This window comes from Bombyx mandarina, chromosome 20 (assembly GCF_030267445.1).
Source record: "Bombyx mandarina strain Sakado chromosome 20, ASM3026744v2".
NCBI classification, from domain to species: Eukaryota; Metazoa; Arthropoda; class Insecta; order Lepidoptera; family Bombycidae; genus Bombyx; species Bombyx mandarina.
Genome location: NC_143226.1, coordinates 8,602,622 through 8,711,423, shown reverse-complemented (window position 1 = coordinate 8,711,423; position 108,802 = coordinate 8,602,622). Strand labels below are relative to the sequence as shown.

At 44.1% G+C, this 108,802-nt stretch overlaps 6 protein-coding genes and 2 long non-coding RNA genes across 11 annotated transcripts in view; 6 read left to right on the top strand and 2 right to left on the bottom strand.

Moving 5' to 3' along the window:
* Positions 1-6,144: 6,144 nt before the first annotated feature.
* On the bottom strand, positions 6,145-7,183 carry LOC149500732 (uncharacterized). Its single transcript, XR_016324761.1, has 2 exons — positions 6,944-7,183; positions 6,145-6,386 (listed from the first exon to the last, which is right to left on the bottom strand). It is a non-coding gene; the product is annotated as an uncharacterized LOC149500732 (long non-coding RNA).
* A 1,896-nt stretch (positions 7,184-9,079) lies between these two features.
* On the top strand, positions 9,080-16,339 carry LOC114251517 (uncharacterized). The gene is made up of 6 exons (XM_089735682.1): positions 9,080-9,298; positions 9,969-10,289; positions 12,063-12,174; positions 13,873-13,947; positions 14,242-14,459; positions 15,700-16,339. The coding sequence occupies exons 1-6, from the start codon at positions 9,089-9,091 to the stop codon at positions 15,967-15,969; spliced, it is 1,206 nt and encodes a 401-aa protein (XP_089591808.1). The 5' UTR covers positions 9,080-9,088; the 3' UTR covers positions 15,970-16,339.
* Positions 14,782-15,620, top strand: LOC149500731 (uncharacterized). Its single transcript, XM_089735684.1, has one exon. The coding sequence runs from the start codon at positions 14,782-14,784 to the stop codon at positions 15,520-15,522; it is 741 nt and encodes a 246-aa protein (XP_089591810.1). The 3' UTR covers positions 15,523-15,620.
* Positions 16,340-23,464: 7,125 nt separating the features above from the next.
* Positions 23,465-55,503, top strand: LOC114251501 (serine protease inhibitor dipetalogastin). The gene is made up of 12 exons (XM_028185785.2): positions 23,465-23,646; positions 39,054-39,213; positions 50,982-51,119; positions 51,393-51,540; positions 51,938-52,099; positions 52,203-52,346; positions 52,570-52,734; positions 53,112-53,273; positions 53,551-53,676; positions 54,180-54,356; positions 54,441-54,599; positions 54,716-55,503. The coding sequence occupies exons 2-12, from the start codon at positions 39,165-39,167 to the stop codon at positions 54,792-54,794; spliced, it is 1,509 nt and encodes a 502-aa protein (XP_028041586.1). The 5' UTR covers positions 23,465-23,646; positions 39,054-39,164; the 3' UTR covers positions 54,795-55,503.
* Positions 41,135-43,742, bottom strand: LOC149500730 (uncharacterized). The gene is made up of 2 exons (XR_016324760.1): positions 41,690-43,742; positions 41,135-41,580 (listed from the first exon to the last, which is right to left on the bottom strand). It is a non-coding gene; the product is annotated as an uncharacterized LOC149500730 (long non-coding RNA).
* A 5,243-nt stretch (positions 55,504-60,746) lies between the features above and the next one.
* LOC114251497 (solute carrier family 2, facilitated glucose transporter member 6) lies at positions 60,747-86,663 on the top strand. Of its 4 annotated transcripts, XR_016324759.1 has the most exons (10): positions 60,747-61,057; positions 79,280-79,389; positions 79,771-79,890; positions 79,968-80,123; positions 80,572-80,739; positions 81,544-81,676; positions 82,302-82,531; positions 83,256-83,450; positions 84,020-84,245; positions 86,317-86,663. XR_016324759.1 is itself a non-coding variant. In XM_028185780.2 (9 exons), the coding sequence occupies exons 1-9, from the start codon at positions 60,991-60,993 to the stop codon at positions 86,590-86,592; spliced, it is 1,455 nt and encodes a 484-aa protein (XP_028041581.2). In that variant the 5' UTR covers positions 60,747-60,990; the 3' UTR covers positions 86,593-86,663. The 4 variants fall into 4 exon arrangements, 3 of the variants coding, with proteins under 3 accessions (XP_028041581.2, XP_089591806.1, XP_089591807.1); XM_028185780.2 differs by lacking the exon at positions 84,020-84,245; XM_089735680.1 differs by lacking the exons at positions 79,968-80,123; positions 84,020-84,245 and having other exon boundaries at positions 60,753-61,057.
* A 7,603-nt stretch (positions 86,664-94,266) lies between these two features.
* On the top strand, positions 94,267-99,991 carry Gr60 (gustatory receptor 60). Its single transcript, XM_028186100.2, has 4 exons — positions 94,267-96,671; positions 96,906-97,001; positions 97,099-97,255; positions 99,332-99,991. The coding sequence occupies exons 1-4, from the start codon at positions 95,898-95,900 to the stop codon at positions 99,502-99,504; spliced, it is 1,200 nt and encodes a 399-aa protein (XP_028041901.2). The 5' UTR covers positions 94,267-95,897; the 3' UTR covers positions 99,505-99,991.
* Positions 99,992-104,019: 4,028 nt separating this feature from the next.
* Positions 104,020-108,802, top strand: part of LOC149500729 (uncharacterized) — a 5,820-nt gene continuing 1,037 nt past the window's right edge. Inside the window, exon 1 of the mRNA XM_089735763.1 lies at positions 104,020-108,802. This exon is cut by the window's right edge and continues 1,037 nt beyond it. Coding sequence (XP_089591889.1) covers positions 104,020-108,802 — 4,783 coding nt within the window.

Below are 108,802 nucleotides of genomic sequence, written 5' to 3'. Positions count from 1 at the left end.
TAATGAAGAAATAAGTGAGTTTCGAAGTAATTCATTATGACGATTGTGTTGGGAATTAGGAGGGATGTGTGCTTTCCCCTCACATAGAATCTGTTTGACGGAATCTGAACAGTGACGTCATTACTCAAAATATGCTCTCTGTCTAGCACAATATTATACGTATCTTTAATCCTGTTTTTTATTTATTTTCTGGGCCAATGAGCCCACCTCCCGGGGGCGCGTTGGGTTCGCGACATTTCGAGTGATGTCCAGTTTCGGAGTCATTTGGAAGGCAAAGCCAAATTGGCGTCCAAAATGCTGGGAGTCCTAAACAGAGAGAAGCGGTACTGCACGCCTGGACAAAGACTTTTGCTCTATAAAGCACAAGTCCGGCCTCGCATGGAGTACTGCTCCCATCTCTGGGCCGGGGCTCCCAAATACCAGCTTCTTCCATTTGACTCCATACAGAGGAGGACCGTTCGGATTGTCGGTAATCCCGTTCTCACGGAACGTTTGGAACCTCTGGGTCTGCGGAGGGACTTTGGTTCCCTCTGTATTTTTTTTTATTGCTTAGATGGATGAACGAGCTCACAGCCCACCTGGTGTTAAGTGGTTACTGGAGCCCATAGACATCTACAATGGACTCCCAAGGTCCGGAGGTCCTACCACCAGTGATTACGCAAATTATAATTTTGCGGGTTTGATTTTTATTACACGATGTTATTCCTTCACCGTGGAAGACAATCTTGAACATTTATTGAGTACGTATTTCATTAGAAAAATTGGTACCCGTCTGCGGCATTCGAACACCGTTGCATCGCTACATACGAATGCACCGGACGTCTTATCCTTTAGGCCACGACGACTGTACCGTATGTTCCATGGGGAGTGCTTTGAGGAATTGTTCGAGATGATACCGGCATCTCGTTTTCACCATCGCACCGCCTGCCACCGGAGTAGAGTTCATCCATACTACCTGGAGCCACTGCGTTCATCCACAGTGCGTTTCCAGGGGTCTTTTTTGCCACGTACCATCCGGCTTTGGAATGATCTCCCCTCCACGGTGTTTCCCGAGCGCTATGACATGTCCTTCTTCAAACGAGGCTTGTGGAGAGTATTAAGCGGTAGGCAGCGGCTTGGCTCTGCCCCTGGCATAGCTGAAGTCCATGGGCGACGGTAACCACTCACCATCAGGTGGGCCGTATGCTCATCTGCCTGCAATAAAAAAAAAAAGTTTCTCGCCGGATCTTCTCATCGGGTCGCGATTCCGATCCGGTAGTAGATTCATTCGCGAAGCACCTGTCTTGAGTTGTTAGGTCACCTTCGGAGGCGCTCGGGCAGCTGTTAGCAAACCCCATCCCTCCTGTCTGAACCTTTGCTCGCCCATCTGTCCTGGTGAAACTGGAAAGGCCTCGGGCCACCAGTAATCCTTCAATCATAAAAGAAGAGTGAAAGGAAAACCACGTTACAGGTTAAAACTTTTTTAGGCAACGGCATCTCATTTTTATGCCACTGCTGCTGATGTCATTGAGTTGAAAAGTGACTAGGTACATTTTCAATTAATTATTGAACCATAAGTAAATAATAATAATAAAAAAGATATATTTCTTGTAGTTTTTTTAATATTCATGGCAATATTTTTTTAGTTAATTAATTTAGAAGATTATGAATATCAGCCAACGCGATCTCGAACCTAATCTGTCTGAGCACACAGGTAGTTGATACGAAATAATCCGTTCCATAAAAACGTAATGTTTATTGAGGATCTTATTTCAAGTGCCTAAGTACAAAAGTTGTTCTAAGCTAAGGCCGTGCTGCGGGCGCTGTGGCCCCCGGGCCGAGGGCGGAGCTGTCCAGACATGACGTTGAGCTCATCCTACTCGTATCTGCACTTTGGAACTATTTTATTGCGTCGTGTAAAAGTGTTAATTGTTTTACTATGCAAATAATAGCAATGATATAATTTTTGTTATCAAAAATTACATATAATTTTATCGTTTATCTTATTAATTGAGATAACTTTATATTACTTTATATGAGGTGTTGATGACGATGGTGAAGAAGAAACCACGCATGACAGTTAATTTTAATAGTTTTATTTAATTACTTGTAAAATACATTACCTATATTAATAAAAGTAAATAACGTTATTTGAACACACACACACAACGTTCATTGGTCCAATAACAACGATTTGTTGTAAACCTTAAAATTCAGTTTTTACATCCTCTTATGCATTTATATTTTTTTTATTTTTTTATTGCTTGGGTGGGTGGACGAGCTCACAGCCCACCTGGTGTTAAGTGGTTACTGGAGCCTATGGACATCTACAACGTAAATGCACTACCCACCTTGACATATAAGTTCTAAGATTTCAGTATAGTTATAACGGCTGCTCCACCCTTCAAACCGAAACGCATTACTGCTTCACGGCAGTGAAATATTTTATATTGTATCAATATAATTCCGAACGAAACATTTGTTTTAAACAATATTCAGTTTTTTTACACCCTCTTTTACGATATTTGCAGCACGCATTCTGTTAATATTATGTCAAACGCCATTACATTAGGAAATCATTAGAAAATTTAATATGGAAATATATATAATTATAATTTAATATGATGTCGTCGTGGCCTAAAGGATAAGACGTCCGGTGCATTCGTATCTAGCGATGCACCGGTGTTCGAATTCCCGCAGAATAAAATATCAAAAACAAAACAAAAGAGAAAATGTCCTTATTACATAAAATTAATCTAAATCTTGAGGTGCTAGTGAACGACCACTCCAAATCGAATTCCAAAAACTAGTTTAATTAAACAATTACGACTTAGATTATTTTTATGTATAATATTTTCTCTTTATTTTTGTTATTGACGATTGAAGAAAAAGCTATCTCCAATAAAAATAGTTGTTACCCTAAAGCACGTTTTTTTTAAGGGATTTTATGTCCTGGTAACTGAGACCTTTAGGTCATGTCTTATTTTAATTTATATTCTTATTTTTATGTAAAATGATAACATGAAATGAAATGAGATGAGATGATATGGGATGAATATAATCTTAGCAAAACAGTGGTCATTTACTGAGACTTTTTCAGTGAACTTTCTGTAGGATCCCGAGAAGTTACGTCCAGCGGCTTTGTTTTATTTTCCCACATATGTGCACTTTCACAGATACTAAATAGTTAATAAACCACCGTTATTACACATTTAAACCTGACGAAACACTAAATAGACAAAAATAACAAATCACACAACTTCACTCCTCGCGTTCCCGCTAAAAAGTCCCATAAAGCACGTAAAAACTATAAAAACAAAAGTCAGTTGACATACAGAGGAGGAAATAGGACTTTAGCTGTTACTTTACACAGTTCAGCAGTACATAATATTGTTTAACTTAAATTAATTTTGGACTCATTCAAAAATATTATACATGCGGATGATGATTATATAGTTCTTGGATAATGCTTTGTTGTGGTCGCTAATATGTGGCTCATATTGTTGCACTGGTTGTCAAGTTGTGACCATCGGTTAATAGCTCAAGTAATGTATTATAGTTTATAGATATTGCGCTTCGGTGTCGAGGGAACTCACTGTCTGCTGCGACAAATCTCGGCCAGAGTTCCGCAAGGCTACGCTCCCTCCCAGCTAATGCTCAGTCTTTACATTAACGTTATACCTACGTTGGTTTGCCATCCGGTGGTAGATTCTGCGAAGCATTGCTCTTGCTAGGGCTAGTGTTAGCAAATTCTCTAAGGTTGAGCCCGTGAGCTCACCTGCCCGTCCGCACGTGGCCGGAATAGCCTCTTAGGCTATAGCGAATAGACAGAGGAAAAAATGGACATTGCACTAACAAACTTAATCTATATATATATATATAAATGAATTGCTGTTCGTTAGTCTCTCTAAAACTCGAGAACGGATTTGGCTAATTTTGGTTTTAAATTAATTGTGGAAGTCCAGAGAAGGTTTAAAAGGTAGATGAGAGTAACCTACATATACATAGGTTTAAGAAAACTATTAAAGAACATCTGTGCAATAAAGCTTACTATAAAGTCAATGATTATCTAGAAGATTGCACAAAGTGGGAATGAGTTGCTCGCTCCAGGCATTTCATTATTGTAGTAATTGTTACGTTATATTACTCATTGTAAAAAATTCATATTTAAAAAAAATCTAATATTAAAAAATAAAAAAATAATAATTTCATATGTAAAAAAAAAAAAAGACATGCCCGCTGAGTTTCTTGCCAATTCTTCTCAGGACGGAGGCTAGTTCTTGTGAATTGGCGGTAGTTTTTTTTGACGTTCAACAAGTATGTACTTTCATTTATGTTGAATAATTTTTTTTTTGATTTGATTTTGATTTAAAAGATAAATATGAAAATATTCGGAATTAAATAAAAATAACAATTTTGTTTTTCCTCTGATGTGTCCCCCGTCGGACGGATTCCTTTTTTTTTATTGCTTAGATGGGTGGACGAGCTCACAGCCCACCTGATGTTAAGTGGTTACTGGAGCCCATAGACATCTACGACGTAAATGCGCCACCCACCTTGAGATATAAGTTCTCAAGTATAGTTACAACGGCTGCCCCGCCCTTCAAGCCGAAACGCATTACTGCTTCACGGCAGAAATAGGTGGGGTGGTGGTACCTACCCGCGCGGACTCACAAGAGGTCCTACCACCAGTAATTACGCAAATTATAATTTTGCGGGTTTGGTTTTTATTACACGATGTTATTCCTTCACCGTAGAAGTCAATCGTGAACAATTGTTATGCACCTACGTATTTCATTAGAAAAATTGGTACCGCCTGCGAGATTCGAACACCGTTGCATCTCTATATACGAATGCACCGAACGTCTTATCCTTTAGGCCACGACGACTTCGTAAACTTTGTTTTAAGTTTATTTTATACAAAAGTTTAGGTGTTTTATTTTTCGATTAAGGCACTACGAAGTCTGCTAATGTATAATATTTATAATAAAAATTATTACAATGGTACTTCATTATAATAATTTTGGTGCTGATTTATTTGTTTATTAGGCTCATAATACAATCACAATTCTCCGACTAATTCTTCAGTTGCGTATTCGTACCATTGCGAGGGACAGCCGCTCACGCTACTGCTGGGAGACAATGTCGTACCTCCGCTTAGTGAGTCCTGTCGGTGGATGGTTGTACTGGATGCCACCGCCGCGCCGGCACCAACACGCGTCCCACTAAACGAATTCATTTGTGATTTTCACAATGTTCTTGTTAGCACTTTTATTAATAACTTTATTTAAATGAACACTTGGGATTCATTCTACAAATTAAATAATTAAGTTGTAACCCCGTAATGTGTGCTCAGAGTAAGGCTATGACTAAAATGACGCAAGAGATAAAACCGAATTAGAAGGCTTTGCGTGTCGTATACTACGTATTATGAGACTGCGCGACTTTACTAATGTAAATATGATGGCTGTATTTATAATCTAATATAGGAAATGCTATATACCGACTATAAGCTATAAGCTGTATGTAGAAATTGACAGACCTAATACGCATGTTTCCCTGGCTCACAGAGACCCTGCTTTGTAAATTGATTGAATCTAGCTTCACATACGAGGTCGTAGTATTAACGGTCCTTTCGCCGTTTAGATCACCGACCCATGTCCTACTAGCAGTACCTACTCCACATCAAAATAAAAGGTGCAGTACAAGAAGTTGGATGAGACACCAGCGTCCACCGCAGACGGGTTTTTGGAGGGAAGTATTACTCTTGAATTCTGTGGAATCTTCAGACTGTTATCATATAAGGCGCTCGTTCTATATGCGTGCTATCCATGGAATAGATAAATAAGGTTGGAAAGGCCTTTGCTCTAATTTTGTATTAGAACCAGTGTCGCCGCTTCATCCCCACTATTTTAATTTCTACACATACACACTGTGATTACAAGTATTTCGCACACAACAAAAACACCCACACATAAATCTCAGGACAGATATTCGTTCGCAAACTAGCACAAAACACCCGTAGGCATACACACTCACACACGCAAAAAGGCAATAAAAATGTTCATACACGCTAGTGCTTGATAAAATCGATATTCTTTATCGATAAATTATCTGATGAATGAATGGAGAAAATGAAACATGAAATAAATATTGGAAAAAAAAACTATTTTACTTTTATTAATTACAAATAGTCACTGTCGCTGGAATAAAACGTATTTGTTAAGCAGTTGGCGCTTGCTATTAATTGCGAATGAATTTTTCAAAACTAAGTGTATTCTGATTTTTTTTATGATAAAATCATTTTCAGTAAAATGTTTAGAGCAAATAGTACTCGTATTTGTCTCCAGTTTCCTCTACCTGTCACGTCAATCCATTGTTCCCTGGCGTTAGGTTCTTTAGGAAACCTAAAATTTTTAATTTACTGCATAAGTCAAATAGCATTTTACTTAGATTTTAATACGTCTTAGACAATATAGTAAATACCCGTAAATTAGAGGTCTACATGTCCCTTTATATTATACCTTCACTTTAATTCAATGATAATAATCCAATAATGATAATACATATTTATTTTACTCAAAATACGTCTCACTAAGAATATACTAGGTATCATTAATTAAATATAAAATAATGCAAAAATTATCCATGTCAAATGTAAATATAGTCGAGAATTCTGTCGATGATTTTATTTCACCACATGGTCACCTCACTATCGACAAACTGCACGGCCAATCAGGGCAAAGGCCGAAATTTCAAAGATTGAAGTGTAGAGAACGCAATGCATGTAGTACATTGGAAGCTGACTTGGTCATTGCGTTCATTGGGCGAGTACACATCGCGCAATGTATGCTATTTATAACTTGCTGCAATAATATTGTTAATGTTTGGAATTTCATAATGCTCAGTATATTTTTATGTTTTAGACAAATAATATTGTAATTAAATGGTAATTTCGACTTACCGATCGAAAGATATACCTCCTCGCTCTATACTTGAGGTCTGATTTTTTGTTTTACAAGTTATAATTGCACAACACGGCACTATAAAGCGGAGATCTGTTCGCCAAGTAGTCCGAAGCGCACTAAACGCGGTGAATGAAAGAATCGGTCGAGTTATGTTTGTTCTATCATAACTGTGGCACGCTTGCCCCGCCTACATTACCATTCCAACCTTATTTATCTATTCCGTGGTGCTATCAATCTGCAATCATCGGGAGTGATATGGAAGAGAAATCCCACAAACTTCGAATATAAAACATTATCAGAATTACTATTATTTCGTAATAAATCATCCCGCCCTAGTCGCATCCCCCGACCGCACACCGTAATTAGGTTTACATTACAATGTAATGTAATGTCAGAATCACATGTAACCTACAGGTTCACGTGTGATTCTGAAAATTTAATCATGACATTTCGTTTCCACTAACATACAAAATAACAAGCTCACGACGAAACAACGTCTTGACACAGTGGACGAACTGCACTTAAAATTACTATCCCGGGGATTTAGGTAGAGACACAATGTGTGAAAAATTATAATGTTCAGCTACACGCGGGCATGTAAATACAACGACATTGTTATTTCATAGAATAATTGTCCTCCCGCGAGCATACGAAGTATTTACAAACAATAAAAATTACATCTAGATGATAGGTACATAAGTGCGACGCCGGTATTCTAATCCTTACGTAAGAATACGCCTACGACATTTATATTTGCCTGGTTTTATATCATTATTACCCCTCAGATAATGAGCAGTTATTTTCTTTGGAGTTAGTTTAATTAGTTCGACACATCCATCGCCTTCAGTGTTACTTTTGAAAAACAACAATATCTAGTCGAGTCGGGTCGAGTCGAGCATCGTTCGTTTTACAGTGGGCTGGCTATAATGGGTGTATGGGTCCAGGCGGGTAGCACGGCGTTGAGTAAGTTTCACTTCAAGTCCATGTGTCCATCTTATATATTGTGAGTTAGTGTTCGTTTTAGTGTTTTATCCCTGTCGAACGTTTGTGAATAACAGTCATCTTATAACTTCGAAGTTAGAAAACTCGAGCGCGTCAGATTAAAGCATATTGAGTTGATTACATGCTGAAAATTATGAATTTCAATAATGTAATGATTTGTGTGTGACGTAATCAAATAAGAGGGTAACAAAGTTTCAATAAAAAAATCACCTGGACATTCTCGAGCGCAACCAAATGTTTTTTTTTAAGGAAATAATTCAGCGATAATATACATAGTACGTGTAAATGCCTTGACCGTGAGGCGTCGGCGCAGACTAGAGCCACTCCATCTCTTACCGCGCTGCTCGTCAAAGGGAGGGGCTGCGTTCTCTGATCGCTATACATGCATATACACTGGTGGTGGGGCGTAATGTAAGTCCGCACAGGCAGGAACCACCATCCTGCTCTTATACCTATATATTCGGGTATACAGAGTCGGACAGCCATTGTACAACACAAGTGAGACTCAGGCCTTATGTCTCAAGATGGCTAGCGGCATTCACGATGTGGTGTCTATAGGCTCCAATAACCACTTTACACCTTCCTTACACCATTACACCTTTACACTTTCTGAAGTCGTCGTGGCCTAAAGGATAAGACGACCGGTGCATTCGTATTGAGCGATGCACCGATGCGCATCCCAGGCGGGTACCAATTTTTCTAATAAAATACGTACTCAACAAATGTTCACGAATCACGACTAACTTCCACGATGAGGGAATAACATCGTGAAACCCGCAAAATTATAATTTGCGTAATTACTGGTAGTAGGACCTCTTGTGAGTCCGCGCGGGTAGGTACCACCACCCTGCCTATTTCTGCCGTGAAGCAGTAATGCGTTTCGATTTGAAGGGTGGGGCAGGCGTTGTAACTATACTTGAGACCTTAAAACTTTTATCTCAAGGTGGGGGGCGCATTTAGGTCGTAGATGTCTATGGACTCCAGTAACCACTTAACGCCAGGTGGACTGTCAGCTCGTCCAACCACCTAAGCAATAAAAAAAACACCAGGTGGGCCACAAACACGTTCATGAAATTACTTTACACACAAAAAAGAAAATGTCGCTGTTCGTTTTGACAGTATGCTGCGTCTGCGTAAACATGGCTGCGATGTTCATGTGGCCATCCTCTACGCTGACACTCTTCCAGTCCGACAACACACCGCTGCATCGCCCCTTGACGGAGGCCGAGGCGAACATGCTAGGCAGCCTGTCCTCTCTGGGCGCTCTCATCAGCACGCCCTTTACTGGTATGATGCTTGACCGACTCGGTAGGAAGAACATATCCTTGCTCATAGGAGTTATAGGTGTGGTAAGTTACATTTTTTAGTAGAGTCAGGATAAAAAAATAAAAAGGAAACTACTTCTGAACCGGTTTTAACCACAATTGTTAGTTTGAATTCTTTCCCGATATTTTCTACCAATCATAAACGTAAATCTGTAATTATAAAGATGTAGGTACCTATTTTTATAGATATAGATTTTAAGATAGATCTTTATCTAAGATAGATAATTTATAATCATACAACTTTACTTTTAAGACCTAAGATGTAAGAGCTAAGAAGCTGTAAGTATCTTACCTCTTGTCGGATTTCATGATACGAGGTCGACGCAAAGTACCCTATGGGGGTTTTTATTAGTGCTAAAATCTAGGCCGGGGGGCAAAATACAGTAGTCGTCGGGATGTAGAGTGTATGAAATAGAGTAGTCTTCGGGACGTAGACAGTATCAGTATCAAATCGGGGCAATGCTTACGTTTTTCTACGAACTGGCTACATTGAATACTAAAGTGGCGTATTGGTTATCGAGGAGTTCGCAATCCTTTACGAACAAAGAGTTTGAGCGACGTTCGATAAGCTTAATGAGTTTTCAACAACTACTTACTTGTAGATTAGCATCAACAAAAAAAAAAGTTCGCAATACATTACCTCCTCTTCATTTTCGGGAACGACTACTACATAAGTTATGTTGTCATTTTGTAGATATCGTGGTCAATGATTTCCTTGTCCAACCGGGTAGAAGTGGTTCTGTCTGCCATTTTCTTGAGCGGCCTCAGCGGCTCCGTGTTCCTAGTAGTTCCAGTCTACATCTCTGAGATATGTCAGACTTCGATTCGAGGGACGATGACCTCTTGCTCCATGGTGTTCTACGGCGTGGGCATGTTGGTCTCGTACCTGATGGGCGGCTACATGAACTACTACCCCATGGTGTACACGTGTCTGACCATGGCAGTAGTTAGTACACTCTTCATTACCGTCCTAAAGGAAACTCCGGTTTGTCTGATGGCTAAGGGATTAAACGAGGTGAGTATTCTACATAGTATGTGTATAATTAATAATTGCGTGCCAGCTTCGACGCTTGTGGACCGACGGTAAAAAAGCAGGCTCTTTTTATTTTTTATTGCCTTTGTAGGCAGACGAGCATACGGCCCACCTGATGGTAAGTGGTCACCGTCGCTCATGGACGTCAGCAATGCCAGGGGCAGAGCCAAGTCGCTGCCTACCATAATCTTGCCTTCAGGAGCTAAACTAGGCCGAAACGGAAATAATATTCTTCGATATCCGTTCGAAAATGATGAGGATGAGATTCTCATTATGAGTATCTACCAACACTACTCAAAGCGGGCGACACTGCACGATTTTTCTGAACCGGTTGAGGTTAGTATTGGTACTACGGCACAACGGAATTGGGAAATCCACATGTGTAGGCCAGCTGTCGAATCGTGGAGAGAAGTTGATTCTAAAACCGGCTGGAGCATACACAGTGATTACCGACTCCTCCAGAGACCGGAGGCTCTTCCGGCATGTCCAGTGTCCAGCTTAATAAGACCATGTTAACGCGGCCGGTTAATGCGTAAGGTGACGTCTTATTTGTCGAGTTCTTTAACGTCACGGATTCTTTTCAAATGCTTTTATATTACTTCCTGTTTTGACATTGAAAAGGATGATGGATATCTGGGCAGCCATTCATGACTTAATGCTCGGATCTTCTTTCGGTCTGATAACGGACTTTTTAAAACCTTTATAAGGCGACCGAAGAACCGATCTCGCAAGGGTCGCTTTGTTTCCGCCTCCACAATATCCAAAGTTACAAACATACCAAGATATCTCCGATTCACATAAGGGTTCAAAGGCTACACTATAGTGAATTTGTGAGCATTCAGAGTTTACAACTTTTCACATTTATCAATAACAAATTCCACTCCAATAGCCTATAGTTTATTTTAATTAAAATACGAAGTCTGGTTTTGTTGGAAACAAATAGTTTAGAGCTTAAAGGATTAAGCGCTGAACAGCCAAACGAAACCACAACAAATCAAAGCTGTCACCCGGATCATTACTGTCGGTATTATTTGTACTTATTTAATAAAATAGATAGATCACATTACACGCGCTACCACCTGCCGCAAGGTCCACATATTTATTATATTATTGTTACGAACACTTTTTTAATATTCAAACGCCTCAGTTGAAAATTGAAAATATTAATGATCAAAATTTGTCGTTGGTAGGGCGTGCTGTGAGTCCGCACGGGTAGGTACGACCAGCCTATTTCTGCCGTGAAGCAGTAATGCGTTTCGATTTGAAGGTCGGGGCAGCCGTTGTACTGTTAAAACTGAGACCTTACAACTCAGGCTTCGTGGTGGATGGTGGCATTTATGTACGTTTTTAATATATTTAGGCTTCAGTAACCACTTAATACCAATTAGGTAGTAAGCTTGTTCACCAGTATTAACCTTAAAAAATAAAAATGTAAATAAGGATAATTAAACCATGAAAAGACTGTTTTAGCACTTTATTAATTTACTTAATTTTTATACAATAGACATACTATATAGGTGTATGTACTTCGAGTATATCAAGTGGATATATACTATGTGGTGGTAAGCGACCCCAAGCGGTGGTAACACGGTGGCCACACTGTTCTGATCTGATGTATTACCATCGCGTAAGGATATCTGCAAAATGAGGAACTGTTTCGTTCAGTAAACACTGGTCAGGCAGTAGAGTCGGTGTCGGTACTCTGTCATATTGTTATTTGTGGAAGTACGTAATAATACATCGTAAATATTGTAGGAAGCAGCCAAGTCGTTGGCGTTTTATAGAGGACTAAAACCAGAGTCTAAAGAAGTGTTGGAAGAGTTGAGCATCATACAGAGATCACTGTCTCCTGACTTGGACTGTGCAGGTGAATACATCTATGTTGTTATATTTGTTTTCTATTCGATATGTTCTTTCCACTGTCCCCCCCATCTTTGCAATAAGAAAATAAATATACACAGTCTGGCCATAAATACTGTTACAGTTGATAAAAATCAATAATATTACATTGGGGGCGTGTCTTTGTTATGTTATGTAGTATATATGTATGTAAAGAAAAACCTTTTTTATGTATTTTTTATATAAAACCTATTTAGTTTTTTTTTTAAAAGGAGTTTTTTATATAGATTGACTGAGCTCTCTGTCGTTGAGAAAAAAGACGAGTTCAGTTTTATTTAATTCAAGAATACTGTGTGAATAATTTGAGGAAAATAAAGGCTTTAAATGTTGTTTTCTTAATATTGTACAGAAAACACAATTAAGGCTTTTATTATTGTTTAACCACTTTTAGAATATCCCATATCATTATATTATATGTAGGTAGATCATTAGGTTTTCTCAACTTTACGCCAACCTTTGTTGAATATTTTTTTAATATTAGAGAGAAGTTGGCTGATGCGGATAACCGAGTCCCGACACCGACTGTACTGAGGTGGGGCACAAGGGTTTTTGACACCGATCAGTGCCAGGGTGCCAGCCAAGCCTCTACGGAAACCTCTCGATTAGTCAGTAGGGTCCAGCGAGGGGTAATGACCCGGTGTCTGTTGTAGAGCACGCCAGGCGCCGAGCGAGCGACCACTCGGCGTCCTTAGAACATTCCATGTGATTGGTATTTGCGAATTTTACCATGGAGAAAGTGCGGATTCCAATCTGTAACTGGTCACAACGCTTAAAGGAACGTATTAAGGTCAATGGAGATTATTCTGAATGTGCTTTATATTTTAAAGCTTAGTAAATGTATAAACTAACACACTGCAGTGACGAATGTATAACGTGTTGGAAAAAAAGTGTATTCCGTGTAACGATTTATATTTATGGTCAGACTGTGTAACAGAGCGCTAAGCTCTGCACTGTATTTACAATGCAGGGAGTCTTACGTAACGATACTAGTTCGTATAGTTGTCATAACATCACACAACATTAACTATAAACAAATTATACAGCAATATAAAAAGTCTATATGTCCGGGATTATCTTTATGAGAAGCAGTTGAGAGGGAACTGATACAACACGTCTCCTTGGCAAATGTCAACCCGAGCAGTCATTCACTTACTCAGGTGGAACTGTTCTTCGTGTAGTGGTCCCGGGGGGAGGGCAGCAGTGTTCTGCTCTCGTCTGGCGGCTGTGGCAGAGGAGCATGTTGCTGCCTAGAGGTTTTTTTACTGGTGGTAGGACCACTTGTGAGTCCGCGCGGGTAGGTGCCATCACCCCGCCTATTTCTGCCGTGAAGCAGTAGTGCATTTCGGTTTGAAGGGTGGGGCAGCCGTTGTATCAAGGTGGGTGGCGCATTTACGTTGTAGATGTCTATGGGCTCCAGTAACCACTTAAAAGCAGGTGGGCTGAGAGCTCGTCCACTCATCTAAGCAATAAAATTAAAATAAAAAAAAGTTTTTTTTATACTTTGAAGTGTTTAAAGCATGTCTCTTAGTGCAGAAGCGAGTGTTCCATAATTTGGTAGGTATTTAATTTTGTAGAGCGGTAACGATATCCCCTACTCGCCGAGGGCACCGAACTGTTGTTGCATTACTGTCTCATTATGTTAGTACATTTATGTTGTTGTTTTCAGAAGTGACTCCTGAGGAACAAAAACTGAATCCGGCCAACAGAAAACATCAAAAATTATCTGTGATGCAGTTCTTGAGTGAGTTAAATTTCATTGAATAGTTCAATCCAGCACCGTGTTGTTTGTTGCAGCATAAATATTTGAGAAGTTACGTTTTGTGTGCGATCTGTGAACACCACACGTGTGTCCGCGCAGCACTTCCGGAGAAACGAACAGACATATCCAATATAATTTATATTCTTATGCTCTTCATTAACTAGCGTTACCTTTACTACTTTCCGTCAATGTGAACTTTTCCTCATAGACGCACAGAAATCTTCCTTAATATGTATTGTATATGTAAATGTAATGTGCAAATGTTTTAATTCACAGACAAATCAAGATCTACGCGCAAAGCTCTGTTCGTCTGCGTCACGATATTGACACTGTCAATATTCCAAGGATCGGTGGTGGTACAAGTGTACGCGGGACCCTTATTCTCTGCGGCGATCCCATCCGTGTCGTCCACTCTGTGCAGCGTGGTGGTCGCCGTGGTCACAGTCCTCACCGGGCTGGTCTCCGCCTACTTGACTGAGGTCGCCGGAAGACGAGTAAGAACATCGTCTGACAATGTTATATTAAGTTTACTTATCTAATACAGACAGAGTGGTACTTACAGACCGTTGTATAATATAACCTGTTTATGCCTGCTTTCTTGATCTGTCCAAGGCGTTTGATTTGGTTTCCTATGACCTCTTGTGGAAAAAGTTGGAAAATATTAAACTACCCACGGAAATAAATAACATTCTAAAGTTTTGGTATGGGAACCAGATCAACAATGTGCGATGGGCTGGGGCTTTGTCTCTTCCATATAGGTTGGAGTGCGGGGTGAGACAAGGCGGGTTGAGTTCGCCTACGCTCTTCAACCTGTATATGAACGAGCTGATCGGCGAGCTCAGTAGGACCAGGATTGGTTGTTTCATAGACGGGGTGTGCGTAAACAACATCAGCTACGCAGACGATATGGTGCTGCTGAGCGCGTCTATCTGTGGCCTAAGGCAACTTGTTTCTTTGTGTGAGGGATACGCCAAATCACACGGTTTGGTGTACAACTGTAAAAAGTCGGAGATCATGGTCTTTGAGACCAGGGGTGGGACGCATAATAAAATACCTCCCGTAGTACTCAACGGAACGCCATTGACAAGAGTTTATAAATTTAAATATCTCGGCCATGTGTTGACCCCTGATCTCAAAGATGATGAAGATATTGAACGAGAGCGGAGAGCGTTGTCGGTTAGAGCAAACATGATAGCTCGCAGGTTTGCACGGTGTTCACTTAAAGTCAAGGTCACCCTCTTTAGGGCCTACTGTACTAACTTTTACACGTGCAGCTTGTGGGCTGGATATACTCAAAGATCGTACAATGCTCTCCGTGTTCAATACAATAACGCGTTTAGGGTGCTGGTGGTGCTGCCCCGCTTTTGTAGCGCATCAGGGATGTTTGCAGACGCGCACATCGATTGTTTTTACGCTACCATGCGTAAGAGGTGTGCATCTCTGGTAAACAGAGTGAGGGCCAGCTCCAACAGTATCCTGAGCATGATCGCAAGCAGGCTGGACTGTATATACATGGGTCGCTGTGGTGCCATCTCCCATGGGATGTTACCACAGTAATTCATTGTGATGTAAATATAACTACTAACATAGGTCTAAGTCTTATTAACAATTTATATGAGTCATGGATACTTGAAATAAAAACATTATTATTATTATTATTATTAATACGCGCTCAAGCTGCTGGCCAGTTGTGCGACTTGAAGACGGCTTTGTACCCGTATTTCCTCATTCCAGCCGCTGATGATCCACTCGTCCACACTGAGCGGGTTGTGCTGTATCCTGCTCGGCACCCAAATACAGCTGGGCTGGGCTCCGAGCTGGGTGACTACCCTCTTCATCTTTGTCTTCACCGCGACGTACAGCCTCGACTCCGGCATGGTGCCGTACGTGCTGTTTGCTGAAGTATTCTTGCCAGAGGTGATTACTCTCATGATGTCCAGGGGCACCAGTGCAGATGGCGCGGCTCGTCGCTTTGTTCTGTTGTTACTGCTGGCTTATCTGTAGTTAGTACCATTATGAAGTCGGTAAATTGCAAGTAACTGCACGAGTACACAGAAAGGTTAAAAATTCCTTGAAAGCTCACGGAACACCTGGTGTTAAGTGGTTACCGGAGCCCATAGACATCTATAAAGTAAATGTTACCACCCACCTTATGATATGAGTTTTAAGTTCTCAGTATAGTTACAACGGTGACCCACCCTTCAAACCGAAACGCATTACTGTTTCACGGCAGAAATAGGCAGGGTGATGGAACGCAAATTATTTTTTTGCGGGTTTGATTTTTGTTATACGGTGTTATTAATTCACCGTGGAAATCGATCCAACCAGCGACAATGACTCCGTTGAGTGACGACTGGGTGACGACGCGCGCCGCACATTGTCAATTTTTTTTTTTATTGCTTAGATGGGTGGACGAGTTCACAGCCCACCTGGTGTTAAGTGGTTACTGGAGCCCATAGACATCCACAACGTAAATGCGCCACCCACCTTGAGATACAAGTTCTAAGGTCTCAAGTATAGTTGCAACGGCTGCCCCACCCTTCAAACCGAAACGCATTACTGCTTCACGGCAGAAATAGGCAGGATGGTGGTACCCACCCGCGCGGACTCACAAGAGGTCCTTCCTACCACCAGTAAAAATACTATACTGGGCTTATATTTTAGTTTATGTAATCGTAAATGTAATGTTTGTATGTACATAGTTGATAAATTTAATTATTTGATATGTGTTTGCTGGACTTTTTACGGCTTAAATTATCTGGAAAATAATTTGAAAAAAAAACCGACCACACTCGAGTGTGATTACTTTTAATTTAATTTAATTTATTTAATCTATATATATATAAATGAATTGCTGTTCGTTAGTCTCGCTAAAACTCGAGAACGGCTGGACCGATTTGACTAATTTGGTTTTGAATTTTTTGTGGCTTTTAAGTCCAGAGAAGGTTTAAAAGGTAGATAGATATGAAAATGCTCGGAATTAAATGAAAATAACAATTATGTTTTTCCTTTGATGTGTCCCCCGTCGGACGGATTACTTTTGGTTTGTTTTAAGTTTATTTTATACAATAGTTTAGGTCTTTTATTTATCGATTGAGGCACTACGAAGTCTGCCGGGTCAGCTAGTGTTTTAATAATTTTAATAATTGTTTCGTTCTTTGAATACACGTTTTTGTTCTGTTATTGTTGAAAAGTTGACATAACTAAACGTTTGTACAAAGATACATTAGTTGCAGCTCCAACACGTCCCGGGCAACATTCTCCTCCAGCCCGCAGCCTCTCCCTGTCAATGTTGTATGTACCTACACACGTGGCGGCTACGGGCGCTGGATGAGATCTCTCACCGGCCGCTACCAGACTGTGGATGTCTTTACAATAACTACTTAACGACACTCTTACTGTTCTGATTCAACCGAGCATTATTTAGTTCAGCGTCGATAAAATACACTCTTTTACAGACTCTTTTACATGTACATTGTTTGCATTTTCTCACTGCATCCTTCGTCGGTGGAACGGAGCACTGCTCTTTGTTTTTAATTTCTGAATCACTCCACAGAGCCCCGTGAGCTCAACTACTCGCCCGGCGAATCTAGTATGAATCTAGTAGACTGGGTAGACACTTTGTTGACGTGATCGTTCATCCCTTCGCCTATGCCACGTTTATTGTTGATTCAACTCAGTTCACAATTTTCTACAAAATCCCGGAAGAACGTTCAAGAAATGTTCTAGATTCGTCTTCTTATGTCGAGACTATTCTCGTGGTATTCGAACACTCTTGATATAACGGGAACACTAAATAAATGTTTTAGAACACATAAGAGATGGTTTAGAAGACTCAAGAAATACTCCGGAATATTCAGGAATGTTCCAAGCACGGAATAGGTGGTTCCAAGTATTTCAGTATTTTTGCTTTTTGACGAGAGGTGACGTTACTCATACCGACCTAGAACTATTTGCGAATTTAGTTTTCCTAGCGCAATCTCATGAATTAAATTTAAGTTTCAATAATTTGTTTACTATTAATTTTGTACAAAATTGATTCATCCCCTCTGTGCTGAGTTCTTAGTTTTTTTAATTATGTATATTTTTATCATTAATTACAAGGAACCAACTTCGATTTCTCACTGACGATTAGGTATTTGGTTGACACACCTACACAAGTTAATCTGACGGCTGTCAAATAAAAGTATTTTTCTTGTTTGCAAAATTAATACATAATGTTGAATGATGAATAATTAGATCAAGGACAGTTTCGTAGTTACTAGCTTTATCTGCGGTTTCGACTACCTCGACTAAATCTCGAGTTGACCTGCAGTAAACTTAATTAATTTCAAATGATCCTAAATAAACTAGTGTCACATATACTGATGCAGAAACTTTCAGGAATTGCAATTTGAGTAGTAAATTGTAGACGACAAATCCTTTCTGGATAGGACTAGGGTAACAGAACGTCCTCAGTGAGCGCCGAGCGCCTACATGACTAGAAGCATTCGACTCGTGCACGCTTAGTCGAGTGGACGGATAGTTCCGGATAGTTCTGGATAGTTCCGGTGACTAAATCTTCGACGATTTCGACAAGTACGGTTACCTGCTGCTAGAGTTAGAGCTGCAGACGCCTAATGGTTGAATTAGTGTATGTAGTTAGTGGGTCCATTATCATGGATCGCGTAGACATTTCTAATGGATCCGCGGTAACTTCGTGGCTTGCATGAACCAATTCCGGAGAGTAGTCAGTAGCGACCACGATGAGACCTTTATTTTGTCACATCGCTTTATTGAAGTAGCGTTCTGACACTGACTTCAGGTGCTTCCTGATAGATGCGAGGTCTACGTCGTAATGACGATCGACGTTCTTCACAAATCACAGCGCTCCGACAACTACCCTACAAAAATAGGATTAAAGGTATCGAAGTCTAAATGCGTAGGGACCACCTTAGCGAACACCACACTCGCTTAGGTCATTATAGGTCGTATGCAAGTTTTGTAAATTCTCACCTCATTACGAAGGGATATTCTACTCTTATTCTGCTGGGAGTTTTTAGTGGGAAAAGGTCGGCTGAAGAAGACATAGATGGAGTGTGTGAATGACGATATGAGAGAGAGAGAGGAGTCAGTGTTGAGATGACGGTTGATAGAAGAGAGTGGAAGAGAAAAATTAGCTGTGCCGACCCCACCTAGTGGGATAAGGTGGAGAAACAGAAGAAGTTTTTAGTGTTATGTTTTCTGTTGAGCCAGTTGGTGGTCATCACCTGCTACTCCCTGTTAGATTCAAGTTATTCATTAGTGACCATGTGACGTGAGTGGAAGCGTGCTGCGCAACTAGTACATTGGACCTAATTGCAATGAAGTAAATTCGTAGCAGCTTTGATTGACACATCTAACAAAAGACAGCCGACTCCGAGTCTCCGGGGCCCGTAACGAGCGAGAAAGTCAAGAGCGAGTGTAGTGGACGAGCCGCCGCCAGCCCCGGCCCGCCCGCGCTCAACGTAACCTCATGTCCTCGTTTTGTATCCAGATAATAATATGTTGGAGTGCATAAAATGACAGCTTTATTGATATTTAATCTAAACTAAACCATAGCGTCGCTGCAACCTAAATATTATTATTTTTATATTTTAATTACTAACTTTTGCCCGCGACTTCGTCCACGTGGAATAGTTACTTTGGCATAACGCTAAATTTTACCCCCTTTTCATTTACGTAGAAAGTAAAAATATTTTTGAATTATAGAATGTTAAGGAGCTATTTAAACCCCTATTTTAAAACATTCTTTATTGGTGCTCCACTTGTATTGGCCTTACTGTGTATGTATAGTCTATAGCCTTCCTCAATAAATGGGTCATCTAACACTGAAAGAATTTTTCAAATCGGACCAGTAGTTCCTGAGATTAGCGCGTTCAAACAAACAAACTCTTCAGCTTTATAATATTAGTATAGATTATTATATATTTCTATGTTTGCTTTGTGGTTAAGGTTGTTAGTTTGTTTTTCTGTGATCTCGACTGCAGCAACCAGCAGCATTGTGCCGGTCCGTCCGTCCACCTGTCCACCCGGAGACAGGTCAGACAGTGGTGCACGAGTCTCACATTCAGGACATGGATGGTTCGAGTACTTACCATACTATTTTCATAGTAAGTTTTATTTCCTGCTCAAGTCTTCCTTCACCAAGATCGCGAAGCCAGCTTTGCAAGTTCGTGCACGCGAGTAGATTAGAGGCGAACAAACAGCGGATAGTTAGTAGTCTCGGCGAGTGCGCGCACGTGACCTCTCCTCGTCACTGGGAAATTGCTTCCATCATTGTTTGAGAACTTTCATTTTATTTACGATAATGTGAGTTCGGTCGGTTGTTTGTTTGAGAAAATCTCGTAATTGCCAAGAAATGTTGTTTGGCTCAGTTTAAAACGTGTTTGTTAAAACGCTTCCTCGGAAGTGGGCTGCACTCGATTCTACCGAGCCCTTGTAGCTTTGTAGAACAATGTTAATAATGGGGATCAGTTTCGGTCCAGTGAGTGGGAAAACCGCAAGCTGCGCTCCGGAGAGTCCGGCGGCCGTGTCTTTAGCGGAATGCGGAAGACTGTGATAAGTAATTAAAGCATATTGGGAGTGCACTGCAATCCCTGTGACCCAGATCATGTTAACTTTACAAGAAATGTTGCTAATGAAAGTGTCAAATTTCGCAACAACTTCAATAATATAGCAGTAGTGGTTAATGTTAGTGATCTATATTCTGGTCTGTACTTTAAATTTATGACTAGAAAAGTGAGCGAACAACAACAAGTCGTTTAGAAGTCGTCGTGGCCTAAAGGATAAGACGTCCGGTGCATTCGTATGTAGCGATGCACCGGTGTTCGAATCCCGCAGGCGGGAACCAATTTTTCTAATGACTAATACATATGCACTTAACAAATGTTCACGATTTACTTCCACGGTTTTTATTTTTTTATTGCTCAGATGGGTGGACGAGCTCACAGCCCACCTGGTGTTAAGTGGTTACTGGAGCCCATAGACGTCTACAACGTAAATGCGCTACCCACCTTGAGATATAAGTTCTAAGATCTCTGTATAATTACAACGGCTGTCCCACTCTTCAAACCGGTGAAGGAATAACATCGTGTAATAAAAATCAAACCCGCAAAATTAGAAATTTGTGTAATTACTGATGGTAGGACCTCTTGTGAGTCCGCGCGGGTAGGTACCACCACCCCGCCTATTTCTGCCGTGAAGCAGTAATGCGTTTCGGTTTGAAGGGTGGGGGCAGCCGTTGTAACTATACTGAGACCTTAGAATTTATATTTCAAGGGGGATGGCGCATTTACGTTGTAGATGTCCATAAGTTCCACTTAACACAAGGTGGGCCGTGAGCTCGTCCACCCAACTAAGCAATAAAAATACAAAAATTGTATGACGTAAAATTCACAAATAATACTTAATAGCTTCCGTAGACAAAATATGTAAACTGATTAGAATAGCAATGTGTTCTGTTGTGTACCGCTATACGCTCCCGGGCTCGTCTGCTCTCCTGGTATGTATATCGCATTTCATGTTCAGCTGAGTTAATAAGTTTAAGTTGCGGTCGTAAGTGGCCGGGTTAACTTTACCCAAACACTTCAACTTAGATTATTAGCGGTTTCGTCCGTGCGTTCGCGATAACTTGAAAGCTTTACAACAAATGTTTGTGAGCGGAATTAATATTCAGAGCGAGCTTCTTGACTTTACAAAATGATTATGTGCTTTTATTGTTTGCTGTGGGTCCTGCTGCTGCAAAAAAACTCTTGTAATTATCGTTTGAATATAAACTATACGGTTCTAAGACAATTCTGTTGTTTGAACAGTGTCGATTGGGAGGGAATGGTTACTCGACTTTGATTCCAAATCTAGTTCAGATTAGTATTATGTACTGTTACATTCGGTATAAATTTTCTAAAAAAATACAATACATGCGAACTGGACTTGAGAAGATTACACCCAAAACCTCAATGTATGTATACCAAAATGACGTGGGACGCGACATCACGAGCAGCAAGCGGTAAGTGTGCCCGAGTATATTGGCTGCATTTCACACCGCGTCGCCGGAGACCCGTGTGCGCAGTGGTATAAGAAGTAGCCTATACTCTTTTCCTGGGCTCAAACTATTTTTATACTGAACTTCGTCAAAATCGGTTTGAGCGTTTGTGGCTTATTTCAGATAAATTAGGTATACCTGCCCTACTTCACCTTTTTTTTATATTCGGATTACAAATCGCGTCACCTTACCCTCTGCCTGCCTCGGATGAGTTCTACGTTCTACCCCACCCGAGGCTCGGAGGTGGGATGTTGAGCGACCGGGGGTGGTAATATGGAAGACGTTCCAGGCTGAAGTGTCTCCGCCGGGCACTGCGGCCCCCGAGCGGGCGTCACACGTCACGCTGGTACGTGTTCGAGTCCGGAGTGAAAATGTAAAAGTGTGAACAGTGAAACCGCTTGTTTGCCTCGTCCCAGCTTGAAAACTGTGAGCTCAGGTAAACCGGTGACGACCTTGATCACTCTGGCACAATTTCTAAACACGAAGCGGCCAGTCGCGCGCGCTCACCTTATGTTAATTTCAATCCAGAGAAAACACCAAGATATCGTAACAATTAGTTTAGCTGCGCGACAGGCGAGTGCTTAGATAAAGGAGAACTTCCGCGCGGAGCACTCTACATTCTGTTTGTTTTGTTCACTTATTTGCCTACTTGTTGCTGGTATCCTCGCGGAGTATGCCAGCTCCATAGAACGCGTTCGACGAGGACGGCGACTGATGCTTGGAATACGTAAAAGCTTCAGTGCTTGGTGGACAGGAGCCTCCGAAACGACATGTTTTAGGCGACGGCGACATGGTCGTCTGGACCGGGTATGGTTTTGTGCGCAGCTAAACCCGAGCCTGCACGGGTATTGCGGCCCAACTGATGTTAAGTTATTAATGGAATCCATATAGACACTACAGTTTTATTGGAGACATTCACAAGGAGTTCACCTTGAGACATGAGGTCGATCGAAATCTTAATTTCATTGAAAGAACGGCTATACTATCGATCAAATCAAAATGTACGATTGTTTTGCGACAGAAATAGACTTGGCGGAGGTACTAACCTGCACCGTCTTGTAAATACACATTTTCAGGAGTATGGTCTAGGAATCTGGGAATTTCTTTGTTTTACATTGTTGACTGATACTGAGGAAAGTTGTAATATTCTCCGCTTGACAAAGCATTTTTTTATACTTAAGCAAATGAACCCCAAAACCAAATAAATATTGAAAATCAATGTCCACGACCGTGGAGTACCAGGGGCGCACAACAACGCAGCAGCTCGACATCTGTACCCAACACCAGCCGTGGCAATTCTAAAACACGTAGAAAACGGCGAACACGACAACCGCGTCAGGCTCCTCATTAACCCAGAAAGTGGTGGCCGGCGGCTCGCGGCTCCGACCAGTGAAAGACGAAGAAAACTAGTATACGAGATATATTAGTGGGCTCTGGCCCGCCGCGGACCCAGTTGCATTGCGTCCGCCATCGACGCCGAACGTGTGGCCCGCCCCTTACATCCACCACGCCACGATCGTGCGCCGCGCCGCCTGCTTGCATTCACTAAATCTAGATTAACTTCAAGTTCTAGTGCTATTGTGGTGATCTTTGAGGCGGCTTGCTGGTTGAGCTCTTGTGTAAGTCTTACTTTTATTTTATTTAATTTAGGGACAAATTTAATGGGGTTTTAAATTATATTGTTACCTTACGTGCCTAAGAAACTAAGTGGACTTTTAAAATAGAGTTTAAGGTCAGCATTGTAATGTGAATAAATTTTGGATTGAACGTTTACAAACATTTTTCCAGTATCGTATTTATTGTATTTATAATAGCTAGGGCGCTAGTAAAAATATAAATAATTACCAAGATACTATAACAGAACAAGAGGTGTTTCTAAATTGAAAGCTTTCATCTACGGGACACGCACCGCGTCCGTGCGGGCTCATTAACTACCCGCATTTACATTCATAGAATATTACTAGTGAGAGGCTCGTCCGATATGTCATCCACATACAGCTGTGTCTGATTCATTACGACGTCGGTTATCAAATAAATTACCGTTGATTGACAACTCTGGCGCCGCGAGAGTCCAATACTTGATCAACGCAATGAACATAATTACGATTATACTCACTCGTACAGTATGCCCGCTGTCCGCCACGATGAGACACTAGCGAGCCCGGAGTGAGCGCCACTCGCGACTTGGGACGGGGTGAGTTCGAATCGTCTCCTTGTGGTTTACTCCTCCATGAGCTTAAGTTCAGATAATTCGGAGCTTTTTGTAAGAAAAAAACGAATGAGCACATTTACAGCATCACAAGTGGACTGCTACTGTGCTTTCTGTCACGCTATTAATGAGCGTTTCGTCTTTTTTATTTATTATAAAATAAAAAAAGGAATCTTCTGAGCATCGCAAGTGGCTGAGTGAGATACGGCTTTTTCTGGCTCCCCGGGCCTCATGAGTGCGCAACGCACAACGTGAAAAGCTCTAGCACAAAAAATCAGTAAACCATCACCACCAGCCCCACCAGCCACCAGGATTACTTGAACTTCTACTTGATGACAGCTGCAGAAGATGAAAATAAATTTATTTTTATATCCGTCTACATTCCAATAGATTGTAATTATTTAAACTCGTCTGTAGGTCTGGTGCTAAAGCGTCAAGGTGTAGCAACACGTACGTACGTACATATGTATGTGCTATTGATTAGACATAATTAGTGACGTTTAATTAAAGCCGGCCGAAACTATTTACATTATCCTGTTTAGTGTTTATAGCATCAATTAGCTTTAGTGAACAGTACCAATGACTTTCACGCCGTAGAGCATCTCCCAAAGCCCCATAACAAGGACTTATCTCAGAAAGGTGTGCTGCTTCAGAAACACGACAAAGAGATTTGAAGTAAAGCTGCAAGTGAAATGTAGCAGCACTACGTCGGCGGTCGGTTCCGTTAGACCGGCATGGCGGCATGGCGGCATGGGCAGTGAGTCGGCTGATCGCATCGCGCGACTCGACCGACGCACTTCCTTAGTCGAGAAATTATCGTTGCGCTCACAAAAACCGAACGAGGAAAAAACTCAACAGCCAGGAAGAGATTTGGGTCAGATTCTTTTGGCAACTTATAAATCCAAATTGACATTCTGGGCGTTTCTGGTGCCCTGGTACCCGCTGGGCTGTAACGGTTTAATTTGACCGCTCATTGTTAATACAACAATCCCACCGCAAATTGGATCACTCTTATCGAAATAATTGCATATTGAATTAAACATGAACCAGCCTCCAGTCATATTTATCAAGTATACATGTAGATCGAGAGTATCGTGCTGTGTGTGGGCGGGCGCGTCTCGTCACGTACAAGAGTAGCCAACATTGACAAATGACTGGCCATTCGCGGATATTTATAATTTCATGAAACTTTTATCGTGTTACATTTAGTTACATTTAGTTCATATTATGAACGTGTTTGTTGTTCGTGTAAGTTGAAATAGTTGATAGTATTCTACTCACTCTGGTCCTCTGTCATTGTTGCGTGTTTCGCCGTATTCACTTAACTATTTTCTATATCTTTCTAACAATACATAAATAAGCTAGTTAACTTTTAAATTAATCCGTAATCAATTGTCACAGTCGCACGATAAGATGCCCGGCGTTTCATGCCAATATTTCTAATGATTACATTAAAAATATTGGCACGCACATGTGTTCACGAACGACTTTCACGATGAGGGAATAACATTGTATATTAAAAATCAAAGCTCTAAAATATTTATAAATTTGAGAAATAGTTGATGGCGGGGTATCGTAAGGTCGCAGGGGTCGCAAACAGTCGATAGGTCAAGAGGTGGACACAGAGCCGCCGAGAGACCGCTCGCAGAGATCCAGCACGCGTGGAGTGTCCCACAGCCCGAAGGTGAGGCAGCGCGCGGCCCGCATCGGCGACCCTGATCACAGCTCGCAGGAGCCTCCGGCACTGAGGCCGACACACATTCGGATACTTCCGAATTCATTTTACATCTTACTATCATCAATTGCGCGGCGATTCCTAGCGGAGAAATTTTCTCACTCCATTTATATTTAAATTTATTTAACTTCACTTTCTTTTCGTGAGATTTGCTAAATGCTTTCAAATATCGTTCGAAGAAGAGAGCGCGGTCGGCTATTTTATATGCAGAATACTAACGTGTTGTTTGATTCAGGACCCTCGGACGCGCAGCGTAGATCATACTAAATACTAATATAAGGTCCAAGATCTTTCATATGTTAATTTAAGTGTCCGACGGATCTACAAGACTTCCGCTAACATTTGCCCTAGCAAGAGCAGTACTTTGCTGAAACTTCCACCGGATCGGAATCGTGATTCACTGAGAAGATCCAGCGAGAAATTCAGTCCGCTGTGTCTGTGCAATGATTACTAGACATTCATACGCTTCAGAACTCTTGATTCCAGATAAAGTTGTTATAAAAACAGAACGCTGGTTACGTAATTACGGGAATTCGTCGAGATTAACCGTTTTGGCGTTTTCCGAGAAGGCCGGCGTCGCGTCGGGTGCGCGGTAACTAATTGTACAAGTTATGAGTTCGTGATGCAGGCTTTGACGATGAATATGTGCCTCCGCCGCCACGCCGCCGCCGCCATACGCTCCTATGAAACTTTTTGACTTTTTAATGTCTATCTTATTAATGAAACTGTAATAATTTTTTATACTCTGCCTATTTTCTGGTAGCCTAAGGGGCCATTCCAGCTTCACGCGGACAGGAACTGTAATGTGAGATAAATTACAGTAACCAACGTACATATTATTAGCCTAATGATACTTCTAGTGTTAAAGTAAAATCGTTTAGAACATGTTTACTTTCAAATTATCTGATAATTATTACAAATGCTGGATCATTTCTAACGTTACAAATTTAATGCCCGGTCTCTGTCGGGTTTGGACGAGTTCTAATATCGCAATGATTACTGTATTAATGGCTCAGTGTCACCGCCAGGCGCGGCTGGACGCCGCAATGTAATCACTTTAAGTTTTTACTGGTGGTAGGACCTCTTGTGAGTCCGCACGGGTAGGTACCACCGCCCCGCCTATTTCTGCCGTGAAGCAGTAATGCGTTTCGGTTTGAAGGGTGGGGCAGCTGTTGTAACTATACTTGAGACCTTAGAACTTATATCTCAAGGTGGGTGGCGCATTTACGTTGTAGATGTCTATGGGCTCCAGTAACCACTTAATATCAGGTGGACTGTGAGCTCGTCCACCCATCTAAGCAATAAAAAAAAAGAAAAAAAAAACACCCTTATATTAATAAATGATGGTCCATGATGTGCATGCGCTAATGAAAACTTTACGTAAATGCCTTTAAAGTTACATTTAATATCGTAAAACTTTTATAGGCACACTTATAAATTTTATATCGTACATATCGGAGCTGGAATAATAGATAGAATTTATGCGGCGAGGATTATCTTGAAGGCTTATTAACTTCAGGGAACGCAAAATGCGACCAACACAACGTTAGTAGTTAATTATCCTTCCTTCCTAATACTGTATTGTATCCAATGCTCGGCTTTTTGAAACATTGTCATTGTGTTTGAGATGATGTAGGTATATTCCGTTAACCAAAATGTACAGTAAAATGTTGATGCGACAGCGTAGTCTCGTTCGACGCTACGCAGAATCCGAGAGGAGAGCAATAACTCACGGTGAGGTGCATTCACTGTACCAGGAACACATAAAGTGCGAGAAGGCTGCCCACATGAAATATTTTTGACAGCTAAGTTAACTGTACCAGCGGGTTCCGTGAGAGTAACGGTTCCCGGCGCTCCGTGCATCCACTACTCTCGGATACATACATAATATGTGCATTCATCTCAGTTATGCGCCAGAGCGAAATACACGCAATACAATAAGATAAACAATACTGTAAGCATTCCTAGTCGCCCGACAATAGGACCACTGTATTTTGACATCCTGTGGATGTCTTTAAAAACTCCTGAGGAATCCGTCGGAGAGTGGACTGCAGCGTTCTCTGAGAGTATCTCTCGCATTTAGTGCGCGCGTGCATCACCGTCCTGCCGCGAAGCCGCCACGCGTTCGTTATGTGGTGACTATAAGCTCTAGTAGTGACTTAACATCAGGTAGACCGTGAGTCCGACCACCCATGGAAGCAATTTCAAAAGTATTGAAATCAAAGTTAAACTTATTAAGTTAAAGTTAAACTCAACGGTAGGCAGCGGCTTGGCTCTGCCCCTGGCATCGCTGAGGTCCATGGGCGACGGTAACCACTCACCATCAGGTGGTCCATATGCTCGTTTGCTTACAAGGGCCATAAAATAAAAACTTGTAAGTTGCTTCAATTTTATTTTTATGTTTTTAGTTTAGTTCTGTCGTAAGTGTCGGTGGTAAGTGCAATGCGCCACCAGTAGAGCTTGTTTTACTTAGTCAGAACTGTGGCCTGGAAAATTGCAAAAAGGTTCGCTGCAAAATTATTTTATTAATAAAAGTTTCCAATAAAATGAAATTTCTAGTTTCATTTGGTAAGGTAGTTGAGTAGTGAGGCGCCACTTCGAGAAGGCGAATGGTAAACAGTCGAGGTCGCTCTAAGCACGTCATCTTGGATCCTCCCGATCCACTAACGGTGCTTTTAGGTACCTCAAGCACCGGTCACCGTCCTCGTCGAACCAGTCGCTCGCGACGAAGGGCTCGACGAGTAAATTAAGACACAGCCCACTGAGTTCCTCGCCGGATCTTCTCAATAGGTCGCGTTTCCGATCCGGTGGTAGATTCTGCGAAGTACTGCTAGGGCTCTTGCTAGGGCCAGTGTTAGCAAAACTCCCGGTTTGAGCCCCGAAAGCTCACCTATGAGTTCGGTGAGTCTAGTTATTCTCATCTCCCTCCAGGTTACTAGAATAGGTAGGAAAAAAAAGGTACTTTGGTTGCTTTACATTTTATTCTACTATCGTAATGCTTGAACCCAGGGACACGTGACTCGCAGAAGCACGTACGCTACAAGCTCTAAGATAATAACGGTTTTTATGATCTAAATCAGCTGTCGCCTCTTTTGGTTGCGATAGTGAAATCATCTTTTTACGGCAATAAGCGCCAACCGCCTTAAATAAATACATTGGTTTAGCGGCCGTTTGAAATCTAAATAAATTTACATACAATTGATTTCCAATGTCATTCCACGTTTATTAATTTATTATAATTTATGTTCGCTTCGACTCGTGTGTGTGTTCGACTAATTATTTACTGTACTTACAGTTCGCTACTGAGGTACGATCGTTTCCAATGTTAGTTAAATTTGGTAAATAGACCGGGCAGCTGTACTGTGCGGCTCGAGATCTCTGTAAATGTAAATTGCGTCGCGCCGTGTGTGATGGCATAACCAGATAAAATAGACCCCACCTGGCTGCCGCCACGTGGCCCTGGCCAACACGCGCCTCGATTTTTCAATGCGCAGTTGGAGGATGAATACCTGCTTATTACTTTTATTAGGTGTTAGATAAACCTGCACTATTAGTTAACGGCTCTCACCACTTGTTAGACGGTTCATTAATTATAATGACCTTTGATACTTCTATTACACGCAAATGTAACCGTCTCGGTCCCCGGCTGCTGGCGCGCTGGGCTTCTCGCCGGGGACGTGCCTCCACACGCAGAGTCGAGCCGAGACAACGCCGCCCTGCACTGATTGCACTCTGCCTCTCCTCTCGTGTATTGCAGGCAATCCATTCCGACAGGGCAGTACTATGGTCTGCAGAGTCAAACTACTTCGAATCCACTATTTAATTTTACTACTTTGGCACTGAATCAACGCTCAGGAGGCTCTACGCACACGCAAGCGCACAGATCAGACCAAATATGAATTTACAATTTTAATGAATAATCTCGTTCCTGATTTGTAGAATAGACCATCAACCGTTGTCACGCAGCTTGCAGCCACAGGGTGTAGGCGCGAGATGCGGCCGAGATTACAGAGCGTTGTCGTAAACTTTACTGCCGGCTCTAGTATTGTAACATTGGCTTCGCTCGGAGCGGAGCGGCTCTGCGGCGCTGCGCCGACGGGAATGTTGTTCTTGTTTCGCGTATTTCATCAGGATAACATAAAGTAAGAGGCAGTAAATTCCGCGAGAGATCGGCGATGCGGGCCCGGTGCATGCGGCGCTCGGGTCACTGATCCCGGCTATAATTGAATTCAAACTCGAAGCTATCCGACCGCTAAATCAGTACCGTAAAGCGAACGAACGAACCATTCGAACGACACCGTTTACTGCGGGCGCGCGCTCAGCAAACAAACGCACAAGCGGAGCCGCAGCCGGCCGCCGCCTCGCCTTAGGTTTTCGGATTTCAATTCGAAGCCGCCGTCTGTTTAATAATTCTTGATGCATCCGACCGCCGACTTTGCGTTTTTGACCTCCCTCTAACAAAGAAATAAAGTCTAGAAGCGTGCGATGGTTTTTGGGTGAAAGCTCTGGTTTTTTCCGTTAAGGAAGTCTTGCTCGTGTCACTTCACTCAATATTTCTAAACTAAGCTGTGTAATATCGTCTGAGTCGTGCAGTTTAGTGGTACAGCATCTCCCCGCTGCGAAACGAGTGTCCCGGACGGCTGTACTGAGGCTGAGAGTTGAGAGACTGCGAACCGGGTCACACGACTGTCGTCTGGTTCCGTGATCAACTCTTATTTTGCATAAGTTAAAAAGAAAGCATCCGTCACATGACGTGCACATTCCGCGCCCTCCTTACACCCGGTAACAATGAAACTTTCGGTTCTGGCCAGATCCAAGTGTATCTTCGACTTTACAGCCGTAATCTGGTGTACGTCGACGACTTTGTCAGAGAATCATTCCTGGTGTGCCGCTTTAGTGGAGTGAGAATTGCGATTTTTAACTCTGCAAGATCTAGAATAGTCCTGAACCAAAGAGCGACGTGTCAACTGGACAATGTATGTTTAGCGGTCGTTCCTCGGGAATTGTAGGCTTGTCGCTATTACCATTGAATGAACGAGAGGAGCATTGTGTCGGCGGAGTTAGTGCCTCCACTGTGCAGGCCTTTGTGTGTTTAACGGGACTCGCGCCCTCACCAACGCTCTCTGTGTTTATACACATCACAATACAATACAATACAGTACAATATTACAAGTGCACAATTCTATCACGGACACACTTGATCTCTAAATCAATACTAGAAGATTTTGGCGAAAGGTCTTAAATATTAGTATCATTTATGTTATTAGTAGTGGAGACTGGTTAATGTAGCTACGAGTGTATTATATTCTGTAGTAACAATTTGTTACGATGGGTAGGTACCCTAAGGTTAGAGAGTAAATTTGAACTGATTAGGTTTAAATAGGTTATAAAGACCATAATACAAAAATAAAAATAACTGCACCAATATAAAATCAGAACATTATTATTATTTTTTAGTGCTTTTGTGGGCCCTTTGTACCTCAAGTATCCCAATAATCGTTGCAGCGATACTCGCACTCCTTGGAATTTATGTTGTCAACGTCACTTAAATAGGCATTACTGCGCTTTAATATTTAAAAAAAAAAAATGTGTAATTAATAAAATTTGAAATAAATATAAATAAATAAAAATAAAAATACATGTGACCCCATAAACGATAATAAGTTGCTGTTAGGTGCCACTAAGCACCTTGACATATGAGTTCCAAGTCTCACTTTTTACAGTACAAGGGCTGCCCCACCCTTCAAACCAAAACGCATTACTTCTTGACGGCACGAATAGGCAGGATTTTATGGATTTTAGTTTTTATTACACGATGCTATTCCTTCAACGTGGGAGTCATTTATTTGTTAAGTACGTATTTCATATGAAAAATTAGTACCCGCCTGCAAGATTCGAACACGGGCAAAGTTTCATCGCTCGATATATTTTAACATATTTATGAACAACTGCTGTTTAACTGCACTCTGAAATTACGTAATTTTCAACATCTCCGGGCGTTTTGAGTACTGCCCAATAAGCAGCTTGGTCCACAGCACATATGTATGTACACAGTTAATTATATGAGCACACTTGATCAGACTCGATGAAGCAGAGACTCGGTAATTTATCATCGAATGCGAGCTTAATGTAATTACTGTCATTAAGACGTCAAGTCGCTTGAACTGGACGCGAGCCCCTCCGTCTCTTGACTCACCCCGGGCCGACACGAGCGCCCTATCATGCTAACGATTCCACGCGCCATATTGATATGTTTTCATCAGACAGGCGAAGTTAAAAGTCGAGGGTGATTCATAATGTACGAACGGACTTCTAGATGAGAAGCTTGAAGTGAAACTGTCGCCGAGTCCCTCGCCGTGGCGTCGATACTGCGCGTGCGCGGTGCGGGCGATAGCGCGGCCCATAGTGGACACACCTCCCACTTCATTAGTGTGACGACAACTTAGGGACATTACTGAATTGTAAATATATTAGTGCTGTTTTGCTTTTTCAATATATATCAATACATCATGATCATCAGCCTATCTGCCTACCGTTGGACATAGGCCTTCCCCAATGCCTTCCACAGAATGCGGTCCTCCGCCTTCCGCATCCAACGACTTCCCGCCGAGCGCACTAAGTCGTCAGTCCACCTGGTTGGAGAAGGCCCCACACTCCTGGTACTCATCCATGGCCTCCATTCGAGGACTTTCCTCCCCCACCTGACGTCGTTGAATCGACAGATGTGACCGACCCATTGCCACTTCAGCCTGCTAACTTTGAGAGCTATGTTGTCCACTTTGGTTCTCCGTCGAATTTCTTCGTTCCGGATTTTGTCCCTTAGAGAGATACCGAGCATAGTTCTCTCCGTCGCCCGCTGTGCAACTCTTAACTTATGTCCCAGCCCCGCCGTCAGTGTCCAGGTTTCCGCGCCGTAGGTCATCGCGGGGAGAACGCACTGGTTAAAGACTTTTGTCTTCAGGCATTGAGGAATTTGCGAGGTGAGGATTGCACGGAATTTCCCAAATACCGACCAGACCAATATCAATACGATAGGTTCAAATTAAAAACACAATTTAAGACATTATTAATATTCGCTTCCACAACTGAAGGCCCACAGCGCTGTATTTATTTGTACGAAAGAGGCTGCAGAAGCGAGCGACGCACTCTACGCTTTTATTTTGCATCGTCCGTCGGAAAATTCATCGCACTGTTCACGGTCTGCTACAACTATCATTATCCTTACTTCCTGCCGCTCATTGTCTCCTGGTACTCGCTGTTCATTTGTTGGACTATTAATGTAGAGAGAGCTTTCGAGCTTGACAGCTTTTGTAAACAATGCATTTTGATTTCCGGCTTTAAAATAAAAGTTAATATTGTATAATATTTTTGAACATTTCATTAGTATTGAAATTTTGTTTCCAATGCAGATTTCTTGAGTTCCGAAACGATTCCGGACATTGCGGGCACAACAAGAGAAATCGTTTATAACTACGTAACTAAAAGATTTCTCTCGTTTTATGAGCTTAAGCCTTCATTTCAGAATTGAAGTCGATTAAATATTGAGATCAGTGAAACGAAAAGTTGAGTGTGCCTGAGATGATAAAAAGCTTCGCCGAAATAGCTTTCACTCATAACAGAACATACAGCTGTCAAAACATCACATCGATACAATCTACTCGTACAATCAATGCGTTGTCACTATCGAGTATCGAAGGACACGATCTAACGTCACACTACACTCGGGGATTATTCTTTGTGCAAGACTTCTTGGAACAGTTTGAGTGAAACTTCCCGGGCTTAACGTTTTTGTTTACCAAAAAATATGGACGGAGGCTGTATCTGCCACTCTGTCTATCTGTCTCTGCTGTTCTATGCTGTCAAGCAAGTCTCTGGTATCTTCAGGTATTGACTGAGTGACACGCACCCGGCTTGACATGCTTTATAATTGTTTGTTTATCACCCGGGAACGGGAAGAGCTTAAATGTTCAATAAAAATATAGATAGATCGTACTCACTAAGTATTGTCGATACTTGCGACGACGCGTGCGTGCGTGCGGTCCTGACTCCTGGCGCCCGGTACTCTGTGAATGTATTTAAAAAAAAGGATTTTTACATTCACAATTTCTTTTAATTAAAATAGTTGAATAGATAAAAAAACTATTTTACGCATATCATTAAAATTAAAAAAATACAATCTAAGAATAAGAAATATGTGGCTCCCGCCAAAGTTCCGGACTGACTGACAACACGTCCTTACGGATCCATCAGATCCAATAACCTTTGCATTAAGCGCCTTCAGCTCTAACTCTAAGAGCAGGCTTGGGACCCCGGTAACCGTACTCGTCGAACTCGACAAAGAGGTCGATGTGCAACCTAACCCATGCATCAGTCCGCTGAGTTTCTCGCCGGATCTTATCAGCAGGTCGCGATTCCGTTCCGGTAGTAGATTCATTCGCGAAGCAGTTGCTCTTGACTGAGCCTTTGCTCGCCCACCTGTCCTGGTGAAACTGGAAAGGCCTCCAGGACCCCAGTAATCACTCATAAAAATCATCATAAAAAAAACTGACTGACACGGGTAAGTCAACTTATAGCCATCAATAAAATGCAGACTTGCAATCCTCACGACCTCCTCGTGCAAACTAGCTGTGTAAGTAGCACCAAAAGTGGTACTGCGACGCTGCACTGGTCTGATGAGGAACTTGTCCCCGAAGTACGCGATGTCCTGCGCTAACAGTCTGTCACGTGTGATCGTGCCGTGAGTGTCCGTGAGCACTACTGTTAAAAGTCTCTGTGTTGGTCTCATTAGTAATGTTATTTTATTTAGAAGAAGTTCGAGCACATTGTGCATAAAGAAAGTTAATTTGATTATAAAATGAGGGAGATTTTTGTGAAACATTTTGAAATTTTCTATAGTGTTTAAATATGTAACTATTTTAGTCTAAAATATGCAGGAAACTTTCTAATTGAGACATTTCTATAAACAAGCCTTTTTTCCAACAAAAATTTTTCTAGTTTAGAATACATTTTTTCATTTCATTGCATAGATGGTTGAACGAGCTTACGGTCCATTTGATATTAAGTAGCTACTGGTGTCCATAAATATCATAGGGTGAATATCGCCACTTATTTTTTACTGGTGGTAGGACCTCTTGTGAGTCTGCACGGGTAGGTACCACCAAACCGCCTATTTCTGCCGTGATGCAGTAATGCGTTTCGGTTTGAAGGGTGGAGCAGCCGTTGTAACTATACTGAGACCTTAGAACTCATGTCTCAAGGTGGTTTACGTTGTAGATGTCTATGGGCTCCAGTAACTACTTAACACCAGGTGTGCTGTGAGCTCGTCCACCCATCTAAGCAATAAAGAAAAAAAAATGCGGTTGCGCCCTAATTTTGTTCCCTAGTCCGTGTTCGAAGTGTAATTACGGCGTGCAATTAAAGAAAGCCGACTATTTCGAATTAACTATGAGTTAAATGCTAATTATTCTCAATACAATTCAAGATCATATTGTGATTAGGCGTTCAATTAGCGGAGAGCTGAGCAGTAAACCGGCGTCGACCGTTACTTCGGCTCCGGTGAAGCGAGGACCGCCGCCCCACCACCTCCCACCTCCCTCCAGGGACCACCTCATACTTCAGTAATTCCCAAGTTGTAAATGTCTATAGGCTCCAGTAACCACATAACACCAGGTAGGCTGTGAGCTCGTCCACCCATCTAAGCAATAAAAAAATTAAATAAAAAAAAACACAAATAATTTTTTAAACAATAATAAAATTTAAATTTCAACAGCCACGAACTCGATATAGATTTCGAAGTTTAAAAAAAAACAGTATTTACGAGTTCCTGTCGCCGACGCACAAGTACATACTTAATTAGAAAGTTACGCTGCTTTTACTTCACCGATACTCAGTGTTTATGAGCGCGCTCTGCCCCACGCCGCCGCGGCGCCGGCCGGTACCCTATAAAACCTTCGTAATTTAATGTACTTCTGACGCTTCATGTTTTCCTGGTACTCAATTTAAATACGTTAGCATCAAGCATAGGTGCAAGCGCATTGTACCAGATACCTCCCCGGAGACTTCCCTGACGGTCAACAGTAACTACACAAAGCTTGAACTCAGTTGTACAAACGGACGCTCAATTGTAATTTTGAACATATTTTAGAAAATTTCGATTGCGTTGTACTGATCCACTGAAACCGATCAGCGTAGTGTACTGGACGCCACGCGCCACCACACGCCGCCACCACGCCACCACACGCCGCCACCACGCCACCACACGCCACACGCTGCGATACTATCGTATTCAGATTCACACTCAAATGTAAAGTTCATTAAAACGTTGAATGTGTTCGCAATGACCAGTATATAGCAGTGGCGGCACAATAAAATCATATTGCTGCTATAAAAAATAACGTGATAGCTGGTGGATAATTGGTGAAATATGAGTACCGTAATAAAAAGCGCAAGAACCACACCTCCTCCCCTCCGAGCCCCAGACCGCGGCGCCCAGCCCCCCCCCCCCCCCCCCCCCCCCCCCCTGGGCGCTGCGGTCTGGAACGGTCATAACTAGCTCCAGTACTAGTTCCGGACAGCTTCTTCCGGACATCCTTTTACAATATTTGAGTGAGCATGTATACATTAAAAGTAGACCCACATTGAATTAATAACAAAGGTACAAGGCTAGAAGCTGTTCCCTCTGTAGGCGCCGCGCCGTGCAGTATTAGCTGCAGGGGTGCCGCGTGCGGGTCGCGGTCTGCGTCGTGCTGTAGAATGCCTCTAAGATCAAAACGGAATTTGATTTGTATTTCACCCGCCTTGATGTAATTTGCACAGAGCGGTCCGAGGGCCGCAATGTGTCACTCTCATTAGCAGCCGTGCCGAGGTGAGCGCGTCAGTGACATGTAACGGCATCATTATTTAGTGTATCTGCAACGTCACCGCGTAACTAAACAAGGACGTATTGAGCTCAGTAGTGCTCGATCAATCGTTGTCACTGCACTGACAAAACAACATTTCTACCTAATGAATTAATGAATGGACTCGTTAATATTTAAATTGATCTTAATCGCACTAATTTGACACACTTCTCGAGGCGTCAAATGTATGACCGCAAAAACGCAGCATCGGACTCGCTCGGCGCCGCTCGGAACCGCTCGGAGCCGCTCCGAGTCATCTTCGCACAAAAAAGTTCCGTTAGCGACTAAACAAATCTTATTCAATATATTACGATCGAATCGCGACAAATTGTTTTACAATGAGATGTTTTTGTCGATCGTTCTGTTTTTGGTTTACATTTGGGGTTAATGGTTCTCGTCCGCGGTGCAGATTAATGTTTTTGTGATGAAGCCGGGAGGGCCGTGGGAAATGTTCGCTTAATTGTTTTACGAATACTAGAAATGGTTTGTAATTTTCTGCGTATTATTGACGATTAATTGGAGATAAATTAACGATAAATTGATTGTTATGATGCTGTAGTCGTTCTCGAAGTTTACAAAGTGCCCCAGTATGCTCGTAGGGTCGCTCTGCACTTGCATCTGCAGACGTGCGCTATGGCGGGTCACGCGGGTCCCGCGACATTGACTCAAGGTCGATTTAGTGCGACGGAGCCAGTTCCTGGACTTGATAGTTCCCTGGTTTCGCAGAGCACTTAATGATGCTAGTTCGTGCAACGTTTTATATCCAATAGACGCATACGAGCGATAGGCGGCGACGCTCACGTGGATACAGTTTCATCAGATACCCTGTTAATGTATTAGGCGAGCAAGGACCACTACTGAACATTAAGCCTCTGCAAAGGATTACTTTAAAAACTTACAAGCGAAAGCAGCACTTGAATCTTGCAATAAATTGAGCATTACCGCGTAACACCGATGTTAATATTTCCCGATTGTCGACGTTCTTCAGAATTTATTGTTTGGTGAAACCCCCGTCAGATTGATTCAGTGAGGAGGTTAGAGGTTCCGTGGGCCGTTCGCACACAATGCTAAATGTGTCTTTGTTTAGTGAACGCTCTGTGGTCTTGCCCGTAAACACACATATCGGAGAAGGGTCGTGTCACCGTCCCACTGACCCCCTGACCCACTGGGAGCACTCAGTGAGCAGCCGCCGCGCTGAGACGGCATTCCACTCACACTTACTGTCCTTTACATCACGTTTAAATGTTAGTCGATGTAGTCCATTTTGTGTAAATGTAATTACATACGCTTCTTACTTGCCGTGGACTGGAGTAAAATATATTGATTGAGCAGATGATGATCGCCTATTCGTACACAGGGCGACCCCTCCCAACCTGCTCGACTTACTGCTGGTCCTGTCTAGTCCTTCAACCGTTCTAGTATGATCAACGTTCTCTGCATTCGTTATCGTTCCGTCATTACTTACTAAGGTGTTCGCTCATATTACACCCAACACGAATGTTGTGGGAAGGAAGCGAATAACCAAACGTTGCCGATATTACAAGTTGTCCCCGCGTGCCGGGCGGCGCTGGGCTGTGGGTGCCAGACTGATCCACTCTCAATCCTGCGACTATTTTATATATTATATAAATATATATAATATATAAAATAGTCGATATAATTATTATTTCTGTTTCCTATATTATTGTGGTGGGGTACAAAAACATGCATAAGGGTACAGAGTCTGTCTCTGTACAGAGATAACACAGAGAGACTCCTATAATACGTGCTATAACTACGAAACGAAATACAAGGGGTATTTATTAATGTACATAGCTCTCATATAGTTTCACTTTACAATGTCTTCACATGATCGTCGCTCTCCGTCGCGCAGTGAGTCCGGTGCGGCCACTGGACTACTCGAATGGACACAGTTTATTTATTAAACTTTAAAGATTAAATTGATGCCTGGGAGTACGTTATATTGTCGTATACTGAATGCTCCCCCGGCACACGTAGTTGCGAGAAAATCCTAGTTTGGGGCCGTTTATGAATGAATGAATATTCATGTTTTAATTTTATTATTATTATTTTTTCCTGCCTGTTCGCCTGTAGCCTCCAGAGGCTATTCTGGCTTCACCCGGTGTGTAGGCATCAGAATTGCAACTATTGTATTGTTGTTGTATTGTAATCGTATTGTTACAGATCGCGCAACATGTGCCGCAGGAAGTGAGCGAGGACAACAGTGCGAGACTAGTTCTGTTGCGATACTCACAGAAGACTCACTTGCTAGACCGTTACCAGCGTCGCCGCACCATGGAGTCCGGGACCTACCTCCTCGCCGCTGCTGCCCTCCTTGTCCTCGGTGAGTTCAGTTCAGTGCTGCTCAACAAATGACGTGCGACCGCGTGAACTTACAGTTCCTTCACTTATTCGCATCACGTGTCACGGTGAGGACAAACCCTTTACCAATTAACGAGAATATTTACTAAAGTGCCGTTTTGCTTCAGCGGCCTAAACTAATCAATAAACAGCTGCACTTGCATTCGACATTGGTTATTAGGAGTATTTTGTTAGTTTTGTTGTTTGAGGCGGCGCGGCGCAGCGCGATCGCCAGCTAACTGTACATAATTACCAATAATTAGTGGCGGCGCGGCGTTGCGTTGATCGGCATTCGGCGCGCACAACAATGTGGGTTAACCGAATCACATATAGTCATTCCGGCGCGAAGAGCCCAGCCACGCGGGTGTGATGCGTCCTCTAGTGCATTAGTCATCCATCTTCCCATAGTCTTCTTTCCAAGATTTCAATTAAATTTAGTCGTATTTCCGTGCGTTCTAAGCATTGTCCGTAGATCTTGTAAGTTGTATGATACTAAGTTCTCCAATGCTGACATCTTTTGTTTATGATAGAAATGTATTTTTCGAATATTTTTAAAATGAGTTAGGCCCGATCATATGTATATACACTCAACTGTATACACATAAAAGAGAGGTGGATGTACACATTTGCCTATCGTTTTCCTTTTTTTTGTAAACCTAAATTTATATTATTATTTTTTTATTCTATTTCTACTTATATGTGATTTTGATGGTGGAAACTTGTTCGGTTTTTGTTTTAGCTATTTTTTAAAATGCTTTATGTTGGTTTTGTACTATTGATTTCCCCAATAAATAAATGAATAAATAAAATAAGTTACACGCTGCGTTGTAGCCTCAGTTTTACTCTTAAGCATACATAAATATATATAGAGACCGTTCGTAAAATGTCATAAACGGGGCAGTGACTCAATGTGACGTATGTACCTACATATGTGACGATAGCGGCTAGGACTAGCTGACGATATCGCGACTAGATGCGGGATAGCGCACAAACAGAGCCGCAGTGATGTGCAGCGCGGCACGTGCGCGGCGCCACTGCTCGAGCGACACACGTGCTACTTGTGTATCGCGAGCACGTGCCCGTGTACAGGGAGTGCTTCGATTAGTAGAGTGTGTAATGTGCGCGCCATCGTGGGAGGTTCCACAGTAGTAGCTAGACACTGCTAGTTGTGACGACGCACCTCCGACAGACTCACCGCCCATGAAGGGCTTGCCGAAGTAACAAATATCATATTGAGTCCTAGTCAATTTAATTAATCAATATCTTATTATAATATTATTATTATTATAACGGGACTGTCGCACAGTGGGTCGATTCTATGATTTTAGTGACTTAGGGACCAACTTTGTTTTTTTATAAAATTTTTTATGTAGATAGATAGAGCTCGTTAATCTCAATAATAATTGTTTTGGGCAAAAATTACAAAAACTTTATAGTTTGGTCAGAAAAATGTGTTTTGTGATTTTTTTGTATGGAGCGGGTCACATTAATTTAAATTCCTGCTAAGTACCGCGAGGTCCCGTTTTGAAACTTTATTTTCCTTATACCTTGTCTAGTCTACTATCATTTGATGCTATGAACATGTGCATAAAGTTGCAACTCTGCCAAATAAATGGATCGAAAAAATTTAATAAATACATAGAATAAAAACCTTTATATTTTTTTTCGTAAGTGCTTTTAGGTTAAATTTGATATGGATTAGTAAGTAAGAGCACGTAATAATACCCATAATTACATAATACCTAACAACAATACATTTAGTAGGTCTCTAATTATGCAATATCTCTAAATATTATATATTTTGTTTCACCTTTCGATCTTTGGGTCAGAAAAAGAAGATTTTGTAAAATATCCTCATTAGTCGACGTTCTACTTCTCATTATTGAATAACAACTCTCTGTATATTTCCGAAAATCTTTATTGCGAGCTTCCGCTGCCTCTTCCGAGAGTTTACCTATACGAATGGCACCAAAGTTCTTCATTATTGTATATCACTGCCATGTGCCAACAATTTATGGATACTGGAAGGGATATATAATACCAGGCATATAAATTAACATACAATACTGCAGTATATCTAAAAAATTCGGAAAAATTGGAAACGCGCTCTCCAGATGCAACAGAGTGAAGAATCACGTGAAACCTCTATTAAATCTTTACGTATTCCTTTATGCGGGCTGTTTCTTCTGCATCCCTGAAAAATCTTCTGGCAGTATTGCCATCATTGGTTGTTCTTACTCCTTGCTTGACAACATCTATAAGTAAACCGCATTCCTTTTTAAACGCTTGCTGTATAGCACTTTTTCTGGTTGTTATTTTTTCTTTGTCATCGCCCCTTGCAACTCCATTTCTTGAAGTCCAAACGTTAAGACGTAAACAAAAAAAGTGTCATTTAAAAAATTATCTCACAGGAAACTACATACGATGAAAAAATTGTGAAGTAATAAAATTATATTTACCGATATGAAGTAAGCACTCCATGCATCTTATCCAGGCATGTAAAGATGGCATTCCACACTGGAATATTTCTTCATTGTTTTCTCTTTGATAAGCAAGTCACTCCAAAAAACTGACGGTTTTGCTTTGCAAATATCACAGACAGCAGAAAATGTTTCTGACAAATATGAGGTTATTTTGCCGTCTATCATCATCATGTGCAATTGATGCTTAACTTCAACTTGTTTGATTTTTGATGGCTGAAGTCTTTCTATTTCTTCTGTTATGCTAGCTTTTATAATTGTCACTGTTGACTGCGTTTCTTTTGTAAATTTAAACATTATTGGACGGCAATAAAAAGTTGATGAGGGTAGGTCGTTTTCCCAAACAATTATTCCATCAAATTTCTGAAGCCTTATAGGAACTAGACTGACCATGAAAATAGTTGAATCATCAAACTCTGTTTCAGTTTTTTGTTTATAATTACTTTGACCTGGGGCTCTATCAAAGCCTATTTGCTTATAAGCAGTAGCTCTCTTGCAGACTCCAAATCTGAAGTAATCACATCTAAAAGCCTATATAGCGCCAATTTTAGTAATGCTTGCATTTTAATAGCAGCTCCTTCTTCAGTAATAATTACCTCGTCTTTCCCTGGATAACATTTGGTCTTTTCTTGCTTAATTTTATATTAAGAAGGGTATAAATCAGACCCATTTTCACTTGCTGCTTCTCTTAGGTTTATATACTGCCACTTCATTTAAGTGAAACCAATATTGCCTCATCGGGAGAATATGGACTACTTTTCACTTTACTTGTAATTAAATACTCCTTAACTTTTTCTAGATCTTCAGGGTGATTTGACAAGTGGTTCATAATTTCTCCTACATCTTCATTTCTAGTGTTTCTCAAACTAGCAATTGTAGTAGCTTTCATTTCATCCGGGGATAACGAAAGCGATTGGTAAATTTGTTCAATGCGTCTTCGTTTTTGCCTGAATCCCAGTTCTTCAAAAGGTTTTCGAGGTGCAAAAATAGATGTCGAGGCTTCTGTAGTACATTTGAGAGTGGTACATTTTCAACATCTTCAGTATTAGAAATCTCGAGCCTTTCATGTGCAGTGTTGATAGTTTCAGGTATCATTCCTTCGGGCCAGTTTATTGCAAATTCTAACCAATCATATTTTTTTCTTATAAACTGTGCTAACATGCGACTACTTCGTTTCCATATTGCACTTATATTTGAACAAAATTGCGTACAGAATTTTTGGAGCTCAACATTTTTCTCTTCGGTCACGTTTATTTGATTTTGTAGGAATTGAAAGAGTTTTTTATTATCAGACAGCGACTGTAGTTGCTCTCTTAAAATCATAATTCTAAATTGTTAACAAAATTATCAATTATAACGGAAACAGCAAGATCACAACGACAATCACGAGATGTTAGTAGTAGTACGAATAAACGAACACTAGTTAGTATATAATAAACATGGTCACTTTATACTTCCAGAGACAAACAAATGTTTACTATATTTTCTACTACCCAGTAATGGCTGCTTAACTAATTATCCTCATTAAATAATGTTAACTATCCTAATAATTAGAGAGATTGCTTAATTAGAGACCTACTAAATGTATTGTTGTTAGGTATTATGTAATTATGGGTATCATTACGTGCTTTTACTTACTAATCCATATCAAATTTAACTTAAAAACACTTACGAAAAAAAATATAAAGGTTTTTATTCTTTGTATTTATTAATTTTTTTCGATCCATTTATTTGGCAGAGTTGCAACTTTATGCACGTGTTCATAGCATCAAATGATAGTAGACTAGACAAGGTATAAGGAAAATAAAGTTTCAAAGCGGGACCTCGCGGTACTTAGCAGGAATTTAATTTAATGTGACCCGCTCCATACAAAAAAATCACAAAGCACATTTTTCTGACCAAACTATAAAGTTTTTGTAATTTTTGCCCAAAACAATTATTATTGAGATTAACGAGCTCTATCTATCTACATAAAAAAAATTATAAAAAAACAAAGTTGGTCCCTAAGTCACTAAAATCACAGTATCGACCCACTGTGTGTCGCCGCCATCTTAAATGTAATTGAGTTATTTGCTATAAAAATTGGATTGGTTAGTGGTGACCCGTTTTGGCCACTCATGCCACGTAGCAGCCTTGCGCTCTGTCTCAAGGAGTCGAACAGAGAGGACGGAGGCTGACAGCATGAAACAGACGTGTGAAATACACGGCTTCGGGTTGGGCACGAGTGTCGGCGTACTTACTGTATCTAGCTCATCTTACCTCGAGTGTCTGTTGGTATCGAGCCGCACTAGGCCGGGGCGCAGCGCGGGCGCGTGCAGTGTGCAACCTAAAAACTATTCTTAAATAATAAAATAAATAAGAACTAACTCATCCTGTATACAGCCTCACCGTTAAGTATTCGCCAAAAAACAAGATCAGTATAAGGCGGGGGACGCGTCGCTATGTGCCGCCCCCCGCGCGCCGCACCCCGCCGCTCTCCCCGCGCTCCTCCACACACTCTACCTATCTGTACCCGGATTGCAAAGCGAGTACTTCAGGTGATGGGTCCGCCACGTGCCACCAGCGCCCAGAGACAAATATTTATTTTAACCGAAGCTAAATGTACCGAGGACGTTCTCACCGCCGCGCTGAGCCCAGCTGTGCCGCGGACAGATGTTCATACAGCTATTTCATTTCCGACAATTTTATTCGTCGATAATTTAGTATCGTGATTTTCAAAGTATTCATAAGTGCTGTTTATTTGTATTTATTCTATAGGTCCAGAGTAAATTTACATAGTTTATCATACAGTGATGTCAAATTAATAAATGACTTTAAAAGTTATTTTACACTTCCAAATCACGGTATATTGTTAAAAAAATATCATTTCACATGTAGGAGTTTATTTTTTGTTACTGGCCGCTTGGACGCCTAATTAGAAACATTTAAAAAAACCATCCATTATAAATACGCAAGGAGTATAGTCAAGCACGGTGGCGGCAACATTTAGGTTTGGGGGTGTTTTTCTGGACGTGGAGATGGAACCGTTTGGAAGGTTGAAGGTACAATGGATCAATGGCAATACAAAAATATCTTAGAGCACACAATGATTCCCTACTGGGCCGATCATTTGGCTGTAACCTGGATCTTTTAGCATGACAATGATCCTTAACACACGGCTAATGGCGTCAAATGTTTCCTTAGCGAACAGCTTAGGTATATCCGTTTTAGACTGGCAAATAGTCCGGATTTAAGCTCGATAGAAAATCTCATGTATATTGTTAAAAAGAAAGTCTCAAACAAAACTACAATATGAAGCATTTGTGAAATCATGGAATTCAATCCCCCTAGAAAAATATATGAAATTGATTGAATCAATGGCACGTCGTTGCAGTGCTGCTATTGAAAATAAGGGATACTCCACTAAATAATATATTAATTACTAGCTGACCCAGCAGACTTCGTAGTGCCTCAATCGATAAATAAAAGACCTAAACTTTTTTATAAAATAAACTTAAAACAAACAAAAGGAATCCGCCCGACGGGGGACACATCAAAGGAAGAACAAAATTGTTATTTTTATTAATTCCGAGCATTTTCATATTTATTTAACTTTTAAACCTTCTCTGGACTTCCACAAATAATTCAAGACCAAAATTAGCCAAATCGGTCCAGCCGTTCTCGAGTTTTAGCGAGAATAACGAACAGCAATTCATTTCTATACATATAGATAACTATTGGTAGGCTGTAGATAGTAGCTATTTCATAAATAACAATAATAATTACTAATACTTAAAAAGATATTATTTTTTATACTTTTTTGTCGTTTTTTCTAATTAGTAGACCATTATTGTTCATAGTTTAAAACTGATTTAAATGTTTGTCCCTAATGTAATGTTGAAACTGCACTTGTGTAGTGGGATTTATATTGTTTTTCTATTAATGATAAATCTTTGAACATATTGTTGCACCGTTGGCATTATATGGTTACAGCCATGTTGTTAAGTTAGGTACGTCAATCAATAATAAACACACGTCAAGCCACCGTGCGCGATCGGACGGTGCAGATGAGCTGCTGACAATGACGCCGCCCTGGTACGGCAACCGCTGGTTTGGTGTGGTCAAAGCTCCCCGAAATCGCAGAAAGCTCTATTTCCGAGTACTTAATATTGAAAATTGAAAGTTTTCTGTTCGTTGCATCGGTCTACAAGCACGATATAAAAACAGTTTTCATGTGTTAACACGATATAAAATGTTCACTTCAACTTATTGTCTCCGCAGTGTCTTGCCGCACGAACCTTGAACTTAGAACTCCCTCGACATCGCCTATTGAGTTCTAAAAGTTTTCACTGATCAAAAGTGAAATGAGCTGTTAGTACTGAGCTCACGTCGAGTGAGCATCGAAAGTTAGAGCGCCATGGCTGTTCGTCGACCATGGACGTACATACATACATACAGATCAGACGCCTCGCACTCCGCCGGTCAATAAATTGATGGGTTTCACTTTTACTTCATTGTAATTTAAATCTATTTGCCTTTCGTCTGTTAGAGTCAAGTCATTTTGTGATGGAGTGCAAGTCTCATTTCATTATTAGAGATCATAAGATCTAAAAAAAAGGGGTTAAAAGAAACAATATTATGAAATTGGTCCTTTTGTTAACACAATACTACAAGTGTTTTTTGAACTCATTATCACTGCATAATTCATACAGTACCACAATACAGTATCACATATTTATTATACATCCCACACAACAATGGAGCTCGCATAAAGCTCAATAAGCTTTATCAAATAGTACCAAGAACTCATAAGATTGAAGAAACCACCTGCCACCACGTGTCGTACTTTGTGTACGTTTCTATAAGAGCTAATAGAAAAAACAAATAAACATCTAATCCCACTGGGTCGAGCCTGTCTCGTGTGAGCCACGTGACTAGTTAGCACACGACACACAGGTTTGAGTACTGTGCAAGTCCAGACGAGTGAGAGCTACACATCGCGATCGTTTGATGTAGGAGTCGGGCGCCGGCCGACGACCCGCGGCTGCCTGCTGCATAATGAAAGCGCGACATTTGAATTTAGCGCCGCTCGTGTCCATGTACCGCGCCCACCGGGCACACCGGGCCACACCGGACCACACCGGACCCGCTGTGCGCAGGGATAGCGCGCAACAACCCGTTACACGATATCACAGAAATTGATAGTGGTGGCTGTCCTGTACTTCAGAGTGGAACGCACGGCTGCAGTAGGACGACCGACTTCCTTGATCAGATACGGCCTTGTTTAATTCATTTAAATATGGTAGTGGTCAGGCATAAAGGGTCTTCCTGGGGCCTGCGGTTTACTCCCAACATCTGCAGACCGTCCAATCCCACATACTCCGTGCGCCCCCTAGGTGCGGACACCTCGTATGAGGTTCGGCCCCCTACCTGAAAGACCAAACATGTATGAGGATACAATTTTACTGCCAGTGAAGACGCTTAACCAGACGGGCGGTGAGCTCGTCTAGCAACCAACTCTTGTGAAGGGAGCGAAGTGAGTACAATCCATAGGATTGCGGGCGGTGCACTAGTGCGCCGTGGTCCGCACCTAGCCCCCTCGGTCCTCGAGTGCAGCGCCGAGCCGGACCGGACCAGTTTCGGGCGACCGACCGACCGCACAAAGCTACCTGCGCTATATCACGTCGTTCTATCGGTGTCGTTGTATTTTATTTTATTTGTAGACCGAGTTTATGTCCGAAGCTCCACAGAAGCTTCTCAGTTATTCAATAACAATAAAACAGAATGCACTGAGGCCAATGAAGATTCTTAAGATATTAAGGGTTAAAGTGTGAAATTGCCGATTTGTACTGAAAAATTGATTGCAGTTCCTGTAGAGTTAAAACAGTTTCTCGTGCTGTATGAGGCCTCGCGTTATCATGGAGCAATAATGATGTAGACACCTGTTGTTATTACTTTATCAGATTGGAGAAAGCTATAGTGAATAACACCATGAGACCATCAAACAGTTACCGTTACCTTTTTATTGGTAAGCTTTGCTTTAGGACACTGCTGCGGCGTTTGACCTGGGGTCAGCCACTGCATTTTTCGCTTACGGTTATCGTAAAGAATCTACTTTTCATCACATGTCACAATTCGATCCAATATTCCTTCATTTCTGTATCGATTCAACACGGCAACACAAGTTTCAAAACGCGTTTCTTTCTACAGATCAGTAAAATCATGAGGCACCCATTTTTTCATTTTTTTTTTATTTTATTGATTTGAATCAAGTGAGTCAATATTGTTGGTAAGGTAACGTTAAACCATGCCACTAATTCCTGGATAGTTTGGCTCGGATCGGCTTCCGCCATCTCTTTCAATTCCTTGCCATTCACATATGTGGGCGGTCTTCCACGTGGTTCGTTCTTCAAATCAAAATTTCCATCACGAAAGTGTTTAAACCAAACTCGCACGGTGCGTTCATTAGCGGTCCCCTCTCCAAACGCAACATGGATATTGCGAGCTGTTTCTGCAGCGTCAGTTCCGCGTCGGAACTCGTATTCAAAATAAAATTGAATTTTCAAAGTGGCCATCTTTCTTGTCTAAAATGAATAAAAAAAACAACTGAAAATCGATAATAGAATGTTGCACGTTTTTTAAAAGAAGAACCTCATAGGTACCATTTGAAAAAAATTTCACTCAAAAATCGCAAACTATGAAGGTTCTATGTCAATTCGAAGTACCATTACAATAGAACGGCAATTTTATACCATAACCCCTATTATTAATGTACAAACTAACATACTGCTCTAACAAATGTTTTGTGTTTTGGAAGAAACGCTAAATATTCCGTATAACATTATTTCTTGCAAGACTGGGAGTATAAGACCAATCCTACGGAGTATCCCTGCCACCTTCCGCGATGATTGTAATCCTTAGGGATGACATCTCGCATAGTGTTTATTATCAGAGTAATTAAAGAGATAAAGCCAAGTTTGCACGTAATATTTCAAGAGTCCTCAACGAAGACAAGCAGCACTTCCCGCGCGGCTAGAGACTGGTGCTTTACAACGTACATGCTGTGCTTCCCGTGGAGCACAGCTTCCATCGCTGGGTCGGCGCTCGCGAATACCAGCTCTAGGTACCAATATAGAAAAGGGCCGTTGGTTTTGGCGATAATCTCGTTCTCTCGGAGCGTTCAGAAGATCTTAGATAAAGAATAATATATGAACTTATTATGTTTCGAAGGAGTTGAACATCTGACAGTATCAGTACACAGATTAAGTAATGGAATGCTTTGTGCAACAAAGAGCTCCCGTGACCGCCAATAGGGATGTGACCTCATTCTTTTGTGACTCCAAGGGCAGTGGGGTGACTGCGTTATGAATGCAATGAATACGTGCTCTATTCCGTGTGTCGACTGCCGAGACTACGGCGCGGCGGCGATGCACGTCCAGTGAACTCCTTCTGAACTACGATCAGCTGATATTTTATCTAAAACTTTGTAGCGCAAACTTTCTTAAGTTATCCATAAGATAGACCGGAGAGTTCTTTATTTAAGATTAATAATTAAACTAATGTTTTGTGTTGGGAGTGTCTGTGCAGGCACACAATTTGCAATGTACTACACAGTTACAGCTGGTAAGAATGCAAAAAGGTACGGTCCGGACCTGGCGATTCGTTCATCACAACAAATTTTGATGCCATAAGTACGGCACATTCGGTATCATAATTGTCTACCCAATTTCACGAGAAAAAGTGTTTTTCGTATTTATGGTATTTTAATCATACTTTATTTAGTTTTATTTAATAGCGTGATGATATTTTGTAGGCAGTATATCATCCGATTGCTGCAAAAATATTGGGACTTTTGAACGACAAACTGCGACAATTAGGTTTGACCGCGCAGAGTCCGTTCTCCACGTTACTACTCTAACATTACCAAAACAAATATGAAGTAAACAAAACGGGTGAGAATCTGAGGGTGCGAGGCCAGATAGGTTGTGGATGTATTAACATATCTCAACAGAACCACATATTTTGTGTTGATCAGTTCTGGGCATTTCTTTTTTCTCTATATTCTTGGGTTGAGTTTCATTAGCTATTGGCAGCAAAGACGTTGTTGGGCCCTTGAAACTCTGAGACAGGGGAAGGCCAGGCTATGTCGAATCCCAAAACGACCACCGACTAAACTCCACCGATCACTCACTCCCAAGCCACGACCACCACCCGAGACGGGACTCGGGTGAGGGTAGTTAGGTGGCATTTCGCGGTCAACACCTCAACCACACGCGCGACTCGCTCCAAGGGCGCCCAGCCGACGGAACCGTCGAGGAGTCGGTCGACGACCCCACGCCAGTGTCCCGGGATACACCGCGGGGCCAGAACGAACCTGCCGCCCGTTCGGTCATTCAAGCACATCCACTCAGTGTAGTTCCGTGCGTGCCCGGTGCACTAGCATGTTAGTAACATGCCGCGCGGCCTCGACTCCCTCACATCTCCCCATGACCTTTACTGGGGGGAGAATAGTAGAGACCCTACTCGAGGGTATTTTTCTCCGACAGTTAGGCTCATAATGAGATATCCTTTCAATCTCGTCATCACCAGTCATCAACTTACCATCACCAGTTACTGTTATCAATATTTTCAAAAAAAAATCGGCTTCATTACATTTCAATAGAGAATCACGAACTACTTTACGGTTGATGACGTTTCTTTCGTGTGGCACAAACGCCGAACATTTCGGTACATCCAGACTTTCAGAACTGGGCCAAAACAGTTTTGTGGTCAACTCCTAGCTCTTCGTATGTACAAATATGCATATTTTGCTTGTTTGCTTTGACGCTGAGTTAAGAGCATAACTCTTCATTGGATTCACTAATGATCTCATTAGTACTCCGAAGTCGACGACGTTGTTCAAACAGCACTCTATTTATGGCACCTCGGATGTTTGGAAACTTAATATTTGCTTTTAAATTGATAACGTAAATGAATGATTTAATTACGTGGCTGAGTTAAAATATGAGTGTGCAAATAATTGTAGGTCATGTATGAATGATGAAACGATTATTTATTTTTAAATAAAGTTGTTATACGGTACATTCAAGTTATCTAATGTTTCGTGTGCTGTGTACATAGAGATCAGAAGTACTTTAAATATTATGTATTTTAACAGATCGAGGTGTTCGCAATCGCTAAGTATGTGAAGGTTGCAGGCTGTCGGCGTCAGTATACTCGCCTCAAAGTTTCAACAATATTGGATACGAGTCCCGAAAATGTTAAGTATATATTGTATCTTCTTTCTGTGCAGCGCCGACGAGCGAGGCAGCTCGCGACGCGTCGTGTCCTCGCATCTGCGGGCCGGCGCTGCAGGGGGAGCCCGTCTGCGCCACCGACGGGTACATCTACCCCTCGCTCTGCGAAATGAGGAAGAAGACTTGCGGGAAAGGTATGCGCCCATCTACGGCGGACTCTGTAACCGGCCGACCTCCCTCGTAGTGCCACCAGCAACTGCTCGTGGAACAAACAGCACTGCTAACGTCACCACGGACAGATTCACTCTCATATCTCATTGTATTTCTAATATTATGAATTGACATAAGTCTTACCTGGATTAAATTTGAAGAATTGCATTACCAACTATGTCGAATAACATAATTGAAGTTCATAAGTAATATAATATACGATTTTGAAAAGTGAGCAATTGATGAATACATTCCAGGAGTGCGGCTAGCCCCGGACCAGGGCTCATGTTCCCGCGCGCAGGGCTCCAAGTGTGACCACCGCTGCACGTCGGAGCGGGACCCGGTCTGCGGGACCAACGGACGGACCTACCTCAACCGCTGCATGCTGCAGGTCGAGATCTGCAGGTACTGATCGTCGTATTCCCACCCTCGTTCACCGACCTCATCACACAAGTGAGTGTCACGTCGAGCGGACGCGCGCCATCAACCACCATCACCGACGAGAACTATCAACTATTGTTTACGTAGCCACTAGGAGCACATAGCAACGCCCATACAGTACATGGAATAACAAGATGGAACAATAAGATGCCAAACTTTGATTTCATTTATGTCTGGTTGCGTGGACTACGCGTCCGTGTGGCAAGACGCCAGAATCAGTCGCATTGTTTGTTTATTATATGAACATCATCACACTGTGCGTGCACTGGCAGAGGTATCCATTTATATTATAATACGTGCCACTGAGATGCAGTTTTCAAGTGTTTCGTTAAAGTTAGCTAAATCCGTTATTCCGACACAGGCTCGGCATAGGTCTGTCTCACCTGGGCGCCTGCAACAACATCAGCGCGCACCGCGAGAACTGCCCCGTCGACTGCTCGCAGGCCCCGCTCGACGGCCCCATCTGCGGCTCCGACGGCAACGTGTACAAGAGCACGTGCCAGATGAAGCTGCTCACTTGCGGGTCAGTGCTCGGTTCGCCTCCCCTGTAGATGCGCTTACTATGCGCTGTTACTAAGCCAATCGAATGGTTACTTAACGATATTTGTTGATTGTTGTATATTCAGACAAGGAGTGGTCCGCACCAGCAAGAAGCACTGTCAGACGACCCGCCACTGCCGCGAGTCGTGCTGGCGGGCGGCGCGCCCCACCTGCGGCTCGGACGGGAAGCTCTACGCCAACGCGTGTCGCATGAAGGCTACTAATTGCGGGTTCGATGGGCTCTCTAATTTAAGCTGCCTTTAACGGATGTACGCTTGCCTCCGCGGGCGGCGAACGCGACTTGTTGACCGTCGCTCCGGCAATACCCGGGCCATAGACAAGCCACTGCTTGCCTCATTTCAGTAAAGGCTAAGGCTAATGACTTGGTTTTATGCTATTTTTTTATTATTAAAAAAGCCATTAACGCACAAAACGTTTGAATTTCATTTCCAGCAAGCACGTGTTCGAAGTACCGATGGCGTTCTGCGTGTCACAAGAGCGCACCTCCGGGGGAGAGTCCTGCTCCACCGACTGCTCCGGAGAGAAAGAGAAACCCGTCTGTGGCTCTGATGAAAACATTTACAGGAACGAATGCGAGATGAAGATGCTAAACTGTGGGTTAGTAGAAAATCAAATCAAAACCGATACACTCTTTGCTGAACTGGTAATACTTGCTGAATATCTAATAACGGGGACGTCTCGCGACTTCCTCCACCGCCATTTGCCCTTACTATTTTTAGCTTATTAAAATTAGCCTTATTTTTCGACTAACCTATCTCCTTCCTACTTTTAACTCGTTATTTGATTGCGGCGTGTTGCGAGGCACCGCAGGTCCGCACGTCAAGTCGGTTGGCGGTTCACGCGGCATCGTGGAACCGTTTAACATCAGTTAGTTGGTGAACTTGAAGCTTAGAGCACTTTAGATGACAATACAAAAAAGAACTCAAGCCAATATGGTTTCATTGCTGATAACGCTCCTTTACTTCTTGTTTCAGGATAAACAACAGGAAGATGGTGAAGAGGGTGGACATGGAAAAGTGCAAGTCCAAAATGAACAAGTGTCTGAAGGTGAAATGTCCGAGCGACGCGGACCCCGTGTGCGGTACCGACGCTATCGTCTACGCCAACTCCTGCCACTTGAAGGTCGCCACTTGCTTGTAAGTGTCGGAGCCTTTAGGAGACTTAGTGCATACATGTCACAGACGCTACCGGTAGCACAACCTGTACAAACCACGTACTTGCGCCGCAATAAGACTTCAGACAATATTATACATATATACACTATCAACATGATTTTTATTTCATTCGTTAGTTTCTATCTTCATCAGGTTATTAATTAAGTAGCGGTGCGAGAGGCTGTATCTATTGTGATGGAACGTAACGAGTTCCAATCCAAATGGTCTGTAATAATGTTTGGTACTGCACACCGTGCAGACGAGGAGTTCAACTGGCTCACTTCGGAAACTGCACGCTTCTGCCGCGCCTGGAGACCGACTGCCCCGACAACTGCGACAACGTGCTGGAGCAGCCCGTCTGCGGATCCGACGGAAACGTCTACAGGTCGATATTATTACATTGTCACTTGCTCATTTCTTCTAAAGAATCATTCATCATTCCTGTCCTTTTCCCAGTCAAATCAAATCAAATCAAATCAAATCAAATCAAATCAAATCAAATCAATCAATTTCACGCAATCCATCCAATTCTTCTTAGGTCTACCTCTTCATCTATATCCTTCCACATTCATAGTTAACATTCTCTTACCCATCTCATTTTCATTTCGTCTCATCACATGTTCATACCATCCCAAGCGCGCACTTCTCAGCTTCTCTGTCACAGGTGCCACTTTCAGACTTCCTCTAACATATTCATTCTATCCATTCTCGTTACTCCACACATCCATCGCAACATTCGCAACTCTGCTGCATGCAATCGCCTTTTATCCGCCACTTTAGTTGTCTCTGTGCATTCTAAAGAATACTTATGTATAAGACAACATTCTAAACCGAGTGTGGCACATGGCACATTGAACTAATAAGGAACGGGTCCAACAAATGCTTTAGGTCTGAGTGCGAGCTGCGGCGGCTGACGTGCGGGCAGCACGTGGTGGCGGTGGCGGCGTCGCACTGCCGCACCACGGCGCTCTGCCACGAGCACTGCCCCGACACGCCCGCCTTCATCTGCGGCTCCGACAACCGCTTCTACAAGAATGAGTGCCTCATGAAGAAGGAGAACTGCGGGTAACAACGCCTTCATTTCGTACACATCGGAAGTATAGCGTACGAGCGCACGTGTGCATTTCGTAACGAGAGCTATCGCCACAGCAAGCACGTGTTCGTGGTGCCGCTGAAGCGCTGCCTGGCGCGGTTCCAGTACGCGGGCTGCGCGCGCGTGTGCCCGCCGGAGTACGACCCGGTCTGCGGGACCGACGACAAGACCTACTCCAACAAGTGCTTCCTCGAAATGGAGAATTGCCGCTCGAGGTAACTAACATCCCTATGTCGCTCTCCTAAAATGTAGATACAACTTTATTTGGCACTTAACATAGTTCTGTGACGTTCTGGGTGCGACCAAAACAAATGCGTTCTCAAATTTCCAGGAGTCTCGTCCAAATGAAGTACCTGGGGACGTGCTCTGAGCCGATCGCGGAGGAGCCCAAGAACTATCTGTATAGGTAGAGCGTGGAGTCGAGACAGTGATGCATTCTTGCTTCAATATTGTAATCGCGTCGTGGGATATTCAGTGCCAACTTTACTTCTTGCTACACTTCTATTTGAAATAACTCGTCTTCCACTTTATAAACTTAGATTTATTATGTAATTATAATTACAAATTTATTTATTAAACTCAGAGACGCCGTAGTCTTGCAAGGCTTTGACGGTATATGTATCTGATAAATAAACTTTAGATTAGTATCACTAATTGTCTGTACGCAAATATGTATGTAATGTTCAACTAGCAAACGTGGTTAAATTAGCAAGTACAAACTATGTATCTGAACACAAAGCGTTGTCGACAACATGGCGGCCGCGTCCCGCAAGCAAGTACCCGCGGAGCGGCGAGCGCGTCATACTCGACGGTGGGTGACGCGGCGGTGGGGACGCGACAGCGGGAGACGCGCTGGCGGACGCGGGCCACTACATGGCAAACTATTTATTGTGTAGATTAAGTTAACTCTTTGTAAATAATTAGCGAATTGTTTCTAAATAATATTTATTTATTTACGTTTTAAGTTTTTTAATGCATTTACGGAAAAGACTCAGGAATTTATTAATTTTAAATTATTACAGTATACTGTCAATCAGACCCCGGTAGTGAAGCGCGGGGCTGGTCGTGCGGTGTCGATTGTGTAGAAGTGAACAATAAAATTGAGTAATAAACATTAAATGTTTTTAATTCCCACCAGACCACCGGTAACTTTACAGGCGGTAGAGAGTGATATGAGACTGCAAAGATTAGTATCGCGGTCCTGGATGTTTCTACCACTATACCACTGTACGTCTATAAGTCGTCGTGGCCTAAAGGAAGTCGTCGTCCGGTGCATTCGTATGTAGCGATGCACCGGTGTTCGAGTCCCGCAGGCGGGTACCAATTTTTCTAATGAAATACCTACTTAACAAATGTTCACGATTGACTTCCACGGTGAAGGAATAACATCGTGTAATAAAAATCAAACCCGCAAAAATTATAATTTGCGTAATCACTGCTGGTAGGAACTCTTGGCAGTCCGCACGGGTAGGTACCACCACCCCGCCTATTTCCGCCGTGAAGCAGTAATGCGTTTCGGTCCGAAGGGTGGGATAGCCGTTGTAACTATACTGAGATCATAGAACTTATATCTCAAGGTGGGTGGCGCATTTACGTTGTAGATGTCTATGGGCCGAAGTAACAACTTAACACTAGGTGGGCTGTAAGCTCGTCCACCCATCTAGGCAATAAAAAAAAACTTGGCACGATTGAGGGAGGGAGGTTTCAAGTGCGAGAGGTGGGATAACGTCCTCGCCGGGGGCTTGGCGCCTCTTCATCGATTTCTGTCTTCTTCTGACTATAATACGAGCGAAACCCCGGGCAAAATTATTATAAAATTAATAATATATTTTTAAAACCCAAATTGAACGAAGTTAATTTAATTATAAAAAGTGAACCATTTATTTTGACCCTATGTGTACGATGCGCAGACGGCCGGGCGGCCCCCCACTATTTTGTCGAGAGCTCACGACTCGTGTTGATTACTATACCTGAACTATCCATAATATTGCATGTTACTGTACTAAGTAATATTGTTTTAGTGGCTTGCGCATTACATATCGTCTCAAAACACTGTTGTTCCAATGCGCATACGCACAGTGAGTTAGGGCACAAAGGGCAGGCTCCAAACGTCTTCTCTGACACCGGAGGCGGACTCTACTTTGTTAAATTATGTTACAATAAAACGCGAGGTTAATTTAGATAGCATTCTATCTTCTTAAAAATATAATAATTACTTACTACAGAATACGATTTAAAAAAAACAAAACCAGTAGATAACATTAAGTATATTTTATTGATAATGTGAATTGCAAATTAATGACTCTGTAAGCCATGTACTCGCATGTCAAAATGGTACAACAAGACGGGGGCCGATTAAATGTGTGAAATTGTAATAAGCACGACTGCCGTACGACACGACGCAGTCTCCGAGTGAAGAATTCTATTGTTAATGTAATAAGCGGCGATGCTCTCCCGGCGAACTATGTACCAGTGTTCCTGTAATTTTCATCATATTCTCTGATTTTTGTTGACATGCCGCATTGATGAGTTCCCTGGGGAATTCGCAGGGTCTGCAGCGTGGAGCCAGCTCATCCACCAGCGCGCGGAGACGACCTTCAAACTGCAGCAGACACGACCAGCTCAACGCCTCGTGGTACTTCAGTATTGCAACTGTATCCGATACACACGGCGTCCATTATAGATATTTGACTCAAGCTACTACGAGTATTGAGTGCGACTATGGACCGCGCCCTAAGTCTTTGGGTGCAAGCCGGGCTGTCTTCCGGTGGCTGCTTGGAAACACACTCTTATAATAAGTGTTGTGTGTATCTTCAAAATCGTCGTGGTGCATGTGTCGCGGCGGCGCGGCGCGGCGGTGCGGCGGCGGCGCGGCGGCGGTGCGGCGGCGGTGCGGCGCGGCGGCGGCGCGGTGTACTGACGTCGAGCGAGCGACTCTACCGGGACTCGGAACCCGCGCCCGAACCATTTTTTTGTAAGATAAATAAATAAGCACGCACTAGCCGCGCTCTCACTAATTATTTCTAAATTGAAAGAATGCGTAATGTGTCATCGTGTAATAAAAATCAATCGGCCGGTAGAGGAAAATGTAACTGCACTACTGTTTTTTTCGCTATCGATTCTCGTGGATGGGTAAGTGAGCTCACGGGCTCAACCTGAGAGAATTTGCTAACACTAGCCGTATCAAGAGCAGTTTTTCGCAGAATCTATCACCGGATCGGAATCGAAACCCACTGAGAAGAACCGGCGAGAAACTCAGTGGGCTGTGTCTATGGGTTAGTTCGCTCGTTGAGCTCTTCGTCGTAATCGACAAGTTCGACGAGGACGGTGACCGGTGACGGTGTAAATACACCGAGAGTGGATCCGGAGGACCCGACAAGACATGTTTCGGGCTACGGCGGCCTTGCGCTGCCCCGCCGCGCCGCCGCGCCGCTTGGGTCCGATAGGTAATTAGCGGCGGACACGATAAGAGGATTATCATGACGCGTTGCTTTTTCAAAGTAGCTTTCTGACATTTATTTTAGATACGTAAGTATCGGGTCTATATTGGGGTCGTCGTGAAGATTAACGTTTTTCACATACTCCGACGGCTATACTGCAAAAACGAGATTGGATGGCCGCGTGAGGGAGCACTACACTTGCGTAGGTCATGACGGGGCGTATGCAAGTTTTGTAGAGTGTTACCTTGTTACGAAGGAACAATTTACTTCGCTTGCAGATCATAACGTAGAGTGTACCGAGTAGGAACGCGGCTCGGTCGCGTACTGACTTAATGTGGGAACCGAGTGTTATCCCTCTGTCATAGGTACTTGGTATAGGTTGGACAAAGATTTTGATAGCGGGAATGGAGTTACCAGGCTGGGTACTGGACGAAATGCTACCAGTGGTGCCGTTAGGGCGACCCCTTTTGAAGAGCATTGTCTATTGCCTCCGGTGACCAACTATTATGTACATGATCTCTCCTTACAAACAAATGTCACTAAATACATTACGTATACCGGTTTAAAGCATTTAACTACAACTAGTCTTACAGCCACGGAACCCAGAACATTACGTGATGTAGTGCACAGCAGTCGACAGCTCGGCTGTGCCCCGGGCATTGCTCATGTCCATGAGCCACGGTGATTGCCTACCAACAAGTGAGCCATTTGCTAGTCAACCTACAAAGAAAAAAAGGAGCATGACCAAGTGCACAACATTCTAGAAGAGAACTCACCGACCAGCACGACGTACGAGAATATCCATTTTAAAACCATTTTGTGCAAATACTCTGCAATTTTGTGATCGATCTGTCACTTTGTAATCAGTGACTCGTAGGTGACAGTTAGTGACAGTTGGTGACACATGACTGGAGCTTAGCAAAGAAGAATTGTTTCGTCGAGTAACGCAACTGTAGGAAGCTAACGTAGAGACGTCACCACTGAGGGTGTTGCGGGGACCCTCTTCAAAATGTCCATCGTGACATACGAGTACTTTTCGCAATTAGCTTGTCAACGGATTCAAATCGCTCAATTCAGAGATCTGTCCCGGAAAATCCTCCACTTCAATTAAAAGTCTAGATCGCCTCTCCTACACTTGGGGTCGCGAAAAACCTGATGACCGATTTCACGAATCGCCCGTATTGTCACCCGCACTGCCACTCTTCCTGCCTGGTGATTAATTAACACAGTAGATTGATAGAATGTCTGGCGGAAGTGCAACCTTCACTCGAACCGTAACAACTCGGCAGGTATCTACGTACATACTGCTACGTTGTAGATGTCTATGGGCTCCAGTAACCACTTAACACCAGGTGGACTGTGAGCTCGACCATCCATCTAAGCAATAAAATAAAACCTGTAACACGCCCATTATTTACTGGGGATAGCACTTAACGTTCATCGGCCGCGGACTCCAGTCACCGTCCTCGTCGAACCCGTCGCTTTCGACGAAGGGCTCGACGCGTGAACTAACCCATAGACACAGCCCACTGAGTTTCTTGCCGGATCTTCTCAATGGGTCGCGATTCTGATCCGGTGATAGATTCTGCAAAGCACTGCTCTTGCTAGGGCCAGTGTTAGCAACTCTCCCGGTTTGAGCCCCGTGAGCTCACCTACACGTTAGGGTGAAGCTGAATAGCCTCTCAAAGCTATCAGCATAAGTAGAAAAAAAGGCGTCTAGTTACGCCACATACGTAGCTATAATATTTATTACCTTACCTCAGGTAAGTAGTTAAAATATCTAGTACCGTTCTATATCGATGTAATAATGTTTGTTTTATTTAAGTACCCAGAGCGACGCGTGTAGAGTGCCATGTGGTATCAGCCACGACCGCACGTCCAACGTCGCAGGCTGCGTCGTCACGTTGTTGCTAATCGTTAAGTAAACTCTCTGAACAAATCATTGTAATCTTCATGTTTATGGTTCGAGAGGAGTGTTGGCTGCTCGCGGCTGGTGCTGCTGTCGCATTGTCGTCATGCTGTATGTCTGCCGACTACTAATGTGGCCCTGGCATCGACTGGGGAGCCGGCTGCGTGCCGCCGACTCCGAGGATTAGGTATCGAACAATCAGATGTAGTGCGACCAACGCGAAGAGTTGACGCGGGTGATCTGCGATTTGTTTACTAGCCTCTACTCGCGGCTTCACCCGCGTAATTTTTTTTTCCCAGTATTATATTGTATATAAGTCCGCTAAGCCAGATTGTGCTTAATTGCCAAGCTATTGCTTTTTTTGACGTGAATCAATAACGAAATCAAGAATTTTATTGTAATAGTAAATCGTCATTTCCTATGATTTTTTTTTTATTACTTAGATGACCCATCCACCTTGAGTATAAGTTCTAAGGTCTCAGTATAATTACAGCGGCTGCCCCACCCTTCAAACCGAAACGCATTATTGCTTCACGGCAGAAATAGGCAGGGTGGTGGTACCTACCCTTGCGGACTCACGAGAGGTCCTACTACCAGTAAAAATGATGGTAGGACCTCTAATATAACCTAAAGTATGATATATTTTTCCGAGATAAAAAGTAACCATTGTCATTCTTCAGCCCCTAAATTATAACTTAATTTTTTTGTTAATCCGTTGTTTAGCGTTGACGTGAAAGAAGGAAAAACAAACATTTTCCAATTTATAATATTAAAAATATTGCCTACATGGATGAACAAACTCATGGCCCGTGTGACGTTAAGTGGTTAACGGAGCCCGTGGACATCAACAACGTAGAATCGCCATCCGCCTTCAAACATGAGCTCTAAGTCTCAGTTTTGTTGTAAAACGGCGGCCCTGACCTTCCGATTGAAATGCACTGCTGCTTAACCGCAGACAGAGGCAGGGCGTCGTACTGATCCGTGCGGGCTGACAAGGCGCCCCGCGGCACCCTCGCGCGCCCGTGTGTGGCGAGTGGTCGCCGCTGGTGTCGCCGCCCGCGCTCCGCCGAGTGCCCGCAGCTCGGTATATAGCGGGCCGGGGCGCCGTCGCGGGGCCGCAGTCGGTCCGCAGTCGGCACTCTCGCGCAACCTGCCCCCCGTGTGCCGCGGCACGCTGGCCCTCCTGCCGCGAACGTACTCCCTCTGACCGCTGTCAATACTGCCACATTCGACTTCACGCACTCCTTCTCGCTCATCATGAAGTCCTATTACTTTTTCTTCCGCGAAGGCAGCAAGATCAACCAGATCCTGTGCGCGGTGCTCAGTAAGTACTTATAACATTTTGTATCTGATATATATTGAATATGTGCATTGAGTGTGCATATCGATATCGCACCATGCGTAGAAAAAGGACGCAAGTGAAAAACTCGAACTTTACAAGAACGTAAAAACTGTTTTGTTAAGAGATGCTAAATCAATGCTAGATGAAGATGTCCTTAAGAGACATCATAGATAAAATTAATCTGCAAATACGTCTTTAGTTGATTTAAGATAATATTGAGTAGTTTTCGAAATAATTTATAATTAATCTTTTAACTCTTTATTTATTTATAACTTTATATACTAAACAGTATAAAGGCGAACTTAATGCCGTAGGCGTTCTCTGACAGTCTACCTTAGGGGAGTGCAGAGATGAACCTTGGTAGGTGTAGTGTGATAGTGATATTACTTACTATAAACATATGTGTAAACACATATATAAATAATAATTTTATTGATAAATATTTTGATTAAATAAATATGTTAAATGAAAAAAAAAACGAATTTCAATTTTTCATACTTTAACCCCTAATATATTGTCAAAGGAATGACACAAGAGGATTTCTTTAAATATAAATGATTAGTTGAACTTGCTAAAAACCGGGATAAGGATACCGCTGGCATCAAAGTTTATGTGTAAACATATGTGTAAACACATATGTTTATAGCATACATAATATTTATAGATACAAATACTCGTACTTAAATAAATATATGCATATGCATATATTTATTTATTTATTAGGTTGCACCAACAAAGTGATCATCAATACAAAACATTGAACAATTGACAAAAGTTCATGGCAGATGTCACCTCAATTATAGGTGCAATCGACAGTGCATTAACAACAAACAAAAAAAAAATACAACTAAGATTTGATTACATTTCATTCGTTGCTTAAGATTAATTTATATTTAATTGGGAGATGATCCGCGACAGATTTTTCCTGTAAGTTGTGAGACAATTAGAAAAATTATTTCTGTAATCTGACGAAGCATGTTGCGGATAATAACATGTACTTTTAGGTTAGGAATATTGTGTTCTTTTTTTTCTATAATAAATAAATGGAAAATAAATTTTTATAAAAAAATTATAATTAGAAAAAACATCTATTTCACTTAGTTCAGCGCAATCGGACAACTCCGAAGGAACATTGACGGACACCGCGCTACCGTGGACATTATTGTAGTCCCAAAGGATTCTGTTTAAGGGAGAGTAAGCACCTAAATTCGAACGAGCGGGCTTTCTTATAAACGGTTTATATTTCTTCGTAAAATATATATATAAATAAATATTATTATCAATTAGATGACTCTGCTAACTCTCTGAGAAACAGTTCTCGAACCCTCGTCTTAACCGCTTCACGTGTAGTGGCCGACCTTATTTTAAGCCTTTTGTTCCGGAAGAATTGAAAGAGAAATAATCATAATAGTATCATAAAGTAAAAAGCTATGTTTTTAATAAATTTTTAATAATAAAATACATATGTCTGTATCATCAAAAACATACTTAATCTACTCCGACAGAAAATGTTAAACTTTATTAAATAAATCGTATTTTTAAATTCAACATTATAATTTGTTTGCTGTTATTATGTGAAAATTTTTTGATAATAAAATGATGATAAAATGTATACCAGTTAAATTTGCATTGTTAACATGGATATATTTAATGAACTCAACCAGTTTTATCAAACAAAAGGACTTGTTAATAATATTTTAAAGTAAATAAGTCGATAAAATGCCTAAGACGTATTTTTTTATAAAAACGACGTCAATGTCGTCATATGTTATTGCCGTTACAAAGACTTATCAAGTCTTCATACTCATTTCTATAAATCGAAAATAGAGCATTTTATAGCCGCGTTAGCACCGGTAATACTTGGTTGCTTTCACTCTGAGCCCTTCTGTTCTGCCTTCCCTTTCTGTAATTTGCATTCGTATTAACTTCTTCATAAAACTCACATTTCATTTTCATAATTTCAGGATTTTGGAGTTTAACAAATAATTTGTTTTATTTCTGAACAAGAAACTTTGATGCCAGCGGTATCCTTATCCCGGTTTTTAGCAAGTTCAACTAATCATTTATATTTAAAGAAATCCTCTTGTGTCATTCCTTTGACAATATATTAGGGGTTAAAGTATGAAAAATTGAAATTCGTTTTTTTTTTCATTTAACATATTTATTTAATCAAAATATTTATCAATAAAATTATTATTTATATACGTTGCTGCCATCTAATAGGCAGATCATTTATGCCTTTGCGATAGAACTCAGGTGATCTAGACTCTACAAACTGTGTGAAAGCACTGTGTTTGTACTGCCTCCTAGGAAGAAAACTTTTTATCACGTAGAAAATTGTCAAAATCGCGAAAAAAATGGTAGTCCGTTGGAGCAAGGTCTGGAGGATACGGAGGGGGACGAATGGTTTCTAATTGCAGTTCCTGTAGAGTTAAAAGGGTTTCTCGTGCTGTATGAGGTCTCGCGTTATCATGGAGCAATAATGGTGAAGATCGATTCATGAGTCGGGACTGTTTCACTGCAAGTTTTGCTATCAATATTCGGAATTCGGAGTAAGAATCCATTTTTCATCACATATCACAATTCGATCCAATATTCTTTCATTTCTGTATCGATTCAACAAGGCAACGTTTCTTTCTGCAAATCAGTCAAATCACGAGGCACCCATTGTTCATATTTTTATTTTATTGATTTAACGCAAATGATTCTATATTGTTGGTAAGGTAACGTTAAACCATGCCGCTAATTCCTGGGTAGTTTGGCTCGCATCGCTCCGCCATCTCTTTCAATTCATTGTTATTCACATGTGTGGGCGGTCTTCCACGTGGTTCGTTCTTCAAATCAAAATTTCCATCACGAAAGCGTTTATACCAATATCGCACGGTGCGTTCATTAGCACCCCTCTCTCTAAACGCAACATTGATATTGCGAGCTGTTTCTGCAGCGTTCTCGACATCAACCCCACGAAAAGCACAGCGGTGCTCTTCAAAAGGGGTCGCCCTCCGAACACCACGCTGAGCATCCCTCTCCCGACTAAGCGCGTCGACACCTCAGCCTCCGCCATTCGCCCAATCACGATGTTCGACCAGCCCATACCGTGGGCCCCGAAGGTCAAATATTTAGGCGTCACCCTCGACAGTAGGATGACATTCCGCCCTCACATCAAGACTGTACGCGACCGTGCCGCCTTCATTCTAGGACGTCTCTACCCGATGATATGCAGGCGAAGTAAAATGTCCCTTAGGAATAAGGTGACACTCTACAAAACTTGCATACGCCCCGTCATGACATATGCAAGTGTAGTGTTCGCTCACGCGGCCCGCACTCACCTAAAATCATTTCAAATTATCCAATCCCGTTTTTGCAGGATAGCCGTCGGAGCCCCGTGGTTCGTCAGGAACGTCGACCTCCATGACGACCTGGACTTAGAGTCCATCAGTAAGTATCTGCAGTCGGCGTCCATGCGCCACTTCGATAAAGCGGCACGACACGAGAACCCTCTCATCGTGGCCGCCGGTAACTACATTCCCGATCTTGCGGACAGAATGGAAAGCAGTCGACGTCGCCCAAAACACGTCATCTCGGATCCTCCCGATCCACTAACGGTGCTTTTAGGTACCTCAAGCACCGGTCACCGTTCTCGTCGAACCCGTCGCTTGCGACGAAGGGCTTGACGAGTAAATTAACTCTCAGACACAGCCCACTGAGTTTCTCGCCGGATCTTCTCAGTGGGTCGCGTTTCCGATCCGGTGGTAGATTCTGCGAAGCACGGCTCTTGCTAGGGTCCGTGTTAGTATCGTCGTCAGGTTTGAGCCCCGTGAGCTCACCTACTAGCCACGGTTACGCTGAAATAGCCTCTCAAGGATATCAGCTTAGGTAGAAAAAAAAAAGCAGCGTTAGTTCCGCCTCGGAGCTCGTATTCAAAATTACTCGAATTTTCGGTGTCCATCTTTCTTGTCTAAGATGAATAAAGAAAACAACTAAAAGTCGATGATCGAATGTTGCACGTTTTTTAAAAGAAGAACCTCATAGGTACCATTTGAAAAAGTTTTACTCAAAAATCGCAAGCCATGAGGGTTCTATGTCAATTTGAAGTACCCATTACAATAAAACGGCAATTTTATACTGTGGCAAGTGGCATTGTCTTGCTGGAATTTTATTTCGACACTGTTTGTATCGCCGAACATCCTAGTTATCGACGGAGTTGTTTCCTTAGTGTATTTTTCACTCTTCATTCGCCTCTCACACAACACCATTTCACCCACCCCGTCGGCAGCCATGCCACTCATAAGCGAGCCTCAACTGTGTTTAACAGTGGGCACTACACATTCTGGGATATATTCTTCGCCCACTCGGCGCCTGACATAGGTTACACCGGGAGTTCCTGTATAGAGACAAGGTTAAATTTATAAATTCATTATTTTCATTACAGAATTAATTTTTAAAGATATTGTGTTATTTTAATGTAAAACAAGAGTAAATAACCTAACTTCAAAGTTAGCTTCGTCTGACCATAACATGTTAGACCAATCTTCCACTGTTTAATCTTTATGTTTGAGGGCCCACTCCAAGCAATTTTCATGTTGAGTTCCGAGAGCCACGGCTTCTTCCTTGCATTGCAACCTTTTAAAGCTGCCTTTTGCTTCAGATATACATACAGGCAGCGAGGTTAACAGCTATTTATCTTCGGTCCTGCAGGGACTGCCTAATCAAAAATCGGTCATCGCGACCGGTAGTGACTATTTTTCTGCCTGTTCTTGGCCTGTTTTCATCGGAACCGGTCTCTTTGTAGCGACTTATTGCGTATTGCACTGCACAACGCGAGCGCTTCGCTTCTCGGCCTATCTTCACCTGTGACGCCTTGTTCATGCGAAATCTTAATTTTTATGCGCTGTTCTGCACCAGACCCGGAAGCGCATTGCCTGGAGAGCGGTCCTCGGGAGGATGAGCGACCTAACGAGTGCTTCTGCATATACATCGTCAGCGCAACCACGACTACTCTGACAGGAGTTTCCGACTGAGAAGAGAAATTTTGAACTAAGTTGCGATTTTTTTGGCGTGGTCCACACTCTGAAATGAATGAAACTCTCTAAGAATATGGCAGAAATATTTGCGTATAACTCGTGTATTCACTTCAAACTCGGACAACACACTTTTCGACATCTTCTAAAATAGTTATTTAATTTTTTTTGCCATATTTTTTTTTAAACCTGTGTGTTTAGAAGAAAGTTAAAGAAAAGAGAGGAATTCGTGAAGTGTATTCGGTGCTATAAATAAAATACAATTAAAAGTTAAGAAGTTTATTTAAAAATATATACTTAATATTAAAAATTATGTGTCGCCGTCGTCACTATCATTTTCTAATAGTGCTAATTTAATACAAGGGATTAAATTTATGGTAGCACCTGAGCTGGTGAAAGGAGTTGGCCCCTCATCCTCGACGTAACTCTCGTCGCTGTCGTCACTAGCGTAAATAATAAAACGCTCAGTGACTGAATCGACTAGGTATATGGTCATCGGTATTTGGTCCTGGCATTACAAACAAATTTAAAATAATAACATTCGTAACAAAAACTTAATATTAACAAAGGGTACCTACAACTTTAGTAGACGCAAGTGTAGTCGGGAGCGAACGGAACGTAGACGCGGTGCGGGCGGCAAGGGTCTACTGAGGCACCAACCGCGCGGAATCGGAACGGTGCTACGTCTTTCCCCGCGTCCCGGTTGACAACCAAAGAGACCTAAAAACGACTTGTGCACGTAGTACATAATATCTCGATGACTTGTGCGCATCTAACGACTCTTGCCAAGTTACGTGCCGGGGATTACATAAACAGTGGGGTGTCTAACCCTAAGCCCTAGAACGCTCATATTGTAAGCATTGATGTGCGTCACGCCGCATCGTCGCCAGCCGCTAGTGCGTTATAGGCCTTATAAATTCGAATCGTGGTCGAGGCGGTTGGCCAACCTTACGTGGGGTCTACGGACCGTCGAGGCGGTTTACCCAGACTTTGATGACTGGGTGAATCGTGGCCGAGAACGCCTCACCTTCCGTCTGGTGCAGGTGCTGACTGGGCACGGATGCTTCGGGAAGTACCTGCACCGGGTAGGAGCTGAGCCAACGACGAGGTGCCACCATTGTGGACACTAGCTGGACACGGCGGAGCATACGCTCGCTGTCTGCCCCGCTTGGGAGGTGCAGCGCCGTATCCTGGTCGCAAAGATAGGACCGGAATTGTCGCTGCCTGGCGTCGTGGCGTCGATGCTTGGCGGTGACGAGTCCTGGAAGGCTATGCTCAACTTCTGCGAGTGCACCATCTCGCAGAAGAAGGCGGCGGGGCGAGTGAGGCAAAGCTCTCCTGACTTCGCAGAAATCCGCCGCCGCGGAGCAGGGGATCGGGACCGGGGTCCCGTCCGTAACCCGGCCCCCTACGAGCTTCGGGCTTCACCCGCTTTGTGCGGGAAGGAGCCTAGGCGTGAGGTGGCGTGGTAGGTCGCGTTCCCCCGACCGCTCCGGGGGAAGGTATAGCGCGGCACCATCAATGCGGGCTCCCGGCCCGTCGACTAAGGGAACCGGCGGTCATGTTGCTGGCGGCCGCCGGTCCGGCGTCTGGGAGACGGCGGGATGGATGTAATATGCTCTGTGTAAACCCTGTCCCGCCGTCTCAATAGTTCCGACTGGGTTCCGGCCCGGTTCGGAGTAGGGCGTCGGCTGTAAGCGGCAGGAGTTTTTAGTGAGGTTCAACTCCCACATACCGACTTTCTCCTGTGGAAAAAAAAGGCTTTATAGATACTTACATACATATTGATGCTCGGTGGCGGGCTAAGCATCTGGCATGTTTGCATGCTTACCTTCAGCTTCTACGTTATCATGGTTATTAGATGCAAAGGTTTCGCTTTCGTTTATTTTATGAACATTCTATTATTTTTAATACATAAAGAATTATGTATCTTATAGTATATACACATATGTTTAAGTAATATCACCTTCACACTACACCTACCAAGGTTCATCTCTGCACTCCCCTAAGGTAGACTGTTAGAGAATGCCTATGGCATTAAGTCCGCCTTTATACTTTCTAGTATAAGAAGTTATAAATAAATAAATAAATAAATAAAGCTAATTATAATTTAACATGTGAACTTCAATAAATCTATAATCGGTAACTTGATTTACATCGCTTCTCTAAAGAAGAGTTTCTCCCGTACCTACTGGTCATCCATTACAATGTAAAGTATTGTGATATTTCTATAACAACAGTGAAAGCATGTGCCAAAAGCAAAAAATTAAGTACCTACATATGGGTTAAGTTCTGTAAGATCCATGTGCGAAGGTCTGACTCTTCCGCGGTTATTGTGGTACATACAGAGGCAGATTTAAACAAATTGACTTACTTTGTGTCTTATTATTACTTTTTGTACTTTGCATTAGTTTCTATAGCTCCTTTTTGTTGCAAATTCACGTGACACTGAACGTGAATTATGTACACTTATTAATTATAAACGAAGTCCAAAGGCTTGTATTATAACACATGTTGTTATTCAGTAAGAGCGCGGCGCCTCGCCTTTTGTCGCTATTGTTCTCTTAGCTCGTTGTTCGTCTGTTTGTGGCTGTCTCATTACGGACATATATTTGTCTTACTCTGACCAATTTTATTTAATTATTTCATTTACATCACATTTTGCATCCATATTACACTCATTAACATTTCATTTATACTAGAATTAAATAAAAACAATAACTACAATTTAAGCCTAAAACAAAATCAACAATAATAATAAGAGAGGGAGAATTCTTCCCTTTCCGCACCGATCCGTCGCCGTCGAGCCGGGGGCCAGAGGAGGGATTACGCCCGCACGTCCCGGCCCCTGTAGGTGGCGGCCTCCCCCCGGTGAAGGTCATGGGGCGACCCGAGAGGGTAGAGGCCGCACGGCGCCCTACCAGCACTCTAGCGCGCCGTCAAGGAGTATCCATGTGATAAAGAGCGACCGGTTGGCGGTGTATCGCGTCCCGACCCGGCAGGCTGGTTCTGGTCCAGCGGGGTATTCCGGGACACCAGCGGCACTGTCTGGGCGGCCTGACGGGCTGCCGTACCGAGACGGCCGACGTTTCAGAGCCTTCGATTCCCTACCTCATCCCTAGCTCCGTAACCCCCCTAGCTCATCCGGGTTCTGGCCTCGGAGGGGATCGGACGTCGGGTGTAAGAGTGCAGGGGAGTCGTTTAGTGGGTGGTCCCTGAAAACATCCTTGGGCCCGCGGACTCGAAGTCGCGAACCAGTTCCACATACCCCGCGCGCGCCCCTAGGCACGGGGACCTCGTAGGAGGCCCAAAAAAAAAAAATTAAAGAAAGAATCAGATAACTGGATTAGAGACAGAAATATTGCGTTAGAAAGAACAATTCAGTCACATGAATATAATAAAATATTAATAGATAAAAATAAAAAATAAACCTAATTTTAAAAGACAAGATATGGGATATGTCGAAAATTGTCACAAACTAAATAGGAGAAAATTAGATGAGTTAAGGATTGGTCCATTTAAAATCGAATAAAAATAGTCGCAATCAATATGCAAGATCAGACTAAGAAGAATAAGACATAAAAAGAAGGAGTCTAGCCCATTTCATATTATAATACATTTCCTGCTTTTATTCCAGAAGTGATTGAAGATTAGAAAAATACATTTAAATATATACAAATAAATATAAAATATATAATCCATACAAATAAAAAAAATACATTTCAAACCCATTTTTTTATTTTTTTGTTGCTTAGATGGGTGGACGAGCTCACAGCCCACCTGGTGTTAAGATGGTGTCATTGAGAAAAAAGACGAGTTCAGTGTTATTTAATTCAAGAATACGGAATAAAATATTTTGTGGAAAATAAAAGGCATTAAATGTTGTTTTCTTAATATTGTACAGAAAGCGCAATTAAGTCTTTTATTATTGTTGAACCACTTTTAGACTATTCCATATCATTGTATCTATATAGAACGAATTGAAAAAATTCAACGTAAATTTATGAACTACCTCTGTTTTAAATTCAATATTGCCTATAACTCTAATAATTATGATACGACCTATGCCTATAATTAGTGGTACTTTATAAGTTAAACTCATTCTTTTTACGTGTCGATGGTAACCTCAACAGAGAACAACCTAAAGGATAAGACGTCCGGTGCTTGAAGTCGTCGTGGCCTAAAGGATAAGACGTCCGGTGCATTCGTGTTGAAGCGATGCACCGGTGTTCGAATCCCGCAGGCGGGTACCAATTTTTCTAATGAAATACGTACTCAACAAATGTTCACGATTGACTTCCACGGTGAAGGAATAACATCGTGTAATAAAAATCAAACCCGCAAAATTATAATTTGCGTAAGTAATCACTGGTGGTAGGACCTCTTGGGAGTCCGCACGGGTAGGTACCACCACCCTGCCTATTTCCGCCATGAAGCAGTAATGCGTTCCATTCCGATAGAGGCACCCGTCACGCGCGGACGTGCTCATCGACCACTCGATCGCCCGGCCTTTGTTCGTCCGGCTTTTGTTAGCCCGGCCATTGTTCGCGCGGCCTGTGTTCGTGGTACATCTGCCGACTAAGTGCTCTTCCTGGAAGTTTTTATTTGTTTTGTTTCCTTTTGTTATTTCTGTGTTCGTGGTACATCTGCCGACAAACTGTCTTCCTGGAAGTGTTTAATTGTTTTGTTTCTTTTTGTTATTTCCGTTTTGTTGTGATTTTTCTTTGTCCTGCAGTAATCGTGCCGCATCGCCACCTGTGTTCAATAGAACCGCTCAGGTCCGAGAAGTTGGGGCCTCGCCGCAAGGCGAGTGTTTTCTAAGACCCAGGGTAGCCCCACCTGGGCACGTAGACATCATGGACGCTGTATTTGCGGAATTTCTCCGGCTTCGCTACCCAAAGCTCACTTCCGAGTTTCAGGCCTTCAAGGCCGATCACACTGCGAGCCCTCTCGTGGACTCCACCGAGCTCGCTGCTCCTGCGTCGCCTGTACCTGCGTGCAAAGCTTCTGCATCGAGCACCGCAGCCTCCGTCGTGCCTGCCGTTCCCGCGTCGCCTATACTGGCGAGTAAAACTGCTGCGTCGTCCGCCGTGGTCACCGTTCCAGCTGAGCGATCATCCGCGGCCTCCGTCGCGCCCTCTAAAACACCTACACTTGCTCGTAGGTCGCCTGCGCCCGCCTCCTCGTCCTCCGACTCTGACTCGGAGATGGAGGTCGACCTCGCTCCCGCCTCATCGACGGATGGATTCACCCTGGTGCAAAAGGGTAAGAAGCGTGCCGCGGAGTCTCGAGCTCCCGCGGCCGCTAAAATTAGCAAAGCCGCGAACGCGTCGCGCCCCCGCCCTCAGACTCCCGTTGCGCCTCCAGCCCGTGCCACTCCGTCGCCTCGTCCGGTGGCACAAAATAAAGCCCAGACCCCTCCCCCGGTAATCCTTCAAGAGAAGGCAGCTTGGGAACGAGTTTCCCTGGCCCTTAAGGCCAAAAATATCAATTTTACGAATGCCCGTAACCTCGCGAACGGCATTCAAATTAAGGTTCGAACATCCGACGACCATAGGGCCCTCTCTTCTTACCTCCGTAAGGAGCGTATAAGTTTCCACACATATACGCTCCAGGAGGAGCGCGAACTCCGTGCCGTTATACGTGGCATCCCTAAAGAGTTGGATGCCGAGCTCGTCAAGGCCGACCTTCTCGAACAAGGCCTACCGGTTAACTCCGTACACCGCATGCACACAGGCCGCGGAAGGGAGCCATATAATATGGTTCTCGTCGCCCTCCAGCCTACCCCCGAGGGTAAGCAAATATTCAACATCCGAACGGTCTGTAGCCTTTCCGGAATCGCAGTCGAAACCCCACACAAGAAAGGCACACCTAGCCAGTGCCATAACTGCCAATTATACGGGCACTCTTCCCGTAACTGTCACGCGCGCCCCCGATGCGTCAAGTGCTTAGGCGATCACGCCACGGCCCTCTGCGCTCGCGACCAAAAAACCGCGACAGAACCGCCTAGCTGCGTCCTGTGTCGAACACAGGGTCACCCCGCAAATTACCGCGGATGCCCCCGAGCCCCGAAAATAAATCGCCGCGTCGCCCGCCAAAACCGCCTCCGAGCTTTCGGCCCAGACATCAAAGCCTCGGCACCCTCTGCGTCGCAGGCTAAGCCAGCGTTCGTTCCGGCGCCGGTGCCCAGTGTCTCGGCCTGGGCGAAACCGCTGCCGTACATGAACACGGCTACAACTCCCTCCTCCGCGATTCGTCCCGCCCCCGCGACTCGTCCCTCTCCCGCGACTTGCCCTCCGACCGCGTCCGACAATCTCGCTTTAGCGATCGACTTCTTTCAGTCGATCAACTTTGAGCGCGTTAACGCTTTGGGCGACGCCATTCGCGCTGCCTCCACTGCACAACACTTTATCGCCGTTGTGCAAGAATACGCCGACGTATACGCGTCATTAAATACGTACGTCCTCCCCTCACTCCGCCGGTAATCAATGGCGTATATAAGTAGAATAAAGCCCCTATCCGTAACGATAGGATTTTTTAACGCTTACGGTCTCGCAAATCAGCGTGATCAGGTTTCTGACTTTTTGCGTGACCATCAAATTGATATCTTTTTAGTGCAGGAGACCCTACTTAAGCCCGCGCGCCGTGACCCTAAAATCGCGAACTATAACATGGTCAGGAACGACAGGCTCTCTGCTCGTGGTGGTGGTACCGTCATTTACTATAGAAGAGCCCTGCATTGCGTCCCACTCGATCCTCCCGCGCTCGCTAATATCGAAGCATCAGTGTGCCGAATCTCACTGACGGGACACGCGCCGATCGTTATCGCGTCCGTTTATCTTCCACCGGATAAGATCGTTCTAAGCAGTGATATCGAGGCGCTGCTCGGCATGGGGAGCTCTGTCATTCTGGCGGGCGACCTAAATTGTAAACACATTAGGTGGAACTCACACACCACAACCCCGAATGGCAGGCGGCTTGACGCGTTAGTCGATAATCTCGCCTTCGATATCGTCGCTCCGCTAATCCCGACTCACTACCCGCTAAATATCGCGCATCGCCCGGATATACTCGACATAGCGTTATTAAAAAACGTAACTCTGCGCTTACACTCGATCGAAGTAGTTTCAGAGTTAGATTCAGACCACCGTCCCGTCGTTATGAAGCTCGGTCGCGCTCCCGATTCCGTTCCCGTCACGAGGACTGTGGTGGATTGGCACACGCTGGGCATCAGCCTGGCTGAATCTGATCCACCATCGCTACCGTTTAGCCCGGACTCTACCCCGTCTCCTCAGGATACCGCTGAAGCCATAGACATCTTAACGTCACACATCACCTCGACATTAGATAGGTCATCGAAACAAGTTGTAGCGGAGGACTTCCTTCACCGCTTCAAATTGTCCGACGATATTAGGGAACTCCTTAGAGCTAAGAACGCCTCGATACGCGCCTACGACAGGTATCCTACCGCGGAAAATCGTATTCGAATGCGTGCCCTACAACGCGACGTAAAGTCTCGCATCGCCGAAGTCCGAGATGCCAGATGGTCTGATTTCTTAGAAGGACTCGCGCCCTCCCAAAGGTCTTACTACCGCTTAGCTCGTACTCTCAAATCGGATACGGTAGTAACTATGCCCCCCCTCGTAGGCCCCTCAGGCCGACTCACGGCGTTCGATGATGACGAAAAAGCAGAGCTGCTGGCCGATACATTGCAAACCCAGTGCACGCCCAGCACTCAATCCGTGGACCCTGTGCATGTAGAATTAGTAGACAGTGAGGTAGAACGCAGAGCCTCCTTGCCACCCTCTGATGTGTTACCACCCGTCACCCCGATGGAAGTTAAAGACTTGATCAAAGACCTACGTCCTCGCAAGGCTCCCGGTTCCGACGGTATATCCAACCGCGTTATTAAACTTCTACCCGTCCAACTCATCGTGATGTTGGCATCTATTTTCAATGCCGCTATGGCGAACTGTATCTTTCCCGCGGTGTGGAAAGAAACGGACGTTATCGGCATACATAAACCCGGTAAACCAAAAAATCATCCGACGAGCTACCGCCCGATTAGCCTCCTCATGTCTCTAGGCAAACTGTATGAGCGTCTGCTCTACAAACGCCTCAGAGACTTCGTCTCATCCAAGGGCATTCTCATCGATGAACAATTCGGATTCCGTACAAATCACTCATGCGTTCAATAGGTGCACCGCCTCACGGAGCACATTCTTGTGGGGCTTAATCGACCAAAACCGTTATACACGGGAGCTCTCTTCTTCGACGTCGCAAAAGCGTTCGACAAAGTCTGGCACAACGGTTTGATTTTCAAACTATTCAACATGGGCGTGCCGGATAGTCTCGTGCTCATCATACGGGACTTCTTGTCGAACCGCTCTTTTCGATATCGAGTCGAGGGAACCCGCTCCTCCCCACGACCTCTCACAGCTGGAGTCCCGCAAGGCTCTGTCCTCTCACCCCTCCTATTTAGCTTATTCGTTAACGATATTCCCCGGTCGCCGCCGACCCATTTAGCTTTATTCGCCGACGACACGACTGTTTACTATTCCAGTAGAAACAAGTCCCTAATCGCGAAGAAGCTTCAGAGCGCAGCCCTAGCCCTAGGACAGTGGTTCCGAAAATGGCGCATAGACATCAACCCAGCGAAAAGTACTGCGGTGCTCTTTCAGAGGGGAAGCTCCACACGGATTTCCTCCCGTATTAGGAGGAGGAATCTCACACCCCCGATTACTCTCTTTAGTCAATCCATACCCTGGGCCAGGAAGGTCAAGTACCTGGGCGTTACCCTGGATGCATCGATGACATTCCGCCCGCATATAAAATCAGTCCGTGACCGTGCCGCGTTTATTCTCGGTAGACTCTACCCCATGATTTGTAAGCGGAGTAAAATGTCCCTTCGGAACAAGGTGACACTTTACAAAACTTGCATAAGGCCCGTCATGACTTACGCGAGTGTGGTGTTCGCTCACGCGGCCCGCACGCACATAGACACCCTTCAATCTCTACAATCCCGCTTTTGCAGGTTAGCCGTCGGAGCTCCGTGGTTCGTGAGGAACGTTGACCTACACGACGACCTGGGCCTCGAATCTATACAGAAATACATGAAGTCAGCGTCGGAACGGTACTTCGATAAGGCTATGCGTCATGATAATCGCCTTATCGTAGCCGCCGCTGACTACTCCCCGAATCCTGATCATGCAGGAGCCAGTCACCGTCGACGCCCTAGACACGTCCTTACGGATCCATCAGATCCAATAACCTTCGCACTAGACGCCTTCAGCTCTAGGAGCAGGCTTAGGGACCTCGGTAACCGTACTCGTCGAACTCGACAAAGAGTTCGCCGTGCAACCTAACCCATGAATCAGCTCGCTGAGTTTCTCGCCGGATCTTCTCAGCGGGTCGCGATTCCGACCCGGTAGTAGATTCATTCGCGAAGCAGCTGCTCTTGAGCTGTTAGGTCTCCTTCGGAGGCGCTCGGGTAGCTGTTAGCAAATCCCACCCCTCCTGGCTGAGCCTTTGCTCGCCCACCTGTCCTGGTGAAACTGGAAAGGCCTCCGGGCCACCAGTAATTCTTCAATCATAAAAAAAAAAAAAAAAAAAAAAGTAATGCGTTTCGGTTCGAAGGGTGGGGTAGCCGTCGTAACTATACTGAGACCTTAGAACTTATATCTCGAGGTGGGTGGTGCATTTACGTTGTAGATGTCTATGGGCTCCAGTAACCACTTAACATCAGGTGGGCTGTGAGCTCGTCCATCCATCTAAGCAATAAAAAAAAAAAAGACTCGGCAGGTTGTTAGATATTCACGCCCTGACCCGCCAGAACGTCGCCGCGCTGCGACGTCCGCAGCGCGCGATCGCGGTCAGGGCGATCCGAGGATACCGCACCGTCTCCTTCGAGGCGGCGTGCTTGCTCGCCGGGGCGCCACCCTGGGACCTGGAGGCGGAGGCGCTCGCTGCCGATTACCGGTGGCGTAGCGACCTCCGCTCTAGGGGGGAAGGGCGCCCCAGCGAAGGTGTAGTTCGAGCGCGGAGGCTCCACTCTCGGCGGTCCGTGCTGGAGGCGTGGTCTCGCCGCTTGGCGGACCCGTCGGCCGGCCTCCGAACCGTCGAGGCGGTCCGCCCGGTTCTCGCGGACTGGGTGGGCCGCGACCGCGGATGCCTCACCTTCCGGCTGACGCAGATGTTGACCGGCCATGGGTGTTTTGGCCGGTACCTATTTAAGATAGCCGGAAGGGAACCGACGGCGCAGTGCCACCACTGCGCGGACCGCGACGAGGAAGACACAGCGGAACATACATTGGCGCGTTGCTCTGGATTCGACGAGCAACGCGCCGCCCTCGTCGCGGTCATAGGAGAGGACCTCTCGCTGCCGCGCGTCGTGGCTACGATGCTCGGCAGCGACGCGTCCTGGAAGGCGATGCTCGACTTCTGCGAGTCCACCATCTCGCAGAAGGAGGCGGCGGAGCGAGAGAGGGAGAGCTCTTCCCTTTCCGCACCGATCCGTCGCCGTCGAGCCGGGGGCCGGAGGCGGGAATACGCCCGTACGTCCCGGCCCCTGTAGGTGGCGGCCTCCCCCCGGTGAAGGTCAAGGGGCGACCTGAGGGGGTGAGGCCGCGCGGCGCGCTACCAGCACTCTAGCGCGCTGCCGTGGAGTGATTAGAGCGACCGGTCGACGGTGTATCGCGTCCCGACCCGGCAGGCTGGTTCTGATCCAGCGGGGTATTCCGGGACACCAGCGGCACCGTCTGGGCGGCCCGACGGGCTGCCGTACCGAGACGGCCGACGTTTCAGAGCCTTCGATTCGCCTCGAAGGCTCCGTCGGCTGGGCGTCCTTGGGGTGAGCCGCGCCGTCTGGTTGTAGTGTTGACCGCGGTAGCCCCCCTACCTCATCCGGGTTCTGACCTCGGAGGGGATCGGACGTCGGGTGTAAGAGTGCAGAGGAGTCGTTTAGTGGGTGGGCTCTAAAATCCTTGGGCCCGCGGTCTGCTCACAACACCATGCAGATCGTAGAGTCTCACATACCCCGCGCGCCCCTTTTGCGCGGGGACCTCGTAGGAGGTTCGGCCCTCTACCCGAAAAAAAAAAAAAAAAAAAAAAAAGGTTGTTAGATATTGACCTATTTTATTCCTCTATCACGTGTCGTGCCGGTCGTTGAAGTGTAAACATCACTGATTCTATTTGTAACAAATCGTATTTAAAAAAATAGTAGATAAATTTGGTTTAGTCGTAAATACTATTAAAAACCACTTAATTGGTGCTTCGAGGGACGCAGAAGAAATAAATCTTTGGAATATTAACAGGATCTGTTCAGAAAACTGCAGAAGAAAAATCCACAACAACTTTCACAAAACCTGCCAAATATTAATCTACCCTACAACTAAAAAAACAAAAAAAAACAAAATACTAAATGTCAGTTTGTTGGGTTGGCATTGGTTCTAGTGTTGCCGGTGCATGAAAAGTAGTGTCACCTACTATACTGCGTTCCATTCCACGTTACTACACAAAAATATGGAGAAACAATTCCAACTGTTATTTGATAATATGAAGATGGAAATGCAAAAACAAACAGCTGAACTAACTGAATCACTTACTAAAAAGTTAATGGATAGGATGGATGAAAAACTTACTCCTATCATTGAAAAAAACGAACAACTAAAACAAAAAGTTAGCGACCTAGAGAAAGAGATGGAATATTTGAAAAGAGAAAAGAAAAGTAACAACATAATTATTTTCGGGCTAGAAGAAGGGGAAAACTCAATATTGGAGCTATTTAATAATGTCAAGATGACCTTCAAAGATGCTCTAAATATAAACATAGAGCAATCCGAAATAAACAAATTATACCGCTTGGGAAAAAATATAGTTCAGAATAAATCAAGGCCGGTGCTATGTTCCTTTATAAACGCTTGGAGAAAAGATGAAATTATGAAGAATAGAAAGAGCTTAAAGAACATTTATGTATCGGAGGATTACTCGAAGGAAATTTTGGAGAAAAGAAAAGCACTGCTACCACGGTTGAAGGAAGAGAGAGAAAAGGGAAATATAGCTTTTCTGATTTACGACAAATTAGTAGTAAAAGAATCCAACACTGAAAAAAGGAAAAGGGAACCAACTATCTCACCGTCACCTTCCAAAAGGCAACCCAGAAAACAGCAAACACTATGCTTTGCGAAAGTTAGCAGGATAAATGCCTTTGATGCAATGCGACCTAGATCGAACTCATTTACCAACAAACCTACACTCAATAAAAAATAGCAATTAACCGGTAAACGGAAAATCCAAACAAACTATGAAAACAAACAAACAGAAGAAATACCTCTTCCCCCAAGCCGACTGGTCCTCGTGGGGGATAAAGACCACAACCCTCCAACAATACAAAAAAAAAACAACTACAAAGACACAAAAATAAACGTCGCAGCCCTTAACGTACTCACGCTGAAGAATGAAGAAAATCTTATAGAATTAAATGATGACATAAGACAAGTGGCAGGCGTCACGTGGAACAGAGTGGCTCAAGAAAGACATGAGTGGAAAAGGTTGGAGGAGGCCTTTGTCGATTGGCAAACAGATCTGCAGAAAATAAGAAAAATTCAAATTATAGGCTAGATTAAGGTTTAAATAAAATTCAAGTTTTCAATATTATATTTAGTCATATAGTTGTAATATGGATCTGAATAAAAGGCTATATTATTATTATTATTATTATTACGTGTCGTGCTCGATTTTTCCTGGGCGTTGAGGGGACTGAGGGCGCGATGGCGCGAGGGTGCGGGGGTGCGAGGGTGCGGGGCCACGTGGCGGTGGTGTGCACCACAATTGATTTTTATTTATTTGTGACTTTTATTTATAAGTGTACATTTAAATTGGTGTATTCCTTCTTTTGCTTATGTTGTTTTTTGCCACCGCTGATTGCTTTTGTTTGTTTCTCTAGTGTTTTAACTTGTTTAAATTGGTGAGGGCCTATAATTGTCTTTTTGTTTCTTCTTGTAATAAATAAATAAATAAATATTTCATTAAGGTGTGTGAGCGACTTGTCAGATTATTATTCTGAATTGAATAGTATAGCATCACACATCATAGTGTTTGTTGGACTGCGCCAGTGTGTCCCGGTCCGTTCGTGTTCTCGTCGAGACGTTCTCAAGCGCCCGGCGTCGGGCGATGTGTGTTGCAGTAAACCTGCCAGTGTTCGCGTACGGCGCCAGCATCGGCTGGATGTCGCCCATGACCCTGCTGCTGCAGTCCCCGAACTCACCGCGAGACCCGCCCCTCACCGACGGAGAGGTGACTCATGTTTTTTTATAAGCTTTTGACTGCGTAAGTAGAAAAGTTGTATAACCTCTTTTCGCTCTTCCCGCGGGAACGCGTGAGGGCTAAGCTGCAGAACGTCCCAATATCGGAACCAGGACAGATCCTCGGCAGAAGCAGGCCGGACCGAGATGCCTGCCAGTGCAAGCCAGGCACGCTTCTCGACTCTTCTTAACGTGCTGTCACGAGCTAACAAACGAAATGTCGTCCTCGTGAAGGCTTCCAGAATCAACGGCAACAAACTCGCAGCTTACAGACATACGCCGCCGCGCCGTACTGCGCTCTATATAGTGTGTATATATATATGTAGTGGTATACTGTGTTGCGCGTGTGACGTGTGTGACGTGTGTGACACAGGTGTCGTGGATGGGCGCGGCCGCGTACCTCACGTGTGTGCCGGCAGACTACTTCATGGCCTTCCTCGGAGACAGGGTCGGCAGGAAGCCGGCGCTTCTGTTCGTCTCCTCCGTTGCTGTCGTGAGTACGCATACACAAACCGATCTGCTGTGCTACCCTAGACCCCAGGGTTGACCCGCCCGTACTTGTGTGTGCAGCTGTGCTGGGTGCTGAAGCTGTCGTCTATGGAGACGTGGGCGCTGGTGCTGGCGCGCGCCCTCGTCGGCATCACGATGGCGGGCAGCTACGTGACCTGTCCGCTCTACACCAAAGAGATCAGCGAGGACTCCGTGCGGGGTCTGCTCGGCAGCGTGGTCAGTCCACGGACACTTGCTGGTTCACGTATAGAAACCATTATACCGTCTGTGACCTATCAGTGTGTCTAGCTCCGAACATAGAAAAGCATTTATTTATTAATTGTACATATTAGCATGCAGCACCTTGGATGTGCTCTTAGGGTTGCCATCTGCAGACTGGTGACCAACACAGTAAGCACCTTTCGATGACCATAACATCAAAAATATCTGCTCTCAGTGGTGGCCGGTCCTCGGCGGTCGACTGTGTGGTGCTTGTGATCCGATGCACGTCGGCTGTGGGCAGGTCCGCAGCAGAAGTAGCACGCATTGAGCACCTTAGCTGGTCCCCGTTGCTTATACATAATCTGTAGCACTATAGGTATAAGACGAGTGCGAGTATAAAGAGTAGTAGGTAGTTAATTACCTATAGAGTGAACGCGAACAATACACGATCTCGATTTGTCAGGTGACATTGTTCCACTGCGCGGGCAACCTGTTCCTGTACGTGGTGGGCGACGTGCTCCCGTACCGCGCCGTGCTGTGGCTGTGTCTGGCGCTGCCCACCCTCCACCTCGTGCTCTTCATGGCCATGCCGGAGTCTCCTTCCTACCTCATTAAGCACGGGAAGCTAGATGTACGCCAACATACGAACACTATTTTTTTATTAGCGTAGTCGAGCATCACTACAGTTGGGCATCACTGCGTGAATGCCGCCCATCACCTAGAGTTGAAGTCTCAATTGAATGCATTTTTACTGGTGGTAGGACCTCCTGTGAGTCCGCGCGGGTGGGTACCACCACCCTGCCTATTTCTGCCGTGAAGCAGTAGTGCGTTTCGGTTTGAAGGGTGGGGCAGCCGTTGTAACTATACTTGAGACCTTAGAACTTATATCTCAAGGTGGGTGGCGCATTTACGTCGTAGATGTCTATGGGCTCCAGTAACCACTTAACACCAGGTGGGCTGTGAGCTCGTCCAACCATCTAAGCAATAAAAAAAAATGCATGTCGGTGTTGCAACACCAGAACTACCAGGACCACAGAGATGTGGGAGAGCTAACCCCTAAGGAGGTCGCGTGTCGGGAACGATGGCCAACTCTGATGTGTGCTTACAGCTTACAGCGCGTTCTTGCGTCGTAATAATGTATTATTTAAAGATGAATTAGAATAGTTAACAAACCTGTTTGTACGTACTTGATTTTTTAGCACTTTGCGATAACGTTGCTTTGTAAATCGTAGGTACATTCTATAGATAAGAATAAATACGAAATAAAACAAACAAAGAGTTCACGAATCTAAATTCATCAGCAAATATAATCGTGCTTCACAACACGTGCTTCCACAAGTTGACGGTCGGCCATTGTCATAACGCGACCGCGACGTGTCAACTCTGCGCAATGTGCGCGCCAGTGCGTGGCCCTTCCTTCACTTCCTGATTGTAGGAGGCGGTGAGGGTGGTGGCGTGGCTGCGTTGCAGGAGGGAGGACGATCCTCACGTCTTAAATGAGGTTGATCTCATCAAAAACGAGCAGGAGAGGGACCAAGAGAGCAGCAAGTTCGTGCTCAAAGCTGTCGGTGAGTACCTAGGGAGCACTTCCCACCGCACCGGTCCGGGCACCCGCTGGTAGCCGTGTCTGTGGGAGCAGTGCGCGAACTCACAGAGTGGCACAAAGAGAACACATGCACGTACATAAAGATGAAATAGGAGATGAATTTAGGAGTTCAAAACTATCAAGTTTGTAAGCAACACGATAGAGCCGCTCCGTAAATAAGCCACTAATTTGTTATATTCGTAATATAGAGCGAACCAAACAAGACGCATATTCGGGTAGCTATTCGTTTAATAGAACTCGTTATTGAGTTCGGTCGAGTTTCTTGATTGGCTTCCGCGACTGTGCTCCCGGGGTCACGGCCGACCATCTGCGAGTAAACACCACTCATCATCAAGTTATGACATCAATAATCATAATATTATGCCGCCAATCTGTTTCCATGCACCCGGGCCACCGTTGTACTATATAACTCAGACTTAGAACTTATGTCTCAAGGTGGGCGGCGGCTTTGCATTCATACGTTGTTCATGTCTATGGGCTCCGGTAACTCCTCAACATCACGCGGTCCACTAAACCACACAAGCAAATATAAAACTACTAGATAGATAAAGCAACCCTCGCTGTCTGAATGCACCGAATGCACCCAGTGACGGACAAGCTGATGAGCCGCGCGTTCCGCATCGCGCTGGCAGTGGCGCTGGCGCGCGAGGTGTGCGGCGCCATCCCCGTGCTCAACTTCGCGGGCGAGATCTTCACGCTGGCGGCGGGCGGAGCGCGGCCCCCGCTCTCCCCCAACCAGCAGGCCATGGCGCTGGGCGCCGTGCAGGTCGCCGGCTCCGTGCTCGCCTCCAGCATCGTCGAGAGGGCCGGCAGGAAGGTATCTTCTCCATCCTTCATGCGTTAACTTACCGAATCTATAAGCTACAACAATGTTCAATAACATCCGCTCTGTTCTGCCGCGGGTCGGGTGTGTGACGACGCGCGGTGGAAGGCGACGCTCCCGTGGTGATATCTGTGGGCTTTAACCATTTAAAATTAGGTCAACCGTGGTGTTAGGGTGTATATTTAAGTTCTCCAGTATACATATATGTACCAGTATGTTCCATTTTAATTAATTACATAATTAATATTCTTTTGTACATATGACCAATGACGGTAGGGCTTGTTGTACTGGGTACCACCAGCCCGCCTATTTCTGCCGTGAAGCAGTAATACGTTTCAGCTTAAAGCGCGGGGCAGCCGTTGTACTGTAATATTGAGACTTAGAGCTCATGTCTCACGGTGGGTGGCGGCGTTTATGCACGTTGTTAATATCCTTGGGCTTCAGTGACTACTTAAGACCAGATGGGCCGTGAGTTCGTTCACTCATCTAACCAATGAATAAATAAAGTATGATCGATATAAGAGCATACCATCAAAGCTCCGCTAATTGAGAGCCACGAGATATCGTGGCTGGGATCGTCATGGATGTGAACTAGCAACGACACACGACTCTGGCCAGTGTTAGCGACGCGGGTAGCGACTAGAACACGCCACCGACGTCGCGAGCGCGCCTGCTGGAGTGGCGGTGGCTCGACGACCCGCCGTGCATTGTGTCGCAGCCGCTGCTGCTGACGACGGCGCTGGTGTCGGGCGCCAGCATGTGCGCGCTGGCCACGTGGTTCCTGTGCCGCCGGTTGGGCGCGGAGCCCCCCGCCTCGCTGCCGGTGCTCGCGCTCTGTCTCTGCATCTTCTGTGACGCGGCAGGACTGCAGCCAGTCTCCGTCGTCATCACGGGGGAAATATTCTCATTCAAGGTGTGTACATACATACTACATCTATGTACATATTTATATTTATATATTTGCAAAGAAAAATCTTTATCATTTAAAGCCTTTAATACTGTTTAGTTTTAAAAAAAAAGATTTTTTTTTAGACGGAATCACTCACCTGTCTCACCATTTAGTGAAGAGAGTAGTTCAGTTTTGCAGAGTACAATAAGACTGCTTAAAATATTAATTTTAAAAGAGATTAAGAGCTTTAAAGATTGTTTTATAATGATATAGACTACTCCAGAATGAATTTACTATTAAAAATAATGATGTGTTTAGTATTGTTTCATTTCATAATGGTACTCGAATATGTGTCGCGTGTGGTCCAGAGTGAGAAATTTCGTCACTATATGAATTGCACCAATAATTATTTTATATTTTTATTTATTACATTTACTTCAGATTTTGCATCCATATTACATTCATTAACATGTCATATAGTATACCAGGATTAAAACAATAACTACAATTACGAATAAATAAATAAAAAATAATAACAAAACAGAAAATAAAAATGAAATCTCAAAACTACCTAAAGGCTGGTTTGGATCCAGAGTGCTCAACATGCCCACGTGTCCAGTGTTGCATTATTGGGCAGTCCAGATGCATCCGCGAGGCGAACAGCCGCAGATAGCTGCTGCGACTAACTCGCACGCGGCGGATTAAAGAAGCTATTGGTGCGAAGCCATCTATTCGCGCATCCGCATACATCCCCGACGCACCGCAGTGACGCGGCACCGCATCAGCGCTCTGAAAGCGTTGTTATACTGGACACGCAGGGTATGGTAGGATTACTACCCCATACTTAACCCATAGGCTGCATGTGTAGTAAGACTGGCAGTATGCTCTGAAAAGAGTAGCTTTCACTTCTACAGTACACCGCGAGAGCCCACGGGCCAGCATATTACCCTCTGATTGACAACGCCCTGCGCTCCCTGTCCATGTCTACATCGTCTGCGAGCGTCTCAGTGACCAAGATACTTGAATTGCGATACTTGTTTAAGTACACTACCGCTAAGTGTCACTGATTGAACAGCTTCGTAGGTTTTTCTGCCTGATTTAAATACCATCAGTTCGCTTTTAACGGCATTATATCTGAGCCCATGTCCCTCCGCATAACGCTCGCATATCCTAATCAGCTTTCTGAGAGCCTTGATCGATGGGCTCAGCAACACCATGTCGTCTGCATAACTGATGTTATTAGCAAGCACACCATCAATGGAACAGCCGACACGGGCATTACTGGGCACACGAATCAGACGTTCAATATATAAATTAAAAGGCTTGGCGATGACAAGCCACCCTGTCTTACCCCACAATCCAGCCCATACATATCCGATTGCGGCCCCGACCACTTCACAAAGTTGCTCTGATTGCCCTACCAGTAATTCAAGAGAGAGACAAACTCATGATCAACATCAAGTCTGTATCTTTCGACAACTTATGCCACAACCTGTCATACGCCACCAGATCAAACGCTTTAGATAAGTCTAAAAAGCAGGCGTAGACAGGAGTGCCTCTGTCGTCGTCGTGGCTTAAAAGATAAGACGTCCGGTGCATTGGTATCTAGCGATGCACCAGTGTTCGAATCCCGCAGGCGGGTACCAATTAATGTACCAATGAAATACGCACTTAACAAATGTTCACGATTGACTTCCACGGTGAAGGATTAATTAACATCGTCTAATAAAAATTAAAACCCGCAAAAAATTAATTTGCGTAATTCCAGGAGGTAGGACGTCTTGTGAGTCCGCACGAGTAGGTGCCACCACTTAGCCTATTTCTGCCGTGAAGCAATAATGCGTTTCGGTTTGAAGGACGGGGCAGCCGTTGTAACTATACTGAGACCTTAAACTTATATCTCAAGGTGGGTGGCGCATTTATGTTGTAGATGTCTATGGGCTCCAGTAACCATTTAACACCAGGTGGGCTGTGAGCTCGTCCACTCATATGGGCAATTAAAAAAAATATGTCTGTGTAGTACTAGACAGTATGCTTGAGATTCAGTATAGCCGTTTCAGTCGAGAGTCCAGGTCGAAAGCCGAACTGGGCATCATGCAGCTTTACGTGTCTTCGTAACTGAATATCAATTATACCATCCAGTACCTTAGCGATGACTGTTGCGAGTGATATAGGGCTGTAGTTACCCAAACTGGATACATCCCCGGTTTTTTTCTTAACTATCGGAACAACTGCGGTCTTCATCATCGCTTCAGGCGAATATGAATGGCCTACACAGAAAATGAACAACATGGCAAGCACTCTGGGCAAGTGAACACCTGCGTGTTGTAGATGCTCAATACTCAATGAGTCATGACTAGGAGATTTTCCTGGCTTCGTGTCTCTCACCACCCGTGCAACCTGTTTCGCCGTGATTCGCGTAATTGGTTCCCCAAGCCGAATATCACTCGCACCAATATTCGCTGTTACCAATGGAGACTGCACTCTAAAATGTTCCTTAAATGTATTGGCACTCACTGGGACACTCGACTACGGATTCAACTTATTTGATTCCTTCCAAAATTTAGAATAAATACAATGATGACTAGTCTCTGCCTCATAACGCAGTTGGAGAGACGAAGCCTCTAAATGTTAGTTTCACAGCGAACAGTTTCGTTTCGCTATCGGATCAATTCTATCAGACTTATCGTATGTCCGTGGTGAGAGTTCTGTCCCGGTAGCGCGTAACATCGCTCATTTTTAACAACTTTATGAATTTTTTAATGTTAAGTATAATATTATAATTTGTTATTTTATTAGGTACATGTCAATGTCTATGTTTGCCGGGGCTTCGTGCCCGCTGTATCTGAACTATGTCGGTACCTAACAAAGTTTCTCGTTGTGTCGACAGTACCGCGGCACGGTGATGGCGACCACCATGGCGGCGTCCTCGTTCGCCGCCTTCCTGCAGATGCTGTTCTTCAAGCCGGTCGCGAACGTGGTGGGACTCTATGCGGCTTTCTACTTCTTCGGAGGCGTGTGCTTACTCACGGCACTCTATGTGGTCCTGGTAGTTCCCGAAACAAAAAAAAGACGAATTGACGAGATCTACGAAGACTTGAAGACTAAAAAAGAGAAATTAGAAGAGAAAAAAAATGTAATTGACAAGAAATCTATCCAGGAGTAGAAATTCTAATAATTCTACATTATTATTATAACTATCTATAAAATAAATAATTAATATAAAAAGTTTATAAACAGTTTGTTACATTTGATATAAAAGCTTTGAAACAAAAAAGTGTTAATGACTTATGCAAGTGTAGTGTTCGCTCACGCGGCCCGCACGCGCATACACTCTCCCCAGCCATCCAACCCGCTTAATTTGTAGGGCAGCCGTTGGAGCACCGTGGTGCGTGAGGAATGTCGATCTTCACGACGATTAAGAATTACATCCGTTACGTAATTATCAGAAGAGAGCGCCGGAAACTTAAGTAATGAAGAAGAAAGCGGCGCGGAACAGCGTGCACCGCAGCAACGGCTGACGCGAGCCGGTCGGTAATGTGCACACAAACAACAAATGTCCTTATCTGCTGGCTTTGAAACTTCATTTCATTTCATCACACATCGCAAAGCACAGGTCTTGCCTCGCGAGGAGCACTGCTCCCAAGTACCAACTACTCCATTTAGCTCCACACAGGAGAGGGACGATCTCTCCAGGATATAATTCGGAACTCTTCGTCGTCTTAACTGTGCTCCCGGTATTACTAATAATTACTAATTAATATCCATAAGCGAATTTGACCCTTTACTATAAGATGGGTTTTCTCGAGAAAAAAGAGGATTCATTCTGGAAGGGAAGATAAAGTGCCGCACACAGCTGGGATGAACAGCTTCGGATGAACTGACTGAGATACACACTCACAAAAGTAAATTATGACCAAAATGCAAGAACCATAGAACAGACTGTGCTAGACATTTTTCTACGGGATAAGGTGCGTAATACTGAAATCCACAGAAGAACTAGCTTGCCTGACACAGCCAAAATGATTGTTCGGAGGAAGTGGAAGTATACCGGCCGCATCTGCCGTCGCCGCGTCGCACTGACACTTGGCGGGTACTGCAGTGGAGACCTCGTACTGGACCTCATACCGCGGGCAGACAACCGACGGGTGAGGGAGCTGGATGGACGACCTGGTCAAGCTAGCTGGTAGGGACTGGACGCGAAAGACAAGACACCGAAAAGAATAAAGTGCATATGAAGAGACCTGCACCGAGCGTTGGGTGGACTCGGGCAGAAAAAGAGAGAGAAGAGATTCTGGCTTCAAGCAAAAGCGGTTCATAGCATAAAGAAAAAACATTAAACTTAGTAAATAAGTCGAGGATATAGTACATAGGCTATTCGTATGTAAGATATAAAATGAAGACAATTACATACATACATTTTTTGTGTAAATATATATATAATGGCAAAATATCGTATGGCAATAATCTCTATATATAAAAATGAATTGCTGTTCGTTAGTCTCGCTAAAACTCGAGAACGGCTGAACCGATTTGGCTAATTTTGGTCTTGAATTATTTGTGGTAGTCCAGAGAAGGTTTAAAAGGTAGATTAATATGAAAATGCTCGGAATTAAATAAAAATAACAATTTTGTTTTTCCTTTGATGTGTCCCCCGTCGGTCTTTTATTTATCGATTGAGGCACTACGAAGTCTGCCGGGTCAGCTAGTATATATATATACATTATTGCCATACGACCCACTTGATGGTGAGTGGTTACCATCGCTCATGGACGTCAGCAATGACAGGGGCATAGCCAAGTCGCTACCTACATATAATATATGTTGACATATTCTAATTGCTGCAGAAATACTGGGATTTCTAATAAATAAATAAAAAACCAACTGCGACAAATAGTTCCGATCGTTCCTCTCTTGAGGTTAAACCGTCATCACAGATTACTAAATAAAGAACAGATACTTCACTCTGTAGAAAATGACCAATACCCCAATACCTACTGCTACAATAGCCTACTCTTTCGCGTCAGCAACCGCTGCATGCTGAAATGTGCCTAAATACTCAAGCGTACAATTGTGATTGCTTCGCACCGCGCGATCCCACAGGTATCGCAGGGCTGCCTCTTCGATAAAATTAAATTAACATAAATTACTATTTTATTGAGAACTATGAATATGTTCTTACTATAAGGTGCTAGTTTAAAACTGTATCGTTAATAATTTTTTTTTTTATACATTAGTGCTGACTGTGTAATACATGTAAAACATTATAGAGGTCAGTGTATAGGTAATTTTTTTTTTTTTTTATAGAACTTTTTGCTTTATTTTATCCAAATCATTCTGAAGTTTTCTTCTTTTAAGTTCCGACACTTTCAATTCTTTATTAAGTCTTCTTTTCCTTGGTGTATTAGATGAAGGTGCAGTTGACGTCTGAGTTTGTTCAGTTTGACTGTTATGAGATGTCTGTACCGATGTTGAAGTCATCGTGGCCTAACGGATAAGACGTCCGGTGCATTCGTATTGAAGCGATGCACCGGTGTTCGAATCCCGCAGGCGGGTACCAATTTTTCTAATGAAATACGTACTCAACAAATGTTCACGATTGACTTCCACGGTGAAAGAATAACATCGTGTAATAAAAGTGAAACCCGCAAAATTATTTTTTTTTTTTTTTTTTTTTTTTTTTTTATGATTGAAAGTTTACTGGTGGCCCGAAGGCCTTTCCAGTTTCACCAGGACAGGTGGGCGAGCAAAGGCTCAGCCAAGAGGGGTGGGATTCGCTAACAACTGCCCGAGCGCCTCCGAAGGAGACCTAACAACTCAAGAGCAATTGTTTCGCGAATGAATCTACTACCGGATCGGAATCGCGACCCGCTGAGAAGATCCGGCGAGAAACTCAGCGGGCTGATGCATGGGTTAGGTTGCACGTCGACCTCTTTGTCGAGTTCGACGAGTACGGTTACCGGGGTCCCCAAGCCTGCCCCTAGTATTAGAGCTGAAGGCATCTAATGCAAAGGTTATTGGATCTGATGGATCCGTAAGGACGTGTCTAGGGCGTCGACGGTGACTGGCTCCTGCATGATCAGGATTCGGGGAGTAGTCAGCGGCGGCAACGATAAGGCGATTATCATGACGCATAGCCTTATCGAAGTATCGTTCCGACGCTGACTTCATGTATTTCCGAATTGATTCGAGGCCCAGGTCGTCGTGTAGGTCAACGTTCCTCACGAACCACGGAGCCCCGACAGCTAACCTGCAAAAGCGGGATTGTAGGGATTGGAGGGTGTCTATGTGTGTGCGGGCCGCGTGAGCGAACACCACACTCGCGTAAGTCATGACGGGCCTTATGCAAGTTTTGTAAAGTGTCACCTTGTTCCGAAGGGACATTTTACTCCGCTTACAGATCATGGGGTAGAGTCTACCGAGAATAAACGCGGCACGGTCACGGACTGATTTTATATGCGGGCGGAATGTCATCGATGCATCCAGGGTAACGCCCAGGTACTTGACCTTCCTGGCCCAGGGTATGGGTTGTCTAAAGAGAGTAATCGGGGGTGTGAGATTCCTCCTCCTAATCCGGGAGGAAATCCGTGTGGAGCTTCCCCTCTGAAATAGCACCGCAGTACTTTTCGCTGGGTTGATGTCTATGCGCCATTTTCGGAACCACTGTCCTAGGGCTAGGGCTGCGCTCTGAAGCTTCTTCGCGATTAGGGACTTATTTCTACTAGAATAGTAAACAGTCGTGTCGTCGGCGAATAAAGCTAAATGGGTCGGCGGCGACCGGGGAATATCGTTGACGAATAAGCTAAATAGGAGGGGTGAGAGGACAGAGCCTTGCGGGACTCCAGCTGTGAGAGGTCGTGGGGAGGAGCGGGTTCCCTCGACTCGATATCGAAAAGAGCGGTTCGACAAGAAGTCCCGTATGATGAGCACGAGACTATCCGGCACGCCCATGTTGAATAGTTTGAAAATCAAACCATTGTGCCAGACTTTGTCGAACGCTTTTGCGACGTCGAAGAAGAGAGCTCCCGTGTATAACGGTTTTGGTCGATTAAGCCCCACAAGAATGTGCTCCGTGAGGCGGTGCACCTGTTGAACGCATGAGTGATTTGTACGGAATCCGAATTGTTCATCGATAAGAATGCCCTTGGATGAGACGAAGTCTCTGAGGCGTTTGTAGAGCAGACGCTCATACAGTTTGCCTAGAGACATGAGGAGGCTAATCGGGCGGTAGCTCGTCGGATGATTTTTTGGTTTACCGGGTTTATGTATGCCGATAACGTCCGCTTCTTTCCACACCGCGGGAAAGATACAGTTCGCCATAGCGGCATTGAAAATAGATGCCAACATCACGATGAGTTGGACGGGTAGAAGTTTAATAACGCGGTTAGATATACCGTCGGAACCGGGAGCCTTGCGAGGACGTAGGTCTTTGATCAAGTCTTTAACTTCTATCGGGGTGACGGGTGGTAACGCATCCGATGGTGGCAAGGAGGCTCTGCGTTCTACCTCACTGTCTACTAATTCTACATGAACAGGGTCCACGGATTGAGTGCTGGGCGTGCACTGGGTTTGCAATGTATCGGCCAGCAGCTCTGCTTTTTCGTCATCATCGAACGCCGCGAGTCGGCCTGAGGGGCCTACGAGGGGGGGCATAGTTACTACCGTATCCGATTTGAGAGTACGAGCTAAGCGGTAGTAAGACCTTTGGGAGGGCGCGAGTCCTTCTAAGAAATCAGACCATCTGGCATCTCGGACTTCGGCGATGCGAGACTTTACGTCGCGTTGTAGGGCACGCATTCGAATACGATTTTCCGCGGTAGGATACCTGTCGTAGGCGCGTATCGAGGCGTTCTTAGCTCTAAGGAGTTCCCTAATATCGTCGGACAATTTGAAGCGGTGAAGGAAGTCCTCCGCTACAACTTGTTTCGATGACCTATCTAATGTCGAGGTGATGTGTGACGTTAAGATGTCTATGGCTTCAGCGGTATCCTGAGGAGACGGGATAGAGTCCGGGTTAAACGGGAGCGATGGTGGATCAGATTCAGCCAGGCTGATGCCCAGCGTGTGCCAATCCACCACAGTCCTCGTGACGGGAACGGAATCGGGAGCGCGACCGAGCTTCATAACGACGGGACGGTGGTCTGAATCTAACTCTGAAACTACTTCGATCGAGTGTAAGCGCAGAGTTACGTTTTTTAATAACGCTATGTCGAGTATATCCGGGCGATGCGCGATATTTAGCGGGTAGTGAGTCGGGGTTAGCGGAGCGACGATATCGAAGGCGAGATCATCGACTAACGCGTCAAGCCGCCTGCCATTCGGGGTTGTGGTGTGTGAGTTCCACCTGATGTGTTTACAATTTAGGTCGCCCGCCAGAATGACAGAGCTCCCCATACCGAGCAGCGCCTCGATATCACTGCTTAGAACGATCTTATCCGGTGGAAGATAAACGGACGCGATAACGATCGGCGCGTGTCCCGTCAGTGAGATTCGGCACACTGATGCTTCGATATTAGCGAGCGCGGGAGGATCGAGCGGGACGCAATGCAGGGCTCTTCTATAGTAAATGACGGTACCACCACCACGAGCAGAGAGCCTGTCGTTCCTGACCATGTTATAGTTCGCGATTTTAGGGTCACGGCGCGCGGGCTTAAGTAGGGTCTCCTGCACTAAAAAGATATCAATTTGGTGGTCACGCAAAAAGTCAGAAACCTGATCACGTTGATTTGCGAGACCATAAGCGTTAAAAAATCCTATCGTTACGGATAGGGGCTTTATTCTACTTATATACGCCATTGATTACCGGCGGAGTGAGGGGAGGACGTACGTATTTAATGACGCGTATACGTCGGCGTATTCCTGCACAACGGCGATAAAGTGTTGTGCAGTGGAGGCAGCGCGAATGGCGTCGCCCAAAGCGTTAACGCGCTCAAAGTTGATCGACTGAAAGAAGTCGATCGCTAAAGCGAGATTGTCGGACGCGGTCGGAGGGCAAGTCGCGGGAGAGGGACGAGTCGCGGGGGCGGGACGAATCGCGGAGGAGGGAGTTGTAGCCGTGTTCGTGTACGGCAGCGGTTTTGCCCAGGCCGAGACACTGGGCACCGCCGCCGGAACGAACGCTGGCTTAGCCTGCGACGCAGAGGGTGCCGAGGCTTTGATGTCTGGGCCGGAAGCTCGGAGGCGGTTTTGGCGGGCGACGCGGCGATTTATTTTAGGGGCTCGGGGGCAACCACGGTAATTCGCGGGGTGACCCTGTGTTCGACACAGGACGCAGCTAGGCGGTTCCGTCGCGGTTTTTTGGTCGCGAGCGCAGAGGGCCGTGGCGTGATCGCCCAAACACTTAACACATCGGGGGCGCGCGTGACAGTTACGGGAAGAGTGCCCGTACAATTGACAGTTATGGCACTGGCTAGGAGTGCCTTTTTTATGGGGGGCTTCGACAGCGATACCAGAGAGCCTACAGACGGTCTGTGTGTTAAAGATTTTCTTACCCTCGGGGGTAGGCTGGAGAGCGACTAGAACCATATTATATGGCTCCCTACCGCGACCGGTGTGCATACGGTGCACAGAATTCACTGGAAAGCCCTGTTCTAACAGATCGGCCTTGACGAGCTCTACATCTAACTCTTTAGGGATTCCGCGTATTACAACGCGGAGTTCGCGCTCCTCCTGGAGCGTATACGTATGGAAACTTATACGCTCCTTACGGAGGTAAGAAGAGAGGGCCCTATGGTCGTCGGGTGTTTGAACCTTAATTTGAATGCCGTTCGCGAGGTTACGGGCATTCGTGAAATTTATATTTTTGGCCTTAAGGGCCAGGCAAACTCGATCCCAAGCTGCCTTCTCCTGAAGGATAACCGGGGGAGGGGTCTGGGTTTTATTTTGTGCCACCGGACGCGGCGACGGAGTGGCACGGGCTGGGGGCGCAACGGGAGTCTGAGGGCGGGGGCGCGACGCGTTCACGGCTTTGCTAATTTTAGCGGCCGCGGGAGCTCGAGACTCCGCGGCACGCTTCTTACCCTTCTGTACCAGGGTGAATCCATCCGTCGATGAGGCGGGGGCGAGGTCGACCTCCATGTCCGAGTCAGAGTCGGAGCACGAGGAGGCGGGTGCAGGCGACCTACGAGCAAGTGTAGGTGTTTTAGAGGGCGCGACGGAGGCCGCGGATGATCGCTCAGCTGAAACGATGGTCACGGCGGACGACGCAGCAGCTTTTCTCGCCAGTATAGGCGACACGGGAGCGGCAGGCACGACAGAGGCTGCGGTGCTCAATGCAGAAGCTCTGCACGCAGGTACAGGCGACGCAGGAGCAGCGAGCGCGGCGGAGTCCTCGAGAGGGCTCGCAGTGTGATTGGCCTTGAAGGCCAGAAACTCCGAGGCGAGCTGTGGGTGGCGAAGTCGGAGGAATTCCGCGAATACAGCGTCCATGATCGCTGAGTACCCAGGTGGGGCGGCCCCGGGTCTTGAAAACACTCGCCTTGCGGCGAGGCCCCAACTTCTCGGACCTGAGCGGTTCTATTGAACACAGGTGGCAATGCGGCGCGATTACTACAGGACAAAGAAAAAGCACAACAAAACAGAAATTACGAAAAGAAACAAAACAAATAAATACTTGCAGGAAACCACTTTGTCGGCAGATGTACCACGAACACAGAAACAACAAAAGGAAACAAAACAAATAAAAACTTCCAGAAAGAGCACTTAGTCGGCAGATGTACCACGAACACAGGCCGCGCGAACAATGGCCGGGCTAACAAAAGCCGGGCGAACAAAGACCGGGCGATCGAGTGGACGATGAGCACGTCCGCACGTGACGGGTGCCTCTATCGGAATGAATTATTATTTGCGTAATTACTGGTGGTAGGACCTCTTGTGAGTCTGCACGGGTAGGTACCACCGCCCTGCCTATTTCTGCCGTGAAGCAGTAATGCGTTTCGGTTTGAAGGGTGGGGCAGCCGCTGTAACTATACTGAGACCTTACAACTTATATCTCAAGGTGGGTGGAGCATTTACGTTGTAGATGTCTATGGGCTCCAGTAACCACTTAACACCAGGTGGGCTATGAGCTCGTCTACCCATCTAAGCATTAAAAAAAAAAAAAACTCCGATTTTGTATTAGCGCCTTTGATGGTAATGGCTGATAGTATATTAATATTTGAATATTTGGTTTGTGTCGATATTTCCTTAGATTCTGGTTTAGTACTGGCGCTTGAACTAGTTGGTAGAGATGGCAGCAGTTTTGTAGGCAAAGCGTCAGGTCGTAATTGAGGTTTATAAATAATCACCGACTTTTCAAAATGAAGACAACACACATAATGACTTCTTAACTTGGTGTCTGGCCTTACCAAATCGGGCCTGCTAATCAATTCAATAATCAATTCATTATTATACCTACCTATTAAAAATAATATACGAAACGACAAAAAATAGTAATAGTTTATCATTTATCTTTCTTCATTGACAGGTAAATGGAAAAATGTTAGCTGTAAGGTGTTTATCCCTTCTTTTACTTGACTTGCACCCATCTACTGCATATAAGGCACCAGACAAGGCATCGTAGGTACGCGGCGCGTACAAACGAATAGAACGAATAAAATTGAACAACGTGCGTTCGCTTCGCTTGTGAAAACCCCATTGAATTTGGTCCGCAAGCGGCCCGAGACCGTGGGGCCGGGCGGTAGGTAACTATAGCGCGTAAGTACATGGAGTGACGTAGGCCTGCCATCACTACTAGAATCTTTAAGAGACTAATATATTAAATGCACGACTATTGAATGCTATCAAAGCTTCTCGACGCAAAATCGCTGCTGACTCAACGTCATGTTGTCGTTAACCAAGCTCAGCGCAGGAACCACCAGGAACCGACACCCTGCGCTCTAAAATATACACTAACAAAGTACAGTTAAAGTTACTTGATATTTAAAAAAAAACAGGGTACAAGGGCTGCCCCACCCTTCAAACTGAAATGCATAACTGCTTCACGGCAGAAATAGGCAGGGTGGTGGCACCTACCCGCGCGGACTCACCGCACGCCCTCAGCACTTTCATTTGGACTAGCATCTAAACCGAAGCATACAGTGTAAGCTCTAGTATCGTTTTAGTCTGTATGAAAATGGCGCTAAAGCTTATAACTAGAGCAGTGCCGACCGATATACCACACTGAGCACTGAGATGAATGCTGTCATTGTACGACCCTCGCACTAGGCACGGTCGCGCAGTCACCAGTGCATCTCCGTACGTACGTCTAGTTCATAATTAAGTAAAGTTGGCTACATTAGTACGAGTGCTGATTAATTTTTGATTATAAGGTGTCGAACACACCGCCGCTGGGCGTGCCTCGTACTGTCATTACATGTTACAGCGGAGATCATTAGTATAACGATCCGGTACAGGCGCACATATACGTACACTCATTACGTATTGTGGATCGACACTCAAACCGTATCCACTGTATACGAGCCGACGGTAGAGATGTTGACACCACGCAGCGACCTTTGCAACGAAAAACTATCACGCAGCTTTCCATCTGGAAAGACGACAGCTGCAGATAAGGACGACACGGAGGCGCGGTGCCAGGTGGACAGCAGCCTCGAGCGGCTGCTGCTTCCGTTCAACTTGGTGCAGCACGTGTCGTTCATACCGATGTACAGCATCCGCCGCGGGCTGGTCTCGCCCGACGGACCGCTCGCCTACCTCTACTCGCTCCTCGGCTTCTGTTTGTTCACGTCCGTCTCCGTCTACCGCAACGCGATCATGCACGGGACGCGGCTCTCCTCCCTCCACCTCTTCACCCTGTACTCCGACTTGGTCTCGTTCGTGATCAACTACTCGCTCAGCTTGATCTGCAACGTGGTCAACAGCAAGAGCAACGTGGAGTTCGTGTGTCGGCTGCAGCGGCTGCAGACCGTCCTGCGACGCAACCAGCGGGAGCAAGAGCAGTTCGCTCGGAGCAACTGGGCGCACCTGGCGGTGGTGACGGCCCTGTACCTCGCCGTCGTGGGGCTGCTTAACGTGGTGGTGCTGAAGCAGTCGTTGCCCGACACCCTGTACTTGTTGCTGCTCTTCTGCATCGACGTGAACGTACTTTACGCGACGAGGATGCTGGCACTGCTCCGGTGCTACCTTCAGCTCTGGACGCGTAAAATTAACGAGAAGGCGTTCAATCCAGTGCACCACAACATGTTCACGGCTTATTTGGATATTTTGCAAGAGTACGAGGTCTACACAACTCTCTTTAAAAAAATTGTAAGTAATTTGTGATGGGTCGGGCTGAGAATGGGTTGGTTCCGCGCGTTGGTTCAATTCCTTCGCTCAGAGTGTCCTTCTGCAGAACAGACTCTGTAGTGAGTGCGTCGACTGGCAAGCGACCAGCACCGTCTCGGCTCATTCACGGAGTTGGACGTCGCTCATTCACATATTTTCACGACATCAAATAATGTATTGTATGTAGCTACATAAATGTACGTATTTAATTTGCAGATCACGTACTATGTATTGGAAACGTTCTTGCACGGCCTGCTGTACGTACAGGTCGCGATACAGATCTGCAAGTCCATCCGTAGATCCGGACGTTTTGTGAGTATCTCGTACGTGCTTCACAGTCGCTCGCTCGCTGGCTAGTAGAGGTATAGTAGAGGTATGCGGGGCGTCAACGTTTAATGTTTCTGTTCAGAGCGAGCAGCTGATGATGATCGTTTCAATCTTCACGTGGACGATCAAGAACATGATAATAATGACGCTTCACAACGTCGAGTGCGAAAAGTTCTACCTCGCGGTGGAGCAGGCCGTCGCCGCCTGCCAGACACAGCGCGCCTCCACCACGCGATGCCGTAACTAACTCATTTATATAAATCTTATGGATTTTTAATTTAAGCAAACTTGCAAAGCATAGGGTACAGACGTCCTAATATGAAGGCGGCACGGTCGCGTACTGTTTTAATATGGGGACGGAATGTCATCCCTCTGTCGAAGGTGACGCCTACATATTTGACCTTTGAGGCCCACGGTATGGGCTGGCCAAAGAGAGTGATGGGGCGAATGGCGGAGGTATTAACGCGCCTATTCGGGAGCGGGCTGCTCGAAGTGGTATTCGCAGGGCGACCCTTTTTAAAGAGCACGGCTGTGCATTTCATGGGATTGATGTCAATGCGCCACCTCCGGAACCACTGTCCCATGATGGCTGCTGCAATTTGGAGGCGCTGACGCAACAGCGACTTCTTCCTACACGAGCAGTAGATCGCCGTGTCATCGGCGAAGAGCGCTAGATGGGTCTCCAGAGACCGCGGTATATCATTGATATACCAACTAAATAATAACGGGGAGAGCGCGGAGTCTCCGGGACTCCGGCCGTCAGATGACGGAGACGAGAGCGAGTTCCCTCTACTCGATATCGAAACGAACGGTTCGACAAGAAGTCTGGTATGATGAGCACGAATATGTCTGGCACTCTCATGTTGTGCCGTTTGTAAATCAAACAGTTATGCCAGACTTTGTCGAACGCCTTTGTGATATCGAAGAAGAGGGCTCCGGTGGGGATTGGTTTCCGCCTATTTAGCCCTATTAAGATGTGCTCCTTGAGGCGGTGCACTTGTTGAACGTACGAGTGCTTGGCGCGGAGCCCAAACTGCTCGTCGATTAATATTTTCTTTTCGGTAATGAAGTCCCAGAGGCGTTTCTGAAGGAGTCGTTCGTATATTTTGCCTATCGCTGGGAGGAGACTAATCGGACGGCAACTAGCGGTTTCATGTTTCGGTTTGCCCGGTTTATGTATACCGATAGCATCCGCTTCTTTCCAATTCGTTAACAGTTCGAAACAGTTCGTTATAGTGGCATTTCAAATGGTAGACAACATTGATATCAGTTGGACTGGTAAAATTTTCCCTTCCTTCCTAGGTTGAAGGTTGTAGATGGCTTCCTTAACTTCGTTTGTGGTAATGGGGTGGAAAGCATCCGAGGGCGGCAGGGAAACTCTGTGTTCGACCTCCCTGTCGATTAACTCGGTGTGTTCGGTGTCCGCGGTTTGAGTACTAGTGGTCTTGCTCTTGCAGTGCATCGGCCAGTAGCTCTGCCTTGTAATCGTCAGCGTATGCCGGTGGTTGGCCTGAAGGGCGTACGAGGGGAGGTATAGTAACGATAGTTTCGGACTTGAGAGTCCTAGCTAGTCGCCAGTATCCTTGGTGAGAGGGCGCGAGTTCTTCCTAAATAACTATCCCATTTCTCATTTCGGGCGTCATTTAGACGGGATTTGATTTCCCGCTGTAGACGACGCATCCGAATCCGGTTTGATTCCGTGGGATATCAATCGTAAGCCCGGATTGCCGCGATTCTAACTCTTAAGAGATTCCTAAGCTCGGGGAAGAGTCTGATGCGGTGGAAGCAGTCCTCCACATCGACTTCTTTGGAATATCTTATTATCGCGGCAGATATGTGTTCTGTCAGGCGTGTTCTGTCAGGATGTTTATGGATTCGAGAGTGTCCTCAGGGGATAGATTTGAATCCGTAGGGTAGTAGGGGAGGATTGGTGGAGCGGCTTCTGCTAAGTTGGTGCTCATCTTCTTCCAATCCATCATGGTCCTCGTGACTATGTCTGGGTTATGGGGGCCACCGAGCTGCATAACGACAGATCGGTGGTCTGAGTCGAGTTCTGACAATGCCTCGATGGAACGCTAGCGCAGAGTTACGTTCCTAAGCAGTGCCAGGTCTATAGTGCTCGGACGGAACGCGATGTTATACGGGTAACATGTTGGGTTTGTTGGGTCAATATTCTCTATTCAATTCAATTCCTTTCAAAGATATTCACATTTGTCATCGAGGGACATGTACTATAGTGCGATTCGTCACATCACGAATCGTCCTGATAGCGAATTTATTTTGTTTAACAATTTCATAATAATTATATATTGCAGGTGAAGAGAAACGTCTGTACAAGAACGTGTGTCGCGTGAGTCGCGCGGCGTTCAGCCGAGAGCGCGGCTGGGGGCTGCTGGCCGCGGGGGCCGCTCTCACGCTGCGGTTCATGGACCTCGCCACTACCTACGTCACCGTGCTGCTGCAGTTTGCATTTGTATCCCGGACGTAATCAAGTTTTTATAGAAAATTACGTGGTTTAAAACATTCGTAAATGTTCTAGACTCATATGGCCTTCGATTATAATGTTTTTTCCCTTCCTATGCTGATAGCCTTGAGAGGCTATTTCAGCTTCGCCCTAACATGTAGGTGGGCTCACGGGGTCAAGGCGGAGTGTTGCTAACACTGGCCCTAGCAGGAGCAGTGCTTCGCAGAATCTACCACCGGATCGGAAGCGTGACCCACTGAGAAGATCCGGCGAGAAACTCAGTGGGCATTTATCAGTAAGAGCGTTTGCGTTTCACAATCACGAATAAGTGCTATCTATCTTTAACCTCTGATCTATCCGAGCCTCTTGATACGTTTCGTTCTACTGCAAATACGAAACAACATCAGGATCAAGACTTATTTTATTTTATTCTAAATTATAACTGTAATTTAACCAGCGTATCGTAGACCATCATAAATACATTTGTTTATAATAAAAAGTAATAAAAACATATGAGTTTTTTTTTAATTGAACGTATTGTTATTTTTAGCCTAGGCGAAATTATGAAACGCAGCGTTTTGACTGCACGTTTGCCAATGAGCAGTGGTCAGTTTCTTTTGTTTGTCTTTCTATTGTTTACTCGATGGTGAATTGTTTTCAAAACGCTTTTAAAACTTTCGTTTATAATTCTGTGTATAATTAATTTCTAAGCGTGTATAATTAAAGAGCTACCATGAAAGAAAATGAATTCATCACATTAAATGAATCCTATGATACTATCACTACCACTATCTGCATCGCAATCCATCATCATTTGAAATAATTCCATATCATCAAACTATCAATTCAATTCCAATTCATCACTGCTACAATATGCCATTACGAAGAGAAACACTAATTAAATTATAGCGATTTACTTTCAAAAAATAAGCATGTAACCGGCCGATGTTGACAGATAAGTGAATGCCCTTACTAGAGATAGCGTCGCCTATCCGAGAGTTACTTAAAACTCATATTGAAACGGAAGTAAGCACGATTTGTATGAGCGTTCTATCTTTAGCAGGCTATCCGTCATCCCAACGATAGATAGGTAGATTCGATAGGAGCTGCTATCCGTCGATAGGCTCTTGAAACACAAGTCTTAGTAAGGATAAAAGGATAGATTTTGTCTATCTTTAGTAACCTAAACTCCGGATAGATAGGTTATTGAAAACGGCCGTATATCGAGAATATTCTCAGGGCTTATGTTTAGGTTTCTTTCTTCTCAGCCGCATGCACTCTTGGCAGAGTGGTCGTGGTTATCACTTCGGGGGGTGGTGCGCTTCACCAGACGTCGCCATTCCTCGCGTACCGTGGCCCTTCTTGTGCACTCGTTAACGGGACCGTTTATTTGGTCGGTCCATCGTAACGGTGATCTGCTGCGCGGTCTTGTACCCTCTATCATGCCCAGCACCATAAGGCGCTCAACTGAGTCGTCACCCCGCCGCGACACATGCCCGAAGAAAGTAAGAATGCGACCCTGAACGATGGAGGATAGTCGCTGCTTGATGCCAAGTTCCTGTAGAATTGACTGATTCGTTCTGAACTCCGTCCGCGATATTTGCAACATTCTTGTCCAGCACCACATTTCGAGAGCATCTATCCTCTTTTTCTCACTTTCTCTTAATGTCCAGGTATCGGCAGCATAAAGAAGAACGGGGAAGAGCAGCGCTCTTACAAGTCTGATCTTAGTGGCTTTGGTGATATTTCGATTCCCCCATATTTTCTTCAGTCTGTCCATGGCTGACTTCGAAATATTCATACGCCGCTTGATCTCATCAACGCACCCGGCAGTGTTCGAAATCAGTGCACCAAGTAAATGTATGATTGTACGACACCGCAGTTCGCAATTTTTGTGACCTCTGGCGAGTTATTATTAGCACGGTCGACAATCATGACACTTGTTTTGTTGCGGTTAATTCTAAGTCCGAAATCAAGACTGACGCGTTCCACTCTGTCGAGTTGCTCTTCCATCTGGCTGACACCTGACGCAACTAAAGTGATGTCGTCTGCATAACTAAGATTTGAAATCTTCCGACCTCCGATAGTTATTCCATCCCGTCAGTTTTCGAGGGTGATTCTCATTATAAACTCCGTATATATTATATTGAACAGGAGCGGTGATATAGAACTCCTGAGCTAGTGTGGAAGTGACGCGATAAAATGTCATCTATTCTAACTGAAGCTGTTCCTTTCTCATAGAGTCGCCTCAACAGATGAACCAAGTGTTTGCCGGTACCCATGGTCAAAAGAGTTTCCCAAAGTTTTTGCCATTTGACAGAATCAAACGCCTTAGAGAAATCCACAAAGCATAAGTAGGTAGGCTTGTTGAATTCCGAGGATTTTTCTATGATCTGTCGAACGGTTAATATATTTTGTTCTCGTGTACCCGTATGTACCCTTCAAAAACCGGCTTGTTCAGGATCAATTTCTTTAGAGAGGTACGATTTAAGGTGATCGTCAACGATGCGCAGCAATATCTTGCATGCAACGCTATGAGAGGGTAATTGCTGCAAATAGACTGCTATATTTTATTACAAAGGAAAATTTCAACGCCATACTCCCCAGATGTCTTAATGGTTTCAATTGGAATGGCGTCCTTTCCTGCGGCTTTCCCTTTCTTAAGATGTTTTATTTTTATTTTCTTAAGATTTTTTATTTTATTATTTTATTTGTTATTTAACCTCATCCTTCTTCGGATCTGATTTAAGGTCTTCAGATCAGCTCCAAATGTCTTCAATCGTTGTCGTTCTTCTACAAGGGCTTGGGTTTAGGTTAGGTTTTGAGTTAGGTTTAGGTTTAGGTTAGGTTTAGGTTAGGTTTGAGTTAGGTTAGGTTAGGTTAGGTTGGAAAGTAAATTGCCATCTCTTCTTTTAACGGATATAAGTACAATAACACCTCACCTCAAAACAACCCTTAAGGCTATAGATGAAGATAAGAACCAGATTGTGCTCTATGTAGAAATACCTGTAACCGGGACTGAGTTTCAACTCCTTAACTTTGTGAAATGGGAGCCAGAACTGATTTCGAATGGTATTTGTTACTCTTCACCAAAAAAAGAGCTGTACTTTGCATTCAGAAGAAATGTGGGGGATGGGATTATAGAAGACCCTCTCCTTGTTGATCCCGATTCGTGCTTAACTTCTGGTTTCATCCTTTGTGAATCCGACTCAATTTTGCAAACTATACCTCAATTAGAAGAAAATCATATTTGTACACAAAGAAAACTCAAAAAACAACAAAGGATGAGACGATCAACACAAGATTTGTTTGAGATGGCTAGGCACCCTACATATGATCTAAGTCAAATAGTGGAAAAGACTCTCACAAAGGAAAACCAACTCAAACAAACCGGAGAAAGTATTGCATCTCTCAAACAAACAATAGACAATCTAATCGAAGAATCCAGGAAGAATGAAGAGAATTCCAGAGCTCTACTAGAACAAGCGGCAAGAGATGATAAAGCTATAAAAGCCCTTTACATATTAGGCATATTTATAGTGATTGTATTAGCGGGGTGGGCAGTTAAAGTCCTGAGAAGTGTCATTATCAAACGGAAAGAGAAGACATCTAACGAGCGTACAGAGAATCTCGTCCGTCACTTAGCATCACTAAGATAATAACAGTATTACATAGACTAAAATTAAGATCGTTAAATGTTTTACTAGATATAAGTTTAAGTTTAGAAAAAACCGGCGACATAAGACATAAACAAATTCCAGTCCGAACCAAACCGGCACACAACTCCAACAACCACAACATGACTACAGGCAACCAATCGATTTATGCTCTTGAGGCCCACAACTTCCTCTCTGCAATATCCAGTGTCGGGATTGTTTGCTCAATCTCTGGAGTTGCTAAGGAAACTAGTCTCCTCTCTGACTCCCCAGAAAGATACTCAATTAGCACTATGGATTATATTGTTAATAAGAAGCCAGTGTCTTTAGAGTGCAAACAAGTTGCACTTGATATAGCTAATAAATTAGCATTAGCTCTGCAGGATAAGAAGGATCTGATAGTTACATGGATCCATTTCGAAAGCAGATTTGTCCCGATGAGTCCAAGAATTCAAGTCAAATACACTATCCCGTGAATAAGAGCAGATGCATATATATATCTACCTATACACAGACACACATAATCTCTAGGTGATCGGTTTAGAAAAACCCGACAATTGACATAATTATGGATCGACAAACCTGTCATTTCGAAGGTCACCTCAACTCTCCAATTACTGATGATGAGGTTAGGTTTATCCTTCAACATGACAAGTTCTATTGTTTACGGCACGAACGGCTTAAGAGTTTATTTGAAACTCAATTCAAGGGGATACTTTCTTACTCGGACTATAAAGGGTGTTATTGGACTTTGGCTGAACAAATCATATCAAGATGTAAATTCAAAGTTACGCTTACTGATCCTGATTTCTCATTAAAAATATTAACTGAAGCAGCTGTTTGGAATACCAAAACTCACCATGAGAGTTACTACGGAGAAAAAATGGATATTGAAAGTGAACTGTCAAAATACCAAGCACTACTTCAAGACAGTAAAACACAAGATCTTTATTCATTGAAAACTAGAGTTGAACATATAAAAAGCCTGCTTACTAATATTGAACAAACTCTCGGTGAGTTCCATATTCTCTCTGATGATCTCTTGATGGAGAAAGAATTAACAATAATCAAGTCTGATGGTCAATATTTTTTATTCCCAACTACCTTGATTATGTGTGTTCTAGACAACTTACAGACCAGGTTTTACATCCGTCTCCATGTTGCTATGAAGGAAAAGAACGAAAATGTCTCGGGACTTGTAAGACATTATGATAGATTGCATGAAGCTCTCGTACTGCTGAGGAAGAAATACAAGAACGGGTTCTTCGAAATCATGAAGAACTGGGATGCATACTGCATCGGATGTGCTGTGGCTGATGGTATCGAGGACCTCGGTTTTCGGACCTTACGCGACTCCATTGAAGAAGAACTGAAAGAGAAGTACAATCCCAGAGATGTCCGAGAAATCTTGGACCTGATGTCATGTCTTAGCGTGTCGAACAGACGTGATGTGTATGTCCCAATTTCGCTCTATTTTTCAAACCTCAGTAAGAACTATGGGCATCCAGTTTTGCATCCGACAGAGGGAATAGAGAAACTTCGATTGAATTCAAAGAAGCATATCAGTGTAGACGACCAGATTGCAAGAAAAGCCCTGTGGATGTTCAGAAGGACCTATTTTGTCAACTATTACAGGAAGAAGGGACATTACCCAGCTCATAAAGTTATTGGAGATCTTCATCCTATACTAGAAGAATGTCTGAAAGATGAGCGAGTGCTGACATTAAACGAATCAAAATCGTTGCCTCTATCAGCTTGGAACAATCTCAAACTAGAGAAGAACCACGACATGAACCTAGAAATTGACGAAAAGGAACTACTTAAAGATACTGCGTGTTCACCCCCTAGAGAAGAATGGTTTAGACCTTATGACCCATGTGCATTCCAGATTCTTTATGGACAACGAAAACCTCGAAGTTGGACTGATTTCGAACCTAGAGTCCTCGCTCGATACTTGAAAGGTGATGAGGGAGAGCTGGCGAAGAAAATCCTCGATCAAGAGAACTTCTTCTATAATCATCTTCGGGATGATATTGTCCAACTATGTAGAAAAGAAAGGGAGTTAAATATTAAGGGACGAGTATTTTGCAAACAGACTTATGAGATGAGACTTATGCAAGTCTGTATGGAGAAGTCACTCAGTGAAAACGTACTACCTTATATAAGAGAACAGACAATGACAAATACAGAACTGGAGGTAGCTAAGCGGATGGACAAAGTAGCTTCACATATAAAGGAAAAAGGACATGCCAATCTAAATCTAGATCTCAGTTCTTGGAACCAACTCAATCGTCATGATCTTAACAAGTATCTGTTCCAAGAACTTGATGATTTGTATGGGAGGAAGAATCTATATTCGGACTCGCATCTTTGGTTTAACAGATGTATGGTGTTGTTAAGTTCTAGGTTGACTCCTCCACAAATTGGTGATAATGGTGAACCCCTAGCTGGAGACTTCTGCCACTACAATCAATTCGGTGGTTTTGAAGGAATGCGACAGAAGGCATGGACTCTAACAACTATCATGATAATAAAGATAGCCCTTGATGAATGTAATATCCAAGGCGACGTTATGGGTCAGGGAGACAATCAAGTAATTCATATCAGATTGAATGCTGAACAACAAAATCAACCTCATTATTACATCAAGTTATTACTCAACAGTTTAGATTATCTTTTCGCATCAGCTGGGTTATCTCTCAAGCTTCAGGAAACCTGGTACTCCCAAAACTTGTTTGAGTATTCAAAAGTGAGATATTATAAATCTATAAGAATTGACGATAGTTTAAAGAGACTAAATCGGATGATACCAGATATCAATGAGGGGTTTCCATCCTTACAATCTTTAATTACAGGGGTCTCGACAACTACTGAAAATATGTCCAGGAATTATGTATCTCCAGTAATCCCATTTTTCTTATATTCGTTGGAGCTAGGAAACACCCTAAAGAGGAAAGGGATTCTAAATCTGAGATCTAGAGAGGCGGACAAATTATGCGCTTTAATGAATATTCCATCCATTTTAGGCGGCCTCCCGTTATCAAACATGTACCAACACTGTCAGAGAGGATGTCCTGATCCGTTAACAATTTGGCTTAAAGTTATGGAGGTAACAAGAAGAAACAGTCCCAGGATTTATAATAATATTCTCCATTTGATTCCATGCAACGTCAAAAGTGAGCACGACCCTGTCAAACTAGTTGAGGATATATATAGTCTGAATATTGTTGGTATGCCAAACTTCGAAAGGAAAGCTAGGGAAATCATAGAAGAATTCCTCCCTACTTACGTAACAAATCCCAAAGTTATACGACTACTAGGGGCTGATCGATCTGACTTAGAAGCACTCTGTAATATTCTAACAACCATGAGACCCTATGTCGCCAACCTCTCCCACGAGATATTACGAAATTCAAATGAAGGTGTCCAATTACAACTGATAGGGAGTTTTTCAAACCTTCAGACGATTAACAGAATGATAAATGAAGATCCTAACAGAACAGAAACAATCTTTTCTTTAGGGAAAATGAAGGATCTAGAGGCGATTGAGGTCTTAAAGAAAAGGTTAACAAAATCAGAGTTACCTATACAAGGTGTCCACATCTTAGAACAAGCCTTGTCTACCATCCCATGCACATTTAAGGCTGCTCAATGGCTGAGAGAAAGAACATGGGGGTTTCCCATAACAGGAATAACAAGTCCGGTTCCGTGTGAACAGGTCCGGATTGATGATTTTGACTTGACCATGACTGAATTAAAGAGAGATTGCATTGTCGTAAAAACATCTTATAAGTTAAAGACAGAAGGTAGAGAAGCCTTCAAGGCCAGAGGACCTTTTGAGCCTTACCTAGGGTCATCCACCCCAGAAAAGATGGTCAGACCGAAGTTGACAGTAGTGAATCCAAACCCCCATATCAAGTCGGTGATGAAGCTCTATTACATCTTAACCTATCTAGAGAGAATGGATCCATCGAGTGCCTTAATAGAATTAGTAAATAAAATGATCCACGATAAATTACAATATTTGCCTGTGGAGTTTGGTAGAACTCCATTATCGGATTGGTGTGGTCGAAATTATGGAGGAAGTTATGAGCATAGATTTAAAGCATCTTCTCAAAAAAGATCAGCACTCTTCTCATTGACAGAAAACTTGGCAACCCATGTAACAATTAATACTAATCTGCTGGGGAAGGCACTGAGAGGGAATGAAGATTACAATCTGTTCTTCCAAGAGATATTCCTATACATACAAAACTACATCACCGAATGTGCTATCAGAGGGTTACCAATATCGGATACATATGCCGTCCCACTAAATTGCCCAGATTGCACGTACCTTATCCTGAATACCCCGATATCTATTAACGTACCTCATATGAGTTATCAGTCAAAAATGATCCAGGACCAGATTACTTCACGACTGAGTAAGACAAACCTTACCGAAAGTATCCAGATCTGTACCCTGGCCATGTCTGTTTCTGTTGGAAGAAAACTTACAACATCGAGATTACACGACACTGATGTACATAACAACCTAGAAACTTTCCGGGGCGTCAAAACCGAAGAATCAACGGATAGAACAAGCAGTAATCTAATGTCCGAATTTAGGAATGCAAATATAGATTATGTACTAGTAGGGGCGATGCAGAGTAGTAAGCAGTTAGTCGACTTCGTATTAGGCCGTTCGAGAGATTATCCTGTTTTCATATTTGAACATTTGGCTTATTTGATAATCAACAGCGAGAGGATGCAAGAACTTCTTCAATTATTGGCTGTCCCAGTAGAAAAACACTCGTCCATCACCCAAACTAGTGGACTTGCAAAGATTCTCGCTAAATCTGTTTTGAAGTATGTTAAATCGAAGAATGATCTGTTCTTTAGGGCATGTACATTCACTACATTCCAATCTGATCTTATCTCAAAACAAGCGTACTTATGGAGAACATTTGTGGGACAGTTAGTTAGGGAAGATTCACGATTGACAGCATTACAGAAGAGAGGGATTCTTAGAGTTCCGCAGTGTGGGAAATCGAATGTTCATGAATGGAATTCCGAGGTACCTTATAACCTCTCGAAGGGACTGGCGGTCGATATCAAATTTGACGAGACAGATGCTATCTCAGTGTGGAGAGATCTGAAAAATGAGATAGGAGAATACATCGAGTCAAGATTTCCCTTATCCAGGAAACTGGAGAGTCGCCAAAGAGATCTGGCAGACAAAGAGATAAAGGTCCATCTAGGCCCTCATTTAGAAGAGTGCTTTCATTTCTCTTTCGAGTCACTAATTAACAACGGTTGTCCAACAAGTCCTTTATGGGTCAAGTGGGCACACCATTGTACTCGAACAATCGGGAAAATAAGTACGTCTGCCTCAAAAATCCATCAAGTACTCAGTTACTATGAAGAAGTCCGAAATTCTCAAGGATTGATTATAACACTGGCTGAAGGATCTGGAGGAATACTACATTATCTATCCCATGTTTTCCCAGATTCAAAACTGATATACAATACCCTTCAAAGCGACATAGTAGAGTTGAAGGAGAATGTCCTAAATATAGTTCCTCCGGCACTTATGGGAGATAAGTGTGAATCTATATTAAAGTTGATCCATCTGGAAGATACTTGTCTCGGAGAGACTGATATAACAAAGGATGCGTTTGCAAAGA

Bases quoted from the DNA above. Each gene is read 5' to 3' on its own strand.
- LOC114251501 (XM_028185785.2), top strand. From the start codon at position 39,165: ATGGAGTCCGGGACCTACCTCCTCGCCGCTGCTGCCCTCCTTGTCCTC. The intron at 39,214-50,981 runs GTGAGTTCAGTT...CTTTCTGTGCAG, and splicing joins TGCTGCCCTCCTTGTCCTCG to CGCCGACGAGCGAGGCAGCT. The intron at 51,120-51,392 runs GTATGCGCCCAT...AATACATTCCAG, and splicing joins GAAGAAGACTTGCGGGAAAG to GAGTGCGGCTAGCCCCGGAC.
- Gr60 (XM_028186100.2), top strand. From the start codon at position 95,898: ATGTTGACACCACGCAGCGACCTTTGCAACGAAAAACTATCACGCAGC. The intron at 96,672-96,905 runs GTAAGTAATTTG...TTTAATTTGCAG, and splicing joins CAACTCTCTTTAAAAAAATT to ATCACGTACTATGTATTGGA. The intron at 97,002-97,098 runs GTGAGTATCTCG...GTTTCTGTTCAG, and splicing joins TCCGTAGATCCGGACGTTTT to AGCGAGCAGCTGATGATGAT.
- LOC149500731 (XM_089735684.1), top strand. From the start codon at position 14,782: ATGAACGAGCTGATCGGCGAGCTCAGTAGGACCAGGATTGGTTGTTTC.
- LOC114251517 (XM_089735682.1), top strand. From the start codon at position 9,089: ATGGCTGCGATGTTCATGTGGCCATCCTCTACGCTGACACTCTTCCAG. The intron at 10,290-12,062 runs GTGAGTATTCTA...TAAATATTGTAG, and splicing joins TGGCTAAGGGATTAAACGAG to GAAGCAGCCAAGTCGTTGGC. The intron at 14,460-15,699 runs GTAAGAACATCG...TCCTCATTCCAG, and splicing joins CTGAGGTCGCCGGAAGACGA to CCGCTGATGATCCACTCGTC.
- LOC114251497 (XM_028185780.2), top strand. From the start codon at position 60,991: ATGAAGTCCTATTACTTTTTCTTCCGCGAAGGCAGCAAGATCAACCAG. The intron at 80,124-80,571 runs GTCAGTCCACGG...TCGATTTGTCAG, and splicing joins GGGGTCTGCTCGGCAGCGTG to GTGACATTGTTCCACTGCGC. The intron at 83,451-86,316 runs GTGTGTACATAC...TTGTGTCGACAG, and splicing joins GGGAAATATTCTCATTCAAG to TACCGCGGCACGGTGATGGC.